Raw genomic sequence first — 144,179 nt, forward strand, 5'->3', positions numbered from 1 at the left:
AAGAAACATGCTATCGTTCCAATGAATCAAAAGCAGATTCTAACCCATGTTTTGGTCATGCTCTAAACTGAGACAATACTCAGCTTTTAAATGTGTACTGTGTAAATTTTTGCTGCATCTAGCGATGAGGTTGCGAATTGCAACTGCCCATCCCTCCCTTTTAAATCAAATAGAGAAGCTACGGTGGCCGACACAGGACAAAAGATGTCATCGTCTTAGACAGCAGAGAGTAGCTAACGTTCTGTGTTTGTCCATTTAGGGCTACTGTAGAAACATGGCAGCTTCACTGTAAGAAGGTGTATGTAGATAGAAATGGCTAATTTTAAGGTAATTAAAAACATAATTGTTCATTATGTAAGGTCTTTATACACCACTGAAAACTTATGTATATTATATTACATTTCTGTCAATAGATCCTCATAAATACTACACACTGCACCTTTAAATTAAGAATTCACCCTAACCCAATAATGGTTCTGATGTTTTGTGTCAGAGGTGATGACGTTCAAATAGCTAAAGACAAAGAAAATGCCTTGGCTTTTACTACATTAATAGCTAGAAGAATTCTTATAGAGTGGAAATCACCCAATCCACCTAAACTGTCATTATGGCTTAGTGATCTAATGATGTCTCAAAAAACTGAAGAAAAAATACATATTTTCTAAGGGGATCAACTAGAACATTTTACAACACATGGGAACCTTTAATAATTTATTTCGAAAAAGAATGTACTCCTCCTTCTTTAAAGTAACTTGAGAAACATTCGAAAGTATGGAATCATATAATTATGTTAAATAAATAATATACTTTTATTCAACAAGGATGCATTAAATGATTCAAAAAGACATATATAAATGTTACAAAGGACTTGTATTTCAGGAAAATGCCGTTTAACATATTTGTTCATCTGTAAATCTATCATCAAAATATATCAATATGAAAAATGTAAGAACCATTATACCCGGCTAGATTTAAAAATATATTAGTCCATCAATACATTTACAGGTGTATTTCAGTTGTTACAGGCATACAATAGGGATAATAAATAAAATAATAAAAGCCCCAGTTTTAAAACATCGCAATGTACAAAGAAAGAGCACAACGACCTGAAACCATAGATAGACTGTAAAACTAATGTATCCTAACGTTGCACGAAGTGAATGCCTGACATTCAGTTATGGACGACTGCACACTATTTATAAAAAGGGTTTTAGGTTAGTCAACTGCGGCACTGAAACTACAGTTACCTTTATGATAATCCTTTAAACGTGCTGAGACACAACGAGCGCGAACTAAACACTCAAATGACTTAAATCTGACGAATCTAGAAATCCCTTAATATTCAAGTATGCTCCGCCAACCGGCCCACGGAAATCGAAAATCTCGTAACACCGGAACTCGTTTGTCAGCCAATCAGCGAGCACGATACAAGCATGTGGCTGAAAACAAGCATGCAATATGGAGGCTGAAAGGCGTGTATGACTTTTGGGAACGAGTAATGTGTCAGGTTGTATTTGTAAGACATTGCGTTTGTTTATATGTTGTTATGGTATAAATTGAGAAGTTAGAAAAGTGTTTTCCATGCTTAGATCAGCTTAGGTTTTCTGTCACTGGTATGTCCTCTGGAGGGGTTAGCAAGTCAAGATTTGCTGTCATTTTTAGAGTAACGTTAGTGCTAAGGGAAAGTCAGTGTAGTTTGAGCAAAGTGTAGATTTTGTAGTTTTTGTATATTTAATCTTAATGTCTTTATGAATTGTGCCTTTTAAGACCAGAATCACACTGGAGGAAGTGTTTTACATTTAAAAGCATGTTATGCTTAAACCTGGAGGAAGTTTCCAGAAGGCGTGAAATTTTGCATCAACTGTTTTTTTCTCCTTGATCGAAATTATTAGCACAGTTGTTTCAGAATTATTCAGTGAAATATACTGAATTGGGCTAAAAGATCAATGCATTTTGGGCAGGGTCATGTAACGTTACTGAGTTAGTTTGAATTGCAGCTGTGTAGAGATTAGATTCGCTCGAGTCATTTGGTGGTTCCGGTCAAAATGCTGCTGTCTCTAGTCGTGCACACATACTCGTTGCGGTACTGGCTTCCAGCGGCGGTGATGCTTGGCACTGCTCCGGCTTACCTGCTGTCCTGGAGTATCTGGCGTCTGCTGTCCACTGTGCTGCCGGCCAGACTCTATCACACTGTGGATGACCGTGGATATTCATTGTATCAGAGTATGGTCCTGTTCTTCTTTGAAAATTACACAGGCGTTGAGGTTAGTATAACTCTTTGTCTTTACTGTGTTTACTGAGTTTTTTTTTTTTTTTTACATGTAAGCTTATGTTGTTTTTAGATTCAAAGTTATATACAGGCCCATGTGTACACAGCTTGTTAAAGGATATATATATATGTATGTATGTATGTATGTATGTATGTATATGTATAAGTGTGTGGGTGTGTGTATATATATGTGTATATATGTATATGTATGTGTGTGTGTGTGTGTGTGTATATATGTATATGTATATATGTATGTATGTTTGTGTCAAATCGATAAATAAGTTTGTGTGTACTGCGTATAATTATGTGTATATAAAAAAATGTATGTGTATATAAAAAAAATGTGTGTATGTATAATATTTATTTATTTATTTATTTAGAGTTATAACTATATTCTGGATTTACATTTATATATTCAGAGTTATAACTATATATTCAGAGTTATAACTGAATATATAAATGTAAGTCTTGAATATATAGAGTTATAACTATTTATTCAGGATTTACATTTATATATTCGAAGTTATAACTATATATTCAAGACTTACATTGATATATTCAGAGTTATAACTATATATTCAGATTTACATTTACATAGAATTATTTCCTGTTTGGCCCCCCATAAAATAAATGCACGCACGCACGCACGCACGCACACACACACAATCTCATATATCTGAGGAAATATGATGAGTTATTTGAATATCTCTGCAGTTCTCCAAAAGAGTGTGTTGTTGTCAATCTCGTTAAATGGTTCTGTCCCGTTAAACTGTTGTACACTACTGTAGACTGATAAAATGAGTTCAGCAAACGAGCCATTCTAAGGACAGTGGAGACAGCAGTGTGGAATAAAGGTAAAATATCAGAAAAATACAGCGTTTAAAAAAAAATGACGTATTAAGACATGTTATACTGCGCCCCATAAACACAACCAAGCCTAGAAAAAAAACACGGAACCACTCCTTTAAGCGTTTTCTTATTATACGCTTAACGTATAATTAAACACGTTGCGTTCATATTCTGGGCTCATCTGATTTTATTTTTTACATAGTATATGTTATTAGTATTATGTTTACTGAGTTTGGTCTCTTAATAACAGTGTCTTAGTACATTTAAGCCACGTTAAGCGTTTTTCATGTTAAGCGTTTTAGAATGTCCCGGCTGAAGTTGTCCTTGTGTTAATGGTCGTGTAATAACTTCTGTATGCTGGCAATAAACATTTTTGTAAGTGTGTCTATAATGTGATATGCTAAACTGTAGTGGTGTCAACACTAATCGATTCGGCGATGCATCGCAATGCGGGGCATGCACGATTCAGCATCGATGCAGCAAAGTGCCATAATCGATTTTGTCACCGTTTATTTTCTGGCCTTGAGTTGGACAATAAAGTTGTGAAGTTTCAATTACTTCCGGGGTAATAACAACAACAACAACAATCAAGATGGCTGAGGCGGAGGGAGATTACCGCAATAGACGGGTAATTAAAAACGCGCCCAAAGCTTGGAAAGCGGACATCTGGGCACATTTCGGATTCTATGAAGTTGATGGGAAACTAGACAAGACTTACGCGGTGTGTAAAACCTGCCACACTAAAATCAAGCACGTTGGCAATACAACTAACTTCACGAACCATGTTGATCGCTCTAAAGTAGAGAGAAGAGAAACATTTCTCATTCAAAGCACTGAAAGCAGTGATTTATGTTTTCTTATATTTTATTTAATGACATTTATGTCAAAGATACAGGAGAGTGATAATACACACATAGCAGCCAATAAAATCTGTTGTTCAATATCTGACTGCTTGTACTGCCTCATGACTGATAAAAAATTTGCCTTGTTGTGCGCAGTAGAATTTTGATGCATCGTAGAATCGAATTGAATCGAATCGTTACCTGGTGAATCGTAATCGAATCGAATTGTGAGGGCAGTGCCAATGCACACCCCTACTAAACTGATTTTGCTGCGGGTCTGGTGTCGGTTTCATTTTAAGCGGGTCGGGTCGGGTGCGGATTTTATTTAGTGCTGTTGTCGGAAAACGGGTCGGATGCGGTTTTAAGCACTGCGGGTGCGGGTTTACAAAATCGGACCCGTGCAGGACTCTGCCCTGACTGGTCTGCGGCTATGCAGCCCCATACGCAACAAACTGTGATGCACTGTGTATTCTGACACCTTTCTATCAGAACCAGCATTAAATTCTTGAGCAATTTGAACAACAGTAGCTCGTCTGTTTGATTGGACCACACAGGCCAGCCTTCCTTGGACCACTTTTGATAGTTACTGACCACTTGCAGACCAGGAACACCCCAAAAGAGCGACAGTTTTGGTGCTCTGACCCAGTCGTCTAGCCATCACAATTTGGCCCTTGTCAAACTCGCTCAAATCCTTACCCTTGCCCATTTTTCCTGCTTCTAACACATCAACTTTGAGGACAAAATGTTCACTTGCTGCCTAATATGTCCCACCAACTAACAGGTGCCGTGATGAAGAGATAATCGTGTTATTCACTTCACCTCTCAGGGGTCATAATGTTACACCTGATCGGTGTATAGCCCTGTTTCAGTTGTTCTTGTTCAGTTCTCATTCATGCATTGTGCGGTTTGCTTTAGTCATCTGCATGTTCGTGTGTGGATTATTAGCTACAGCCATATTGCAGCCGTGCTGATAGTCATATGATGTCACACTCCTGCTTGTGATATTGCCTATATGTAGTTGAACAAAAGACATTGTTCCATTCACCATAATGCTATAATCAAGATGACCTTTTTTCATACAGTAATGTTAAGCCATGTTCATTCTAACAATGCCTTTGTTGTTTAATGTATTGAAAAGTTTATGTAAATCTCTGTCCAGATTGTCATTTATGGGGATATACCAAAGAAGGAGAATGTTGTATATCTGTCAAACCATCAATCCACAGGTAAGTCTGTATTTTGAAGTTAATACATGTTCTTATCTATAAACATTCCAAAATATGTGTGATGCATACAATATTTTTTTATATAGTAAGTTATACGTTAGTAAGTACTATGGTACCACAGTGATGTCTGTGTATTATTGTATCTAACACATCACTGCACCATTTGAAAGGGTTGTGTTCTCCATTGTAGCTGATTGGATTATTGCTGACATGTTAGCCATTCGACAAAATGCACTTGGACACTTAAGATATGTGCTGAAAGATGGTCTGAAGTGGCTTCCTTTGTATGGATGGTATTTCTCACAGGTAGTGTACACATCTAATTTAAGGAAACAGTCCCTTATTCACAAATTTCTGTGTAAATATTGCAAAAATTAATTCTTATATAAATTGGGATTAAATTGAATGGTTTTATAAAGTTAATTTGCTTGTGTTTTATGAACCAGACCGGTTTTGTTCCTGGCTATGTAACTTTGATTTCATTCACAGCACGGAGGTGTGTATGTGAAGAGAAGTGCCAACTTTGATGAGAGAGCCATGAAAAAGAAACTATCATCTCAGACCAAACTGGGCACACCTGTGAGTGTATATATCCATAGCACTCACTGAATGAAATCCAGAAACTGATTTTTGCTTGTTTTAAAAAAACATGCAAGGCGAAATATTTTAAAAGATTATGATGTTATTTAGGCATGTTGTTATTATTAGGCATAAGTTATTGAGGAGTTAATGATTGCCACGGAATGTCACTTCTTTCCATATGTAGAATTTATTTGATGTGTGGTTACATGTCTGTCTCCAGTATATTAACAGTTTGTTTAATGGTTTATTCAGAATGTGTCTCAACCAAGCCTGAGCACTCCTGTCAGAAACTGAAGCCTCCGCGCCTCGATCGCCCCCATGGCTGGTCCCAGTATAGCTCCTAAACCCCACCCCTCCATGTATTAGAATGGACGCGAGACACACTAAACAATTCGATTACACTTCAAATAATTGTTTCCTAAAGATGGTTTCTGTCATTTTAGGCAGTTTTTATTACGATGATTTCATTTCAAGTGTTCGTTTTTTAAATAAGTTTAGCTTTAGTTCATTATTTGATGCTATAAAAACGGGGGGTGTGACGTCATGATTGACGGCTTCTCTGAGTGAAGTTGTCACTGAGGCACTAACAGACTTTTTCGGGATTTTGGGGAGGAGATTGGAGCTTTAGCTTTAATTTCTACATTTCTATAACTGTTTATTTCACACCAACATAATGAATTGTTCTGCATCTGTGAGAGTGTGGGCAGGCTTTTGATAATCGCGCCTCTACTTCCTGCTCTCTACTGCGCAACTCCGGTCCCGAGAACGCTACTGCGCAGACTCGGTCCCAAGATGTCAGCGCCTTGTGCGGGCCTACGAAAGTTTCAACTCTGGTCAGCGGAAGTCAATGAAGTCGCGTCGTCCATATTTTTTTACGGTCTATGGTCTCAACTAGTGTAAATTTTGTTGGCTATTTTAATTTAGTCTCCTGTGTCAAATGTGCTTTTTAGTTTTTATCATATTTAGTCAACCTTGTCCTATTTTTATTTAGTCTAGTTTTCGTCAATGAAAACGTAGTCACATTTTCGTCATGCGATTATTTTGATCAATTATAATCACAACGATATTGTCACTTGAGAAATGTATTTTTACATTTCATCAGAATTGTTGCACTTTGTTTGAGCACAAATCATGAGAATGTCGACCCATATGCATGGTTTATTTGACCTCTTCTAGTTTAATAATTTATTATAGGCTATTTGTCATATAGGCCTCCTGGAAAAAAACCTCTCTAAACATTTTAAACAGTGAAATTCTACATTCATGTTTTTCTATTAAAAACAACAGCAAAAAGACTTTGTATTGTCACGCAGACAAGTAAGTGCAGTCAACACAATCGCAAAGTCAAGAGATCCGTGCTTGGATTTATTACTGTTCATCACTGAGAAGGTTTGATGGCAAATGTAGTCGCACAAACTGCTTGTGAGGCGAGTCAAAACACAGACCGGCTGAATGACTATTTAATTTAACCCTCTCGAGTCGGCATAAAATATAAATTATTATATTTCAACAATGAATTGGAGAAAACTATTTTATAATTAGATTTAGAAGTTAATGCAAAAACTGCCTTATGTTAAGTTTGCATACAATATGTTATTTGAGTGTTGATTATTAAACCTAAAAATAAATAGCAACTGAATTTAGGCTAATAGTTTGGGCTCTGTTGTTAACCTTTAATATTAATGTGCAAGTAAGGGCTCCCTATATAATTTACAGAAATATATCTTCAATAAACTTTTAGATATAATTTAATTCATTCAAGCACAGACACTTTTTTTCTTCTTCAGTAAACCACTGTTAAAGGTCCCATGGCATGAAATTTTCATTTTATGAGGTTTTTCAACATTAATATGAGTTCCCCTAGCCTGAATATTGTCCCCAAGTGGATAGAAATGTTGATCGGTGTAAACCTGAGTTCTGGCTGTCTCTCTCTGCCTTTGAGAAAATGACAGGCCAGACTAGCCAATCCTGAAGTCTCCTGGTTTGACGTCCAAGCAGGAACGGTTACCTCCCTTTCCTCCGCCCAGAGAATCTGGCACGCCCATGCAAACGCGAGATCATGGGTTGTGAACGAGTGAATGCTGGCAGTTTCTCAGTGTTTGGATGTACAAATGAAAACAGAAGTCTTTTTTCAGTTCCTTCTGATCTGTGATCAGTGATTTCTGATGTGTAGCTAATTATTTATTATTCGTGCACACAATGCGGCTTCTCTCTCTCCCGACAGAGCGGTGTTTTCGTGTTTTCTATCTTGTGAGTCAGTGTTTTTGTACGTCCTCGTCGCGTCTATCGGTTCTAAAATGTGCATACAGTCATGAGTTTCTGCTCAACATCGGCCTCACACACGCCGAAGCTCGGGCTGCACTGGCCGGTGGCCTTCAACATCCCCGACCCCCAGTACTGCATCTGGCCCACAGCGGAGGCACCAAACGCAGCGTGAGATTAAGCAGAAGGGGGGTTAGCGTGAGCATATTCGGGCTAGCCAGCCTAGCCCCACAATAAACTGGATTACATTCGATTACTGCTGTTGTGTCTTTGTTTGCGCTGTGTAATCAACGCTGACGCTTTTATTTTATTTTAAAAATAATGCTATTATCAACACTTACTTTTAACTCGTTCATCTCGACAGCTGTAATGGTACTTTGCATGTGTTACAAAGTTGGTAATAATGATGAAGACGGACTCGGTGTGACTGGGACTCGTGTTTATTCAGAACTCTCAGATACAAACACAATAAACTCGCGCTGACTGACAGCGCTCTCATAACTCAGTAGTTACTATAAATAACTTTGTTAGCAATCGCTGAGCTCCGTCTCTGGTACATTAGTGATGTCCGGTTCGCGAACGATCTAGAGCTGCAACTAACGATTATTTTTTCTGTCGACTAATCTAACGATTATTTTTTCGATTAGTCGACTAATCTAACGGTTATTTTTCCAGATTAATCTTATTATTCTTTTTTACTGATTATTGTATTTCAAAGAGGGTAGTGAATTTGTATATTATTTTAACATGAAATCAATGAATGATGACAATATTAATTGTATTTCAGGAAGGGTAGTGTACATAGTATGCCATTTTATAATGAAATATATGAACACAAGAAGCTTTTTAAACATAATATATAATGATACTATTCATCATAAAATGTATACAGAGTAGGCCTAATTAGGAAAAGTTGTTTACTATAGTAGTTGAGTATGATTTACTTATTGATTTGTGTCAATAGTAAAGAAAATGCACTTGTATTTATCTGCAAAAGGTTCACATACAGGAGCTTTCAGCATAGTGTTAATGTATAACTAGTCGTCTGTTTTGAAGATACATGTGCATAAACAACGACTAAAGCTGCCAGAAGTTTTTGCCCAAACTTCAAAGACACATTTAAATGATTAAAGCTAGAGGCATATCTTAACTTTAATGTTACTTTAATCATGCAAACTACCTATAAACAGCAAGTTATTATGCATATGTGTTTGGGACAGAGGGGAACCAGGTCGCATTAACAGGAGATATATGCAGCCCATAATAAATAAAAGCACGAGACGTACTGGGGTCGGAGAAGAACCCAGGAAAATGTGACCGTCTGTTGCAATACACGCGCCACGGTTCAGCTGCGCGAGAGAACACTGGCAGCAGGGTTGCCAGGTTTACACAACAAAACCCACCCATTCGTTACTCAAAACTAGCCCGAAACAAGCCCAATCGCGTTTCGGGGAGGTTCTCTGGTAAACATCGCGTTCGGGGGGTTAAATATGTGTGTTTTTTTGCTTCAACCCGCGGACATGAGACACAGCCCGCGGCAACAGTGTAGAAGTAGCCCAATTCCGCGGAAAAAAACGGACTTGGCAACACTGACTGGCAGTGTGAAAGCTCCCGCTCTCCACGCGCACAGCTTCTGCTCTGCCACCGCGTGCAGTGTGAAACCGACGTTACAGAGCGAACAAAGCACAGTTTTACTCTGCTTCTGTTTAAAGTACTCCCACACTTTTGAATGTCGCGGTCTGGCTTTATATGATAAATGATCATTTTCACTATGCCCGGGAGCAGAAGCTGCCATTATTCTAGATCTTCTGTTCCATTCTAGAACGTAAATAATGTGCCGCCGACGCGTCGACGCATTTCACGCACGTCGACGTATTTTCGTAGTCGACGTCATCGACGACGTCGACGCGTCGTTGCAGCCCTAGAACGATCTTTCTTTTGAACCAGTTCTTTTTAGTGAACCGAATCAGTTCACCAAATCGGACTGAATCGTTCTAAACGGTTCGCGTCTCCAGTCAGCGCTGATCCATAATTTACTAAAGTTACTAACTTTCTGACATGAGTGACAGTCCCTCCGACTAGAAATAGACTAATAACCTGAAGTATATGCTGTTACTACAACGGTTCACACATGCTGAGAACTGATCTGAAGTGAACTCAGGTCCATCCGTCTCTCTGGCAGCAGCTCGTGCCTGCTCGTGCCTCGTAGACCTCGTTAAACCACACCCCCTCCGCTCATTTAAAATGCAAAGATGTAAGCCAATCACAACAGTGGGCGTTTTTACTGAAGTCTCACAGCAGACACGCCTCTTGAAGCAGGGCATTCAGCCACAGGGCAAACAGCAGTATAGAAAAAATGCCTTTTATTTCTAAATTATGACATTTTATGATGTAAAAGTCATACTAACAATATAAGTACACCTCAGGAAACATTATAAAATAATAGAAAAATGCCATGCCATGGGACCTTTAAATATAAAAAAAAAGCAATTTTGTAAAACTGCTGTACCGAACCGTGATTTCAAAACCGAGGTACGTACGGAACCATCAGTTTTTTGTACCGTTACACCCCTACTGTCAGTCTTTATTTTTTTGTGTCATGTGTCACAACACTTCCTTGAGTTCCAGGCGTTTCCGTGTTGTAAATAAAATCATTTTTAAAATATTAAATGTGTCATTCTCTTTAAGTCACACTCAGAAATGTGTCATTTGCATATTAAAATCACAAAAAAAATCGAGCCGGGGGCACGCCCCCCAATCCCCATCCCCGCGACACGGTCACCTTTTTTAATCTGAGGAGTTCAGGTCTGCCTCTAGCTTAGTGAATGCTTCTCTCACAAACATGAGACATATGTCTAAAGAAACGCTGAAATGTCAGGTTTTAAACACTGTAAACCAAATCAAAAACAAATATTCTGTGTTTATGTAATCTGTTTGAAAGCAGAGGGATGTTAGTCGTTCCTGAGTGGCTCATTACACACTAATGTGACCATGCCCACGGAGCACGCACTCTATTGAGATTCAAATACTGAGGCTCCGGAGTCGATGCCCACACACACATCAAGTACTGCATTCCTACTACAACTACATCGTTTTTGAGATGCGTTTAATAATCCTGGAATAATGATCCATGAAAAACTGTTCATTTCTGAAAGCAACAATCCCTCGCTGTGTGTAAGTAGGCTAACTTTACTCTGTAAGCATCTGTGAATATTAAAGCTACACTATTTAACTTTTCCGTCCACTAGAGGTCGCCTGTTCAAAACAAAGGCGTAGTTTGATGTCAGGATAGGACTCGGGCAGAAATCATGTTCATGGATGTGATTATTAACATCACTGTAGTCTGAAGCAGAGCAGGACCGAGTGTTGTGGAGCTGAGGAACCGCTGGAGCGATTGAAGAGCGGGACTGTTATTATGGCATAGTCGCCGGCGGGACTTTTATTATGACACGGTTGCCGGTGCCACTTCCTCTTTTCCAGTCATGAGTATGATGTAACGTAGCTCTGTTTATCGTATTAGAAATATCTAAGTGTGTTGTAAAGGAAGTTATGACGTTCGCTTGGCAGCTGCTATGACACTTGTTCACACTGCAGTGAGAGTAAAGTGTTTCACTGAATAAAACCGGAAAACTGAGGGTAACGCAGATATGACGCAATCGACAGGCGACTCCCTTACACGCATAGCTCACACGTCCCGGTTCCTCGGTTAAAATAGCAATTTCTCACGATTTACAAATAGTTGGAAACATTTGGGATATTCTAAGTACTCAACTGAACAAAATATTTAACACTGGCCTAGTGGTTTCTGGATATTTTACTGCAAAAATCCTACATAGTTCACCTTTAAACGCAAAAACCTGCGCGAGGACGCATTGAAGCTTTCTTTGTTTAAAGTAGCTCAAAATTACTGTCAGATGAAAAGTAATAACCTTGACAAACTATACATCATTTAAAAGATCTAAAGACTCAAGCTTCCATTTTTTTACCCCTGTTTTATACTCAAAGTCATATAGTGACCATAATTTGTTAATGTGTCAGTTATGAATATGAAAACCGTGTCGGTACCTTAGATTGTAATATGAGCGTCAGCTGATCTCATTAATAAACTCCTCTATTCTCGTCATGAAGACTCTCGACAAAACATCCCTCAGGGCTTTTAGTTCAAAAGTGTGCGAATGAGGAGAAATATTGATAGATTCTCATATGTCTGTCAAATTTCTATACAGAGAAGTGTTATTTCAATCTGTCGTGTTTTCAGTTCATACTGTCAGCCAGAGGGCGCTCCGTGCACATGTAGTCCATAGTATATGCACATGTAGTCCATAGTATACGGTAGACGAAGAAGATATCATGTGACCTTCTCCCTGACATAAACAGCTTCCAGAAATCGCGACAATATATGGCTTATGTGTTATTTATACCATGTTGGGTGTTTTCATGATAGATTATATTTATAATGCAATGCTATTCAAGCTTTTATAGTTATGCAGAATATTGTAAAATTATATATTTTCTGTCAGATTTTTTGATCCAAAGCCAAATGAGATCACGTAAGGTTATTTAAAACATTTGACTTGATATAAAGTAAGTTTGGAGTAAAAACATGGTTTTAATCTCATTAATTGTTGTGTTTTAATAAATTGGTGTAATAAATTATGGTTTAATAAATCATAAATTATTGTGGCAGATAATATAGATTGTTTTAAAGGGTAACTTCAGTGATTTAGCATTAAGCTTTGTATTTAAACTGGGTAATTTATGCAGTAGAAATGTGAAATTATTTTTGAATTTGGTGCCTTCTAGACTGAGAAAAGACAGAAAATGTATTTTTGTCTCGTGGATGAAAGACAACTCCCAGAATGCACTTGCTTCGCTGCCCTACGAGGCCACTCCGTACACCGTCATTTTGATCTTCATAGTAATACAATCATTTTGTTCAGTTAGAGAATAAACACTACAATTAAAAACTGAACGTGTCTTTTCAATAAGGTGTGAGTGAGCCGAACGAAAGTCACGGCACAGACGCAGCAGTGTCAGATTTCATTCCTCACGAAGAGCTGAGCAGAACTGAGGTAACGTTAAGCGCCAGTCTGGCACGTTTTCAGATCGCATATGGAAGCTAAACTATCACAGGAATTCATTGAAAAGTTGAAACACTCACTTTACTCTGCACCGCGCTCCGTTATTATGATTGTCTGTGCGGCTGTCTGTTTAACGTTTTGTGCGTGAGATCTCTCCCCTATGGGCGGGTTGATAACATGCGGAACAGCTCCATCTAGTGGCTGTAGTCTTTGCCTCTGGCCAAAAAATCCTCAGATAATGCAAAATGACGATATTTGCGTCATCGGAGGATTTTTTTCCAGAAATAAAATGCATAATTCTCTCGTCTCAGGGGGATATGAGGGGGGAAAGTACCATAATTTGAATATGCTACCGGGTTTCTACTGATACAAAGCCTAATGCTAAATCACTGAAATTACCCTTTAAGCAAAAACTGACTTCATTTTGATTTTCGCCCATTTTTTTGCAGTATAGTCAAATCTTTTGATCATTTAAAATATAATTGTTGACTACATTCCAAATAAAATAAACTACAAAAAAGTATATTTCCTTTGCTCTGTTGCTCCGTCACATAGGCCTACCTGAAGCTCATTCATTATGCAGCTCATTATGCGTGTCATTATGCGGGATATGTCCTCTCAGGTGATACGCATCATTAATTCATTTGATATCACGCCTCCTCGCATACGGGCTTTGTGAAGAAAAACTCTTACAAAATTTAAATCAGTGTACTGTTTTATGTGAATGAGTAGGCTCAATGATTCTCACATCAGTTTAAAGAAAAAACTCTATGCAAATACACCGTGGAGTCAAAAGCCTTGTGAACACATATCTATTGTGTGTTTTGAGGTCTTAATTTATATAATATATTTTTATTTTTTTTCAAAAACCGTGCATAAACATTTTTCTCTCAAATACATGCATGTACATACATGTTGCTCACATATTATGGTAGCCCAGTTTGTGCTGAATACAGTGTAATTACACTTTTGCCATTAATGTGTTTATAAGCAACTGAAAAAAACACAAATATCAGCGCATGTCAAAACTTCTAGAAGGGCCCCAAAAGAGCTCAGACTCCAGAGGGTTAAAGCTGCTGTCCGTAACTTGTTCTGTGTTCAAGATTTTCAGAAATTATATAATGAGAATGTACAACATGAATCCATTTTCCAAACCGTGTTTTTGTCTTACCCTGAATCATTATGGTACACTTATAATAAGTGTTTATATTGGGACTATTTCACTTTCAGACCAGACTGGTAGGAACCGCTGCGGAGGAGCACAGTCCCTGCGTGACTTGCCATAGACATAAACAGAGAGAAGTAGCTAGGGCTGCAATGTTTTTCCGCAAAAAGTCACGGACTGTAGCTTTAAGCGGAAAATCTTAAATGGAGATAGCTGAAATGCAGTTTATTGTTTAATGTCTATTGGTGTTTTTAGATCATCCATGTGCGTGTATGTGAGAGAGAGCGAGAGAGCGTGTACATAGTTGCCAGTTTGCAGGTCCCTTGGCATGAAATTTTCATTTTATGAGGTATTTCAACATTAATATGAGTTCCCCTAGCCTTAATATTGTCCCCAAGTGGATAGAAATGTTGAACGGTGTAAAACCGAGTTCTGGCTGTCTTTCTCTGCCTTTGAGAAAGACAGGCCAGACTAGCCAATCCTGAAGTCTCCTGTTTTGACGTCCACACAGGAAAGGTTACCTCCCTTTCCTCCACCCAGAGAATCTGGCACGCCCATGCAAGCACTATATTTGTCCTCGAGAGATCATGGCTTGTGAATGCTGGCAGTTTCTCAGTGTTTGGATGTACAAATGAAAACAGAAGTCTTTTTTCAGTTCCTTCTGATCTGTGATCAGTGATTTCTAATGTGTAGCTAATTATTTATTATTCGTGCACACACTGCGGCTTCTCTCTCTCCCGACAGAACGGTGTCTGTCAGGCGGTGTTTAAATGATTGAAATCTGGCAACCGCAATCATGAGCACTCGAACACTCCTCTTCCCCCGACAAATACGCGCAGTGTGATTTTGATCAAGTTTTATTTTTTAAACTACATTTTAGTATCGTCTTTTTTTGTCAATGATATTGCATGTTGAGATAGTCACAGTTATTGTTTAATGACATTTGTGTCATCTTGGTCATCAATGAACGTGTTTCGCCATATTTTCGTTAACGAAATTAACACTAGTCTCAACCAGAATTTTAGGAATTCAATGTTTTGGAATTCATTTTTTTTACCAATTTTGGTGAGAATTGCATGGAAACTATTGATATAATAAATATTTTAAAATTTAGTCTGCAATATTTAAAACATCCAAAATGGTGAATTCCTGTTGAACAGAGCCAATGAAAACAAAGTTGTCCAGCTTTGAGAACAATGTATTGGGGGGTTGGGAGCTTTCTTGCACGACGGCAATGGTTTTGGGCTTGGTGCTACAGGCCGAGGCTATTAGCCCAGCCCGTTGAAAGCCCTGGCTCGCACTGGCCAGACAGTGGAAAAGCGGCTACTGTGATAAGGCTTAGTGCGATCATCAAATCACTTTTGTAATTGTATAAATATAATCCATGTTTTCCGGAGCATTTATTCAGTGGAGCATTCACAGTAAATGCTCTCTAAATGCTGTTTGAATTGCTTGTATGCATTTGGGAACGCAACATGCGCCACCAATCTTCCCCGGAATTGTTTATCAATCTGTTGTCAACAAAGAGAAGCTTTAAAGGGATAGTTCACCCAAAAATGAAAATTCTGTCTTCTTTTACTCACCCTCAAGTTGTTCCAAACCTGTATGAGTTTCTTTGTTCTGCTGAACACAAAATAAGAGAGAGCATAGCCTGACGTCGTCATACTCAATTCTAGTCAGAATATGAGTCTGATACTGCTCCGTTGGGCTGTGATTATGGGGCGTGTTTCAACCGAACCAGGAAAGACCTCAATTGGATAGACCTACAACCAATCAGAGCAACGGAGCGACGCATAACGTTAGTTGTCAAATGTCAACAGAACTCAACTGCACTGTGTTGCCAAGTCCGCGGGTTGAAGCGACCCCAATTATGTGATATACAGACACAGGAATGCGAATTTTAGCAGGCAGCCCTGCCAAAATGACACATATTTTACCCCCCAAATGCCTTTTTTTCCCCGGAGAACCCCCGGAAAGCTATTGGGCTTGTTTTTGGCTAGTTTTGAATAGCAATTGGGCGGGTTTTGTTGTGAAAACTTGGCAACCCTGTCTGCACGCACGCTGGAATAAGTAGCCTAACGTTAGAAGAAAAAGATGAGTGTAAACAATCTTTGCCGGTGTTTTAAAAAAAGAATTTAAGGATACACAGAGTACTTACCAACACGAACAAGTTCTCCGTTTAGGATTAGAACAAATTCAACCCAAGCGTTCTTTGGTGACGTGGATGATTACGTTACTGTTTATCATCTGTCCATCATCGTCTAAAGCCCACCCTGACAAATTCATTGGTCCGAACAGTTTCTGTTCGGGCATAATTCCTTCTCTACGGATCAATTCCAGACCGAACTGCCCGAGTAAAAATGTTGTGGGCGGGGCTACATTGGCTGGCATCCAGGCTAGAGAGAGTAACCATTGACTACCATAGTATTTTTTCCCCTACTATGGTAGTCAATGGTTGCTCTCTCTGCTTTGTTACAAACATTCTTCTAAATATCATCTTTTGTGTTCAGCAGAACAAAGAAACTCATACAGGTTTGGAACAACTTGAGGGTGAGTAAATGAAGACAGAATTTTCATTTTTGGGTGAACTATCCCTTTAAGGCCTCCCTGTTTTCATTTTGTCTTTAACTGATGCCAAAATGCTATTTTGTTTAGACCAGTGTAATTGATGTACTTTTTTGTATGTTAATTTTTAGTTAATGAAATTAACACTACTTCTTGAATGGAGCTAATTTCATCAAAAAACCTACAAATGAATGGCATACTGCATTAGAACAACACCAACACCTTACACAAACAACTCTGTGTAAATGATCACCAAGTTTTCATTTTTGGGTGAGTGTTCCCTTTAAGGCCATTTCACACTGCACTGACAGATGCCGACCAAGGCGAACAATCACCAGATTACAGTATGTCACTTCTCAGACATTCCACAACCAACAAATGCAGATTCAACATGTTCAAAAAGGGTGAGAGAAAACAAATCTATTCTCTGATGCATCACGATTTCTCTCTTTGAAAATTTAAGAATCGATTCGGAGTTTCGTGTTTAACCGCAGATGCATGATGGTACTTTGTACACTTTAGAAACAGCCATATTCTGCTTGCTTCAAAGTCCATACGGACACAAAATCCATCAAACCTTCTGTAGCCAAGTCAGTCGTACCTTCTACGTGCACATCTGTAGAAATTGAGATTTGCCTTTTTAAATACGCCACTTCCTAAGTGGAATGTTTCAGTGCCTGAATAGTTTGGCGTGCTGGTGGTGGTTGGTCGCTGGAAGAACCAGTTTTGGTAGGTCTATTTTAATAGGTGTTATGGCTTTGTGCAGTGATTTTAGTGATCATTTATGATATTTTGTGACCATTTGGATGTGTTGGCCAAAAGCCAGTGACTCTATAGTGACAATGACTTTGACTTTGATGCAAACAGTATGGAATAATGCTAGCTGTGCGTAATCATTTGTTGCCTTTTTCTGTTTAGTTGATATTTAGACGTGTTTTAAATGCCCAAATGCTCATTAAGTTTGGTCTGATGAGCAGTGGATGCTGAATGATCAGTACAGCATATTGCACGCAATTTATTAAAGCAAATCATTTTGTGTGTGAAATTATTAGTACACTTTTTGTATGCATCTAGACAAATTGACTTTAGAAGTGTGCTTTAAATGCCCTCATGATGGTTATGTTGAGCTGAATGAGAGGTGGATACTGAATGATCGTTACAGCATAAAGCACCTGAGTGTTTATTATTTGAATATGCTAAAGACTATGTAGTGATCATTTGTACATTTTGATTATTTGTTTTTCTTACTTGAATGCGTCTGTTAGATGTAAAATATGAAACAAATGAAATTAACAAGGCTTTACCTTTTTTCCATATTATATTTGTTCTACTTTTTTTGCATCTTTATTTTATCTTTGTTTTTAATAAGAAGAACAGAGCTATATTGTTATTAATATAATAATTATTAATAAAATATTTGGTGGAAAATAGTTTTATCGAATTGTTACCTGTAATTACAAGAGCGTAAGATACTGGCTGTCACGATATTAGATTTTTCTGTCCCACTTATTTTAGGTGTCTTTTACTATGTACTAACATTTAAATTCATAATTTGATACAATGCACTTGTGTACATACATGTTTTTACATTGTACTTGTATTTAAAAAAAATACCAGCATATAATTAGGGGCCAAGCACCGAAGGTGCGGAGGCACCTATTGTAATCGTTAGATTTCTTATTATTATTATTCCGCCATGGAAGTCTATGGCAGCCCATAGAACCGTTTGCGGGAAAATTATGAAATTTGGTACACTGATAGAGGTCATTACCAATAGTACCCACACCAATTTTGGAGTCTCTAAATCAATCTCTCTAGCGCCACCACCTGTCCAAAGTTTGACTTATGTTTTTGCTAATAACTTTTGAACCATAAGGGCTAGAAACAAAATCTTTTTTTATTTCGATTCATTGGTTCAAGCCGATTCGATCGCAGGCCGTTGGTCCTATTTTCACGAAAATTGAACCAGATCATCTCCAGACAGGGTTGACAAAAAAACATGGAATTCAAATTGATTCGTTAAATCGTTTTTGATTAACACGCAAACAAATTTAACGTAACGCTTGAAAAAACACACTTAAGGCAATATCTCCGCAACGCTTTATTGTATTTAAACCAAACTTAGTACAAGTCATCACAAGCATGACCTGAGGCAACATGCAGCGTTTCGGCGCAGCGCCACCTACTGGTCCAGAGATACGAAAAATGGCTATTTTTGCTTATAACTTCTGAATTGTTTGTCCAAAAATCATAAAAGTGGTCTCGTTAGATTCAGGACGGCATGCCGCGTCGTCTGATATCCAATTTTACCATATCGGCCATTTTGACTGTTGGCCATTTTGAATTATGTACTAAAATGCTGTATTTTATGAACGCATGAACAGATTGTTACGAAACTCGGTATGGGTCATCAGCACGAGAACCGGAAGTAGCCTGGCAAGTTTCGAAACAGCGCCACCAAGTGGATAATTTTTTTTTTCAAACGCTTATAACTTTGGGTGGGGTTGACTTATTTTCATGGGACTAACTTTTTTTGTCTCCTGAATCCTTGCCGAGTCCAACGATACCAGAATTGCCAGGTTTCGCCGTATGGTTTGTGCAGCGCGGTAATTTGGCGCTTTAAAAACGTTAGCTGATATCTTCGAAACCGCTAGTCCGATCGAGACGAAACCAGCGTCAGAAAATCGGAAACATAGGTCGATAGCTACGTGTAAATGCCCAAATGTCAAAATATTGATAGTAAGGGGTAGTAAAATCCAATCAAAGTCAAGTGTCAGTCATTTTTTTACATGTTTTTTTCATATAAATGTCTATTACTCCAAAACAAAATGAGATATTTTCACCAAAATTGACACACACATGTATGGACTCACTCCGATGACACATACAAAAAATTGTAGGATTGTGCCTCTTGGTGGCGCTATAATAGAACAAAACATGACATTGGCACTATACAACTCAATGTTTTAATGTGGTGTTTTAACTGTTTTGCTTCAAACGTCTTTACTCATTTTTTCAGTTGGTCTGCTGCTATCTTCCTTGTTTGCTTCTGTTGCGCTTGGCCCCGTTAATGGCTGCTTGCAGCTATATTTACATCTGTAATTACTTCATTACATCTATAGTTACACTGTTGACCCTTCCATTACACCTTAACCCTTAAACCTACCCATACCACCAAAACTGTCCCTAACCTTACCCATATCCCACCTCAGTAGCAGCAAAAACACAATAAGTATATTGTACTTATTTTTTGTGTAATTGCTTTAAAAAAAACTAATATAGCCTAAAGTGTGACTGATTTTTCACTATTATCAGAATTCTTGAAATCAGTCCAATTCATCTTTACTTTCTTTACTTTTCTTTTTGAAGAATAACACCATTTCATACAAAAGGGACAATTACACTTAATGGCAACCAGTTTGAAATAACTTCCTTTTGTGAACAGATGTGGTTTCTTATCATAGAATGAGGTAGAATTAACCTTTTATTACTGTATGGAATACTGTAAAATTAAATTAATTGGCATTGTATTATAATAATGTACATTATCCTAATAAAAATACCCACAATAGTTTGAAGAACACATATAAACCATTTAATTTTGCAATGATGTCTTAATTTTCTTCATGGTTAATCAGTCAATGTCTCTATCTGCAGTTTAATCAGCCACAGCTGCATGTCTTTGTCCATATTAGAGATTTCCTGAAACGTTTTAAGTTTTATTACTCTCACTTGTGGATTTTGTGTGTGAGGCTTATATTTTAAATGATCAGAAGATTTGACTACACTGTAAAAAATGCTCTTCTCATTTGGTATTTTTTCTTGTTTCCAGTCCAAATATTTAAAATTCTTAAATCAAGATTAATTTACTAGATAAGTAAAAATTGCTGGGTGGGAAATCAAAATGAAGTGAGTTTTTGCTTAGTAGTTAGGGGAAATTCTGCTTGGGCACAGTGCAGAGTTGCTTCATAAAGGTAGACCAGATAACTTAACTTAAAACATATTATCTGTATTATCTGCCACAACAATTTGATTTATTAAACCATAATTTATGATTTATTACACCAATTAATTAAAACACACCAATTAATGAGATTAAAAACATGTTTTTACTCCAAACTTACTTTATATAACAAGTCAAATGTTATAAATAGCCAAGCCAACATGGTATAAATAACACAGATAAGCCATATATTGTCGCGATTGTGTTTATTATCTTCAAACGTGTCTATCTGCATGTTAAAGCGATTTCTGGAAGCTGTTTATGTCAGAGAGAATGTCACATGGTATCTTCATGCGTTCTATATATGGACTACTTGTGCACGGAGCGTCCTCCGGCTGCCAGTATGAACTAAAAACACGACAGATTGAAATAACACTTCTCTGTATAGAAATTTGACACAGACATATGAGAATCTATCAATATTTCTCCTCATCTGCACACTTTTGATCTAAAAGCCCTGAGGGATGTTTTTTCGTGAGTCTTCATGACGAGAATAGAGGAGTTTTTTATGAATGACATCAGCTGATGCTCATATTACAATCAAAGGTACCGATGCGGTTTTCATATTCATAACTCCTGACACATATTCAGGGCTCGACATTAACGCTTGTCCGGGACGAGTGGATTTTTTGAAGGGGCAAGTGAAAAACTATTTTACTTGCCCGACGGACAAGTATCCTGGTTAAAACGTCAAAACAAAAAATAACTAGGGAATCACCAAAGTGCAATAATGATTCTGCATTCAGTTAGTGTAAGTGGAGATCGATAGTGGATAATGATATAAAACGAACTGACGTTAACAAGGTTGAGCTGTTGAGGCTCGCGCAGCCTCTCGAGGAGAAAATCGAAAACAAATGAGCGCCGCTCACACACAGAAACTCTTTGTGTAAACAGAGTGTCACAGAAAAATTGTGTAGTTTTATATTTATAACATATGATACAGTTAAGCAACATCACACTAACAAGAGTGTTGTTTTCCTGAATACCATCACGACTGAAAATGACACTGATTTCATACGCCAGTTCCATAAACAATTTAACATTAAGTCACTTACATTTTAGAAGCAATATGGACTGTTTTTGTTCTATTTCAGCAGCGAAAATAGTTCCAAACAAATATCACAACAGAACCTTAACGCATCTCACAGCAACAGTGTGTGTTAGTGAATGATTCAGCGTTTTAATGAATCAGTTGAATCAAAGATTCAATGGCCTATTCGTAAACGACCGCCAAATTCTTGAATGATTCAGCCGTTTCGTTGAATCGACTTAATGACTCGCTCATTAAGACGGTCACATGCTGCCACCTACTGGTGGTTTAGTTTCATCTTTCCAACATTTCTTATTTGTATATTCAAAAGTATTTAAAATAATCTCATAACATTATTTAATGCAGTTGTAATTTTTCAGTGTAAATTATTTAATTTGATTGGTAACAGCCTATAGTGTCTTATTCTAATTTAATTTATTGATCAAATTTAAGAATATAAAAGGAAAGCCGAAGCATACCCTATATTTAATAAGATTATGGAAAATGCCCTTTATAAAAAGGTACAAATATGACAAATATGCATATTTAAATATGTCAAAGCTGATTAAACACTGGTGAGAATATTGCTTCAGTATAGATTATATTTACAAAAAAAATCTGGACAAGCAAATGTTTTACTTGGACAAGTGAATGACAGATTTATAAGCGTGTGAACAGGCTTAATGTCGAGCCCTGATATTAACAAATGACGGTCACTATATGACTTTGAGAATAAAACAGAGGTCGAAAATGGAAGCTTGAGTCTTAGATCTTTTAAATGATGTATAGTTTGTCAAGGTAATTACTTACATCTGACAGTAATTTTGAGCTACTTTAAACAAAGAAAGCTTCAGTGCGTCCCCGTGTAGGTTTTTGCGTTTAATATTCGCAGATGCTTACGGAGTAAACTTTGCCTACTTACTAGGCATGTGCCGGTATCAAATTTTCATGTTGCGATTAATTGCTGAAGCTTTTATCACGGTATACGGTATTATAACGATATTTAAAAAAAAAAGTTGCAAAAAAAGTGTTGTCATACTATAACAGGTTTAAAAACTTTCTTATAACAAAAGAACCAAACATTTAAATACAATAAAGCAATACACAAAAATTTATAAAGTAAACAAATATTTGAAACAGATTAAAGTGCTAAAGAATTATAAAGAACAATAGGTAACACTTTACAATAATGTCTCGCCAGTTAATGCATTAACATTAACAAAGAGCGAATAGCTACATTTTTACAGAAGTTATTTTTCTTTGATAATGTTAGTTTAAAAAAGCAACTGTTAGTGTAAGCTCAGGTCCATTAAATAATAGTTACAACTTTTGATTTTAATAATGTGTTATTAAATGCTGAAATGTACATTTAACTAAGATTAATACATGCTTTAGAAGTATTTTTCATTGTCAGTTTGTTAATGAATGAACTAATGTTAAATAATGGAGCCATATTGTAAAGTGTGTGATTGAACAACAGTCAGAACATATTCAAACAATATCTAGGGCATGTCATTTAAAACTTAAAAAAAAAATTTAAGTTTGAAAATGACTTTAAGTCTTTAAGTATTAGGTTATGTGATGACGAGCACCGAATTGTGGTTACTGGGGAAACGGCTGTATTTCTGCTGTTCCATCAGCGCCCTCTGCTGTCTGAAAGTGAATGTGCACTTCAGTGCGTCTTCACGCCTTCCGCCATGTGCTCGGCTCATGAACGGTCTGTTTACATCAGTACGCGTTCCTCTTTGACGCGTTGTTCATTTTAAACGGTTGATGGGTAAAGTATTCTTAAAATACATTCTAAAAATCTGAATAATTCGTAATAAATAATTATTCACGGTATTTTGAAGTGCCCACGATAACAATATTGTGCATGTTCATTATTGCGGTATATCGTATTACCGTTTACCGGCACATGTCTACTACTTACACACAGCGGTGGCATCCATTTCTTTCAGAAATGAACAGCTTGTCATGGAGCATGATTCCAGGATTATTAAACGCGTCTCAAAACGATGTAGTTGTAGTAGGAAAGCAGTACTTGATGTGTTAGTTTGAGTTGATGTGTGTGTGTGTGGCCGTCGCCTCCGGAGCCTCAGTATTTGAATCTCAATAGAGCACGCGCTTCGTGGGAGTGGTCGCATTAGTGTATAATGAGCCGCTCAGGAACGACTAACATCCCTCTGCTTTCAACCAGATTACATAAACACAGAATATTTGTTTTTGATTTGGTTTACAGTGTTTAAAACCTGACATTTCAGCGTTTCTTTAGACATATGTCTCATGTTTGTGAGACAAGTATTCACTAAGCTAGAGGTCATTTTCTGAAGACTATCTTAATGAACGTCTTTGACAGAGAGGCTGCAGATCGCGCATCATGTTTGATTTCTTTATTTTGCAAAAAGCACAACAATTTGTTTTTATTGTTACTGTACACAAAAAAAAAGAAACTTAACAGATTATAATGTATAACACTTGCCTGAATGATAAAAAAGGACAGAGTAATTGAGTCTCTTTGGCACTGATAAGAAAAAAAGCAAGCCAATCACGCCGCCGCGACTGCCGACTCGAGAGGGTTAACTATTGTGGTTATCGCCAATACCAGTATATTGCAACACCCCTAATTTGCATGATAATTATATACTATATTGCCAAAAGTTTTGGGACGCCTGCCTTTACATGCACATAAACTTTAATGACATTCCATTCTTAATCCGTAGGGTTTAATATTGAGTTGGCCCACCCTTCGCAGCTATAACAGCTTCAACTCTTCTGGGAAGGCTTTCCACAAGGTTTATGAGTGTTTATGGGAATTTTTGACCATTCTTCTAGAAGTGCTTTTGTGAGGTCAGGCACTGATTTTGGACAAGAAGGCCTGGCTCGCAGTCTCCGCTCTAATTCATCCCCAAACTGTTCCCACAAAGTTGGGAGCATGAAATGGTCCAAAATGTCTTGGTATGCTGAAGGATTAAGAGTTCCTTTCACTGGAACTAAGAGGCCAAGCCCACCCCCTGAAAAACAACCCCCCTCCACCTAACTTTACTCTTGGCACAATGCAGTCAGGCAAGTACCGTTCTCCTGGCAACCACCAAACCCAGACTCATCTATCGGGTTGCCAGACAGAGAAGTGTGATTCGTCACTCCAGAGAACATGTCTCCACTGCTCTAGAGTCCAGTGGTGGCATGCTTTACACCACTGCATCCAACGCTTTGCATTATTAAGTAGAAATTATCAGAAGGTAGCCTACACCGGGTCCAAAAAAACATGCAATATTTTATTACAAAACAAAAACAAAAAAACAAATAAAGAATTATCAACAATTAATTATGTAATTCTGATCAATTATCATTCAGGAAACAACATACAATATTTATATACCTTTCAACCAGTTTGGTTTGTGTACCTGGAGTGTTTTCTGTGTAGCCTGACAAGCCACACCCACATAAAGATGTTGGGTTTGGAAACTTACCATTGACAGGGCTCAATCCGATGGGCGGGATAAACGGTTGTCTTTCAAATTCCCTCTGCATGCATTTGGATAGCGCCATGAGCACCATAACCAACCACAGCAAAGAAGAAGGTGAAGCCGAGCTAACGTTAGTTGATAGACTTTCGCCGTATCCGGTAGGCAAAACTTCGAACATATCTTCTTTTCTTAAGAATGACTTCAGTGCCGTTCTTTTCTCAAAGAAAAGCTTAACTCCAGTCTTCCAGAGTCGCGGCCAAAGCCGATTCAAAAGACCGCTGTTCGTCAGCTTTGTTTACGAGTAGCACGCAGAACCTCCACAACTCTGCCGTGACGTGACGTCATTATGTTAAGCCCGCCCACCGACTCTACACACGCTGTGATTGGCCTGACCAGAGTTTGGTTTTTCCAGCTCTCAGGTTTACAGAGAGTTGCTAGACTACACTCGCGGCAAAATACATTTTCTGCCGCTAGGGTGCGTCTACATTTCTAGGCTATTTTCTGTTATTTTTGGTTTTACATATTTTGAGAGAGAAGAGTCAGATGCTTTTTAATTTTTTTATGTAATCAATCTTATTTTGTTTTTGGTTAAATATCTTATGTACACACAAGTGTAAAGTTAGGAAGAGTAAACCATTTTCTTAACCCTTAATCGTCCCTTGGGGTCCAGCTGACCCCAATGGACTTTTCCTCCATTTTTTTAAAGTGTTCCCTTCATCTCAGGGCCATGAGACTCGGTGACTTTTCCTAAATAATCTATCTAAACATGCACAAAAAATCTGGGCTTGATTTGGTTGTTCTAAAGGTGTGTAAAAGAAATTACCGTTTAAGTCCCTCGGGGTCAGATTGACCCCACATTGAAAATGAATGGGAAAGTGTAAAAAATACATTTTTTTCACTTTTTTTGTCAAACAAAATTAACTAAATCCAGTATAAATCTGAAAATTTCCACATTTATATCAAGGTCTGGTCCTAGAGCATAAACACAAAGTAGAACTAACTTTCTATCTCATACACACACGCGTACACACACACACAAACACACACATGTGTGTGACTGCAACAGAGAGTATTTTTATTGAAATTGGCAAATAAAATCAACAAAACTGGCATAAATCTGAAAAAATTCCATACATAAATGATGGACAAATACTAGAGCACAAATGCAACATGGAACAATCATGAGAAAGAGAGGGAAAAGGGCAAATAAAAGAAAGATGAAAGGCAGCTTAACTTTTGCATAACTTCCCTATGGACCTCTAGTGGATAATGTGGTCATTGCACTCTCTTTCTCTTTAACTATAATTCCTAAAGTTTTTCCACAAACCTACAGATGTATTCTATCCCTAACACATAGAGCAATGTCCAAAAACTATTTATATTTATTTAATATCATCATTCAAGTGATTTTTTCATAAAAAAAATAATTTTAATGAGCCAATTTAAGACATAGTTAAGTATTTGTGCAGTAAATAGGTAAAAAACTACCAAATACCCACAAAAACACAGCATAAATGTATAGTTGAGAAGTAAATAAAAAAAATTATATATAGTTTTCCATGTAAAAAAATTATATTTCCTTATGCAATCGCTCTGTAAAAGTCTGGGGTCTATCTGACCCCAAGGGACTCAAACGTAAACCCTACTTGAGGGACGATTAAGGGTTAAAGACTTAAAATACTGTGGCCTATATCTGATTTCTGATTCTTCTAATAATTTACTAAGAAAGATGTGATGTCGCCAATAATTAAAAGTCTAATATTTGAAAAACGGAAGCACCACAAACAAAAATTTTATGGGCGAGGCGTGTGTGTGTGTGTGTCCGTGCGATGCGTGTGCGCGCGCGCAACGAGAGTGAGTGCTCAGTCCATCCATCCGTCCGACACAGGGTGTCCGCGGGGTTGTAAAAGGTAGTAGTAGTAAATGAAATTAGCCAAAATTAAGGCCATTAAAAAGTATTAAAAAGAAGTAAACGGTATTAAAAAGAAGTAAACGTCATCTGACGAGGTATTAAATTTTCGACCCCAATTTTTTTTAGATAAATTTTCAATTTGTGTTAAGTACAGGCCTTTTTTTCTTTTTTCCGCGATATCATGTGAGGTGGTGTTCGTTCGCGCGCGCTGAAACAAACTGGGTACCCGGCTGGCTTGCTGCCAAACATGTACGCGAGCTCTCTTCCATTCAGTAATTAAAGCATGTGGAAATGCAAGTTTTCGGACCTCTGGCTGGAGGACTCACGATTTAAAGACTGGCTTAGGCCAGTAGTTTGCAACAGCGGCTAGGTTTATTGCCACGTCTGCAAGAAGACAATAACTTGGGTGGGGGTGAATGGCGTCAAATCGCATATGTAATCAAATCGCATATGTAATCAAATAGCCACCAAGATGCGCGGACGTAGCGAGCCGCATCCCATATCAATGTTCTGTGCTATGGATGCATCAACGACCTCAACCTCCACTGCTTTGCTCTCAGCCCCGACTGATCTCCCGATTCAAACCACTGCCAGCAGTTGCCTAACGTTAGTCCTAGCAGCATCATCAACAGGTGCGTGACAGACAGCAGACGCTATGCCCTATCGCCACCGCTACATTGCGAGCTGAGGTGCTGTGGTGTTTAGACCTTGCAACTAAACACCACTCTTTCAATTTGAACGATGGCATTGAAGAGCTGTTTCGAAATATGCAAGTTGCTTAAAGCTGGGCATACACGGTGCGATTTCAGCAAGGTTATCTACTTACACTGTACGAGTAGATCGCATGCGATGTAAAGCCAAAGCTCACGGTTTATGTGCTCACACCCGTCGAGCGCGACTCGTCTGCTCACTGTACGAGTGAAATATGCGCGAAAAACCAAATGCATCAGCTATCGATTTAGCATTTATTAATATTATTAGGGTAGGCCTACTTTTATTATTAAATTGATATTACATTTAATTTGCCCCTGTGATAATTTCATAATAAATCAATGAGGCTATGCATAACCGACACGCTGCATAATAAAAGAATAGATAGATTAGCTTACTCCTCATTATTTAAATACATTTTGCCCAATTACACAAGGAATTATAGGCCTATAATTAAAATGATTATCAGTCTATAATATGTCAGAACACTACAATAATATCAGTATTATTATCAGAAAGTAAGAGCAGCTTTATTTAAAAAACAACTTGTTTAACACGAAATGGGCCTATACTTCTCTTCTATTTTGTTTCACAATATGGGCCACAAGAGAAATATTAAGAATATAAATTCAGACAGTTATAGGCTATACGTTATCAGCATATGTTAAAGCAGATTTATATAAATAAAGAGATATCTCTTGTCTCCGAAAGCTTGTCAGATTTTACTTTCACTTTCTGTAGTGATTAATTGACTAGGTTTGAGACTTCACTGACTCTCGCGCACATTGCGTTTTTGTGTGATATCCACTGACTCACCTTAATGTTTTAAAACGGAAAAGAAAAAAAATCTATATTGCGCCGTGAAAATTGCTCTCGTTTCCCTCTGTACACTGCACGAACTATGAAGAAGATGTCTCCTTCCTCTTCTGTCTTTATTTCTATTCTCATCTCTGTGGGCAGTTGATGTTAAGTTATAATGACCTCGTTACATTGTGATGCAATATGTTATTCCATTTGGAAAGATATTTCATTTACGCTACTAAGGTATTAAAAAAGGTAGTAAAAGGTATTAAATTCAACTTAAGAAGTTCTGTATATACCCTGATACAAATCTTATCCAATCCTAGCCGTGGGCGTTTACTTCCAAGTGTTCAGTGCGGCACGCCCATCAAATCTGAGTGTTTTTCAGAGAGGTTCAAAACCAGGGTAGAAAATAGCCTATTACTTATTCATTATGATATTTTTTAATGTAAAAAACACACAAACGTCATACGTTGACCTCAGACAACAGTATATATATTTTTTTTAAAAGCCAGTTCATGACACCTTTAAAAAAAAGGCGAAGCAGCACAAAAACAAAAATTGATATGGCACAAACCAGCACAAACAATTGAGACTGTTTGGGGTGAATTTGGAGCATGTGGGGGGCTGAGTGACCTCAGAATGACCACTAAATATTATTTTAATATCCTAAAAACCAAATCAGCACAAACAAAGCACAAACAAACAAGATTATTTTGGATGAATTTTGAGCATGTGGAGCACACTGGTGACGTCATCGCCTATAATTCAAAGTCTAATATTTTAAAAACAGAAGCAGCACAAACAAAAATTTTACTGACACAAACCAGCACAAACAGAGCACAAACGATAGAGACTATTTTGGATGAATTTGGAGTAGTTGCGGGGGCTGGTGACGTCATCGCCTATAATTAAAATTCTAATATTTAAAAAACGGAAGCAGCACAAATGGAAATTTTACCGGCACAAACCAGCACAGACGATTGAGACTATTTGGGCTGAATTTGGAGCATGTGGGGGGCTGAGTGACCTCAGAATGACCTATAAATATTCTTTTAATATCCTAAAAACCAAATCAGCACAAACAAAAATTGATATGGCACAAACCAGCACAAACAGAGCACAAACGATAGAGACTATTTTGGATGAATTTGGAGCAGTTGCGGGGGCTGGTGACGTCATCACCTATAATTAAAATTCTAATATTTAAAAAACGGAAGCAGCACAAATGGAAATTTTACCGGCACAAACCAGCACAGACGATTGAGACTATTTGGGCTGAATTTGGAGCATGTGGGGGGCTGAGTGACCTCAGAATTACCTATAAATATTCTTTTAATATCTTAAAAACCAAAGCCGCACAAACGAAAATTTTACAGCACAAACGATTGAGACTATTTTGTCGACGTTTTGCGTTGGGTGGGGGGCCAACTTCACGCAGGTCTGATAACGTAGCCTATAACTGTCTTAATTTATATTCTTAATATTTCTCTTTTGGCCCATATTGTGACTTTTCTTTTTTGAAAAGTAGGCCCATTTCATGTTAAAAAAGTTGTTTTTGAAATAAAGCTGCTCTTGCTTTTCACTTAGAGTCTAGACTGATATTATTGCAGTGTTCTGACATATTGTAGACTGATAATCATTTTAATTATAGGCCTATCCTTGTTTAATTGGGCAAAATGTTTTTAAATAACGAGGAGTAAGCTAATCTATCTATTCTTTTATTATGCAGCGTGTTGGTTATGCTTTGATGCGTTATGAAATTATCACAGGGGCAAATTAAATGTAATCAATTTAATAATAAAAGTAGGCCTACCCTAATAATAATAATAATAATTTTTACACATAAATTGTAAATGCTAAATCCTCTTGATATCAATAGCTGATGCATTTGATAGGCTATCTCTCGATTACAGCCTACACCAGTGGTCACCAACCTTTTTATTGCATAATTTCAAGACTTAGAGTAAATACAGAATGCTCTGACTTTAGCTTTGTGAAATTGTAACATAAGACACACCTGCACAAAACAAAAACAGATGGACTGAATAAAAATGCTAATTCACTCTCTGACAGTAGGAGGTGCTTATGGAAAACAAGCGTTTATTTGGGTACCGTTGTAAAATGCCATAGAAACTATTCTGAAGACAGTCAGTTTTGTTCAGGGATACATTTATGTAACCCCCCCTCCCCAATTCAATATCTATATTTTTCTTCCTATAGTTCAAGCTTCCCAAAGAGTGATCCTGCTGGGCCTATTTGGCTGGTCCACTTCATGTGTTTATCTGATTTATAACCATTCCATTTACACTTATAAATCACAAAACGGATATAAATCCAATCTTCAATTCCCACGCTATATGCCTGTTCACATCATCATGTATATGAGTTCACATCACCAACATTTTATTGATCAACAGTTAATTCAAGGACCGCGAAATGAGAGAGAGAGTGGCATAATAACTGATCAATTAGTTTCTTTACCTTTAATGATGATGATGATTGTGTATTGAGCGTCTGCAACTTTTACTTTAATTTGCGTCAGTTTGCTGAAGAGATATTCAGCAGATCGTCTGCGGCGATGCGTGCTGCAGTAGCGCTGTCATATCTAACTATAACATCGATCGATTTGTGCTGTGCGAATTTTGAGGTTGCAGAGAATACATTTTGGGAGCATATGTAGCTATTTCATGCCTTGATAATGTGTTTGTAATGCTTGTAAGGCCGGATAGCTGGCCTGAATGGTTGTAGCCAAGTGTAAGCAAAACTCACGTATCTGATATTTCACAGGGGTTTATTATCAGCATCGTCGATCCCACGCACACATGGGGCAGTTTGCAAAACACTCCACAAACAACAGCGTTACTGAACAGAAAATAAACAGTGCAAAGAGCAACAGAAATACACGCATACATGCGATGTTCATAGCTCGCGCTCCATCCACGAACTGCCCACTCATCAGCGAGTGAGTGAGTGCATGCGTTCTGCCTTAAAGGAGCAGTACCTAATTCTACTTGTTACATGTTGTTAATTATTTTTCGGTTTTTTATCGGGAGCTACCGGGACAGTGATAAAGATCGACCAGTCGATCGCGATCGATCGGGTTGGCGACCACTAGCCTACACTAGTCTATCGTCGCAACCAGGCACGGGGGTTTTATCGCACATATTTCACTCATACAGTATGAGCAGACAAGTTGCACTCGACGATCAGACCGCACCGTGTGAGCACATAAATCGTGAGTTTTGGCTTTTACATCGCATGCGATCTACTCGTACAGTGAGTAGATAACTTTGCTGAAATCGCACAGAAATCGCACCGTGTATGCCCAGCTTTATGTGCATGTCAAGTTTCATGAAATTTAAGTATGCCAAGAGCCTCAAAAACACCTGAAAATAGTATTAAGTTTTGACACGATTTAAGATATCAAGATTACTTTTAAAGTGCCCCTATTATGCTATTTTAAAGTTGTTGTTTTTTTTGTTATGGAGGTCGCCTACAACAGGTTTACATGCATCAAAATGAATTTCAGCTCTGGAGGATTCCTAAAGCTAGGTGATTGTACACAGTGTAAAGACAGTAATGATGACGTAGATTTTACTGAGCGATGATGAAACATTGGAAGAAATTACACTTTCTTCTGCCAGTTGGTGGCACTGTGACTGTGACTCTCACAATAGTCTCATCCATGGCATCAACCTTCACTAAACATACTTTCAAGTTTGTTCTAAATCACTCAATGCATCAAAATATTATACACTTCCTTTTTCCCTTTTTTGCCATAAATGACACCATGGTGACACCATGAGATATCATAGATCTATTTGCAATTTAGCATCCTCAATGTCTGTTTTTTGTCTCAGTCAAAGATTTGAGATGATCACATGAATCACCTGTAGGATTATTTAAAAGTTCACTGCATGCTCTTTTTTACAAAATTCTAAATTACTTACTACTTGCTCTTATGTCTGAGATGCGCACCAAATTGAGTTAGAACAATAGGGCCATGCACATTTTCAGTGCTTGGGTCCTGATAACAAGTATCCATTTTATCACATTAGCTTTATCTTTTGAGTCTTTTGTTTAGTCTTATTGATACATAATGTGAAGCTGTCATTTTAATGTGTCTTTGCACTTATTACAGACTCATTCATTATGAATCATATATATTTTGATTTAAGTTTTGAACAAAAAGATAATAATCAAATGATCAGATAAAATATCTTTCATTTGTGAAGTATTTAATTTACTGCATTTTCAACAACAACAAAAAATGATAATAGCAGCATTACCACTGGATTTCCAACCCTAGATGGTGTTTTATTCCAGAATGGAGCTACATGGTTGCAGAGAGGGGCTGAAAATATTTGATACATGTTACATTCATATATTTACTATTTTTTGTGTGTATTTTTGGTAAAATTATGAATGTAACCTTTTTCTAGACAATGAAAATTGTCCTCTCTCTGTGCCTTTATGGAATTTTTGGGGCTAAAATGACTTTTTCCCATGACACTTGGTATCCAGCTGTCTTAAATGTTCCTGTCATAACTGTGGGTTGGAGCCAAGCCCTTCCTCTTTCATTATGAGCAAGGGGATAATGGGGTTCTCTGTCCCTTCCCATATTTGATATTCTCAAGTTTTGCATTTTTTCTCTGTGACACAACGGAGTAATGTCTACCTAGAATTGCCCTGTCCCACGACTGATACACTTATAACTCACTAACAGTAGTAAGTGCTGCAGTATTTGTGACTCTGTTCCACTTTTTTTTCTGCACAGATGTATCTTGTCATTTTCCCAGAGGGAACCCGCTACAACCCTGAGCTCAAGAAAGTTATCAGTGACAGTCAGGCTTATGCTGCTAAAGAAGGTATTGATATTCCTCTATAAAGCTGCCCTTCAGATCTGTACTCTTGTATTAAAGTCACAATGAAATGGAAGTAGAAACAGATCTTTTGTACTTTTGTATTATGTATATAATTTGTTCACAATAAGATCTATAATATGCAATTTTAGAAAATAGGTCAAATTTATTTAATGAAAATGAACAATTCACCCTAATTGGTGGTTCAACATCATATATTCCTTTATCTTGTTATCTTGCAATTTTGCTCTGTTCGCCACACAAAACTATTAAACAGTATGACTTAGAATATAGCAAACAAGACTGAAATTTACTTGGAATTTGATATTTGAAAACGTGCACTATTATTCTTTGACATAACAGTAGATTTTGAATTGAAACTCAGTAGAAAGTTTCAGTTAACTGGTCAATTAATCAACCAGGGCTGCATTTCTCAATAGAATCTTAAAGGGATCTTTTTCCCATAAATATACATTTGTAATTTGTTTACTCACCCTCATGTTGTTCCAAATCTAGACTATCATTCATCTTAAATTGTTCATCAGAAAACAAATGAAGATATTTTTTATATTCTCATTTTGTCCATTCAAAACTTCTTGCATTAAAAAGTGCAAAGACATTAACTAAACAAAATGTCCCATTTATCCCTTTAAGAGCCTACAGTAAGTATATCTTAGAGACCATTGGTGACAGTTGTTTTTACGATGTACTTGGGCAGCCTTTCCCATAATCATTGTAGCCTAAGACAATATATTCTCAATCACTAATACATTTCTAATCCATATTTCTTAATGTTGTCTTCCCTATTGCAGGACTTGCTGTGCTAAAGCACATTTTAACACCAAGAATGAAAGCGTCCCATGTTGCCATTGAGACAATGAAGGATCATCTGGATGCTGTCTATGACATAACTGTTGCATATGAGGGAACTCTCACAGCAGATGGCCAGAGACATCCAGCTCCTACAATGCCAGGTTTGTTATTTTAATACATTGTGTGTCCACAGAATTTCCTGTGCTAGTTTCAGTTGCTTGCGAACTCTGTGTTATACCACTGATTGAGTGCTGGTAAAATACAGATATGCGAATTTCCGGTCACTTCCTGTAAACAGTGAGTGTTGCAACATGTTGTTCTCCATTGGTATAGGTTCCCAAAAACACTAAAACAACAGAAAACACCCTGTAGAAAACATCCTGTTTTTCACAGGAATAAACAGTAGCAACATTTAAATAGCTGTCAGGATATTGTGTCTACATCCTTTTTTTATGGAAAAAAACACACTTTCTTTTGAGATAATAATAAACATTAGGTTTTGTCACGATACAAGAGTTTCAGTAGTTGATGCCAATCAGTAACATTTGGCAATTGTCAATCAGCTTGTTTAGTCTGACGTCACACATCACTGCTTGTGGGGATTTGACAGAGCTTGCACACGTGTGCATGTGCGTGTGAGAGACAACAGAGACTGGAGTTCTTGTGAATTTTTAAAAGGTTAAATTGAAGTTGTGCTACAAATGAGCTCATAAACTGCTGTTGAGATGGTATTCTCACTTGAAATGTATACTTGGACCTTCAAACAGTATTTATTACGTCCTATCATGTAAGTATTAGTGTAATTAATTTAATTAATGAACTGTCATGCAACAACAAATGTGGTAAAGGCAGAAATATCAAAAAGTTTTACAGTTTATAGACTAGCCTACAAGACTGCACTTTTTTTCTTAACTGACATGGTCATTCTTTCTGCTCTTCTTGAACATTTCGTATAATTACTAGGATGTATAAGCAACAAACAAATGTTGCTAAAAAAAATGTATATTACATGTAAAAAAATAATAGCATAACTTTACAGGTTTTGTCATTTGATTTCAGGGTTTCTATTTATTACTTAGTAGCCCACCGCAGTCTAATTTGTCCCACCACAATTTCATAATGAACCGAAGATGTTTTTACACTTCTCAAAATAACAAATCTCTAATGTTGTTTTGCGCCATTGTTTGGTAAATCATATCATGTTTCATTCTAACTAAATTTGAAATTACGATATGGCTTAATGCACTTATCAAATCGCAAAAGGCTGCAATATTAATTAAATAAGGATATAGTTTGTTGCGTGTTTCACTGTGACAGTGTTCATTTACATGCTAGTAGCATGTGATTTGTTGTTTAACTGTCTCATAGTGAGGTTCACTGTAAATGCAGCAAACTCGGATACACTTAATTAGCAGAATGAGGATAGACTGTGAACACAATGTGCTATGTATTATTGACCGATTTGTAATAAGTGTCTCTAAACCTGTTGTCATTAACGTAAAGGTCTCCATGCAGTTTAAAAAAATTAATTAAATTAAATAAGATTACTGGTAAGTGAACAAATTTAAGACATAAGAATTGTAATTATAAACTATAAAGTAAAATTAATCATTTTATTTGAAATGCATTCTTTTTTTAAATCATTATTTTAAATGGAACCACTGATTAATTCCTTGAAGCATACAAAGAGCAATATCAACAATAATGCCATTGCAGAGGTCACATTACCTGAATATTTTCGGTCATTGACAGAATAAAAAAAAAAATGTAATAGTGACTAAAACAATCTGGAGGCCATTTTGACTCTGTCCTGTAAGTTCATGGATGTGAATGGGGTGAAAGCTATTTGTCTTGTAAAAATTCTGTCAAAATCTATTTTTACCCATCATTTGAATAACTCCTCCTAGACAGTTGTCTAGGTTTTGGTCTGATTTCACCAAAAAAATAGCTCAGATTATAGTGAGACAGTGCTGGCAAAAAGTTGTGAAAAGTATTTTGATTGACCAAGCCATTATTGAATAAGGCGTCAAGGTAACTGATGACACGATGCCAAGCTGATTCTTAAGGCTGCAACTCACACTGACTACACAACAATTAGATAAAAGTGCCACCTATTGGTCAAAAGTGATAAGTAAATCATATTACTATTGATTTTGTATTTGATTTCTCATCCACTTAAAATAATCTAATGGGTTTAATTACTTGATATTAAGGTCATTATAAAAAAAGTTGATATAGCCAAACCATACAAAAAAAGTAGTTTTTTTTTCCGATCTCATTTCATTTTCTACCATTTTTGAAAATTGGTTTGCCTCTTTGGATTGGATGCATCACTCCAATGTATGCAGGGCCTTGCAGAGAGCTTCTCAGGGGCAAGGGTTCAAATGTTTAAAAAAAAAAGGGGTATCGGTCACTACAGAGTAATTCCAATATTGAATTATGAATATGAGACTACAGATATAAACTTGTATTTTATATGTACAATAGGCAGAATAACTGCAAAATGAAAAAGTGTAATGTATATATATGAGGAAAATAGGTATTTGAACACCCTGCTATTTTGCAAGTTCTCCCACTTAGAAATCATGGAGGGGTCTGAAATTGTCATGTCCACTGTGAGACATAATCTATAAAAAAAAATCCAGAAATCACAATGTATGCTTTTTTAACTATTTATTTGTATGATACAGCTGCAAATAAGTATTTGAACACCTGAGAAAATCAATGTTAATATTTGGTACAGTAGCCTTTGTGTGCAATTACAGAGGTCAAACGTTTCCTGTAGTTTTACACCAGGTTTGCACACACTGCAGGAGGGATTTTGGCCCACTCCTCCACACAGATCTTCTCTAGATCAGTCAGGTTTCTGGCCTGTCGCTGAGAAACACTGAGTTTGAGCTCCCTCCAAAGATTCTCTTTTGGGTTTAGGTCTGGAGACTGGCTAGGCCACGCCAGAACCTTGATATGCTTCTTACAGAGCCACTACTTGTTATCCTGGCTGTGTGCTTCGGGTCATTGTCATGTTGGAAGACCCAGCCTCGACCCATTTTCAATGCTCTAACTGAGGGAAGGAGGTTGTTCCCCAAAATCTCGCAATACATGGCCCCGGTCATCCTCTCCTTAATACAGTGCAGTCGCCCTGTCCCATGTGCAGAAAAACACCCCCAAAGCATGATGCTACCACCCCCATGCTTCACAGTAAGGATGGTGTTCTTGGGATGGTACTCATCATTCTTCTTCCTCCAAACACGTTTAGTGGAATTATGACCAAAAAGTTCTATTTTGGTCTCATCTGACCACGTGACTTTCTCCCATGACTCCTCTGGATCATCCAAATGGTCATTGGCAAACTTAAGAAGGGCCTGGACATGTGCTGGTTTAAAGGGATAGTTCACCCAAAAACGAAAATTTGATGTTTTTCTGCTTACCCCTAAGGCATCCAAGATGTAGGTGTCTTCGTTTCTTCAGTAGAACACAAATTAAGATTTTTAACTCCAACCGTTGCTGTGTGTCACTCATATAATGCTTGTCAATGGGGTCTAATTCTATTAGAGTAAAAAAAACATGGACAGACAACTTCAAATTAAACCCCGCAGCTCGTGACGACACATTGATGTCTTAAGACACGAAACGATCGGTTTCTGAGAGATTAATTTAATAGTAATTAAGTTATTCAGTGAACTTGTAAATAATAAATTGCAATTCAGCATTACAAAGGTAATTGTGCCTAAACGCTTACCTAAACCATGGTGACTCAACGGTTGACATATATATATATATATATATTAGGCCTTTCACTATAAATCTGGTATAAGCCCTGTGGCACTCTGTGCTGTAGCAAATGTTTTGTCAAATTGCTAGCGCAGCCTCCCTTGCATGTTATTAACTTTTCACACGTGTTACATTTTGCTTCATTATCATTCATTCTTTTGGAAATGAATCCATACTTGTGACTTTCTCTTCGCCATGCTGGTGGTCAACGAGAAAATATCTGACGCAAAACCGTAAATGTGTAGCGCGAGGGCTTTCAGTGCTGAACTGCGTTGCACTCCTGGAAGTGGCAGGCAACGTAATTAATATTCATGATGAGATGAGCCAGGGTTGCCAGGTTTTCACAACAAAACCCGCACACCTTGCCCAAAACAAGCCAAATCACGTTTCAGGGGGGCTTCTCCGGTAAAATTTGCATTTCCGGGGCGAAATACCACATAATTGGGGTCGCTTCAACCCGCGGACATGAAACACAGCCCGCGGCAACAGTGTTTAAGTAGCCCAATTCCGCGGTAAAACCACGGACTTGGCAACACTGGCTGTCACTCGCTATTAAAGGATACGCTTCCAGCGCTTCGCACATACATTACACTAGAACCGTTTTCGGAACCGAAACTTAGGAATTTCGCGCGGTTCTGGTATTTTTCAAAAATCAGTTTCGGTTCTGCATAAGAACCGGTTCTCGGTTCCCAACCCTACTCATATCAGACGAATGTCTTCAGCGCTCCAGACTGCCATCACTTCCTGTGAGTGAGAAAAAGCAGAAAAACATCACATTTTCGTTTTTGGGTGAACTATCCCTTTAAGCAGGGGAACCTTCCGTGCCATGCATGATTTCAAACCATGACGTCTTAGTGTATTACCAACAGTAACCTTGGAAACGGTGGTCCCAGCTCTTTTCAGGTCATTGACCAGCTCCTCCCGTGTAGTTCTGGGCTGATTTCTCACCTTTCTTAGGATCATTGAGACCCCACGAGGTGAGATCTTGCATGGAGCCCCAGTCCGAGGGAGATTGACAGTCATGTTTAGCTTCTTCCATTTTCTAATGATTGCTCCATCAGTGGACCTTTTTTCACCAAGCTGCTTGGCAATTTCCCCGTAGCCCTTTCCAGCCTTGTGGAGGTGTATAATTTTGTCTCTAGTGTCTTTGGACAGCTCTTTGGTCTTGGCCATGTTAGTAGTTGGATTCTTACTGATTGTATGGGGTGGACAGGTGTCTTTATGCAGCTAACGACCTCAAACAGGTGCATCTAATTTAGGATAATAAATGGAGTGGAGGTGGACATTTTAAAGGCAGACTAACAGGTCTTTGAGGGTCAGAATTCTAGCTGATAGACAGGTGTTCAAATACTTATTTGCAGCTGTATCATACAAATAAATAGTTAAAAAAAATCATACATTGTGATTTCTGGATTTAATTTTTTGATTATGTCTCACAGTGGACATGCACCTACGATGACAATTTCAGACCCCTCCATGATTTCTAAGTGGGAGAACTTGCAAAATAGCAGGGTGTTCAGATACTTATTTTCCTCACTATATATATATATATATATATATATATATATATACAGTGAGGAAAATAAGTATATATATAATTTTATTTTTATTTTTTTTAATCTAGATTAATCTCACTGTAATCTTGGAATTAATCTAGATTAAAATGGCTCATTTGAATTCTGCCGAAGGCATTCAGAATGTGTACTCGTAAGTGATTGTTTATGTTTTTGTAGTTTGAATAATAGTTTTTTCTATTTGCTTTTGTACTATTTTCACAAGCAAGGTGTACATTTTCAAAACTCATAGTGCTAAAATCACAACATATCATCAAAAGTATCATCATAGCTTGCGTAGTATAGACCCAGTTCCCAACCCAACTTTGAGAATAGATTAACGGCGATATTTTTTTTTTATCGCTAGAAAAGAATATAAGAGTGTCATGTTAACGCAGCATGTTAACGCTGATAATGGCCCACCACTTTCCACTTTCAGTTTGGCCATCATTCGGACGGGATATACGCTATATTCTGTGTCCAAAAACATCTTGGGATAAGGTTTTCACACTTACAGCTGTCATTGTAAGATATAGCAACTCTGTTTGTTTGTCCGTCCGAGTTAGCAACAGTAACTAAGGGGGGCGGGGCTTACCGATAGGTCAATTGTTACTTTTTAAGAAAAGCAATGCGTTACGTTACTTTTGCGTTACTTTTTATATTGTGCAAATGTAAAGACCCTTTCACAGCAAAATTTAAATAAGCCCCGGCTGAGGTAAAAATGCAAATTCAGGGGTGTACAGTAGTGGGTGCAGCTCAAACAAACCTTTCAGTGTTGCCATTCTGGATAACGGAAGAATATGATGCAGGAGAGGAAAGGTACGCGAGCCAGGACTCATTCTAGGGTCTTTTTCATTTATTTATTTATTAATTTATGGTATTTTGTCATTTATTGTGCATTAAAACAATGTTTTTAAATGTCTTTGATATTCTGTTTGTTTGTCTGATGTTTGTCTGAACTACCTTTTTGTTTCTCTAATTCAATTTCTCTGTGATAGAGTTCCTGTGCAAGGAATGTCCCAGGGTGCACATTCACTTCAACCGTGTGGACATAAGGGAAGTTCCTGTAGAGCCCATCTTCTTCCGCAGGTGGCTACATGAAAGATTTGAAATCAAAGACGAGTGAGTATCAGAAACAGCCCCTAGTCCATCAGTCACCTGCTACATTACTGAACACTTATTTATTTTGTTTATGGTATGTTGACAATCACTGATCACAGCAGGGTTCCCACCATCATAGAAAACTTTGAAAGGTCCTAGAAATTAATTGGTCAGAAAGTGTTTGGGAGGTTATTTTGAAACTGTAGCTTGCAATAGTTACAGCTATTGATGCCATACAGATGGCATAATTGAAACGCCCATCTCTTCTGATTTAGTCAACCAAGTCCATCTTCTGTACTGTCTAAATCCCATCCACCAAAGTAATTAACATTTCTGTAGAAAGTTTCTGAAAGGTCCCATGACTGGAAAATTTCACTTTATGAGGTTTTTTAACATTAATATGAATTCCCTTAGCCTGCTTATGGTACCCCAGTGGCTAGAAATGGAGATGCGTGTAAACCAAGCTCTGGGTATCCTGGCCAATCTGGAATCTTCACTATATGTCATCATACGTGTCATCATAGCTCCCCTTTCTCTGCTTTGCCCACCCAGAGAATTTGGAGAAAATGGATTTTATTTTTTCATTTAATTCAGTTGCAATGTCAACACAGGCTTTACAAACAGACTTTTACGGTATGGATTTGACATCACTGCCACAAACAGTAAGTAACAGTGTTCATTAATGCCTGATCTGTTATCAGTGATTTCTGATGTGTAGCTAAGTATTCAAGTTCATACAGACTTTCTTTCTAAATCGTTTAATACTGTTTATGCATCAGTGAATCAAGCCAGTGACTAAACGATCAACTTCGCATTGTTTCTCTTAGTAGCTTGAAACAAATCTGTTATTTAAATTGTGATTTAAACTACAGAGAGCGATCAAAGAACACTCTCTTTTTAATGTTCGGAGCTGTCAATCACACATCGCGAGTATATCTGCACACTTACTAGGGCTGTACGATTAATCGAAAAATAACCGAAACTGACATTCAGAACCTCTAACCGACGTATTTTTCCCATGTCGGTTATTTCTGTTTATAGTAATAGCCATCTGTATATTTATTCACTGTATATATTCATCTGTAAATTCAGTTCTACTTATAGTAATAACCATCTCTCTACTTATACATATTTATATATATTCAGAACATTTTTATGTCCTGCACTTACGCAACCATTGTATATATCCTGCACTTGCTGCTATTGCACTTCTGGTTAGACCTAAACTGCATTTCGTTGCCTTGTACTTGTACTTGTGTAATGACAATAAAGTTGAATCTAATCTAATCTAATCTAATTTCGGTTTTCACGTGACTCTGCCCCGTCAGTCACATCAAGTGAATTTTGCAGGCACACAGAGAGATGCAGGAGCAGTTATCGGTGTTTATAGATGCCCAGAATCACTATAGTAACTGCATGTTTTACAGTTTATATACAGGTCAGTCAATCGCCGTTCTTATAGCCTATACGCGCTGCCACCGACACACACACAGACGGCGCGCGCAAGCCGCGAAGCCAGATCACTTTCACTTTCGTGCTCATAAAGTTTGTCAAGTACATGCGTTTAAAGGCTTGCCAGTTTCAACATTTAAAGCGATTGTGCACTATTCAAATATGTGACAGAGCCGAGCCGCGTTTCTGACAATGCGCGCGCGCCCTGAAGGCAGACCCCTGAGCTTGTGCAAATTGTAGCGGAGATGAGTGGTACCCGGTGGGGTCTTCTGCTGTTTTAGCCCATCCGCCTCAAGGTTGTGCGTGTTGTGGCTTAACAAATGCTTTGCTGCATACCTCGGTTGTAACGAGTGGTTATTTCTGTCAAAGTTGCTCTTTTATCAGCTTGAATCAGTCGGCCCATTCTCCTCTGACCTCTAGCATCAACAAGGCATTTTCGCCCACAGGACTGCCGCATACTGGATGTTTTTCCCTTTCACACCATTCTTTGTAAACCCTAGAAATGGTTGTGCGTGAAAATCCCAGTAACTGAGCAGATTGTGAAATACTCAGACCGGCCCGTCTGGCACCAACAACCATGCCACGTTCAAAATAGCTTAAATCACCTTTCTTTCCCATTCTGACATTCAGTTTGGAGTTCAGGAGATTGTCTTAACCAGGAACAAACCCCTAAATGCATTGAAGCAACTGCCATGTGATTGGTTGATTAGATAATTGAATTAATGAGAAATTGAACAGGTGTTCCTAATAATCCTGTGTGTGTGTGTGTGTGTGTGTGTGTGTGTGTGTGTGTGTGTGTGTGTGTGTGTGTGTGTGTGTGTGTGTGTGTGTGTGTGTGTGTGTGTGTGTGTGTGTGTGTGTGTGTGTGTGTGTGTGTGTGTGTGTGTGTGTGTGTGTGTGTGTGTGTGTGTGTGTGTGTGTGTGTGTGTGTGTGTGTGTGTGTGTGTGTGTGTGTGTGTGTGTGTGTGTGTGTGTGTGTGTGTGTGTGTGTGTGTGTGTGTGTGTGTGTGTGTGGGCATGTTTTCGTGAAATATCAGGACACAAATGTGTATAATGACATGGGTATGACATGGGTATTACAAAAAGAGGGTGAAATATGAGGACGTTCCCCATGTCCTCACTTTTCAAAATGCTTATAAATCACACAGAACAAGTTTTTTTTCACAGAAAGTGAACTGCACAGTCTCCTGTGAGGGTTAGGTTTAGGGGCAGGGGCAGTGTAAGGGGATAGAAAATACGGTTTGTACAGTATAAAAACCATTACGCCTATGGAATGTCCTCACATTTCACAAAAACAAGTGTGTGTGTGTGTGTGGTGTGTGTGTGTGTGTGTGTGTGGTGTGTGAGACATGAAAGGTGATTTAAGCAATTTTGAGTGTGGCATGGTTGTTGGTGCCAGACGGGCCGGTCTGAGTATTTCACAATCTGCTCAGTTACTGGGATTTTCACACGCAACCACTTCTAGGGTTTACAAAGAATGGTGTGAAAAGGGAAAAACATCCAGTATACGGCAGTCCTGTGGGCGAAAATGCCTTGTTGATGCTAGAGGTCAGAGGAGAATGGGCCGACTGATTCAAGCTGATAGAAGAGCAACTTTGACTGAAATAACCACTCGTTACAACCGAGGTATGCAGCAATGCATTTGTGAAGCCACAACACGCACAACCTTGAGGCGGATGGGCTACAACAGCAGAAGACCCCACCGGGTACCACTCATCTCCACTACAAATAGGAAAAAGAGGCTACAATTTGCACGAGCTCACCAAAATTGGAGAGTTGAAGACTGGAAAAATGTTGCCTGGTCTGTAGTTGAAAAAAAATGTTGCCTGGTCTGACTTACCTTTTTAGTGTTTTTGATGCATAGCTACAGTAACCTATATGTGTTAAAGCAAAACATTGAAGTATATGGATAAGAAGTTGGTTGTGTCTGTTTTCATTATACATGCGCAAAGAGAAGCACATTACAAATTAACGAGACATAGGTTGGCTTGGCTAAATGTTTTAAACAGCTCTAAAAAATATTATTGGCTATTAAATTATAATTAGAATAGCCTATTAATAATACAAATATTAATCAAACATGGAAACCTGGAAAACATTTAAAATACTAACGCTAAAAATAAAACGAGAGCGAAACCTTTGAAAAAAATATTTTATTCAGGACATAATGCGAACTATATTCAATCATTTAGACAAATTGCTTTTATCAGTAACATATTCAAAAGTTTTTTTTTTAAATCAAACTATGGGTAAACAAAAATCACCTTAAAATAACTTTATGCAGGTGATCTGTAAAACACCGTAAATGTGGTTTACCCAGCATATCTTAACAGTTGCGTATGAAAATCATAAATGCATTTTTTTAAATCATCAGTAAAATCTTCAAAAAACTAAATCATCATTCAAAATTAAAACAATTGATTTTTTTTTTTTAATTAGACACCTTAAAAATAAAATATAATCCAAACACTTCGTTATTTAATTGAACCTATAAAACGTATGGTTTGCATGCATGACCTGTATCTGATCTTTTCATGACAGTCTGAACGACACAGATCCGATCTTTTCAAATGCGACCCAGGCCACTTGGGTATGTGGTCCAAATCCGATACATATCCGATCTTTTGAAATGCGTCTTCAGTCTGAACTGCCAGGTCACATGTATCCGACCCGCACGTCGTTGATACGCGACAAACGTCATCATTGTAACTCCCGTTCCTTACTCCAGTCCAGTGGTGGCGGTAATGCACAAGAAATAGTTGCTAACCGCCAATAAAAGAAGTACGCACCTGTTGCTAGCCAATACACTCCAACTCCAACGCGTTTCTGCACTGTTATGGGCCGCCGCAGACGTGTCTCTTCCCGTGACAAAGTTAGTTGAAGGCGCTCGCAAACATAATTGAAGGTGGATCTGGTCATTCTGAAGTTACTGACGAATTCGGTATCAGTAAAGCCACTCACATCAGTATCCCACCACTCCTGGCTGCGACTCCGCACACACACGTTTCTCTGTACCGACGTTGCTACCACTGCTCCACAAAACGCCATGGCCAAAAACCTTGCTCTCCTCCTCTTTTTTAATTTTCTTCTTAACATGAGAAGGTTGTAATGGTGCTGGCTCCGTTGCGAAAATAACTTTAATAAAGCTAAACGAACTCCAATGCTGACACCCATATTTGGCTACTTCCGTAAACAACAAGTGACGTCGTTGACCGTTGAGTACTCTTCTGCGCATGCGGGTCACTTCTGGGTAATTTCACGTTCACACAGGATCTCACAAAAGGTCGCATTTAATTGGAAATGTGAACGGCCTTGCAAAAAAAACGCATTTTTTCAAAAAATCGGAATTGAGCATTAAGCCCTGCAGTGTGAACACAGCGCATTTTAAAAAAATAATTAAAATCATCAAAAATCTAAATTATCCTATATTATTCAAAATTAAAACAAATATGATTTCATTTTTTAAAAATACATTAGGCTAGTTCTCAAAAATAAAATATATTCTAAACACCACGTTATTTAATTGAACCATGCATTTATAAATCATTACCGCAACAATCTAACGCAGGTTTCTAGACAGGAAAACGAGCATATTAACCTTTTCTGGGGTTAAAGCATTACGGAATGGGGTGACAATTTGACCTGCTGCGCTAAAACCCCTTTCTGAAGGACTGCTTGTTGCAGGCACACACAAAAATGTTCGTGTTACGAGAGACATGAGCGGGAATCGGCGTTCATTATTTTTCCACCACTCAAGTGGGTCCTCCTCTCCGTCAATTACATCTTCCAAAGGATAGGCCGTGAGCTCAGCCGCTGCCCGACCTGCCTCACTCGTAGGTGTTTTTTTGGTCTTTCCAAGGAGATCACTCAGTGTGTTTTTTTTTTCTTCTTCAAAGGCACCTCTTGAGCGCTGGTGTTTGCATGTTCTTCCATGTTCTCGTGATTTACCGGGCTTGAGTGACGATGGCACTCTGTAATGGCATCAAGCACTTCTGTCTTGGTTTGCTCCAATTCGTTCAAATTAAATCCACCTCTGTAGCGGGGATAAAGGAGAGTGCTGATTCTGAGAAGTTTTTGGGTTGCGTGTTTGTTATATTTGGCGTCTAATTCCTCCAAGATGCCAGTCTTAATTTTTTTACCCAATTGTGTGTCATCGTCATTTTCCGTTAAGACACGACGTGTGTGTTGTAGCACTGGGGTGACAGACGAAAGAGTAATGTAAGTTTCTCCTGACAAAACGTCGGTCAAGTCTGCTACAGGCTTCAGTCCTTTGTTCACTGACTCCAGAACGGAAATATCTTGCCATGTTAAGTTTGGTAGTGGACGTCGGCTTTTGTCATCTGCAAAGACCCGTCGTATTGCTGGAGTCTGCTCCAGAATCCTTTGTGTCATCTTCAGCTTCGAGCCCCAGTGCGTTGGACAGTCCTACAATTAATTAATAAACAAAACAAATAACATTAGAATTTAAAGTGTCTATTTTTTTTTATAGCAATCTTTTAATTTAACATTTGTTTAACCTTTTTTTTTTTTTTTTAGATAGATTTAAAATAGCTGCGTTTGTGTTCTCCAATTTTAATCTGTAGCCTATAGCTTAACCTTAAACGGTTGAAAATGTATATAAAAGGTAACCATGGGCCTGTATTTTAAATAATATAAAATAAAGGTGTTAGAATAAAATTATTGTAATATAAAAAAATGAAAGAAAAATATATTAAAGTGATGACAAAAATCATGGGTAGGCTATTTGAAATAGCATAATAAAATACAATATATAAAAATAATGGTAACACTTTACAATAAGGTTTAATTTGTTAACATTAATGTAATGAACTAACCATGATAAATAGCCTATTCATCTTTGTTATGGTCAGTTCATAGTGCATTATCTAATGTTAACAAATACTACAAATTTTGATAGTAATAAGCAAGCATATTACTAAATGTTGAAATTAAAATAATTCATTATTACATTCATTATAACATCAAGTTCATTATTAGTTTATGCAACTAATGTAGTTAACTAATGAAACCTTGTTCTAACGTGTTACCAAAATAATATTAAAATAATATTAAATTAAAATGGTTTTACCGTTATGAGAGAGTGATTAGGGATGTCGAGCTCCTCTTGCGCTCTCACGAGTTCCCGTCTTCGGTGCCAACTCTTCGAGAAAGCCCCATTAATGGCCCGGCATACACCAAATGCTCGGTCTGTACTGGCCTTCTCCTTCTGAAGTGAATTGTTTATGGCGACATTCAAATTGTGCCCAAAACAATTAAGCCATGGCCATTTTAGTTGCCGCACTGCTGCCACGACATTAGCTCCGTTGTCTGTGGTGATGCATTACATTTTTTTTTCATCGACTCCCCATTCTTTAACACTCTCCAAGAGACTATCTGCCAAATAATCTGCTGTGTGGCTCTCAGGCACATGAATCGTTCCGAAGCAGTTTGATTGTAGTACCCAGTTTTTGTCAATGTAATGAGCAGTAATTGACATGTAAGGTGTCATCGTATTGCTTGCCGACCACATATCCGTCGTAAGAGCGACGTAATCCGCGCTACTGATGTTAGTCATAACCTCAGTTTTCACTGTATTATACAGCTGTGGAATAGCTGTTCTTGAGAAATAATTCCGACTGGGTACTTCATACTGCCGGTCAAAAGTTTGAAGCATGGACCGGAATTCTGCCTGGTCCACAAGACTAAGAGGCATCATCTCTTTAACCAGAAAACGGGTCACAGCTAGAGTGCACTGTCTCCATTTTAGGAGAGGCCTAAATGGTTTAGGAGAACCATTTAACCTGCACTGTCCAGGTTCTTTCTACCTACCGAGGGAGTTTTCCTCGGTCATCGCCACTGCCGTTTATATTCCACCACAGGCAGACACGGGGCTGGCTTTATCTGCCCTCCATGATCTGACCAGCGGCTTCATAAACAAACACCCCGACGCTGCTTTCATCGTCGCGGGTGATTTTAACAAAGCTAACCTAAAGAAAGTATTGCCAAACTTTCACCAGCATGTCTCCTGTCCCACACGAGGAGCAAACACACTGGATCATTGCTACTCTCCGTTTAAGAACGCCTACAAAGCTCGTTCACAGCCAGCTTTTGGCAAATCGGACCATGCCGCCATTTTCCTCACACCGGAATATAAACAAAGGCTCGTTCAAGAGCCCCCGGTGAGGAGGGAAGTCAAACGCTGGTCATCCCATTCAGAGATCACGCTACAGGCAGCTCTTGATGACGTCGACTGGGACATGTTCCGCGCGAGTTCTGAAGACGTCAGCGAGTTCACAGAAGTGGCGCTCTGCTTTATCAACACACTGACAGAGCAAGCCACACAAACAATAACTATAACGTCCTTCCCTAATCAGAAACCGTGGGTGGACAGTTCAATCCGCACTGCAGTTAACACGCGCACTATCGCGTACAATGCCGGTCTCCAAACGGGGGATATGAGGGAGTACAAAGCTTCATGTTACGCCCTCCGGCGCGCCGTTAAAGCCGCAAAACTCCGCTATAAAGACCGAGTGGAATCTCATTTCCAACTCAACGACTCCCGGCGGATGTGGCAGGGACTGAGGTCCATCTGTGCTTTTGGAACTAAATCCTCTGCAGAGGTGAGAGCTGATCCGTTGCTGGTGAACGAGTTAAACTCTTTCTACGCTCGCTTTGATGGTAATCGCGGCAGCGCGACTCCGGCGAGTGACGCGTCAGAGAGAGTCCCTCAGAGCAGCAACGGTCACGTGATCTCTGTCTCGGAGGACGAGGTTCGGAGGGCACTCAAACGTGTGGATGTCAGGAAAGCTGCTGGGCCGGATGGTATTTCAGGTCGTGTTCTGCGGTCCTGTGCTGATCAGCTCGCAGGGCTCTTTACATCCATATTTAACGAGTCCCTTGCTACATCTGTTGTCCCCACCTCCTTCAAACGATCCTCCATCATCCCTGTACCTAAGATCAGTAAACCCTCTTGCCTAAATGACTATCGTCCAGTGGCTCTCACATCTTTAGTCATGAAGGTCTTTGAGAGACTCATTAAAAACAACATTTGCTCCTCCATTCCTGACACTTTGGACCCTCTTCAGTTTGCCTATCGTCCCAATAGATCGACTGAAGATGCCATCTCTCACGTCCTTCACTCCTGCCTCACTCACATCGACAGCAAAAGTGGGAACTATGTCAGGCTGCTATTTATTGACTATAGCTCAGCCTTTAACACCATAGTTCCCATTAAGCTAACACACAAACTCCTGGATCTAGGCCTGAATTCTTCTCTCTGCCTCTGGATTGAAGATTTCCTCACTGGCAGACCCCAGGCGGTGAGAGTAGGCCAGTTCACCTCCACCTCCATCACCCTGAGTGTTGGAGCTCCACAGGGCTGTGTGCTGAGTCCCCTGCTCTACTCTCTCTACACCCATGACTGTTTGTCCACACACAGCTCCACCTCTATCATCAAGTTTGCTGATGATACTGTTGTCCTGGGTCTCATCTCCAACAACAATGAGACGGCATACTTGGACGAAGTGGAGCAACTGACATCATGGTGCCAGGACAACTGTCTCTCTCTGAATGTTAACAAGACCAAAGAACTGATTGTGGGCTTCAGGAAGAGACAGCATCGGTCATACTCCCCTCTCATGATCAGCGGGACACCGGTAGAGAGAGTGAGCAGCTTCAAATACCTGGGTGTGAACATCTCCGAGGATCTGACCTGGACTACACACATCCAGACACAGGTGAAAAAAGCCAGGCAAAGACTGTACCACCTGCGCCAGCTGAGGAAATTCAGGGTTTCACCAGCCATCCTGAAAACTTTCTATCGAGGGGCGATAGAAAGTGTCCTGACTCAGTGCATCACAGCGTGGTACGGGAACAGCACCAGTCACGATTCCAAAGCCCTGCAAAGAGTGGTGCGCTTATCCGAGCGCATCTCAGGCTCAGCTCTCCCGTCTCTGCAGGACATCTACACCAAACGCTGCAGAGGTAGAGCTACTAAAATCATCAGAGACATTAATCACCCTGCAAACTCTCACTTCACCCTGCTGCCATCTGGTAAGCGCTTCCGTAGCCTGATGGCAAAGACTGAAAGACTCAGGAGGAGTTTCTTCCCCCAGGCCATCAGACTCCTGAACTCAGTCACGTGACTTCACTTCACCCCCGCACACACATAAACATCCAGTTTAAACATTAACATCCACATACTGCCATTGCACTGCACTTTACTTTCCTATTGTTACTGCGTAACAACCTGTAATAAACCTTGCACATTATACTTCTTTATATATACATATATATATATTTATGTTAACCACTTATTTCTAAGTCTACAGTTGCTCACTTATCATATCCACTTATTTTTTTATATTTTTATATTTTAATTTTTATATTTTTATTTTTATCTTATTTCCTATTTTTATCTTTTACTTGATTTATTTATAATTCTACTTATGTTAATACTTTTTATTCTAATTTTATTCTATTTCTATTTTAATTTCTTGTAACTGTTATTTGCACTGTCCATGGAGCGGACCTGTTTACATTTCACTGCCAGTTGTATATTGTGTATATAACTGTGTATGTGACAAATAAAACTCTTGAATCTTGAATCTTGAATCTTAAACTGGATTTATCGTACTTCTTTCCACAAGCGAACGCAGAAGCAATCGGAGTTAAACTAGAACTTTTCCCGTTTTGAGAAGCGGCTGCAGAGCCGGGCTCCAATTAGGCCGCTACTGCAGGATGGTGTATGTGGATATGGCTGCGGAGATTAGTGGTCTGCGCATCTTTTAACCTTTACTTTTTTTTTGCACAGCCTGCAGATAGCCTCTGTTGGATCCGCTGGTTCACCATTTGCATTTGGTTTAAATCCATAATACTGCCAAATTACCGATGTGCATCTTTTCTTGGATATTAAGCCGTTGTCCTCCATTTTATGCCTGGAAAATTTTGACACAGACATGAGCAATTGCGTGCGCGGGCGAGTGGGCGTGGTAAGTGCGGAGTAGACAATATTATCAGATCGCAATATTTTTGAAGGCGATTATCCCCCCCAAAAAATTCACATATCGCCCAGCCCTACTGGTCTGATGAGTCTCGATTTCTGTTGAGACATTCAGATGGTAGAGTCAGAATTTGGCGTAAACAGAATGAGAACATGGATCCATCATGCCTTGTTACCACTGTGCAGGCTGGTAGTGGTGGTGTAATGGTGTAGGGGATGTTTTCTTGGCACACTTTAGGCCCCTTAGTGCCAATTGGGCATTGTTTAAATACCACAGCCTACCTGAGCATTGTTTCTGACCATGTCCATCCCTTTATGACCACCATGTACCCATCCTCTGAAGACTACTTCCAGCAGGATAATGCACCATGTCACAAAGCTCGAAGAATTTCAAATTGGTTTCTTGAACATGACAATGAGTTCACTGTACTAAAATGGCCCCCACAGTCACCAGATCTCAACCCAATAGAGCATCTTTGGGATGTGGTGGAACGGGAGCTTCGTGCCCTGGATGTGCATCCCACAAATCTCCATCAACTGCAAGATGCTATCTTATCAATATGGGCCAACATTTCTAAAGAATGCTTTCAGCACCTTGTTGAATCAATGCCACGTAGAATTAAGGCAGTTCTGAAGGCGAAAGGGGGTCAAACATAGTATTAGTATGGTGTTCCTAATAATCCTTTAGGTGAGTGTACATATACATATACATACACTTACTGTCTGCTCTGGAACCATCCTTCTCAACCATTTAAAATGCTTGGGCCTCAGAATCAACGTGGCAAAGAGCTCATTGTCTCCCACACAGAACGTTTCGTTTCTGGGAACGGTGTTAGACTCACTGCAGATGAACGCGCAACTGACGTCACAGCGCGCGCTCTCTGTTCAGAACCGAGCGGTTTCCCTCATGTCCGGTGCACTCACTCCTCTCAAACACTTTCAGAGGAGGTTGGGTCTCATGGCCTCGGCTGCGCCAATTCTCAGACTAGGTCTGTTACACATGCTCCCCCTACAGCGCTGGCTGAATCGCCGCGTTCCAGCTCACGCATGGCTCTCGGGCCGATTAAAAATCAAGGTAGACCACAGCTGTGTGTTGGCTCTGGCTCCTTGGAAAAATCCCGTCTGGTATCAGACGGGCGTGAGCTTGGGCACTGTTACGAAGTGGAAAGTTATCTGGACAGATGCATCCAACCTAGGTTGGGGAGCCCTTCACGAGGGCAGGCCAGTCTCCGGTCTCTGGTCAGACTCGGAGAAGAGCCTTCACATAAACTGTCTAGAGATGAAAGCGGTCACGCTATCGCTAAGAGATTTCCTTCTGTACATAAAGCACCACCATGTCCTGATCCGAACGAATCTTTACAGTAGGTGGTAGCCTATATAAATCGCCAGGGCGGTCTGAGATCTATCGGTCTGCGCACAATGGCGGAAAAAGTCCTAATATGGGCAGAGCGCAACCGGAGTTCGCTGAGAGCGACTCATGTGCCAGGCATTCTGAATCTGGGTCCGGACATGCTGTCCAGGGACAAATTGTCCCCAGCAGAGTGGTCTCTTACCCACATACGATTCAGACAATTTGGGGCAGGTTTGGAGAGGCAAAAGTGGATCTTTTCGCCTCACAAGACAATGCTCAATGCCTAATATATTTCTCCAAGCACAAGGATGCGTTGGCCCACGAATGGCCCAACCTTCCTCTTTATGCTTTTCCCCCAATCTCAATGTTACCTCAGGTCATAGAGAGGATCAGGGAGAGCAAGTGCGCTGTGCTTTTAATAGCCCCGCTTTGGAGAAATCAACCATGGTTCTCACTGCTAAGTCGGATGTCAGATACAGCTCCGTGGCCAATACCGCTGAGGAGAGACTTCCTCATGCAGGCAAAACGACAGATCTGGCATCCCCGTCCCGATCTATGGGCGCTTCATGTCTGGCCCATCAACGGGTACATGAGAACCTCTCTGAAAATGTTTTAAACACTATTTCTGAAGCTAGAGCCCCCGCGACCAGGCGGCTCTATTCAGGCAAATGGTCAGTCTTTTCGGACTGGTGTAAAGCACGAAGCCTGACCCCACATAATTGTGAAGTGTCAGAAGTGCTCACTTTTTTACAAGAGCTACTGGGCGCGGGTCGTTCCCCCTCCACGCTCAAAGTTTATGTGGTTGCTATAGCAGCGTATCACATTCAAGTGAACGGACTGTCACTGGGAAAGAACGATCTTATGCGCTTTCTTAAAGGGGCTAGAAGGCTTCACCCACCTCGCCCCCCTTCAGTCCCTATATGGGACCTGTCCACGGTCCTGGATGCCATGAAAGGCTCTACATTCGAGCCTCTGCATTCGGTGAGTGTTACGTTCCCCTCTGAGTCTAGGGGTCAGGAGGGAAGATAACAAATGAAAAGCAAAGATAATACCCAAAAATTAACGTAGAGATGTACATAAAAAAGAACTAAACGTGGAGAACACACTTCAACCTCAGCCTCAGAGTGAAAACAAAACACCACTTTACGCCAAAGTAAAAGTATTTATTTAATACATGTAACCGAAAACTCAGCAAAAATAAGGGAATAAATCTTCAGGAGAGAGTATCGCCTAAAATAATAAACAAAACAGAAGCTAACTAAGGTTTAAAGGAGCTACCTGCCCTGCAAAGAAAACAAAGATGAAAACCAACAACATAAACTTCCCTGAGCTTCCTTTCTAACCAAAAACAGGAGAAAAAGGTTTATACACCAAAATTAAAAGGCACTCTCTCCCTACCTTCCCCAAGTCCAGAACAAGTGAGTCACTGGAGGTAACAAGTGACAATACCTTTTAGTTACCAACAAAAGTCAACTAGAATGCTACCTCTTAACACAATAGAGGACAAACTAGAGAATGGTAATTTACACAGTCAATGAGTATAGGCTCCACTCCTAACTCGAAGATAAACACTCGCTCTCAGATACACACATAGAGAGAGAGGAAAAAAAAGACACAGTTTACAGTCTCAGGCTAAGGAGAAGTGTTCCTCTCCATTGCATGTTCTGAGTGCTCCTTATATACCCCTCTGCTCCGTCTCAGGCATACTCACAACGAGCTGCAGCTGATAGCAATAAACCTGAGTGAGAGAGGGAGAGAGAAAACAGGCAGGGAACACAAGCATTGTCCTTCTAAAGAAAACACACTGGGACGTAACAGTGAGCTTAAAGCTCCTATCACTAAAGACCGCTTTTCTGCTAGCGATCGCATCAGTTAAGTGGGTGGTTGATCTGCACGCGCTCTCAGTGAGCGCCTCTTGTCTGGAATTTGGGCCAAACGACTCTAAAGTCGTCCTCAAACCAAGGCATGGATATGTTACTAAAGTGCTTTCAACTCCGTTCAGAGCACAGGTCATTTCACTCTCAGCACTCTCATCATAGTTAGATGAGGAAGATGCTAATTTGCTCTGTCCTGTCAGAGCGCTGAGAATATACATAGAGCGTTCTGCTGCTTACAGGCAAACTGAACAGCTCTTTGTGTGCTATGGCGGCCGCACCCGCGGGTGCGCGGTTACAAAGCAGACCTTGTCGCGATAGATAGTGGATGCTATCTCGCTGACTTATGAGTCTAAAGATCTCAGCTGCCCTATAGGCGTCAAAGCCCATTCTACTAGAGGCATGGCCTCATCGTGGGCTTGGTCTACTGGCATTTCTCTGAATGATATCTGTGCGGCGGCAGGCTGGGCCTCCCCGTCCACTTTTATCAAGTTTTATAATTTAGATGTCCCTGCCTTACAGGCTGGGCTTCTTGCTGTGTAATACATTTAACCCCTTAAGGCTCGACAGTCTGGTCTGGGTTAAGTATTTGTATAAGTCATAAGCACATTCCTTATACGACTCGAATTGTCTGGTCATTCATTATTCTTGGCCCGACTATGTCTGGTCTACACACACATATATATATAACTACATGTATCTTGCGTGTTATTCTCATTAAATGGCCATTAAATGCATTGGGTCCCCTAGCGTTTAGCTAAACGCAATACGAGAGTACTCTCGAAAGGGAACGCTTCGGTTACTAACGTAACCTCGGTTCCCTGAGAAGAGGGAACAAGTATTGCGTTTGCTTGCCGTGCTTCGCTTGCTCAGGAGTCGCTTCAGTCGATTAACCTGACTCACCTGGCGAGACCAGGTCTTATGTACCCTTGGCTATGCAAATTCTGTTGCCCCTTGTGGCAGGAATATAGAAGGACCTGATTGGTCCGTCCCGCCCAGCGGTCTCGCCATAGGTTCCTGCAGTTGCAGTGGCACAGCCAATCAGCACGCAGCAGCTTCCTGCTGAGAGCTGTGCAGCTGCACTGCGTGTTAAATGGTATTTTTAGGATAAAAATTTGCTTCAATATCTCGAGGAAAAGGAATTCCCCTAGCGTTTAGCTAAACGCAATACTCGTTCCCTCTTCTCAGGGAACCGAGGTTACGTTAGTAACCGAAGCGTTCTTGGTCGTGATAATAAGGGGAATCACTTTTGTTGCTATATAGCACCATATCTTAACATGTTCTGTATATGGTAGCGGTGCTATATAGCACCTCAGCCGAAGAACCACTGAAGCACCAAGATTGGTGCTATACAGCACTTAAAGAGGTTCCCCTATGATTACGAGCCAAGAACCAATTTTAGTGCCATATAGCACCATTGTTTTAGAGTGATACATAAATCGCTAATGTAAGAAAAAGATACTGTCTAACCTGTCGTGGAGGCAGACAGTCCAATAAATTTCTTTTAAAATAGAAAATCGAATTACCAGAAGGTACACGGACCGTACAAGGACCTCCTAGCCATCCGCACACCAACTCTTTCTGCACAAATCACATAAATATATTGTGGCTGTATCTTTACTTATTTGTTTTTTTGTTGTTGTTTTGTTTTTTTAGTTAGTTCTCATGTTTTGTTTTTTTTATTTAATATTCCAAATTTTGAAATATTGAACCAATTAACTAATTTATCATAAAAAATATGAAAAGAGCAATTCAGCTTGATTTATTTGTTTTTACGTTCAGGGGTAGAAAATGAATAAACTGCTTGAATATTCAATCTCTACATGTGGGCGGGAATGAAATGCACCTTTCCGCTGATTGGTCAACCTAAGATCAAACGTGCTGGTTTGAGTTGTTCCCGAGTTGCGCGCAACATAAGTCATCTGCTGCTACAGACATGAAATGTTATAATATTATTATTATTATTACTATCAATAATTTTTTTTAAAGTTTTCTTTAATTACAAATTAAAATGTCACATTTCCAGCCTTACTGAGCAATGGAGCCAACTGTCCCTTTGCGCCACCTGGTAGTTTCACTTGTGACTGGGTTGTATTTAACACACAGCAGTAATAGGCATTTTGGTTGACTACCTACTGTACTTTAAAGTAGTTCAACTACAGTCAAGCTACCAAAATATTTTAGGAGAGTGCGTTTGGTTATTTCCTCAATTTGCTCAACTGTAAAACTGTGTGCAGATTACAACATGACAAATGGCAACATTGCTAATTTTATCATGCTACATTTCTGTTTGGTTTGGCTTTATATAAATGCTAGACCATTTTAAAATAGTCCTGTCACTGCCATTTAATCTAATTGCATTGAAGTAAATATACAAAACATGTTTTTCAAATGTGTTACTCTCTCTGTTTAGGCTTCTGACCACTTTCTACGAGTCTGAAGACCCTGAGAAAAAGTGCAGGTTCCCTGGAGAAGGTCGAAAGTCTCCTCTTAGTCTTACAAAGACATTGCCTTCTCTGCTGATTTTGGGTGGCCTCACTTTACCAATGCTGTTAACAGAGTCAGGTAGAAAACTCTATCTTAATACCTGGCTCTATGGGACTCTGATTGGATGGGTGTGGGTAAATGTAAGTCCATAAGCTAGCCATACATTAAAAGAAAAAAAAAACCATCCATCCTAACTGCCTATATCAACACAGAGACACTTTTAGGTTTCATCGTTGGATAATATTCTTTATTTCTCAGCACAGTTACTTTTTTTTTCTTAGTGTAGCAGTAACCAAAATAGGAACAGCGTATTTACTGTTTATAATATATATATATATTTTTTTTTTTTACACTCCTAACTTTCAGAAGTTAAACTGTAACACTGTCTGCACTGCAAACAAGCAATGAGATGCAAAAAAATGAAAGCATTCCAATTGTCAACTTATTCTCATGTTAAATTAAACATCGGTCTACAGTGCTACAAGCATGTTTCAGTTTTGTTGCATCACATCATTCGCTTGCGATGTAGGCCCAGTGTGAGGGTTTCTGTTCCATCTGAGCTTAACTGAACTAGGAAATGCACAAATAGATAACATGTAATAAAGTTTGGGTATACCCATAGCAGTCTTGAAACTTTTGTCATTTAACCATTTTAAATGTCCAGTATACAAGACTTTTTCTTTCTTTTTTGTGGTTCTGAGTATTATGAATGGTTTTTAATGACAGTTGTTTACAGAGTCTGTTTTTCACCTTTTCTCTTCTTTTTTTTGTTGCTGATTTTGATTGTGCTTAATGCATTTTTTTCATGTTTTTGTGTTTTACATCAGTTATCTTTTTATTTGATTTAAGAGATCTAAAAAGTTTGTCAGATATGGGCTTTTTGTTGTAATTGTTTGCACTATTGCTAAATAGTTCAGAGATGGTTGCCAAACTTGCTGGTTGCAGGGGTATTAAATATAGTTCAATTAAAAAATGAAAATCCTATCTTATTCAACATCTTGTTCCAAACATGTGACCTTTCTTTCTTTGAACAGTCTCCACATAGTCCTTTTTAAAAATAATAATAATTTAATCAAGAGCAATAATGTGGTCCAAATGATGAGAAATTTGTCATGGAGTTTCACAGTTCAGTGATTGATTTTAATATACAAATCCAACAATTATATGACTGACCTTACCTTTGCAAATGCCTTCAAAATTGTATTTTACATTGTTGCTTTTTATTAGTAGTAGCATATTTAATTTGTGATATACAATTGATTCATTTTACAATACCCAAAATAAAAAAAGGTGCTGCTTAAGCTTTTGAGCTTTAGTTGACCATAGGCATTGCCAGAGCTTTAACAGGACTAACCTATACTGGAAGCTCTCGAGTGCCTGCTAGATCTAAAAATGTAAGCTCCCACATTAGAAAGATTTATTGACTTGCAGCTGATTGCACTTACCCATAGTTCATAATGTGATTTGTCATTGAAGTATGATACAAATATTTTAATGGGAAATGCATTTGAATGTTTGGAGAGTATGTGAATCTTAAATGAAAATTAGTCAACAGCACAAATGCCTTCAATATACATTTATAACCCTAAACTTTAACCCTTAAATAAGTATCAAGTGCTTGCTGACAAAATCACTGATCACAGCTGGGTTCCCACAATCCTAGAAAAAAACTAGAAAAGCATAAAAAGTGTTGGGGAAGCTATTTTAAAACTGTAGTTTGCAATGTTACATCTACAAGCTACATATAGAGTCATGTGAAAATGTTAGGACACCCTATTGAATTCCATGGTTTTCTGTATCAGGACATAATAAAAAAATAATCTAGTGCTTGGCAGGTCTTTGGAAAATAAAATATGAACAACAACACATGACATATTACACTGTGTCATTTATATATTTAGCAAAAATAAAGTCAAGATGGAAAAAACATGGGTCACAAAGTTAGGACACCCTATCATTCAATTGCCTGTAGATCCACTTTTAACAGCAATAACTTGAAGTAATAATTTTCTGCATGACTTTATGAGTCTCTCACATCATTCTGGAGGAATTTTGGTCAACTCTTTACAACATTGCTGAGGTTTGTGGGCATTTGTTTATGCACCGCTCTTGTCACAGCATTTCAGTCAGGATGAGGTCTGGTTTTCGACTGGGCCATTGCAGCACCTTAATTATTTTCTTTTTCAGCCGTTCTGTTGTAGATTTGCTGGTGATCATCGGATCATTGTCCGGTTGCATGACCCAATTTTAGCCAAGCTTTAGCTGTCGGACAGATGGTCTCACATTTGACTCTAGAATACTTTGGTATACAGAGGAGTTCATGGTCGACTTAATGACTGTGAGGTGCCCAGGTCCTGTGGCTACAAAACAAGCCAAAAATCATCAACCCTCCAGCAGCATGCTTGACTTTTTTTGTATGAGGTGTTTGTGCTGATATGCTCTTTTGGTTTTCACCAAACTTAGCGCTGTGCATTATGGCCAAACATCTCCACTTTGGTCTCGTCTGTCCAAAGGACATTGTTCTACAAGTCTTAGGTTTGCAAAGGTGCATCTGAACAAACCATAAGCCGTGTTGCCATGTTTTTTTTTTTTTTTTTTTTTTTGAGAGAAGAGGCTTTCTCCTGGGAACCCTTCAAACATGCCATTCTTCACCCATTTTTTTTCTTATTGTACTGTCTTGAACTTTAACATGTTAACTGAGGCCTGTAGAGTCTGAGGAGTTCTTTGGTTGTCTGCAATTTTTCTGAGCATTACACAGTCTGATCTTGTGGTGAATTTGCATGTTTTCTCTAGGATTGTTTTAACAGTAAGGGTGTCCTAACTTTCACCCATGGCTTTTACATTTTGGCTTTATTTTTGCTAAATAAATTACACTGTATGATATGTCATGTGTTGTTGTTCATCTGAGGTTTTATTTTCAAAATTAAGACCTGCCAAGGACCAGATGATTTTTATTATTATTATTATGCCCTGATGCAGAAAACCATGGAATTCAATAGGGTGTCCTAACTTTCACATTACTGTAGAGTAGTTAAACTAGAGTCAAACTACTCTTCCAAATCTTAGTGTATAAATGCATTTACATTTAATCACCGAATTACATTTTACACCAAATGTAAAATGTGTACCTTGAATGCCATGTAAGTCGCTTTGGATAAAAAAATGCATAAATGTAATCAAAGCCATATTTTTCAATAATACAATCTCAATTAGGGTGCTTCAAGATCTTACAAACATGTATTGGTTATTTAGAAGGAAAACATTGGCTATTTCCCCCCTTACAAAATGTAAGCATTTGACAAAACTAATGGTTGACTTGAGGCACTTTTCATGGATACATTTGGATACATATTAGTTAATTAACATTAACATTAACAGTCAAGTTAATTGCTTTCATAATTCTTGTCTTTCCTTTTTCTGTAATTTTCCAAAAGTATGGACCATTATCTATAGATGTATCCAGTATGGTATTTTTATATTAGACATTCTGTCTCTACCTCTTCATGTTAATCAATGTGTAAGCAGTGTTGTTCTTGTCCCTGTCGTGTTGACCCTGTTATGCTTATGCTTATTATTTTAATTTGTCGTCCATATTCCTGTGTATTATCGCTGGACAGAAAACTGGACTGGGGTCTTTAATAAGCTTTCTTGGCAGGATTATTTTTTTCTAGCCCAAAACAATTTAGGCAAAGCCAACCCTGCAGCTGATTCACAAGATTTCATTTTGTTTTCAATCACAATGCCAATTGCCTCCATCATGCTGGACAAATAGGCACCTCTAAACCTATCCTTATACATAATGTAGTAGTGTTAGTGGATCCTCCTAGATTGTGTTACTGTTTATTGCAGTAATCCACCCATGATTTTTCTGAAGTCAGAACTTTTCTGCACTGCTGACTACGTGATTGTGCAGTGAAATTGGCTGAGGTGTGGAATTTGCACCCTATTGCCTTGGGAAGATTAACAAGGCGTGACAAATACTGTATGACTGATAACATGTCAGAGAAAAGAATGTTTAGCAGAAAGGAAATTATTTGAGATGTAGTTTTTACTACAATCTCAACTTTATTGAGTACTATGGATTGTGTTTAAGTCACCAAACCTTGTGAGACTATACACAGTATTTCAAATGCAACACACTTTCTTAAACTGGTGCTGCATTGATCCTTAACTTTTTAAATATTTGTTCATGCAGTATTGTTTTAAAAGTCATATTAATGTAATCCCATCACAGAATTCAGTCTATTGACACTCATACTCATTCACTGTCTGTACTACTCATTCACAATAAAGTTTTTTTTTGACACGTGAAGTTTTTCTTTTGTAGAATACAAACAAAGCCAACATGCAAGATTGCAGCATTATCTTTGTAGGATGCTGTGCTGGTTATCATGTGTATAGGGCAAGGTATTATGATAAGAGGTTTTCTAATGTTTGCTGTGTATGTGATGGCTTACACTATTTATTGGTTGCTTTGAATTTTGAATCCGTTTGGGGTTTCCTTTTTAATGTATGTCCACTGTAGGCTATAATGAAATTAAATAACCAGTTTATGTAAACAGGATACCAAAGTGTGATAATGCCCCAAGGCTGCTATTATTGTTAATAAAGTTTATATTCTTTGTTGGTAAGTCTGCTCTTGAGTGTGCATTGAGTGCTCCCCCCGGACCTTACTGGTGTTACAAGATATTCGGTTTCTGAGAGTTTCAGTGTGCGGAGCATACATGAATATCCATGTGGGCATGTGGTTGGAACTGAGAATTTTAGTTCACGGCCCTTTTTTTGTATAATAATGTACATAATGGCAACCAACGTGTTGAAGGTCCAAGTCAATGCAGTTTCAACAGGCTTCGAAGGGCTTAAAAGGGCTCTGCATGATCACAGCTGAGGAATAGAGTATTATCTAGCAAAACCATCTGCCCCCCCCCCCCCCCCCCCCCCAAAAAATTATATACTTTTTTCCCCTAAATTGCTCATCTTGCACTGCTCTTTGCGCCATGGATTACGTAATCACGTCGGAAAGGTCACGCTAGACATAGGCAGAAGTACCGCCCCCATGTTTACAAAGCAGACCACAAATGGCCTTTAGCAAGGTAAAACAAAGATGTCGGACGATTTTGAAGTTGGAGTATTTTTTTGGTAAAGGCCGTTTGTATTAGTCTTTGCACGTTCGCTTGGGGCGTACTTCCGCCTGCGTCTAGCGTGACCTTTCTGACATGATTACGCAATCCGTGGCGCAAGATGAGCAATTTAGGTTTAAAGTATATACATTAAAAAAAAGACTGATCGTTTCACTAGATAAGACCCTATTCCTCGACTGGGATCGTGCAGAGCCTCTGAAGCCCTTTGAAACTGTATTGATATGGAGCTTAATTTCTTTTCGACTGAAGAAAGGCAGACATGAACACCTTGGATGAGATGAGGGTGAGGTAAAATATCAGGACATTTTCTGAAAAGTGAACTAATCCTTTAACGGGTTATTTAAATAAAAAAAGTTGCCTAAACTACAATTGTTTTTCAACAGTTTATAATGTTTTTATTAGTTTGCACTTTTTGTGCTGTCACCTCTGACTGAATGCAGACATTCACTTTGTGTAATGTTAGGATAGAGCACAGCAAAATTCAACTAGTTATATACATTGATTTAATTTCGTTGTGCTTTTCTTTTGTACCGTGCAATGCTTTAAAACTCTTTTATTAGTCATCATTTGTTAAATGCGTCACTGCCTTTAACAACTTAAATAAACCTTGATAAATGTGTCTGGGGACATATCTTGTAAAGGGCCAATAAGTGTCCACAAATTTGGTGTGATGATCCACATTCCAAGCCAGGCTATTTAACATTCATCGTGTTCTTTGATTGTGAACTATACAGTGCTGAAATGTCATTGAAATATTTTCTATTTGAAACATGAAAAAAAAAAATTTTTTTTACAAACAAATATAAATTTACTAATTAAAAGTATCGCAAGGTTTCACTTGCACTGAGACAAAAAATAGAATGATTACAGCTACACTGATTTCCAATAGAAGAGCAGATAAAGAATATTCTTAAATACATGAACAAACTACCATTTAGTTTATTTATTATGCTCTTGTTACCTTGCCGTATGAAGCTTTAAAACCGTTATACTGTACAATTCAAGATGGCGCTGCTCTGCAGGCGACATGGAGGGTTTTTGCTGCAAGTTACCTGTTTGTTTCTGTCGAACCGGTTGTATTTGTTTACTCTCAGTTTTATGTGCGTACATTGGGCATTTAAACTACTACGTGTGAGCGCTGGCTAGAACAGCTGGTTGTATATGTGGACCAAGAAGACTGATAAATATGATACTGTTCACCCTAGTGTGGCTAATTTTGATTAGCTGCGTTGTGCAAGGAGTTACGAACAGGCTTGTGGATACTAGAGGCCTGTTGCATGAAGCTAGCTGAAGAAACTCTGAGTTTCAGAGTAAGTTTAGAGTTGACAAATCCAGATAAATCCAACCTGGTTTAGATCAAGTTCAACGGTCTCTCAAAGCTTGGTATAAACATTCTCTGTCAACTCAGGTTTAATCCAAAGTTTGCGATTAACTCTGAAGCGCATGCGCCTGAAAGTGTGTTGTGTGGCAAACAGCCAATCACAGTGTCCGTTTGATTCACTTCTCGCAAGAGAGACTGCGCAACTCACTTCTCTTCTGAAGATTGAGAGATCGTTTTGAAAATTATCATGAAATTAAATGTGTTTACAAAGCAGGAATAAACACTGCTGCTGCAGCGAATGTTTGAGAAGGCAGCTGAAAGAATATCTGACTATATCAATGCATGATGTAAATCAAAGAAATATGCCTAATAATTATAGGTTCACAAAGAGCTCAAATTAATATACGTTGTTTAAAAGAATTATGAATGCATGTATTATATTTATATTAATATTTGGCTACTTGTCAATTAATATAATAATTTTATGAATATATTGTATGGATAAAAAATTAATTATAATTCACATAGCCTAATATAAATATAATAAATAATTGGCACCAAAAGATGAGCAATTTTGTCTCTAAAGTTTTTCACTATAAACTGCTTTAATTTGGAACGAGAGATACAGGGGGTGTGGCTTTATTGCATCTTTACTTGCAGCTGATTGGCCCAGTTTGGGTTTGAGATCTGTAACACAGAATAAAACCTGCTCCAGAGCAGGTTAGCCGTGTAGTGTAAATTACTATGGTGATGACCACTGTTAAAAAACAATCCACCTTCTTGAGCCCGAAAAACCAGAGTTTGCTCAAACTAATCTCGAACTTACCTGGGTAGCAACTAAAACCAGCTTTGTGCAACAGGCCACAGACCGCCAATATATAGCATATCAGAGCTTTTGGATCTGCGGAGTACTGGGGCATACCATGAAGCCATTTTAGCTGGCTAACCAGATATGTTTAAGCTTAGTTTGTGCCAATCCTGGGTTTTAGGTACCATTAAAGTGGTTTGGCTTTTAGCAGTTCATCGCCACAGTAACTTACGCTCCACAGCTAACCTGCTCCAGGGCAGGTTATAATCTGGATAAGAGATCTCAAACTGAAATTGGACCAATCAGCTGTGAGCAAAGTGACATACCTCAGAGGCAATAAAGTCACTCCGCCTGTTTCTACTCCAAATTAAAGGTCACTACATAGCAAATGGTTTTTAAAGATTAAAGCGTCTGGCTTTTAACAATGCTTATTTATAATTATTATTATTTTTAATGATTTAGATATCATTTATGTAATTATTATACCCTTAATCAATTACACGTATCATTTTAGTTAATCAATCATTAATAGGCACTTAGTTAAAATTAACCCTTCTCCGGTCTTCAGGGTCTTTTCTGACCCCAAAGAACGTTTGCTCAAATAAAAATAAAAAGTTCCCTTTGTCCAAATGGCATGAGACTTTGTACGGTGGTCAACACTCTCTATATCTACAAATAAAAAAATGAATTGGATTGATATCTGTTTTTATGTTCGTGTGACAAAAAAAGTCACACTCCGGGTCGAAAATGGACAAAATTCATCCTCAAAAAGAGAAACAACACAGAACACGCATACAGAAATTAAGTGGCACACTTCCAACAATGCATAAAACATCCAGAATGCAAAATGATCATGCTCACACAGGAAACCATTTTATTGCTGGTATTGTTATTGCTTGTTATTGCTGTTCAGTTAATTGGATTTTGATGTTCATGTTGTGTATTTTTTACTCAATATGTAATATAAATGTTAATTTTTGTTCTGTTACAATTAGTAACTGAAGTGTAGATTAAATTTGTAGATTTATAAGAAAATCAGATAAACTCTAAAGACTTTTCTCTTCTAGTCATAATGTAACATCATTGAAAAAGTACAAAAAATCAGTACACAAAAATGCTAAACTTTGACAAAATTACGTACTTTTAATTGTTATAAATGTGATTTCATAACATTTAGATATGAATCCAACTGAAAAATACTTGTGAAAAGATGTCTTTCAGTTAGTCAAATAGCACATAGCAAATAGTGGAGCTCTGCAGCCATTTACTGGTAAAAGTAAGTTGTTGTTTAGTTTTTTTGTTTTTTTAACTGTATTTTCCAAAAGATGGGCAAAAATCTTACACTTATCCATGTCAAATTATCCATGTTATCCCCACGAATTAAAGTTAGAAATTTGGTTCTTTTATAAAGTGAATTTTACTTTTTAAAAAAAACGGATTTTGTGTGAAAATCTATTTAAAAATCTATTTTTTTATTTATTTATTTATATGAATTTTAAAATTATTATAAAAACTTCAAAAACTGCACAGATGTTGAGTAAAATAACATTTGTTCCAAAAAAAAAAGTTTTGTTACAAAATCACATTTTGTTGCCAGGGGTCTGTGGAGACCCCAAAGACCCTGAGTGTAATTCCCAAACGAAGGCCGGAGAAGGGTTAATATAAATAGCCTATATAAAGGTAATACAAATAAGCTTTAAAAACTACTACATGTGAGCTTAAATGTTCAATTATCTGTATATATCAACTAAACTAACTTCATAACTTTTACTTGCATTGACGTAGTAAGACTCTTTAAGTTGTCCTCTTTTATAGACCGCTCTTTTCTTCTTGCTGTGAAAAATATTACGAATTTAAAAAAATGTACAATCATGTAATATTCTGCAGAATAGAGAAATGAAGCTCACTGCTTCTTTTGTGAGAAGTGAATCTCAGTTTCACTGATCCACTGCATGTGATTGGCTGTTCACTACTCATGTCACAGCTAAACTCCTAAACTCAGGATCAAAGCTTGAGTTGACAGAGAAAGCTGATGATCAGCATCATGGGACCAACAAAGCCTGAATAGATTGGTTTGGTTTTGTCAACTCAAAACTAATCTTGTAGCCCTAAGTTTGTTAAACTACCATCATAGTACAGGCCCCTGGTGGGCTATCATCGACTAATCTAATGATGGATATATCCGAGGAGCTATTATGGCAACCAAGGCCTGTTCCTTGTCGGGTGAGGAAGTGGTTTAAGAGATGCGGTGTGTCCGGGGAGCGTATCTCTGCCGCCAGTTTTACTCTGCAATCCTTGCTCCAACATGTTTGTCTGTGCAGTGTGTATATCCCACCTAGTGGGAATGTTCATATGGCGGCAAATCTTGCAGATTGTCTTCACCAAGAATCAATAGAGGTGCATCAGGCTTCATTTTTAAATGCTTGTGATTTTAATCCGTGTGGATTGGAGAGATCCTTACCAGGCTTTTTCTAATATGTGAAGTGTGGAATGAGGGAAAATAATATCCTTGACAAGTGTTATGGCAATATTAAGGATGCTTATGTAGCTAAAGTCAGACCCCTCTCAGTAATTCTGCCCATAGTGTTCACTATGCTCTCACTATTCACCTGCTCCCTACCTATCGGTCAGTTTTTAAGACACGTAAACCAATTACTAGTATCTATGTTTGCATCCTGATAAAAAAAAATTCCCAGTCCATGCAGAGGAAACATCCTTTCAGTTCCTCAGTCCTCTATATCAGGGTTCCTCAAGCTCGGTCCTGGAGGCCAACTGTCCTGCTGAGTTTAGCGCCAACCTGGATCAAACACACCTGAACCAGCTAATCAATGTATTCAGGATCACTAGAAAATCACAGGTAAGTGAGTAAACTCTGCAGGACTATTTCCCTCCAGGACCGAGTTTGAGGAACCCTGAGGAACTGAAAGGATCTGCACAGAAAGGATTTCCTCTGCATGGACTGGGAAATTTTTTATCAGGATGTAAACATAATTATAATTTGTTACATTTATATAGCGCTTTTCTAGGCCCTCAAAACGCTTGTATGTATATGTATATAGAAGGGGGGAATCTCCTCAACCACCACCAATGTGCAGCATCCAGCTAGATTATGCGACAGCAGCCATATTGCACCAGAACGCAGACAACACACCAGCTGATTGGTGGAGAGGAGACAGAGAGATGAAGCCAATCATATATATATATATATATATATATATATATATATATATATATATATATATATATATATATATATATGTATATTTATATTTATATTTTAGTTTCATATTGTTCATTTTCATTGGTTGTTTGTTGTACAGTTAGACGAAGTCTTTCATATTGCGCTGCAACTGTCAGTATGAGTAGTGGGAAGTTCGGATCATTTTACTGACTCGGATCTTTGAGTCTCGTTCAGCAAAATGAACTAATCTATTCTCTTTCCGTCTCTATGGGACTGACCGGAAGAACAAAAGACTCGGATCTCACCTGTCGATTCAGAATCAGAACCCATATGTTGCGTAATGCGCATGCGCGGTCAACACAAAATGAACGAATCGCTCTCTGAGACTACTCGGTAGTCCCGAGTCATATTAAAGATTTGTTCAAAATGAACTAATCATTCATGAACGACACGCAACCAAGATTCAAACATGGATATCCGGCAATTTTTTAAGCGCCGTCAAGACAGCAGCCCTCCTCCTAATGCCAGCAAACGGGCTCGGCTACAAGCCCAAAGTGAGTGAGCTCGGAAAACAGTACTAAACTTTATGTTTTTGGGGTTAATTTGGTTCACGGTTAGATTCATACCACTTACTCAACAAGTCACCTCTTCCTTTTCCCATTAGCCAATGTAGGCCTACAAGTAAAATTCAGGATACATTATTATCAGATAAATAACTGGATGTAATTGTATGCATTCTCTGGTATTTAAACCACGGAAAGTGTGTGACAACAAGCTCCCTTTGCTAGTCAGCTAGCTAGTTATTGTTATCGCTACAGCCGTTCGCGGGTACGGTAAACGTTTCTATGGTAATAACAGGGAGTTGGACCAATCAGAGTTAAGCTTAGGACTTAACAACCAATCGCTGTTAAGCTTAGGACTGTGGGTAGTGTAGTTTTTCTTACAGACCTCTAGCTACAGAAGCAGAAACTTTCGTTTCACAACTCGTGGTCAGTCTACCTCAGATGTTTTAGACATTATGGCTGATAATCTAAATCCTTATGGAGAAAAATCAATGGGAGTTTTACTTCCTGTTTGCGTCTGTAGATTTCTCATAAATTCATCAAAAGTTTACATTCTAAATGCAATCTCAAGCGATCGCTGTCTGCACCCTGTCATCATCAACACAAAGCTCTCGCTCTTCTTCACCAAATTCATCCTTCTGTCGTTAATCTGCACCTGCCTCATTAGCAATTGGCAAAAACTGTAATCGACAACTATTTTGATAATCGATTAGTCAGCTTGAGTAATTTTTTAAGACAAAAGTAAAATTCTTTGATTCCAGCTTGTTTAATGTGAATATGTTCTAGTGTGTTCTCTCATATGTGACAGTAAACTGAGTTGTGGACAAAACGAGACATTTGAGGACGCCATCCTGGGCTTTTGGGAAACACTGATCCACATTTTTCGGACATATTATAGACCAAACAACTAATCGATTACTTGAGAAAATATTTAACAGATTAATCAACTATGAAAATAATCCCAAATCTAATCATTATGTACAAGTGCATTGCATTGGAACCCCTGGATATAAGCCTCCCCTCTCTATCTCTCTTAAATATTTTTGTTCTCTCTGAGAATAATAGCTATCATCAGGATACACTATACACCGGTAGGCAGTGGCCCACCTTACCGTGACTACGATGCGGTCACCCAGAATTTATAGTTTACCCACCTCTTTTTTTTACCACTACACCTCTGTATATGGGGATGAATAGGAGGTCATGATGGACAGGAGCCAATGGGCAAATTACACCCCTACTCTATCAAAGGACATCCTGGGATTTTTAATGACCACGACTGACCTCGGTTTAACGTCTCATCCGAAGGATGGTGCTTGTTACAGTATAGTGTCCCCATATACTGGGGCGTTAGGACCAACACAGACCACAGGGTGAGCACCCCCTGCTGGCCTCACTAACACCTCTACCAGCAGTAACCTAGTTTTCCGAGTTGGTCTCCCATCCAGGTACTAACCAGGCTCAGCCCTGCTTAGCTTCAGTGGGAAACCAGTCTTGGGCTACAGGTTGATATGGCTGCTGATTTAGATGGTTATTTTCCCTCGTTCCACTGACCACATAGATATGGTCACTGAACTGACTGCATATATTTGCTGCTGTGTGGATTTAGTTATCCCTCAGAGTGTTATTAAGAGGTATCCAAATAACAAACTGGATAATTAAAGATTTCATTAAAAGGAAGAAAGTGGCCTACAGTTGGGGGACACGGGGGGACCTATTAAGGCAATTGAGGACAGCACGGACACAATCTAAGGAATGGGCTGAACAACATTTGGCAAAATGTGATACAAAGGAACTGTGGAACTCAATTCGGGGAATGACCAACATGACCCCAACAAGGGAACATTGTTCGTTGGTAATGTAACTGATAAGGCAAATGAACTGAATAACTTTTATATGAGATTCGAGACTGTCACTTTTAAGGAATGTTATGATATTTTAGGTAAATTAAGTTGTAACGATTCTGTGATTTATAAGGGTTTTTAAAAATGTATGCTTTGGCAACGGGACCAGATGGAATGTCATGTTTTCTTTTAAAGATATTTGCTGAGGAGCTCACACCAGCCTGGCATCGCCTTTTCAAGCGCTCAATTGATACACACACACACATTACCAGAGCTGTGGAAAAAATCTATTGTAATCCCAATTCCAAACAATTCATGCCCTCAGGACAATAATGGCTAGAGGTGGCCAGTGGCCTTAACATCGAATGTTATGGAATCATTTGAGAAGATCATAATAGGTCTGCTCCGTAAGGAAGTAGAGCCATCTTTTGATCAGTATCAATTTGCATATAAAAGTAATTGTGGTACTAATGATGCAGTCTCTACATTAAAGCACCTTGTTTTAAAGCATCTTGAGAGTCTAGCTGCTTACGCTAGTGTAACAAGGTCTAAACAAAAAGTCTTGGGGGAGGGATGGTGGGCCAGGCCCGTGCAGGGACACCGGACCCAGACGTGACCTGGACGGGCCTGGGAGCTTGGTCGGACCTGGACCCTGTGGCGTGGGCGGACCTGGACCCTGTGGCGTGGGCGGACCTGGACCCTCAGGCGTGGGCGGACCTGGACCCTCAGGCGCCGTGGATGGCCATGGCGGCAAAGACAGTTGGCAGTTCGACAGGCCATGGCGGCAACGGCAGTTGGCAGTTCGACAGGCCATGGCGGCAACGGCAGTTGGCAGTTCGACAGGCCATGGCGGCAACGGCAGTTGGCAGTTCGACAGGCCATGGCGGCAACGGCAGTTGGCAGTTCGACAGGCCATGGCGGCAGTTGGCAGTTCGACAGGCCATGGCGGCAGTTGGCAGTTCGACAGGCCATGGCGGCAACGGCAGTTCGACAGGCCATGGCGGCAACGGCGGTTCAGGGGGCCACAGAGGCGTGGCCTCCATGTACCCCTTGCCCCCCCAAAAAAATTTCTTGGGCGGGACAGCGGGCTCGTGGGCTGGAGCCTGGACGTGGGCGTGGGCTGGAGCCTGGACGTGGGCTGGAGCATGGACGTGGGCTGGAGCATGACCACTTAAAAACAAAACAAAGTCAATGTATTGCCAAAAGATGCAGGGGTGTTCCTCTGATGGCATGAGGGCTGCAAAGTCAGAGTCCAAACCGGAACAAAAGCACCTCTTAAGCAAGGTCTCATCCCAGGGCAACAAATCCATGAAACGAATAAAGTCTCTGACGTAGTCCTCAATGGGACGCTGGCCTTGACAAGGGTGGGCAATGGTAACTGCTGGGTCCATAATGGCGGTCTGTTATTCTGTAACAAGGTATCCACTGGAGGCAAGTTGTTGGACCCAAGTGCAGTTTAATCAAAAATATAAAACAAAGACTTGGCGATACTTAAAACAAAGACTTGACATGGATAAACATAAACCTCACCTACACAGCAGGTTACAATGACAATAACAGACAAGGACACACGGCAAACATGAGGGCTTAAATACACTGACTAAATGACAAGACAAGTGACACCTGTGAACAGTGATGAGACAATTAGCCAATGACACGACACAACACACGAGGGCATAGGAATCACATGACAATGAAACACATGACAAAACCAGGAAACTGAAAGGACAAGACAAACTTAGAAACATGACAGTAAATGTGATGAACTAAAACACATGAAACATGAACCAACACCAAAACACCCTGTGACAGCTAGGCTGCATTTAACTCAATTCAACCACACAAACTGTTGGAGAAATTAAATCATGATTAGTTAATTTAGTTTTATATTTATAATAAATTGATATTATTCCTTTTTAACAAATAGGATACAACAGGGGAAATTTAATTCAGTGTTCCAAGTAGCTCTGTCCACAGCAGATGAGGATGAGATTTTTTTTTTAGCCTCTTGCCCACAATGCGACAGATGACCCTGGCCAAGAGGGCCAAGGTGTAATTTAGAATATATAATTTAGTATATGAGGCAGATTTTGAGGGGAGTACATTTCTTTAAAATGTTATATTCATGTTTGTGTTGTACGTTATACGTATTTATTTTTATGATCATGTGTGAGATTAAGTTTATTTTGTTCAATAAGTTAATATTTTGTTCAGTAAGTTGATATTTTGTTCAATAAGTTTATATTTTGTTCAATAAGTTCAATAAATAGTTGTTTCAATGGTGTGCATGTGCCCATCAGTGTTCATTATTCTGTAGGGTTTATGCTTGCTAAACATAGATAAAGATAACTGACAATATATGTATTGCATATACACGGAATTAAGAGTTTAATGACAAGGGTTGGTTAGAACAGGTGAGTAGTGATGGGTCCGGTTCTTTTCTGTGCACCGGTTCTTTCGGACAGTTAGTTTCAATGAACCGGTTCAAAAAACCGGTTCACCAGTTCTTTTACATCCTTGCGTAATAACGTCAATTATATCATCCCTGGGGATGAAAATGCATTCAAACACATTCATATAAAGTAATTTGTAATCATAACTTATATATATATCGTATAATAATAATCATCATCATGATCATCTTGGATAAGTTTCTTACATTTATGTTTTGCAAAAGCACTCAATACAGCCACTGTCGTGCAAACACGGATATTTTACATAGATTCATTAAACTTACATTGACATAAACTTACACAACATAGATATAAACTTGCACAAGTCCTCCAAGTTCACCTGTGCTCATATTATCAGCACAGCATCAGTTGTCCATGAGAAACAGTTCGGTTCAGACGGTGCTATCACGCATGCTCAGTATCTCAGCTCATCTGTTCTCAGTATCGAACGTGTCCGAAAGACCGAACATGTCCAAAAGAAACAGTTCTCAATTCTGTACTGGTGTTTCGAGAACCGCTGCAACCCATTCCTGACTCGAGAACTGCTGTATCAGTGTGTAAGTGTGCTGAGCTGAGATCTGTTGCAACCTGAATATACAGTCGACAAAACTAAAAAAGTCAAAGCATGTTTCCAGTATGTACAATATTCTACTGCTTTGATTAATACACTAAGATTTATATACACGTATTAAGATATTAAATAAGCTGTTCCTGAAAATATCATGCAGTATTGATAATAAATTTGTAGAGCACCTTTCTCAAACTCAAAGCGCTACAACATATACTGAACAAAATAAGAATCAAACAAGGAAAAATATACATAGTAAAAAGAAGAAGAAAAAAAAACAGTAGCAATAATCATTATAAATGAAATGCTTGACTAAAAAGATGTGTCTTAAGAAGTTTCTTAAAACAATTCAAAGGCGCAGCATTCCTAATAGATGCAGGCAATGAGTTCCATAACCTATAGGTGCATTGTAGATAAAGGCACTCCCACCCATAGTTTTTAATTTACACTGAGGCTGACAGAGCGAAAGAGAACCAGCAGAGCGGAGAGAGCAAGACGGTAAGGATGGATTAACCAGATCACAGATATATACTGGAGCCTACACATGGACTGCTTTATAAGCTAAAATCAGAAGTTTAAAATCAATGCGTGATTTAACTGGTAGCCAGTGCAGTTGGTGGAGCATGGGGGGTAATGTGAGGATGTGTAAGTCAAAACACGTATATAATATATTGCAACCTCTTTATGGAACTGGCAGGTAAACCCACAAACAGAGAATTACAATAATCAAGCCTTGACGTGATGAAGGCATGGATAAGGCTCTCAGCATCAGGCCTGGAGAGGAAGGGTCTAATGCGAGCAATGTTCCAAAGATGGAAAAAAGCAACCTTTGCTAAGTTTTTAAAATGAGAATTAAAAGTCAGTTGAGCATCAAAAGTCACGCCTAAATTACGCTTCTGGACAGAAGGGGATATTTGAGTATTGTCAACTGAAAGTTTAAAATCCTCGCACTTTCTAACATTAGATGTGGTGCCAATTAATACAATTTCAGTTTTGAAATAATTTAGCTTTAGAAAATTGCATTTCATCCATGCCTTAATTTCCAACAAACAGGCAGAGAGAGTCGAAAGGGAAGAGGTCAAATCAGGCTGAGTGCTTATATAGATCTGGGTGTCGTCCGCATAACAATGATAGCCCAAGCCATACTTCTGAATAATCTGTCCAAGAGGCAGCATATAGATACTAAATAAAACAGGACCCAAAACTGACCCCTGAGGGACACCCTGACACAGAGGCGCAGTCTGAGATCTACTTGTACCCAGGTAAACAAATTGGGAGTGATCTGATCTGATAAAACAAATGTTTAGTTTGACCGTTTTACAATCCATTCATTGTGTTTCCAAACTTTAAAATAATATAGTGATAAGACAGCAATTATCTGATGAACATGTTTCCAACATATTTTATTTTGATACACTTAAATATGCATTTTCTTCCCTCTGAACAAATGACACGCATGCTCGGCTCATTGGTTCTCAGTATCGAACGTGTCTGAAAGAAACAGTTCGTATTCGAGAACTGTTAACTCGAGAACCGCTGTACATTCGGTAGTACACGCATGCTCAGCTCATCGGCTCCACCAAACCAAAACAGTTGGGGAAGTTCCAGCGATGGCTGAAGACTTCTGCAATGGCACGCCAGTCCTCCATGCATGGTGCAGGCAGGTACTCAGGCAGCAGGGCATCCCTGATGACAGCTGACACCTCTTTCACCACTCTTCCCACAGTGCAGCGGCCCACCCTGTAGTTGCTAGATATTGTTCTGAACGAATCCCCTGCTGAGAGGTATTTGTGAAGATATGAAGATGTATTAAGTTACATTTGCATGTAGTATATTCAGGTAGAACACATTAACCAGTTTACGTAATCACTGTTTTAGAAAATACGCAAAAAAAAGTAGTGGTCCTAACATGATCATATACTACTCATTGAAATACCCTATTCACATTTAGTAGCTATTAATGAAGTTGCTTTAAAATCATATTGAGTGAATGTCCACTACTAAATTAAACTAGTATTGAAAATAAAACAATGTATTCCGATAGTAAATCGACCTGCCATAATCATTCGATAACTGTAGAACATGCTGAGCAGCCAGCCAAACCATCACTGCCAGTCTCTCAGCCACGCCCAGTGGCTGACACCAGACATTGCCCGGAGACAGCAAAAAGCTTCCCGTTCCCTAAACGCCATGCATGGATGCGGCTCTCTCCCCCCTGAGACAGTGGGGAATGCGCATTCTGAACGCATTCATTTTGGCCCAGTCGGAAGACAAGTTACAAACTCACATATCCTGGCTGGCTCCTCAGCCATCTAGTATGCCTTGGGCCCAGGATCAAATTATCCAAGAGTGTACTGTCCCCCAGCCAGCGAATAACCTTCCTGGGAACAGTTCTCGACTATGTCCAAATGAGAGCCTGGCTGGCACCCAGGGCCGGATTAACATAAGGGCAAGGTGGGGCTGAAGCCCCAGGGCCCGAGCACGGAGGGGGCCCGTGATTGGCTGAGGAAATGATTGACAGTCGATCGGGAGCACCTAAACTTTTCCTGTTAGGCCGCTCGCCAAACCCCACCATTCCCCCACATATTAAGCACTGCTATTTAGGCTACTGGAGTGCTGCGGGTGCATGGGAACATCAAAAGCCAAGTGAAGAAATGGCGCTACCTGATTAAACCGCGCGCATTCAGCAGTCACAGCGCGAGAGCAGCTGGATCGTCTCATGCACAGCGGTGACGAACTCTACACTTTCGCCGAAGTGATAATGAGCACCAGGAAGTCGCTTTATCCATTTGAATACAAGCGCAACTTCATGTGTACAGTAAAGGCTCTGTGGCGAAAATAGCTGAACCAGACTGAATAGCTCCGACCATGTAAACTGAAGTGTTGAGGTAAACTATAGGCTACCTACACGATGGCCGTAGCCAGCTATGAGGCCTCCGGTATTTTTCCGAGGTGTACATAATAAATGTTGTGAAATAATTAACTTATAGAGTATTAACACTACTTTAGTGCTGCAAGGATATCTTCTCATCTGAGCTGCCCTGCCTCTGCCTGCGGCCTGTCACCGACTCACCGCTCGTCAATGTCAAAATATTTGAGATGACCAATCAGATTAAAGTAGGCGGACTTTATGTACACAGAAGCTGCTCCGTGAGTCGTGCAACGCTTCAGTAAACGGTGCGATATGCAAGTAGCCTAAACTAAACATTACATATTTGACAGCTGTTTTAGGATAGAAATTTTAGGATAGAAACACAAACTTACTAAGCATACTCATGACTTCCCTTCTGATTCCTATTACTAGCCAAAAATTCCAGAAAAGTTTTTGCTTTTATTTATTCATTTATTTATTTTACATGTTATGGCTGTACAACAGTCCATATTTGACCTACTAAACTTATTTTTGGCCCAAGGGTCATTTTGGCCCGAAGAGACAAATCAGCAGCTCTCCTAATCTCTGCTATGGTTTCCCCTTCCCACTTCTTCACATTCATCATCAATAGGCTTGTTTGAGATGAGCGAAATCTGCGCAGAACCGATCACTGGTGATCAGCGCGAGATGCATTCCGGTTAGAAAAGTGTCCGAGGGCGGTCCGCCTTGCTCTGATGTCATGCCGACGTATGTCAAAAAACTCTCGCGAGCGAAAGGCGGATGTGTCGGATTCTGCAGTTGAGCGCAGCTGCTCTCAACTGACTGCGCTGAGCAAAAGCATGATGGGAAACGACTTGCTGACGACACAGCTTAATGCTATTGGTTTAAACAACTGTGATGTATGGTTCTTTTTAAAAATGTTTGATTTTAAAACTCTGATATCATGTTTTTAGGTGTGAATATTCCCAAACTCTCTAAAAAAGGCGATCTCTCTGTGGGTTATGTGATTGTTGTCATATTTATAAATATAAATATACAAACATGTATGTAGGCCTAATTAAAGTAAAAATGATTGATAAACACGTCTTTCGAATGGAAATAAATAACAAAAACTGTGGGTGTCTTGTTCATAATATTTATTTTCATATAAAAGTAACAGAACTTAAATTACATCCAGTTTATCAGCAACAAAGCGCACGAGTGTGAATCCCGCGATATCCGCCTTTGATCTCGCAGGTGTTGGATCCACTACGAGAAGAGAGAACTGTCCGGCTTGCCTGCACTTTTTTCACTCCTCCCCTCACTGCAGCCGCCTAGTCTCGGCTGAACTGCAGGCGAGGCGAGGCGCATTGCAGAACCATATACGTCACTCACAACAGTCTGAGAGCAACAGCACCACGCCACAGTGACGTCACTCACAACAGTCTGAGAGCAACAGCACCACACCACGGTCTCATGCCGGAAGTGGGCGGAGCTGATTTATCTTCGTATACATTGCTCATGGAGCAATCATACATTGGAGCGTTTCAAACCCAAGTTTAAAACCATGTTAATAAAGTCAAGTGTTTTATTAATACGTTCTAATTGTAGATAGATAGATAGATAGATAGATAGATAGATAGATAGATAGATAGATAGATAGATAGATAGATAGATAGATAGATAGATAGATAGATAGATAGATAGATAGATAGATAGATAGATAGATAGATAGATAGATAGACTCACTTTTCATTAATAGTACATAGTTAAATCATAAAAATACACACATTACACATTGAATATATATATAATGCAAGTTATATATGTAATGTAAATTAATCTATATATATATATATATAAAATGTAAGTTTATATATATATATATATATATATATATATATATATATATATATATATATATATATAAACCCCATTGCAACGTTTTGTTAAGGATTTTTAAAGTAAAAAGTTTCTATTTATATTATGTCTTTAAAGATTATATTAGATCAATTGAACATAAAGCTTAAAACACTAAAAATGACATGAAAAAAACAAAGATTGAGCATTTGAACATTTATTTATATGACAAAATATTTTTTACTCAAGCATTTCAGAATGAACCTTTTTTCATAGTACATAATACACATTACACAATTCTACACTGGAATGCATAATTCAAGCAGATTCAGATTAATCAAATCCCAAAACAACACACAAAAATTATTTACTTCCCCAAAGGCATCATATAATAGCTGGGGTTTGCTTTAAAAAAATACACAATCAGACCAAAGAGAATATATTGAACAAGGTTCAAAGTTATTGCACAGCAGGTACATGACAAATTAAATCAAATGAAATCTCCATAAATATACAATTCATTCTGAGACTCCTTTTGTCCAAACACTTAAAAAACACTAAAGGCTCTTTGGCAAGTTGTTGGTCAACCATTTCAGCCTGTGAAAGTTGAAGGGCTTTTTCCTGGTCTTCCTCTTTCAATTTCAGAAAGCACGGCTCCTCCATGAAACCTCTGAAAACGTTTAGTAGTTCACCTGCAGTGCAGAGGTCTTCTGTGATCCGTGGCTCCTTCATGAGAGAAGGGTACAAAAAATGGGATGAAATGTAGGAAGTTTTTTAACAATCTCGTGTGTTGAAGGATGTAGCATGTATAATAGTTTGTAAAAAAGTTTTGAAATTCAATTTCCCTCATGTCTATATTTGTGACTAATCATACCCTGTCACAAATCAAATTAATTAACCATTTTCAGTTCAAAATGTATACAGAAATCAAAGGCAAGCTTTTCACACTGAGCTTATCGTCGTTCTAAAGACACTTTTAACCCCGGGTGAAGTAACTGTGGCGAACAGCGAGGCCGAGGGACCGTGAGGGCGGGACGAGGCGGCGCTCATCAGGGAGGATGAGCGCCAGCTGCGCGCCGCAGCGATCTCGGCCCTCGCGGAGGAGTGAGGGACTATAAAGGAGGAGCGACGACAGTGAGGGACGAGAGAGGACCAGGCCTGGAATTTGCGTTATGTTTTATTTTAGTTGTGTTATCCGCTGCAGTCGTCCGTGAGGGGCTGCAGCCTTTATTTTCACGTTGTGTTTATTTGTGTTTGTGTGTAGGCGGCAGTCGGCTGCGAGGGGCTGCCGCCGCCATATTTATTTTGTCTTTATTTTTGATTAAAACTTGTTGAATGTTCGCCGGTTCCCGCCTCCTTCTTCCCGTACAAACAACGTTTACTACAGTGGTGCCGAAACCCGGGAGGAAGGAGGGACACGCTGTCGAAGAGCCCTCGCAGCTGAGGGGGATCGCGGTGCCGCAGAGTTCGGGCAGCGCGGAGGAGAGAGGTCCGCGAGCGGCTGCCCGAAGCGGTGGTGCTGGAGCGGATGAAGGTCGGTGGGACGGAGAGCTCGCTGCCGTGCCCCTGGGTCGAGGTGGGGTGGCTGCCGTCCGCGAGGGGGCGAAGGAGTCCCCAGCGCTTGCCCGGAGCCGAAGCCTGCTGCCGTCCGCCATATTGGGGAGGAGCCGGAGCGCTGCCGTCCGCCAGGTTGGGGAGGAGCAGGGAGCGCGGGACGGGGACTCGCTTCCGGCCGCCCTCAGAAGGAGGAGCCACCGCCGGCCGCCAGGGGGCGGAGGAGTGTCGAGCCGTCCACCGGCCGTCCAGTACCACCGCATGGCACCGCGAGGAAGAGCCTCTCGGCTGGCTGAGGACCGAGCGGCAGTGTGTCTGGGAACCAGACCAGAATCTTTTTTTTTTTTTTTCTTCTCCTCTCTCCACTCTCTCGTCTCTGTCGCTCCTCATGTTCCTCGCTCCGTTCTCTCACCTCGCTGTTCTTACCCCCAGGTCCCGCGGCCGCCGTGATCGGCCCCCCCGGGGAGGGGGGGAGGGGGAGTAGAGCGCAGGCTCGGGAGTACCCCCCGGCCTGCGAAGGGCGTTGGGGGTATGTGGCGAACAGCGAGGCCGAGGGACCGTGAGGGCGGGACGAGGCGGCGCTCATCAGGGAGGATGAGCACCAGCTGCGCGCCGCAGCGATCTCGGCCCTCGCGGAGGAGTGAGGGACTATAAAGGAGGAGCGACGACAGTGAGGGACGAGAGAGGACCAGGCCTGGAATTTGCGTTATGTTTTATTTTAGTTGTGTTATCCGCTGCAGTCGTCCGTGAGGGGCTGCAGCCTTTATTTTCACGTTGTGTTTATTTGTGTTTGTGTGTAGGCGGCAGTCGGCCGCGAGGGGCCGCCGCATTTTGTCTTTATTTTTGATTAAAACTTGTTGAATGTTCGCCGGTTCCCGCCTCCTTCTTCCCGTACAAACAACGTTTACTACAGTAACATTTCACACTTTTATATTGACGTGCATTTGACAGTCACTGAAACACTGTGCATTCTATATAAATAATAAATTCAGCATTGAAGAGGAAAAACATCAAATGCTGACAGAAAACGCAACAATTGCAGTGAAGAAGAGACCATTTTAATTATTTTATAGTCTGAAATGTCCATTCAGGATAAACTTGTAATACTTGTAATACAAATCTTGAGCATTTATGTAAACATATTGTGTGCGGTGTTCGTCCAATCAGTGACACTGACACTGCAAATAAGGATGTTATCCCATGGTTTAGTAAAGTACAGTGTGGAACGGCAGTGTATGAATACCCAGGATTAATTGTTCATCTCAGGTAAATGATGATCAGTGTGAAATGTGAAGCAAGATAACCCAGGATTCTGTATACCCGGGGTTTACTATTTCAAGTGTGAAAAGCCCTCATGTTTTTATCCTAATGAAGAGAAGCTCTTTTTAAAAAAAAATGTCTTACCATTAACATGAATATCCCACAGTCAATAGAGCTGACCAACTGTTGTGGAACAGTCTAAAACAATAGAACATTATTAAGTTATTCCTGGAAAAGATGTGACAGATATAACAACACACTATCTGTATAATAGCTTATGTCTTTATGAGAGCCTTTTAAAACTAACCTTGTTTTTGATCAGCTTCCATTGTCCTGTGCTGGGGTGAGTCTGCTTGTCAATTTACTGCAACAAAACAGAAATATATTATATATAATGTAACCATAAAAATTGTACAAGAGAGCCAAGTTTCATTTTTCTCATGCAAAAATTACCACTTCAACCACTGCAAATTCAGAATATAAAAGAAACTTTCAGAATGTCATCCAAAATGAACAATATCTATAATTGGCAATACATTTAACATGTTTGGTTGTGTATTTAATTTGATTTTAAAAGGACATATTCAGACACATGAAATATTGTTTGTATTGTGTTAGGTTAAGCACATTGTGCTTATATATAAATATATCTACTTGAAACTTTGAAGATGAGATTACATTTTTGACCAAATCATGCAACCAACTAATTCCAAAAGGATAACTAATAAATAGTATTTATTGCCACTGTATATAAACAAATAACTCAAAACATTCATACCTTCATGGACAGCTGTTCCCTTTCGTTCAGTCACTACGACGTACGTTAGTGACTAACGAATGGGGGTTTCGCTTAGAAGCCAATCATCTTCATCGTATTCAACAGCGCCCAATGGCAGTGCCAATGCCATGGGCATGCGGAATTTGCATGCGTAACTCCGCCCCACCTCGTGGGTATATAAGGAAGTACGCTGCGAACATCGCATTATGTTTCTGCTTTGGAGCCAAGAGGATCTCTTCACTCCTACAAGCCTGATCTGAGTCATCGACAGCTTTCGAGACGAGCAGCTTTCCAGAGGCGTTGGTGTTACGGCGCGTTCCAGTGATCATCATACTGCCTGCCTGCTGATCTGCGCAGTGGTCCGCTAGACAGCTGGTGTGTGGTCCCTGGGCGCTTCGGCGTTCTCTGCGAGGCTTTCCTCTCATAAAAGAGCTTACACGTGACGCGTCCTTTTCAGGATGTCTCGTCCGTGTACTTCTGGGTGTGGTCGGTTGCTTTCCTCCTCTGATGGGCACGAACACTGTCTGGTATGTTTGGGCTTTCAGCATGCTCAGACAGCGTTCGCGGATGAGTCATGTTCTCACTGCGGGAACATGACCATCGCAATGTTGCGGTCAAGACTCCATGACCTTCGTACTGAAGTGAGAGTCCCCTCTACCACACCCCGATCTACTGAGTCCCAGAGGCCCAGTACTTCGGCTGGTGGTCAGGGTGACTTGACGGTTACGGTGTGGAACAAAGCCCCGACGCTCATGCCTCGGGCCACACCCCCGTCTTGCACATTGCAACCCGCGAGTGTTCAGATGCAGATCGCGGGGCCGGCTCCGGCCCCCCCGCGCATCTCATTTGGCGCTCCGGAGGAGGATGCGATGTCGATCACCGCATCACAAGGTGGGCTCGAGTCCTCTGGAGATGATGACTCGGCTGTGCTGCCGCCCTCGGGCGTGCCAGCATTGCCCGAGTCAGATCCAGAGCTGACAGCCATGTTGTCTCGGGCAGCCGCGAGTTTAGGGATCGAGTGGAACCCTCCACCCTGTCCCGAACGCTCAAGGCTCGATGATTGGTTTTTGGGGGCTCGCGCTGACACCCGTCAGTCCTTGCCCTCAATACCTTTCTTTCCCGAGCTGCATGAGGAACTCACGCGGTCCTGGAAGTCCCCGTTGTCTTCCCGTGACCGTTCACTGACTTCCTCCGCCTTCTCCGTCCTCGATGGGGCGGCAGCTAAAGGGTACACTGGGGTCCCTCCAGTTGAACGTTCTGTTGCGATGCAACTGTGTCCTCAGAGCGCTTCAACCTGGCGTGGTGATCCTAAGCACCCCTCCAAAGCCTGTCGATTCACATCAACCTTGGTGTCGAAATCGCACAGAGCCGCGGGGCAGGCTGCCGCTTCGCTGCATGCCATGGCGATCCTCCAGGTCTACCAGGCCAGGATCCTCAAGGACATGCACGAGGGTGGAGTTGATCCGGGGCTCTTAAATGAGCTGCGTGCCGCCACCGACCTCGCTCTCCGGGCGACGAAGGTGACCGCACGCTCCCTGGGTCAAGTGATGTCCACAAATGTGGTCCAGGAGCGTCACCTGTGGCTGAACCTGGCCGATATGCGGGACACCGAGCGAACCCGGTTCCTCGATGCCCCCATATCCCAGGCCGGCCTCTTCGGCGGGGCGGTTGAGGACTTTGCCCAACAGTTCTCAATCGCCCAGAAGCAGACTGAGGCAATCAAACACGTACTGCCCCGGCGGCCAGCTGCTGCCTCCACCCAGCCGCCGGCACAGTCGCCTCAGTCTGCTCCACGCCGAGGACGCCCTCCTAAGGCTCCCGCCCCTCCCACCCAGTCCAAGCAGCAGCCTTCACCCGGGCCGGGTCGCGGAGGAAGCCGTAGGAAGGCGTCCAAGTCCCCTCAGGCCGCCCCGCGCCCCGCTAAACGCCAGGCCAAGCGGCGCTCCTGAGACGGACGGCTCAGGGATGGGAAATTCTTTCAAGGAGATGGTAGCAGGACCACTCCTTCCCCCGGTGGAGGGCCGGGGGAGAATCCTTTGTTCAGCTGCTGGCCCCCGGGTCAGCAGCACCCTATGTTGGTCAAAGAAAGAATTAACACTCCCATCCCTGAGCCCACAGAGTCCGGTGATGACGGTGCGCGCCACCCACGGGTCCCGCCACTCGCATCCCACTCTGTCGCCAGCCTCCTGGCAGAGCAGACCCCAGTGGAACGCTGGTTATTCCCTGGTCTCCTCTGTCAGGACGCAGCTGTCAACCGTGCCCCCGCACCGGGACGCCCCACAGCCTCCCATGTCCGGGCCGGTGACGCTGCATCGCTGCAAACCCACACCGGGTACGTCTGTACACCGTATGACCCCGCTGGTGCAGTTTCTGGATGTCTGGCTTCAGCTTCCAGGGCTGTCCCGCTGGGTCGAGCGGACCGTCATGCGCGGCTACGCGATTCAGTTCGCGCAGGTTCCTCCCTGCTTCCGGGGAGTCCGTTCCACCATGATCGGGGCCAACGCCCCCGTCATGCGAGCGGAGATTGCCACCCTACTGGCGAAGGGTGCGATCGAACCTGTTCCTCCAGCCGAGATGAATTGCGGGTTTTACAGCCCGTACTTCATTGTACCCAAAAAGACCGGTGGGCTACGGCCAATCCTGGACCTGCGCGTCTTGAACCGTTACCTTCACCGGTTTCCGTTCAAGATGTTGACAGCGAAACGCCTTTTCGAATGCGTTCGTCCACACGATTGGTTTGCAGCGATCGACCTGAAGGACGCCTACTTCCATGTCTCCATTTTGCCTCGACACAGACCGTTCCTACGGTTTGCTTTCGAGGGGCGGGCATATCAGTACGCAGTTCTACCATTCGGGCTATCTCTGTCCCCTCGCGTCTTTACGAAGATTGCCGAGGCAGCCCTTGCGCCCCTTCGGCAGCACGGGGTCCGCATCCTGAACTACCTCGACGACTGGCTCATACTGGGTCCCTCTCGAGAGCAGGTTTGCGGACACAGAGATCTGGTGCTCCATCACCTAGCCCGTCTGGGCCTTCGGGTCAACTGGGAGAAGAGCAAACTTTGCCCCGCGCAGAGGATCTCTTTTCTCGGTATGGATATCGACTCGGTCGCCATGTGCACGCAGCTTTCGAGCGAGCGCGCGCAGTCTCTGCTGACTTCCCTTCGACAACTCGAGGGCAAGAGTGCGGTTCCACTGAAACACTTTCAGAGGCTCCTGGGGCATATGGCATCTGCAGCCGCGGTAACGCCGCTCGGATTGCTTCATATGAGACCGCTTCAGCACTGGCTACGCGATCGAGTCCCGAGATGGGCATGGCGGTCTGGCACGCTCCGGGTCCCAGTGACCCGGGCCTGCTTACAGACACTCACCCCGTGGTCGAACCTCAAGTTTCTACGGACCGGAGTGTCCTTAGAACGAGCTTCCCGGCATGTTGTTGTGACAACAGATGCATCATCCACGGGCTGGGGTGCCATGTGCAATGGACAAGCAGCCGCGGGCTCCTGGACAGGACCCCAGCGCCTTCTGCATGTCAATTGCCTCGAGTTACTGGCTGTACGGTTCGCCCTGCACCGCTTCCGAGCGTTGCTGAAGGGTCAACATGTGCTAGTCAGGACAGACAACACGGCCGTAGTAGCGTACATCAACCACCAGGGCGGTCTACGCTCCCACCGTATGTCTCAACTCGCCCGCCATCTCGTTTTGTGGAGTCAGAAGCGCCTGAGGTCCCTTCGTGCTGTCCACATCCCTGGAGACCTGAACTGTGCAGCCGACGAGCTCTCACGGTTTCAGCCTCTCCCCGGAGAGTGGAGACTCCACCCCCAGACGATCCAGCTGATATGGGAACGGTTCGGCGACGCACAGGTAGATCTGTTTGCCTCCCAGGACTCTTCCCATTGCTCCCTGTATTATTCCCTGACCGAGGGCACCCTCGGCATGGATGCACTGGCGCACAGCTGGCCGTCCGGGCTACGCAAGTATGCGTTTCCCCCAGTGAGCCTTCTTGCACGGGTACTGTGCAAGATCAGGGAGGACAAGGAGCAGGTCGTCTTGGTCGCCCCGCTTTGGCACGGCCAGACCTGGTTCCCAGAACTCTTACTCCTTGCGACAGCCCCTCCCTGGCCTATTCCTCTGAGACCGGACCTCCTTACTCAGAGACGGGGCACCTTTTGGCACCCGCGTCCAGCGTTCTGGAAGCTCCACGTGTGGCTTCTGGACGGGACACGGTAGGTTTGAGTAGCCTTCCACCTGCGGTGGTCGCTACCATCACTTCCGCTAGAGCTGAGTCTACACGACGTCTCTACGCGTTGAAGTGGAACCTCTTCGTCACATGGTGCTCTTCCCGCCAAGAAGACCCCTGGAAATGCCCGATCGGGTCCGTGCTATCGTTTCTCCAGGAGGGGGTGGAGCGAAGGCTGTCTCCCTCCACCCTTAAAGTGTACGTGGCCGCAATATCTGCCTACCACGATCTCCTGGGAGACAAAAAGGTAAGTCAGCACGACCTGATCATCAGGTTCCTGAGGGGGGCGAGGAGACTGAATCCTCCTCGCTCTCCTCTCGTTCCCTCTTGGGACCTCTCAGTAGTCTTAAGTGCTCTGCAGAGGCCTCCCTTTGAGCCTTTGCGGTCGGCCGAGATTAAGTTCTTGTCTATGAAGACGGCTCTGCTGACCGCATTGGCCTCGCTTAAGAGGGTCGGGGACCTGCAAGCATTTTCGGTTGACGAAGCGTGCCTTGAGTTCGGGCCGGCTAACTCTCACGTGATCCTGAGACCCCGGCCCGGATATGTGCCCAAGGTTCCTACCACTCCGTTCCGAGATCAGGTGGTGAACCTGCAAGCGCTGCCTTTGGAGGAGGCAGACCCAGCCTTGGCATTGCTCTGTCCAGTACGCGCTCTCCGCGCCTACGTAGACATGACGCAGTGTTTCAGGACCTCAGACCAGCTCTTTGTCTGTTATGGTGGAGAGCGGAAGGGAAGCGCTCTCTCAAAGCAGAGGTTGTCTCACTGGATAGTGGACACCATTGTTTTGGCATACCAGCAGCAAGGCCGACCATGTCCCCTTGGTGTGAGGGCACACTCCACCCGGAGTGTGGCCTCCTCTTGGGCTCTAGCGCATGGCGCCTCGCTAACAGACATCTGCAGAGCTGCAGGCTGGGCGACACCCAACACATTCGCCAGATTCTACAATCTCCGAGTGGAGCCAGTGTCCGACTATGTACTCGCCCCTACGGGTGGCCGGTAATGGGCCAGGATCAGGTGTCTTCGCTTGCTCGCCATTCCACTCCCAGGACTGGATACGTGCGATATTTTCCTCAGGTGAGCTCCCCGAGAGCCCTGAGCTCCTCCAGCACTGCTTACGCCGACATCAGTTCAGTCTGCCCTTTCGAGCCCAGACCCTCATGTCCGGCCAGGTGCTCCGTGTGCATGGTTCCCCTCCGGCGACCCCCACACGAGTATTCCCACCGTAAGCCTCCTCAGTGAGCAGGTGTCTTTCCCTTGGCAAGTCCCTGCCACCCCTAGGGTTAAAAATCCACCTTCGGCTGGTACCCTAGAGATCTTCCATATGCAACCCTCAGCGGGTCATATGTGTATTCTCTAAGTCCTCCCTACGGTAGGCATCTTGGCATTCCCTCACTGGGATATGCTTCCCAGTGTACCTTGGTATTCCTGTGATAAGTGGGAGTCCTAGGGCCTTAAGTGGCGGGATCTCACACTTACGCAGGGCACTGGATGACAGCTGAGTGGCGTTGTTGAATAGGATCCCCCATTCGTTAGTCACTAACGTACGTCGTAGTGACTGAACGAAAGGGAACGTCTCGGTTACGTATGTAACCCTCGTTCCCTGAGGAGGGAACGGAGACGTACGTTTCCTTAGCCACGTCAGCTGTGCTGCCTGGAACGCGGAGTTCAGTCTTGGCTCCTGCAGCAGTAACATAATGCGATGTTCGCAGCGTACTTCCTTATATACCCACGAGGTGGGGCGGAGTTACGCATGCAAATTCCGCATGCCCATGGCATTGGCACTGCCATTGGGCGCTGTTGAATACGATGAAGATGATTGGCTTCTAAGCGAAACCCCCATTCGTTAGTCACTAACGTACGTCTCCGTTCCCTCCTCAGGGAACGAGGGTTACATACGTAACCGAGACGTTCAGTAGGTCAAATATGGACTTCTTGTAAAGCCATAATATGTAAAAAAAAAAAAAAAAAAAAAAAAAAAAAAAGAAAAGTAAAACTTTTTGTAGACCTGTAAGCTACTTAGTGGAATCAGATGGGAAGGCAACGAGTGACCTTTTTTTACCTTTGGACCAAAAATGTGTTCAGTAGGTCAAATGTAGACTTCTGAACAGCCATAATATGTAAAAAAAAAAAAAAAAATAATTAAAACCATTTGTAGACCTTTTAGCTACTAATTGGAACCAGAATGAAAGTCAATGAGTGACTTTTTGACCTTTGGGACAAAAAATTGTTCAGTAGGTCAAATATGGACTTCTGTACAGCCATAATATGTAAAAAAAAAAAAAAAAATTCTAACCTTTTGTAGACCTTTTAGCTACTAATTGGAACCAGAAGTAAAGTCAATGAGTGACTTTTTGACCTTTGGGACAAAAATTTGTTCAGTAGGTCAAATGTGGACTTCTGTACAGCCATAATATGTAAAAAAAAAAAAAAAAAAAAATCTAACCTTTTGTAGACCTTTTAGCTACAAATTGGAACCAGAAGGAAAGTCAATGAGTGACTTTTTGACCTTTGCGACAAAAACTTGTTCAGTAGGTCAAATATGGACTTCTTGTACAGCCATAATATGTTTGAAAGAAAAGAAAAAAGAATTGAAACCTTTTGTTGACCTTTTAGCTACTTATTGGAATCAGAAGGGATGTCAATGAGTGATCTTTTTTTTACCTTTGGGCCAAAAATATGTTCAGTAGGTCAAATATGGACTTCTGTAAAGCCATAATATGTAAAAATAAAAATAAAATAAAAAAATAAAAATAAAATATTTAAACCTTTTTTAGACCTGTAAGCTACTTATTGGAATCAGAAGGGAAATCAATGAGTGACTTTTTGACCTTTGGAAAAAAAAATTGTTCAGTAGGTCAAATATGGACTTCTTGTAAAGCCATAATATGTAAAAAAAAAAAAAAAAAAATATAAAACTTTTTGTAGACCTGTAAGCTACTTAGTGGAATCAGATGGGAAGGCAACGAGTGACCTTTTTTTACCTTTGGGCCAAAAATTTGTTCAGTAGGTCAAATGTAGACTTCTGAACAGCCATAATATGTAAAAAAAAAAAAAAATTAAAACCATTTGTAGACCTTTTAGCTACTAATTGGAACCATAAGTAAAGTCAATGAGTGACTTTTTGACCTTTGGGACAAAAAATTGTTCAGTAGGTCAAATATGGACTTCTGTACAGCCATAATATGTAAAAAAAAAAAAAAAAAAAAAATTCTAACCTTTTGTAGACCTTTTAGCTACTAATTGGAACCAGAAGTAAAGTCAATGAGTGACTTTTTGACCTTTGGGACAAAAATTAGTTCAGTAGGTCAAATATGGACTTCTGTACAGCCATAATATGTATACAATAATAATAATAATAATAATAAAAATAAAAACATTTTGTAGACCTTTTAGCTACTAATTGCTAATTGGAACCAGAAGTAAAGTCAATGAGTGACTTTTTGACCTTTGGGACAAAAATTTGTTCAGTAGGTAAAATATGGACTTCTGTACAGCCATAATATGTAAAAAAAACAAAAAAAACAAATCTAACCTTTTGTAGACCTTTTAGCTTCTAATTGGAACCAGAAGGAAAGTCAATGAGTGACTTTTTGACCTTTGGGACAAAAACTTGTTCAGTAGGTCAAATATGGACTTCTTGTACAGCCATAATATGTTTGAAAGAAAAGAAAAAAGAATTGAAACCTTTTGTTGACCTTTTAGCTACTTATTGGAATCAGAAGGGATGTCAATGAGTGACCTTTTTTTTACCTTTGGGCCAAAAATATGTTCAGTAGGTCAAATATGGACTTCTGTGAAGCCATAATATGTAAAAATAAAAATAAAATAAAAAAATAAAATAAAATTATTTAACCATTTTTAGACCTGTAAGCTACTTATTGGAATCAGAAGGGAAATCAATGAGTGACTTTTTGACCTTTGGAAAAAAAAATTGTTCAGTAGGTCAAATATGGACTTCTTGTAAAGCCATAATATGTATAAAAAAAAAAAAATAAAAAAAAACTTTTTGTAGACCTGTAAGCTACTTAGTGGAATCAGATGGGAAGGCAACGAGTGACCTTTTTTTACCTTTGGGCCAAAAATGTGTTCAGTAGGTCAAATGTAGACTTCTGAACAGCCATAATATGTAAAAAAAAAAAAAAAATTAAAACCATTTGTAGACCTTTTAGCTACTAATTGGAACCAGAATGAAAGTCAATGAGTGACTTTTTGACCTTTGGGACAAAAAATTGTTCAGTAGGTCAAATATGGACTTCTGTACAGCCATAATATGTAAAAAAAAAAAAAAAAATTCTAACCTTTTGTAGACCTTTTAGCTACTAATTGGAACCAGAAGTAAAGTCAATGAGTGACTTTTTGACCTTTGGGACAAAAATTTGTTAAGTAGGTCAAATATGGACTTCTGTACAGCCATAATATGTAAAAAAAAAAAAAAAAAAAAAATTCTAACCTTTTGTAGACCTTTTAGCTACTAATTGGAACCAGAAGGAAAGTCAATGAGTGACTTTTTGACCTTTGCGCCAAAAACTTGTTCAGTAGGTCAAATATGGACTTCTTGTACAGCCATAATATGTTTGAAAGAAAAGAAAAAAGAATTGAAACCTTTTGTTGACCTTTTAGCTACTTATTGGAATCAGAAGGGATGTCAATGAGTGATCTTTTTTTTACCTTTGGGCCAAAAATATGTTCAGTAGGTCAAATATGGACTTCTGTAAAGCCATAATATGTAAAAATAAAAATAAAATAAAAAAATAAAAATAAAATATTTAACCTTTTTTAGACCTGTAAGCTACTTATTGGAATCAGAAGGGAAATCAATGAGTGACTTTTTGACCTTTGGAAAAAAAAATTGTTCAGTAGGTCAAATGTAGACTTCTGAACAGCCATAATATGTAAAAAAAAAAAAAAATTAAAACCATTTGTAGACCTTTTAGCTACTAATTGGAACCAGAATGAAAGTCAATGAGTGACTTTTTGACCTTTGGGACAAAAAATTGTTCAGTAGGTCAAATATGGACTTCTGTACAGCCATAATATGTAAAAAAAAAAAAAAAAAAAATTCTAACCTTTTGTAGACCTTTTAGCTACTAATTGGAACCAGAAGTAAAGTCAATGAGTGACTTTTTGACCTTTGGGACAAAAATTTGTTAAGTAGGTCAAATATGGACTTCTGTACAGCCATAATATGTAAAAAAAAAAAAAAAAAAAATCTAACCTTTTGTAGACCTTTTAGCTACTAATTGGAACCAGAAGGAAAGTCAATGAGTGACTTTTTGACCTTTGCGACAAAAACTTGTTCAGTAGGTCAAATATGGACTTCTTGTACAGCCATAATATGTTTGAAAGAAAAGAAAAAAGAATTGAAACCTTTTGTTGACCTTTTAGCTACTTATTGGAATCAGAAGGGATGTCAATGAGTGATCTTTTTTTTACCTTTGGGCCAAAAATATGTTCAGTAGGTCAAATATGGACTTCTGTAAAGCCATAATATGTAAAAATAAAAATAAAATAAAAAAATAAAAATAAAATATTTAACCTTTTTTAGACCTGTAAGCTACTTATTGGAATCAGAAGGGAAATCAATGAGTGACTTTTTGACCTTTGGAAAAAAAAAATGTTCAGTAGGTCAAATATGGACTTCTTGTAAAGCCATGATATGTAAAAAAAAAAAAAAAAAAAAAAAAAAAAAAAATGTAAAACTTTTTGTAGACCTGTAAGCTACTTAGTGGAATCAGATGGGAAGGCAACGAGTGACCTTTTTTTTACCTTTGGGCCAAAAATTTGTTCAGTAGGTCAAATGTAGACTTCTGAACAGCCATAAAATGTAAAAAAAATAAATAAATAAAAAAATTAAAACCATTTGTAGACCTTTTAGCTACTAATTGGAACCAGAATGAAAGTCAATGAGTGACTTTTTGACCTTTGGGACAAAAATTTGTTCAGTAGGTCAAATATGGACTTCCGTACAGCCATAATATGTATACAAAAATAATAATAATAATAATAAATATAAAAACCTTTTGTAGACCTTTTAGCTACTAATTGCTAATTGGAACCAGAAGTAAAGTCAATGAGTGACTTTTTGACCTTTGGGCCAAAAATTTGTTCAGAAGGTCAAATGTAGACTTCTGAACAGCCATAAAATGTAAAAAAAATAAATAAAAAAAAAAATTAAAACCATTTGTAGACCTTTTAGCTACTAATTGGAACCAGAATGAAAGTCAATGAGTGACTTTTTGACCTTTGGGACAAAAATTTGTTCAGTAGGTCAAATATGGACTTCCGTACAGCCATAATATGTATACAAAAATAATAATAATAATAATAAATATAAAAACCTTTTGTAGACCTTTTAGCTACTAATTGCTAATTGGAACCAGAAGTAAAGTCAATGAGTGACTTTTTGACCTTTGGGACAAAAACTTGTTCAGTAGGTCAAATATGGACTTCTTGTACAGCCATAATATGTTTGAAAGAAAAGAAAAAAGAATTGAAACCTTTTGTTGACCTTTTAGCTACTTATTGGAATCAGAAGGGATGTCAAAGAGTGACCTTTTTTTTACCTTTGGGCCAAAAATATGTTCAGTAGGTCAAATATGGACTTCTGTAAAGCCATAATATGTAAAAATAAAAATTAAATAAAAAAATAAAATAAAAATATTTAACCATTTTTAGACCTGTAAGCTACTTATTGGAATCAGAAGGGAAATCAATGAGTGACTTTTTGACCTTTGGAAAAAAAAATTGTTCAGTAGGTCAAATATGGACTTCTTGTAAAGCCATAATATATATAAAAAAAATTAAAAATTAAAAATTAAAAAAAAGTAAAACTTTTTGTAGACCTGTAAGCTACTTAGTGGAATCAGATGGGAAGGCAACGAGTGACCTTTTTTTACCTTTGGGCCAAAAATGTGTTCAGTAGGTCAAATGTAGACTTCTGAACAGCCATAATATGTAAAAAAAAAAAAAAAAAAAAAAAAAATTAAACCATTTGTAGACCTTTTAGCTACTAATTGGAACCAGAATGAAAGTCAATGAGTGACTTTTTGACCTTTGGGACAAAAAATTGTTCAGTAGGTCAAATATGGACTTCTGTACAGCCATAATATGTAAAAAAAAAAAAAAAAAAAAAAATCTAACCTTTTGTAGACCTTTTAGCTACTAATTGGAACCAGAAGGAAAGTCAATGAGTGACTTTTTGACCTTTGCGACAAAAACTTGTTCAGTAGGTCAAATATGGACTTCTTGTACAGCCATAATATGTTTGAAAGAAAAGAAAAAAGAATTGAAACCTTTTGTTGACCTTTTAGCTACTTATTGGAATCAGAAGGGATGTCAATGAGTGATCTTTTTTTTACCTTTGGGCCAAAAATATGTTCAGTAGGTCAAATATGGACTTCTGTAAAGCCATAATATGTAAAAAAAAAAAAAAAAAAAAATTCTAACCTTTTGTAGACCTTTTAGCTACTAATTGGAACCAGAAGTAAAGTCAATGAGTGACTTTTTGACCTTTGGGACAAAAATTTGTTAAGTAGGTCAAATATGGACTTCTGTACAGCCATAATATGTAAAAATAAAAATAAAATAAAAAAATAAAAATAAAATATTTAACCTTTTTTAGACCTGTAAGCTACTTATTGGAATCAGAAGGGAAATCAATGAGTGACTTTTTGACCTTTGGAAAAAAAAATTGTTCAGTAGGTCAAATATGGACTTCTTGTAAAGCCATGATATGTAAAAAAAAAAAAAAAAAAAAAAAAATGTAAAACTTTTTGTAGACCTGTAAGCTACTTAGTGGAATCAGATGGGAAGGCAACGAGTGACCTTTTTTTTACCTTTGGGCCAAAAATTTGTTCAGTAGGTCAAATGTAGACTTCTGAACAGCCATAAAATGTAAAAAAAAAAAAAAAAAAAAAAAATTTAAAACCATTTGTAGACCTTTTAGCTACTAATTGGAACCAGAATGAAAGTCAATGAGTGACTTTTTGACCTTTGGGACAAAAATTTGTTCAGTAGGTCAAATATGGACTTCCGTACAGCCATAATATGTATACAAAAATAATAATAATAATAATAAATATAAAAACCTTTTGTAGACCTTTTAGCTACTAATTGCTAATTGGAACCAGAAGTAAAGTCAATGAGTGACTTTTTGACCTTTGGGCCAAAAATATGTTCAGTAGGTCAAATATGGACTTCTGTAAAGCCATAATATGTAAAAATAAAAATTAAATAAAAAAATTAAATAAAAGTATTTAACCATTTTTAGACCTGTAAGCTACTTATTGGAATCAGAAGGGAAATCAATGAGTGACTTTTTGACCTTTGGAAAAAAAAATTGTTCAGTAGGTCAAATATGGACTTCTTGTAAAGCCATAATATGTATAAAAAAAATAAAAAATTAAAAATTAAAAAAAAGTAAAACTTTTTGTAGACCTGTAAGCTACTTAGTGGAATCAGATGGGAAGGCAACGAGTGACCTTTTTTTACCTTTGGGCCAAAAATGTGTTCAGTAGGTCAAATGTAGACTTCTGAACAGCCATAATATGTAAAAAAAAAAAAAAAAAAAAAAAAATTAAACCATTTGTAGACCTTTTAGCTACTAATTGGAACCAGAATGAAAGTCAATGAGTGACTTTTTGACCTTTGGGACAAAAAATTGTTCAGTAGGTCAAATATGGACATCTGTACAGCCATAATATGTAAATAAAAAAAAAAAAAAAAAAATCTAACCTTCCCTTTCGTTCAGTCACTACGACGTACGTTAGTGACTAACGAATGGGGGTTTCGCTTAGAAGCCAATCATCTTCATCGTATTCAACAGCGCCCAATGGCAGTGCCAATGCCATGGGCATGCGGAATTTGCATGCGTAACTCCGCCCCACCTCGTGGGTATATAAGGAAGTACGCTGCGAACATCGCATTATGTTTCTGCTTTGGAGCCAAGAGGATCTCTTCACTCCTACAAGCCTGAATTCTGAAGTCTTCTCTTCAGTCTTCGAGAGACCAGCGGTTCTCCAGGGTGTTGGTGTTACGGCGCGTTCCAGCGATCTCATGCTGCCTGCCTGCTGATCTGTGCAGTGATCTGCAACAGCTGTGTGTGTGTTTCCCTGGGCGCTTCGGCACTCTGCAGAGCTTTCCTCTCACAAAAAGAGCTTGCGCGTGGCACGTCTTTTTCAAGACGGTTCGCCCGTGCACTTCCGGGTGCGATCGATCTCCGTTGCTGTCTATGGGCACATTCACTGCTCGATGTGTTTGGGCTTCAGCACGTTCGGGCAGTGTTTGTGGATGCGTCATGTTCCCACTGCGGGAGCGTGACCATCGCGATGTTGCGGTCGAGACTCAGTGATCTCCGTGAGGAGAGAGAGTCCCCTCTGCCACACCCCAATCTACCGTCTCCGAGTGAGGCGGTACTTTGGCTGGTGGCCAGGGTGACCTGAGTGCGGTGCCGTGGTATTAAGAACCCCGACGATCATTCCTCGGGCCACGCCCCCTCTTGCACATTGCTTAAACCCGCGAGTGTTGGACTGAAACAGCGGCCCGTCTCTGACGCCTCGTTCGTTTCGTTCACACTCCAGATAGCAGTGAGATGTCGATCGCCGCATCCCAAGGTGGGCTGGAGTCCTTTGGGGATGACGATTAGGAGTTGTGCTCCGCCTCCGGGTGTGTCAGCGCTGCCTGATCCGACCTAAGGTTGACAGCCATGTTATCTCGGGCAGCCGCGAGTCTCGCGCTGGTGTGGAACTCCGCCCAGTCGCGAGTGCTCGTGGTTGCGCGATTGGTTTTTGGGGACGGCACCCGACAGCTGTTGGGCCCCGCCCCCAATGCCTTTCGCTCCCGAGGTGCATGAGGAGATCACGCGGTCCTGGAAGTCCCCGTGCTTCCCGCGATCGTTTGGTGGCCTCCTCCACCTTCTCTGCCCTTGATGGGGCCGCGGCCTAGGGTACACTGGGGCCCCCTCACCCCCACTGTTGAACTCTCTGTTGCGCACTACGGTGTCCACAGGGGGCTTGACGTGGCGTGGTGTGGCTGTCCTAAGCACCCTCCCAAAGCCTGTGGGCTCGTCTACTTCGGTGGCGTGGTCCTGCAGAGCTACGGGCAGGCCGCCGCCCCGTTGCACATGCACAAGGGTGGAGCCGACCCAGGGCTCTTCATTGAGCTGCGTGCCGCGACTGATCCCGCCCCCGGGCGGTGAAGGTGGCCACACGCTCCCTGGGTCGGGAGATGTCCACAGCTGTGGTCCGGGAGAACACCTGGCCTTACCTGGTGATTTGGAGGACGTTGAGTGGGCCCGCCCCCTCAACTCACCCATATCCCAGGCTGGCCTCTTCGGCGGCGCGGCTGGGAACTGCGCCCAACAGTTCTCGGCCGCCCCAGAGCAGACTGAGGCTGTAACACGTACTGCCCCGGCGGCCAGCTGCTGCACCAGCCGCCGGCTCAGTCGCCTCAGTCCGCTCGCCGCCGAGGGCGCCCTCCCTCCTCCCGCCCGGCCCCAGCAGCAGCCTTCACCCGGGCCGCGCCGTGGAGGTGGTTGAGGATGACGCCCAGTCCGCTCCCCAGCCTGGTTAAACGCCACGCTGGAAGTGGACAACTCAGAGATGGGTTCCAGTTCTTCCCAGGGGATGGTAGCAGGGCCTCTCCTTCCCCCGGTGGAGGGCCGGGGGAAAATCCTTCCGCTGCTGGCCCCCGGGCTAGCAGCGCTTGGGAAGAACCCATGTTCCTGTCTCTGAGAGCCCAGAGACCGGTGATGACAGTGCGCGCCACCCACGGGTCCCGCCACTCGCATCCCTCTCTGTCGCCAGCCTCCTGGCAGAGCAGACCCCAGTGGAACGCGCGTCCTTCCCTGGTCTCCTCTGTCAGGACGCAGCCGTTAACCGCACCCCCACACCGGGACGCCCAACAGCCTCCCTTGTCCGGGTCGGTAACGCTGCATCGCTGCCCCACTCCGGGTACACCTGTAGTCCGTTTGACCCCGCTGGTGCAGTTCCTGGGAGCCTGGCTTCAGATTCCAGGGCTGTCCCGCTGGGTCGCGAAGACAGTCAGGTGCGGCTACGCGATTCAGTTCGCGCAGGTTCCTCCCCGCTTTCGGGGAGTCCGTTCCACTATGATCGGGGCTAATGCCCCCGTCATGCGAGCGGAGGTTGCCACCCTACTGGCGAAGGGTGCGATCGAACCTGTCCCTCCAGCCGAGGTGAATTCCGGGTGTTACAGCCCGTACTTCATTGTACCCATAAAGACCGGTGGGCTTGACCGATCCTGGACCTGCGCGTCTTGAACCGTTACCTCCACCGGTTTCCGTTCAAGATGTTGACAGCGAAACGCCTTTTCGAAAGCGTTCGTCCAGTCGATTGGTTGCAGCGATCGACCTGAAGGACGCCTACTTCCATGTCTCCATTCTACCTTGACACAGACCGTTCCTACGGTTTGCTTCGAGGGGCGGGCATATCAGTACGCAGTTCTACCATTCGGGCTATCTCTGTCCCCTCGCGTCTTTACGAAGATTGCCGAGGCAGCCCTTGCGCCCCTTCGGCAGCACGGGGTTCGCATCCTGAATTACCTCGACGACTGGCTTACTGGGTCACTCTCGAGAGCAGGTTTGCGGACACAGAGATTTGGTGCTCCATCACCTAGCCCGTCTGGGCCTTCGGGTCAACTGGGAGAAGAGCAAACTTTGCCCCGCGCAGAGGATCTCTTTTCTCGGTATGGATCGACTCGGTCGCCATGTGCGCGCTGCTTTCGAGCGAGCGCGCGCAGTCTCTGCTGACTTCCCTTCGACAAGTCGAGGGCAAGAGTGCGGTTCCACTGAAACTGTTTCAGAGGCTCCTGGGGCATATGGCATCTGCAGCCGCGGTAACGCCGCTCGGATTGCTTCATATGAGACCGCTTCAGCACGGGCTACGCGATCGAGTCCCGAGATGGGCATGGCGGTCTGGCACGCTCCGGGTACAAGTGACTCGGGCCTGCTTACAGACTCTCTCCCCGTGGTCGAACCTCAGCTTTCTACGGACCCGAGTGTCCTTAGAACGAGTTTCCAGGCATCTTGTTGTATCAACAGATGCATCATCCACGGGCTGGGGTGCCATGTGCAATGGACAAGCAGCCACGGGCTCCTGGATAGGACCCCAGTGCCTTCTGCATGTTAATTGCCTCGAGTTGCTGGCAGTACGGTTCGCCCTGCACCGCTTCCGAGCGTTGCTGAAGGGTCAACATGTACTAGTCAGGACAGACGACACGGCCGGGCGGTCTACGCTCCCGCCGTATGTCTCAACTCGCCCGCCATCTCGTTTTATGGAGTCAGTAGCATCTGAGGTCCCTTCATGCTGTCCACATCCTGGGAGTCCTGAACCGTGCAGCCTCGAGCTCTCACGGCTTCAGCCACTTCCTGGAGAATGGAGACTCCATCCCCAGACGGCCCAGCTGATATGGGAACGGTTCGGTGACGCACAGGTAGTCCTGTTGCCTCCCAGGACTCTTCCCATTGCTCCCTGTATTATTCCCTGACCTATGGTCGGCACGGATGCACTGGCGCACAGCTGGTCGTCGGGGCTACGCTATTATGCGTTTCCCCCAGTGAGCCTTCTCGCACAGGTACTGTGCAAGATCAGGGAGGACAAGGAGCAGGTCATGTTGGTCGCCCCGTTGGCACGGCCGGACCTGGTTCTCAGAACTGCTACTCCTTGCGACAGCCCCTCCCTGGCCTATTCCTCTGAGACTCCTCAGAGACGGGGCACCTTTGGCACCCGCATCCAGCGTTCTGGAAGCTCCACGTGTGGCTTCTGGACGGGACGCGGCTGGTTTGAGTAGCCCTCCACCTGCGGTGGTCGCTACCATCACTTCCGCTAGGGCAGAGTCTACACGACACCTCTATGCGTTGAAGTGGGACCTCTTCGTCACATGGTGCTCTTCCCGCCAGGAAGACCCCTGGAAATGCCCGATCGGGTCTGTGCTTCGTTTCTCCAGGAGGGGGTGGGACGAAGGCTGTCTCCTTCCACCCTTAAGTGTACGTGGCCGCAATATCTGCCTACCACGATCTCCTGGGAGACAATAAGGTAAGTAGCAGCACGACCTGATCATCAAGTTCCTGAGGGGGGCGAGGAGACTGAATCTTCCTCGCTCTCCTCTCGTTCCCTCTTGGGACCTCTCAGTAGTCTTAAGTGCTCTGTAGAGGCCTCCCTTGAGCCTTTGCGGTCGGCCGAGATTAAGCTCTTGTCTATGAAGACGGCTCTGCTGACCGCATTGGCCTCGCTTAGAGGGTCGGGGACCTGCTAGCATTTTCGGTTGACGAAGCGTGCCTTGAGTTCGGGCCGGCTAACTCTCACGTGATCCTGAGACCCCGGCCCGGATATGTGCCCAAGGTTCCCACCACTCCGTTCCAGAGATCAGGTGGTGAACCTGCAAGCGCTGCCTTTGGAGGAGGCAGACCCAGCCTTGGCATTGCTCTGTCCAGTACGCGCTCTCCGCGCCTACGTAGACATGACGCAGTGTTTCAGGACCTCAGACCAGCTCTTTGTCTGTTATGGTGGAGAGCGGAAGGGAAGTGCTCTCTCAAAGCAGAGGTTGTCTCACTGGATAGTGGACACCATTGTTTTGGCATACCAGCAGCAAGGCCGACCGTGTCCCCTTGGTGTGAGGGCACACTCCACCCGGAGTGTGGCCTCCTCTTAGGCTCTAGCGCATGGCGCCTCGCTAACAGACATCTGCAGAGCTGCAGGCTGGGCGACACCCAACACATTCGCCAGATTCTACAATCTCTGAGTGGAGCCAGTGTCCGACTTTGTACTCGCCCCCCCGAGGGGCCGGTAATGGACCACGCTCAGGTGTCTTCGCTTGCTCGCCATTCCACTCCCATGACTGGATACGTGCGATATTTTCCTCAGGTGAGCTCCCCGAGAGCCCTGAGCTCCTCCAGCACTGTCGACGCCGACATCAGTTCAGTCTGCCCTTTCGAGCCCAGACCCTCATGTCCGGCCAGGTGCTCCGTGTGCATGGTTCCCCTCTGGCGACCCCCACACGAGTATTCCCACCGTAAGCCTCCTCAGTGAGCAGGTGTCTTTCCCTTGGCAAGTCCCTGCCACCCCTAGGGTTAAAAATCCACCTTCGGCTGGTACCCTAGAGATCTTCCATATGCAACCCTCAGCGGGTCATATGTGTATTCTCTAAGTCCTCCCTACGGTAGGCATCTTGGCATTCCCTCACTGGGATATGCTTCCCAGTGTACCTTGGTAATCCTGTGATAAGTGGGAGTCCTAGGGCCTTAAGTGGCGGGATCTCACACTTACGCAGGGCACTGGATGACAGCTGAGTGGCGCTGTTTTACAGGTTCCCCCATTCGTTAGTCACTAACGTACGTCGTAGTGACTGAACGAAAGGGAACGTCCGGTTACGTATGTAACCCTCGTTCCCTGAGGAGGGAACGGAGACGTACGTTTCCTTAGCCACGTCAGCTGTGCTGCCTGGAACGCGGAGTTCAGTCTTGGCTCCTGCAGCAGTAACATAATGCGATGTTCGCAGCGTACTTCCTTATATACCCACGAGGTGGGGCGGAGTTACGCATGCAAATTCCGCATGCCCATGGCATTGGCACTGCCATTGGGCGCTGTTGAATACGATGAAGATGATTGGCTTCTAAGCGAAACCCCCATTCGTTAGTCACTAACGTACGTCTCCGTTCCCTCCTCAGGGAACGAGGGTTACATACGTAACCGGACGTTTTGTAGACCTTTTAGCTACTAATTGGAACCAGAAGGAAAGTCAATGAGTGACTTTTTGACCTTTGCGACAAAAACTTGTTCAGTAGGTCAAATATGGACTTCTTGTACAGCCATAATATGTTTGAAAGAAAAGAAAAAAGAATTGAAACCTTTTGTTGACCTTTTAGCTACTTATTGGAATCAGAAGGGATGTCAATGAGTGATCTTTTTTTTTACCTTTGGGCCAAAAATATGTTCAGTAGGTCAAATATGGACTTCTGTAAAGCCATAATATGTAAAAATAAAAATAAAATAAAAAAATAAAAATAAAATATTTAACCTTTTTTAGACCTGTAAGCTACTTATTGGAATCAGAAGGGAAATCAATGAGTGACTTTTTGACCTTTGGAAAAAAAAATTGTTCAGTAGGTCAAATGTAGACTTCTGAACAGCCATAATATGTAAAAAAAAAAAAAAATTAAAACCATTTGTAGACCTTTTAGCTACTAATTGGAACCAGAATGAAAGTCAATGAGTGACTTTTTGACCTTTGGGACAAAAAATTGTTCAGTAGGTCAAATATGGACTTCTGTACAGCCATAATATGTAAAAAAAAAAAAAAAAAAAATTCTAACCTTTTGTAGACCTTTTAGCTACTAATTGGAACCAGAAGTTAAGTCAATGAGTGACTTTTTGACCTTTGGGACAAAAATTTGTTAAGTAGGTCAAATATGGACTTCTGTACAGCCATAATATGTAAAAATAAAAATAAAATAAAAAAATAAAAATAAAATATTTAACCTTTTTTAGACCTGTAAGCTACTTATTGGAATCAGAAGGGAAATCAATGAGTGACTTTTTGACCTTTGGAAAAAAAAATTGTTCAGTAGGTCAAATATGGACTTCTTGTAAAGCCATGATATGTAAAAAAAAAAAAAAAAAAAAAAAAATGTAAAACTTTTTGTAGACCTGTAAGCTACTTAGTGGAATCAGATGGGAAGGCAACGAGTGACCTTTTTTTTACCTTTGGGCCAAAAATTTGTTCAGTAGGTCAAATGTAGACTTCTGAACAGCCATAAAATGTAAAAAAAAAAAAAAAAAAAAAAATTTAAAACCATTTGTAGACCTTTTAGCTACTAATTGGAACCAGAATGAAAGTCAATGAGTGACTTTTTGACCTTTGGGACAAAAATTTGTTCAGTAGGTCAAATATGGACTTCCGTACAGCCATAATATGTATACAAAAATAATAATAATAATAATAAATATAAAAACCTTTTGTAGACCTTTTAGCTACTAATTGCTAATTGGAACCAGAAGTAAAGTCAATGAGTGACTTTTTGACCTTTGGGCCAAAAATATGTTCAGTAGGTCAAATATGGACTTCTGTAAAGCCATAATATGTAAAAATAAAAATTAAATAAAAAAATTAAATAAAAGTATTTAACCATTTTTAGACCTGTAAGCTACTTATTGGAATCAGAAGGGAAATCAATGAGTGACTTTTTGACCTTTGGAAAAAAAAATTGTTCAGTAGGTCAAATATGGACTTCTTTTAAAGCCATAATATGTATAAAAAAAATAAAAAATTAAAAATAAAAAAAAAGTAAAACTTTTTGTAGACCTGTAAGCTACTTAGTGGAATCAGATGGGAAGGCAACGAGTGACCTTTTTTTACCTTTGGGCCAAAAATGTGTTCAGTAGGTCAAATGTAGACTTCTGAACAGCCATAATATGTAAAAAAAAAAAAAAAAAAAAAAAAAATTTTTAACCATTTGTAGACCTTTTAGCTACTAATTGGAACCAGAATGAAAGTCAATGAGTGACTTTTTGACCTTTGGGACAAAAAATTGTTCAGTAGGTCAAATATGGACTTCTGTACAGCCATAATATGTAAAAAAAATAAAAAAAAAATTCTAACCTTTTGTAGACCTTTTAGCTACTAATTGGAACCAGAAGTAAAGTCAATGACTGACTTTTTGACCTTTGGGACAAAAATGTGTTCAGTAGGTCAAATATGGACTTCTTGTAAAGCCATAATATGTAAAAAAAAAAAAAAAAAAGAAAAGTAAAACTTTTTGTAGACCTGTAAGCTATTAGTGGAATCAGATGGGAAGGCAACGAGTGACCTTTTTTTACCTTTGGACCAAAAATGTGTTCAGTAGGTCAAATGTAGACTTCTGAACAGCCATAATATGTAAAAAAAAAAAAAAAAAAAAAATTAAAACCATTTGTAGACCTTTTAGCTACTAATTGGAACCAGAATGAAAGTCAATGAGTGACTTTTTGACCTTTGGGACAAAAAATTGTTCAGTAGGTCAAATATGGACTTCTGTACAGCCATAATATGTAAAAAAAAAAAAAAAAAAAAATTCTAACCTTTTGTAGACCTTTTAGCTACTAATTGGAACCAGAAGTAAAGTCAATGAGTGACTTTTTGACCTTTGGGACAAAAATTTGTTCAGTAGGTCAAATGTGGACTTCTGTACAGCCATAATATGTAGAAGAAAAAAAAAATCTAACCTTTTGTAGACCTTTTAGCTACAAATTGGAACCAGAAGGAAAGTCAATGAGTGACTTTTTGACCTTTGCGACAAAAACTTGTTCAGTAGGTCAAATATGGACTTCTTGTACAGCCATAATATGTTTGAAAGAAAAGAAAAAAGAATTGAAACCTTTTGTTGACCTTTTAGCTACTTATTGGAATCAGAAGGGATGTCAATGAGTGATCTTTTTTTTACCTTTGGGCCAAAAATATGTTCAGTAGGTCAAATATGGACTTCTGTAAAGCCATAATATGTAAAAATAAAAATAAAATAAAAAAATAAAAATAAAATATTTAACCTTTTTTAGACCTGTAAGCTACTTATTGGAATCAGAAGGGAAATCAATGAGTGACTTTTTGACCTTTGGAAAAAAAAATTGTTCAGTAGGTCAAATATGGACTTCTTGTAAAGCCATAATATGTAAAAAAAAAAAAAAATAAATAAATAAATGTAAAACTTTTTGTAGACCTGTAAGCTACTTAGTGGAATCAGATGGGAAGGCAACGAGTGACCTTTTTTTACCTTTGGGCCAAAAATGTGTTCAGTAGGTCAAATGTAGACTTCTGAACAGCCATAATATGTAAAAAAAAAAAAAAAAAAAAAAAAATTAAAACCATTTGTAGACATTTTAGCTACTAATTGGAACCAGAATGAAAGTCAATGAGTGACTTTTTGACCTTTGGGACAAAAATTTGTTCAGTAGGTCAAATATGGACTTCTGTACAGCCATAATATGTATACAAAAATAATAATAATAATAATAATAAAAATATAAACATTTTGTAGACCTTTTAGCTACTAATTGCTCATTGGAACCAGAAGTAAAGTCAATGAGTGACTTTTTGACCTTTGGGACAAAAATATGTTCAGTAGGTCAAATATGGACTTCTGTACAGCCATTATATGTAAAAAAAAAAAAAAAAAATTCTAACCTTCTGTAGACCTTTTAGCTTCTAATTGGAACCAGAAGGAAAGTCAATGAGTGACTTTTTGACCTTTGGGACAAAAACTTGTTCAGTAGGTCAAATATGGACTTCTGTAAAGCCATAATATGTAAAAATAAAAATAAAATAAAAAAATAAAAATAAAATATTTAACCTTTTTTAGACCTGTAAGCTACTAATTGGAATCAGAAGGGAAATCAATGAGTGACTTTTTGACCTTTGGAAAAAAAAATTGTTCAGTAGGTCAAATATGGACTTCTTGTAAAGCCATAATATGTAAAAAAAAAAAAAAAAAAATGTAAAACTTTTTGTAGACCTGTAAGCTACTTAGTGGAATCAGATGGGAAGGCAACGAGTGACCTTTTTTTACCTTTGGGCCAAAAATGTGTTCAGTAGGTCAAATGTAGACTTCTGAACAGCCATAATATGTAAAAAAAAAAAAAAAAAAAAAATTAAAACCATTTGTAGACCTTTTAGCTACTAATTGGAACCAGAATGAAAGTCAATGAGTGACTTTTTGACCTTTGGGACAAAAAATTGTTCAGTAGGTCAAATATGGACTTCTGTACAGCCATAATATGTAAAAAAAAAATAAAAAAATTATAACCTTTTGTAGACCTTTTAGCTACTAATTGGAACCAGAAGTAAAGTCAATGAGTGACTTTTTGACCTTTGGGACAAAAATTTGTTCAGTAGGTCAAATATGGACTTCTGTACAGCCATAATATGTAAAAAAAAAAAAAAAAAATCTAACCTTTTGTAGACCTTTTAGCTACTAATTGGAACCAGAAGGAAAGTCAATGAGTGACTTTTTGACCTTTGCGACAAAAACTTGTTCAGTAGGTCAAATATGGACTTCTTGTACAGCCATAATATGTTTGAAAGAAAAGAAAAAAGAATTGAAACCTTTTGTTGACCTTTTAGCTACTTATTGGAATCAGAAGGGATGTCAATGAGTGATCTTTTTTTTACCTTTGGGCCAAAAATATGTTCAGTAGGTCAAATATGGACTTCTGTAAAGCCATAATATGTAAAAATAAAAATAAAATAAAAAAATAAAAATAAAATATTTAACCTTTTTTAGACCTGTAAGCTACTTATTGGAATCAGAAGGGAAATCAATGAGTGACTTTTTGACCTTTGGAAAAAAAAATTGTTCAGTAGGTCAAATATGGACTTCTTGTAAAGCCATAATATGTAAAAAAAAATAAATAAATAAATAAATAAATGTAAAACTTTTTGTAGACCTGTAAGCTACTTAGTGGAATCAGATGGGAAGGCAACGAGTGACCTTTTTTTACCTTTGGGCCAAAAATGTGTTCAGTAGGTCAAATGTAGACTTCTGAACAGCCATAATATGTAAAAAAAAAAAAAAAAAAAAATTAAAACCATTTGTAGACCTTTTAGCTACTAATTGGAACCAGAATGAAAGTCAATGAGTGACTTTTTGACCTTTGGGACAAAAAATTGTTCAGTAGGTCAAATATGGACTTCTGTACAGCCAAAATATGTATAAAAAAAAATAAAAATAAAATTCTAACCTTTTGTAGACCTTTTAGCTACTAATTGGAACCAGAAGTAAAGTCAATGAGTGACTTTTTGACCTTTGGGACAAAAATTTGTTCAGTAGGTCAAATATGGACTTCTGTACAGCCATAATATGTATACAAAAATAATAATAATAATAATAATAAAAATATAAACATTTTGTAGACCTTTTAGCTACTAATTGCTCATTGGAACCAGAAGTAAAGTCAATGAGTGACTTTTTGACCTTTGGGACAAAAATATGTTCAGTAGGTCAAATATGGACTTCTGTACAGCCATTATATGTAAAAAAAAAAAAAAAAAAAATTCTAACCTTCTGTAGACCTTTTAGCTTCTAATTGGAACCAGAAGGAAAGTCAATGAGTGACTTTTTGACCTTTGGGACAAAAACTTGTTCAGTAGGTCAAATATGGACTTCTTGTACAGCCATAATATGTTTGAAAGAAAAGAAAAAAGAATTTAAACCTTTTGTTGACCTTTTAGCTACTTATTGGAATCAGAAGGGATGTCAAAGAGTGACCTTTTTTTACCTTTGGGCCAAAAATATGTTCAGTAGGTCAAATATGGACTTCTGTAAAGCCATAATATGTAAAAATAAAAATAAAATAAAAAAATAAAAATAAAATATTTAACCTTTTTTAGACCTGTAAGCTACTAATTGGAATCAGAAGGGAAATCAATGAGTGACTTTTTGACCTTTGGAAAAAAAAATTGTTCAGTAGGTCAAATATGGACTTCTTGTAAAGCCATAATATGTAAAAAAAAAAAAAAAAAAATGTAAAACTTTTTGTAGACCTGTAAGCTACTTAGTGGAATCAGATGGGAAGGCAACGAGTGACCTTTTTTTACCTTTGGGCCAAAAATGTGTTCAGTAGGCCAAATGTAGACTTCTGAACAGCCATAATATGTAAAAAAAAAAAAAAAAAAAAAAAATTAAAACCATTTGTAGACCTTTTAGCTACTAATTGGAACCAGAATGAAAGTCAATGAGTGACTTTTTGACCTTTGGGACAAAAAATTGTTCAGTAGGTCAAATATGGACTTCTGTACAGCCATAATATGTAAAAAAAAAAAAAAAAAAAAATTATAACCTTTTGTAGACCTTTTAGCTACTAATTGGAACCAGAAGTAAAGTCAATGAGTGACTTTTTGACCTTTGGGACAAAAATTTGTTCAGTAGGTCAAATATGGACTTCTGTACAGCCATAATATGTAAAAAAAAAAAAAAAATCTAACCTTTTGTAGACCTTTTAGCTACTAATTGGAACCAGAAGTAAAGTCAATGAGTGACTTTTTGACCTTTGCGACAAAAACTTGTTCAGTAGGTCAAATATGGACTTCTTGTACAGCCATAATATGTTTGAAAGAAAAGAAAAAAGAATTGAAACCTTTGTTGACCTTTTAGCTACTTATTGGAATCAGAAGGGATGTCAATGAGTGATCTTTTTTTTACCTTTGGGCCAAAAATATGTTCAGTAGGTCAAATATGGACTTCTGTAAAGCCATAATATGTAAAAAAAATAAAAAAAAAAAAATAAATAAAAAATAAATATTTAACCTTTTTTAGACCTGTAAGCTACTTATTGGAATCAGAAGGGAAATCAATGAGTGACTTTTTGACCTTTGGAAAAAAAAATTGTTCAGTAGGTCAAATATGGACTTCTTGTAAAGCCATGATATGTAAAAAAAAAAAAAAAAAAAATGTAAAACTTTTTGTAGACCTGTAAGCTACTTAGTGGAATCAGATGGGAAGGCAACGAGTGACCTTTTTTTACCTTTGGGCCAAAAATTTGTTCAGTAGGTCAAATGTAGACTTCTGAACAGCCATAAAATGTAAAAAAATAAATAAAATAAATAAAATAAAATTAGAACCATTTGTAGACCTTTTAGCTACTAATTGGAACCAGAATGAAAGTCATTGAGTGACTTTTTGACCTTTGGGACAAAAATTTGTTCAGTAGGTCAAATATGGACTTCCGTACAGCCATAATATGTATACAAAAATAATAATAATAATAATAAATATAAAAACCTTTTGTAGACCTTTTAGCTACTAATTGCTAATTGGAACCAGAAGTAAAGTCAATGAGTGACTTTTTGACCTTTGGGACAAAAATATGTTCAGTAGGTCAAATATGGACTTCTGTACAGCCATTATATGTAAAAAAAAAAAAAAAGTAAAACTTTTTGTAGACCTGTAAGCTATTAGTGGAATCAGATGGGAAGGCAACGAGTGACCTTTTTTTACCTTTGGACCAAAAATGTGTTCAGTAGGTCAAATGTAGACTTCTGAACAGCCATAATATGTAAAAAAAAAAAAAAAAAAAAATTAAAACCATTTGTAGACCTTTTAGCTACTAATTGGAACCAGAATGAAAGTCAATGAGTGACTTTTTGACCTTTGGGACAAAAAATTGTTCAGTAGGTCAAATATGGACTTCTGTACAGCCATAATATGTAAAAAAAAAAAAAAAAAAATTCTAACCTTTTGTAGACCTTTTAGCTACTAATTGGAACCAGAAGTAAAGTCAATGAGTGACTTTTTGACCTTTGGGACAAAAATTTGTTCAGTAGGTCAAATGTGGACTTCTGTACAGCCATAATATGTAGAAGAAAAAAAAAATCTAACCTTTTGTAGACCTTTTAGCTACAAATTGGAACCAGAAGGAAAGTCAATGAGTGACTTTTTGACCTTTGCGACAAAAACTTGTTCAGTAGGTCAAATATGGACTTCTTGTACAGCCATAATATGTTTGAAAGAAAAGAAAAAAGAATTGAAACCTTTTGTTGACCTTTTAGCTACTTATTGGAATCAGAAGGGATGTCAATGAGTGATCTTTTTTTTACCTTTGGGCCAAAAATATGTTCAGTAGGTCAAATATGGACTTCTGTAAAGCCATAATATGTAAAAATAAAAATAAAATAAAAAAATAAAAATAAAATATTTAACCTTTTTTAGACCTGTAAGCTACTTATTGGAATCAGAAGGGAAATCAATGAGTGACTTTTTGACCTTTGGAAAAAAAAATTGTTCAGTAGGTCAAATATGGACTTCTTGTAAAGCCATAATATGTAAAAAAAATAAATAAATAAATAAATAAATGTAAAACTTTTTGTAGACCTGTAAGCTACTTAGTGGAATCAGATGGGAAGGCAACGAGTGACCTTTTTTTACCTTTGGGCCAAAAATGTGTTCAGTAGGTCAAATGTAGACTTCTGAACAGCCATAATATGTAAAAAAAAAAAAAAAAAAAAATTAAAACCATTTGTAGACCTTTTAGCTACTAATTGGAACCAGAATGAAAGTCAATGAGTGACTTTTTGACCTTTGGGACAAAAAATTGTTCAGTAGGTCAAATATGGACTTCTGTACAGCCAAAATATGTATAAAAAAAATAAAAAATAAATTCTAACCTTTTGTAGACCTTTTAGCTACTAATTGGAACCAGAAGTAAAGTCAATGAGTGACTTTTTGACCTTTGGGACAAAAATTTGTTCAGTAGGTCAAATATGGACTTCTGTACAGCCATAATATGTATACAAAAATAATAATAATAATAATAATAAAAATATAAACATTTTGTAGACCTTTTAGCTACTAATTGCTCATTGGAACCAGAAGTAAAGTCAATGAGTGACTTTTTGACCTTTGGGACAAAAATATGTTCAGTAGGTCAAATATGGACTTCTGTACAGCCATTATATGTAAAAAAAAAAAAAAAAAAAATTCTAACCTTCTGTAGACCTTTTAGCTTCTAATTGGAACCAGAAGGAAAGTCAATGAGTGACTTTTTGACCTTTGGGACAAAAACTTGTTCAGTAGGTCAAATATGGACTTCTTGTACAGCCATAATATGTTTGAAAGAAAAGAAAAAAGAATTTAAACCTTTTGTTGACCTTTTAGCTACTTATTGGAATCAGAAGGGATGTCAAAGAGTGACCTTTTTTTACCTTTGGGCCAAAAATATGTTCAGTAGGTCAAATATGGACTTCTGTAAAGCCATAATATGTAAAAATAAAAATAAAATAAAAAAATAAAAATAAAATATTTAACCTTTTTTAGACCTGTAAGCTACTAATTGGAATCAGAAGGGAAATCAATGAGTGACTTTTTGACCTTTGGGAAAAAAAATTGTTCAGTAGGTCAAATATGGACTTCTTGTAAAGCCATAATATGTAAAAAAAAAAAAAAAAAAATGTAAAACTTTTTGTAGACCTGTAAGCTACTTAGTGGAATCAGATGGGAAGGCAACGAGTGACCTTTTTTTACCTTTGGGCCAAAAATGTGTTCAGTAGGCCAAATGTAGACTTCTGAACAGCCATAATATGTAAAAAAAAAAAAAAAAAAAAAATTAAAACCATTTGTAGACCTTTTAGCTACTAATTGGAACCAGAATGAAAGTCAATGAGTGACTTTTTGACCTTTGGGACAAAAAATTGTTCAGTAGGTCAAATATGGACTTCTGTACAGCCATAATATGTAAAAAAAAAAAAAAAAAAATTATAACCTTTTGTAGACCTTTTAGCTACTAATTGGAACCAGAAGTAAAGTCAATGAGTGACTTTTTGACCTTTGGGACAAAAATTTGTTCAGTAGGTCAAATATGGACTTCTGTACAGCCATAATATGTAAAAAAAAAAAAAAAAAACTAACCTTTTGTAGACCTTTTAGCTACTAATTGGAACCAGAAGTAAAGTCAATGAGTGACTTTTTGACCTTTGCGACAAAAACTTGTTCAGTAGGTCAAATATGGACTTCTTGTACAGCCATAATATGTTTGAAAGAAAAGAAAAAAGAATTGAAACCTTTGTTGACCTTTTAGCTACTTATTGGAATCAGAAGGGATGTCAATGAGTGATCTTTTTTTTACCTTTGGGCCAAAAATATGTTCAGTAGGTCAAATATGGACTTCTGTAAAGCCATAATATGTAAAATAAAAAAAATAAAAAAATAAATAAATAAATAAATATTTAACCTTTTTTAGACCTGTAAGCTACTTATTGGAATCAGAAGGGAAATCAATGAGTGACTTTTTGACCTTTGGAAAAAAAAATTGTTCAGTAGGTCAAATATGGACTTCTTGTAAAGCCATGATATGTAAAAAAAAAAAAAAAAAAATGTAAAACTTTTTGTAGACCTGTAAGCTACTTAGTGGAATCAGATGGGAAGGCAACGAGTGACCTTTTTTTACCTTTGGGCCAAAAATTTGTTCAGTAGGTCAAATGTAGACTTCTGAACAGCCATAAAATGTAAAAAAATAAATAAAATAAATAAAATAAAATTAGAACCATTTGTAGACCTTTTAGCTACTAATTGGAACCAGAATGAAAGTCATTGAGTGACTTTTTGACCTTTGGGACAAAAATTTGTTCAGTAGGTCAAATATGGACTTCCGTACAGCCATAATATGTATACAAAAATAATAATAATAATAATAAATATAAAAACCTTTTGTAGACCTTTTAGCTACTAATTGCTAATTGGAACCAGAAGTAAAGTCAATGAGTGACTTTTTGACCTTTGGGACAAAAATATGTTCAGTAGGTCAAATATGGACTTCTGTACAGCCATTATATGTAAAAAAAAAAAAAAAATTCTAACCTTCTGTAGACCTTTTAGCTTCTAATTGGAACCAGAAGGAAAGTCAATGAGTGACTTTTTGACCTTTGGGACAAAAACTTGTTCAGTAGGTCAAATATGGACTTCTTGTACAGCCATAATATGTTTGAAAGAAAAGAAAAAAGAATTGAAACCTTTTGTTGACCTTTTAGCTACTTATTGGAATCAGAAGGGATGTCAAAGAGTGACCTTTTTTTTACCTTTGGGCCAAAAATATGTTCAGTAGGTCAAATATGGACTTCTGTAAAGCCATAATATGTAAAAAATAAAAATAAAATAAAAAAATAAAATAAAAATATTTAACCATTTTTAGACCTGTAAGCTACTTATTGGAATCAGAAGGGAAATCAATGAGTGACTTTTTGACCTTTGGAAAAAAAATTGTTCAGTAGGTCAAATATGGACTTCTTGTAAAGCCATAATATGTATAAAAAATTTAAAAAAATAAAAAAAAAAATAAAAAAAAGTAAAACTTTTTGTAGACCTGTAAGCTACTTAGTGGAATCAGATGGGAAGGCAACGAGTGACCTTTTTTTACCTTTGGGCCAAAAATGTGTTCAGTAGGTCAAATGTAGACTTCTGAACAGCCATAATATGTAAAAAAAAAAAAAAAAAAAAAATTAAAACAATTTGTAGACCTTTTAGCTACTAATTGGAACCAGAATGAAAGTCAATGAGTGACTTTTTGACCTTTGGGACAAAAAATTGTTCAGTAGGTCAAATATGGACTTCTGTACAGCCATAATATGTAAAAAAAAAAAAAAAAAAAAATCTAACCTTTTGTAGACCTTTTAGCTACTAATTGGAACCAGAAGTAAAGTCAATGAGTGACTTTTTGACCTTTGGGACAAAAATTAGTTCAGTAGGTCAAATATGGACTTCTGTACAGCCATAATATGTATACAAAAATAATAATAATAATAATAATAATAAAAATAAAAACATTTTGTAGACCTTTTAGCTACTAATTGCTAATTGGAACCAGAAGTAAAGTCAATGAGTGACTTTTTGACCTTTGGGACAAAAATTTGTTCAGTAGGTAAAATATGGACTTCTGTACAGCCATAATGTAAAAAAAAAAAAAAAAAAATCTAACCTTTTGTAGACCTTTTAGCTTCTAATTGGAACCAGAAGGAAAGTCAATGAGTGACTTTTTGACCTTTGGGACAAAAACTTGTTCAGTAGGTCAAATATGGACTTCTTGTACAGCCATAAAATGTTTGAAAGAAAAGTAAAAAGAATTGAAACCTTTTGTTGACCTTTTAGCTACTTATTGGAATCAGAAGGGATGTCAATGAGTGACCTTTTTTTACCTTTGGGCCAAAAATATGTTCAGTAGGTCAAATATGGACTTCTGTGAAGCCATAATATGTAAAAATAAAAAAATAAAATAAAATTATTTAACCATTTTTAGACCTGTAAGCTACTTATTGGAATCAGAAGGGAAATCAATGAGTGACTTTTTGACCTTTGGAAAAAAAAATTGTTCAGTAGGTCAAATATGGACTTCTTGTAAAGCCATAATATGTATAAAAAAAATTAAAAATTAAAAATTAAAAAAAAGTAAAACTTTTTGTAGACCTGTAAGCTACTTAGTGGAATCAGATGGGAAGGCAACGAGTGACCTTTTTTTACCTTTGGGCCAAAAATGTGTTCAGTAGGTCAAATGTAGACTTCTGAACAGCCATAATATGTAAAAAAAAAAAAAAAAAAAAATAATTTTAACCATTTGTAGACCTTTTAGCTACTAATTGGAACCAGAATGAAAGTCAATGAGTGACTTTTTGACCTTTGGGACAAAAAATTGTTCAGTAGGTCAAATATGGACTTCTGTACAGCCATAATATGTAAAAAAAAAAAAAAAAAAAATTCTAACCTTTTGTAGACCTTTTAGCTACTAATTGGAACCAGAAGTAAAGTCAATGACTGACTTTTTGACCTTTGGGACAAAAATGTGTTCAGTAGGTCAAATATGGACTTCTTGTAAAGCCATAATATGTAAAAAAAAAAAAAAAGTAAAACTTTTTGTAGACCTGTAAGCTATTAGTGGAATCAGATGGGAAGGCAACGAGTGACCTTTTTTTACCTTTGGACCAAAAATGTGTTCAGTAGGTCAAATGTAGACTTCTGAACAGCCATAATATGTAAAAAAAAAAAAAAAATAATAATTAAAACCATTTGTAGACCTTTTAGCTACTAATTGGAACCAGAATGAAAGTCAATGAGTGACTTTTTGACCTTTGGGACAAAAAATTGTTCAGTAGGTCAAATATGGACTTCTGTACAGCCATAATATGTAAAAAAAAAAAAAAAAAAAATTCTAACCTTTTGTAGACCTTTTAGCTACTAATTGGAACCAGAAGTAAAGTCAATGAGTGACTTTTTGACCTTTGGGACAAAAATTTGTTCAGTAGGTCAAATGTGGACTTCTGTACAGCCATAATATGTAGAAGAAGAAAAAAATCTAACCTTTTGTAGACCTTTTAGCTACAAATTGGAACCAGAAGGAAAGTCAATGAGTGACTTTTTGACCTTTGCGACAAAAACTTGTTCAGTAGGTCAAATATGGACTTCTTGTACAGCCATAATATGTTTGAAAGAAAAGAAAAAAGAATTGAAACCTTTTGTTGACCTTTTAGCTACTTATTGGAATCAGAAGGGATGTCAATGAGTGATCTTTTTTTTACCTTTGGGCCAAAAATATGTTCAGTAGGTCAAATATGGACTTCTGTAAAGCCATAATATGTAAAAATAAAAATAAAATAAAAAAATAAAAATAAAATATTTAACCTTTTTTAGACCTGTAAGCTACTTATTGGAATCAGAAGGGAAATCAATGAGTGACTTTTTGACCTTTGGAAAAAAAAATTGTTCAGTAGGTCAAATATGGACTTCTTGTAAAGCCATAATATGTAAAAAAAAAATAAATAAATAAATAAATAAATGTAAAACTTTTTGTAGACCTGTAAGCTACTTAGTGGAATCAGATGGGAAGGCAACGAGTGACCTTTTTTTACCTTTGGGCCAAAAATGTGTTCAGTAGGTCAAATGTAGACTTCTGAACAGCCATAATATGTAAAAAAAAAAAAAAAAAAAAAAATTAAAACCATTTGTAGACCTTTTAGCTACTAATTGGAACCAGAATGAAAGTCAATGAGTGACTTTTTGACCTTTGGGACAAAAAATTGTTCAGTAGGTCAAATATGGACTTCTGTACAGCCAAAATATGTATAAAAAAAAATAAAAAATAAATTCTAACCTTTTGTAGACCTTTTAGCTACTAATTGGAACCAGAAGTAAAGTCAATGAGTGACTTTTTGACCTTTGGGACAAAAATTTGTTCAGTAGGTCAAATATGGACTTCTGTACAGCCATAATATGTATACAAAAATAATAATAATAATAATAATAAAAATATAAACATTTTGTAGACCTTTTAGCTACTAATTGCTCATTGGAACCAGAAGTAAAGTCAATGAGTGACTTTTTGACCTTTGGGACAAAAATATGTTCAGTAGGTCAAATATGGACTTCTGTACAGCCATTATATGTAAAAAAAAAAAAAAAAAAATTCTAACCTTCTGTAGACCTTTTAGCTTCTAATTGGAACCAGAAGGAAAGTCAATGAGTGACTTTTTGACCTTTGGGACAAAAACTTGTTCAGTAGGTCAAATATGGACTTCTTGTACAGCCATAATATGTTTGAAAGAAAAGAAAAAAGAATTTAAACCTTTTGTTGACCTTTTAGCTACTTATTGGAATCAGAAGGGATGTCAAAGAGTGACCTTTTTTTACCTTTGGGCCAAAAATATGTTCAGTAGGTCAAATATGGACTTCTGTAAAGCCATAATATGTAAAAATAAAAATAAAATAAAAAAATAAAAATAAAATATTTAACCTTTTTTAGACCTGTAAGCTACTAATTGGAATCAGAAGGGAAATCAATGAGTGACTTTTTGACCTTTGGAAAAAAAAATTGTTCAGTAGGTCAAATATGGACTTCTTGTAAAGCCATAATATGTAAAAAAAAAAAAAAAAAAATGTAAAACTTTTTGTAGACCTGTAAGCTACTTAGTGGAATCAGATGGGAAGGCAACGAGTGACCTTTTTTTACCTTTGGGCCAAAAATGTGTTCAGTAGGCCAAATGTAGACTTCTGAACAGCCATAATATGTAAAAAAAAAAAAAAAAAAAAAAAATTAAAACCATTTGTAGACCTTTTAGCTACTAATTGGAACCAGAATGAAAGTCAATGAGTGACTTTTTGACCTTTGGGACAAAAAATTGTTCAGTAGGTCAAATATGGACTTCTGTACAGCCATAATATGTAAAAAAAAAAAAAAAAAAAAAATTATAACCTTTTGTAGACCTTTTAGCTACTAATTGGAACCAGAAGTAAAGTCAATGAGTGACTTTTTGACCTTTGGGACAAAAATTTGTTCAGTAGGTCAAATATGGACTTCTGTACAGCCATAATATGTAAAAAAAAAAAAAAATCTAACCTTTTGTAGACCTTTTAGCTACTAATTGGAACCAGAAGTAAAGTCAATGAGTGACTTTTTGACCTTTGCGACAAAAACTTGTTCAGTAGGTCAAATATGGACTTCTTGTACAGCCATAATATGTTTGAAAGAAAAGAAAAAAGAATTGAAACCTTTGTTGACCTTTTAGCTACTTATTGGAATCAGAAGGGATGTCAATGAGTGATCTTTTTTTTACCTTTGGGCCAAAAATATGTTCAGTAGGTCAAATATGGACTTCTGTAAAGCCATAATATGTAAAAAAAAAAAAAAAAAAAAAAAAAAAAAAAAATTTAAACTTTTTGTAGACCTGTAAGCTACTTAGTGGAATCAGATGGGAAGGCAACGAGTGACCTTTTTTTACCTTTGGGCCAAAAATGTGTTCAGTAGGTCAAATGTAGACTTCTGAACAGCCATAATATGTAAAAAAAAAAAAAAAATTTAAACCATTTGTAGACCTTTTAGCTACTAATTGGAACCAGAATGAAAGTCAATGAGTGACTTTTTGACCTTTGGGACAAAAAATTGTTCAGTAGGTCAAATATGGACTTCTGTACAGCCATAATATGTAAAAAAAAAAAAAATAATTCTAACCTTTTGTAGACCTTTTAGCTACTAATTGGAACCAGAAGTAAAGTCAATGAGTGACTTTTTGACCTTTGGGACAAAAATTAGTTCAGTAGGTCAAATATGGACTTCTGTACAGCCATAATATGTAAAAAAAAAAAAAATCTAACCTTTTGTAGACCTTTTAGCTACTAATTGGAACCAGAAGGAAAGTCAATGAGTGACATTTTGACCTTTGGGACAAAAAATTGTTCAGTAGGTCAAATATGGACTTCTGTACAGCCATAATATGTAAAAATAAAAATAAAATAAAAAAATAAAAATAAAATATTTAACCTTTTTTAGACCTGTAAGCTACTAATTGGAATCAGAAGGGAAATCAATGAGTGACTTTTTGACCTTTGGAAAAAAAAATTGTTCAGTAGGTCAAATATGGACTTCTTGTAAAGCCATAATATGTAAAAAAAAAAAAAAAAAAAATGTAAAACTTTTTGTAGACCTGTAAGCTACTTAGTGGAATCAGATGGGAAGGCAACGAGTGACCTTTTTTTACCTTTGGGCCAAAAATGTGTTCAGTAGGCCAAATGTAGACTTCTGAACAGCCATAATATGTAAAAAAAAAAAAAAAAAAAAAAATTAAAACCATTTGTAGACCTTTTAGCTACTAATTGGAACCAGAATGAAAGTCAATGAGTGACTTTTTGACCTTTGGGACAAAAAATTGTTCAGTAGGTCAAATATGGACTTCTGTACAGCCATAATATGTAAAAAAAAAAAAAAAAAAAAATTATAACCTTTTGTAGACCTTTTAGCTACTAATTGGAACCAGAAGTAAAGTCAATGAGTGACTTTTTGACCTTTGGGACAAAAATTTGTTCAGTAGGTCAAATATGGACTTCTGTACAGCCATAATATGTAAAAAAAAAAAAAAAAAATCTAACCTTTTGTAGACCTTTTAGCTACTAATTGGAACCAGAAGGAAAGTCAATGAGTGACTTTTTGACCTTTGCGACAAAAACTTGTTCAGTAGGTCAAATATGGACTTCTTGTACAGCCATAATATGTTTGAAAGAAAAGAAAAAAGAATTGAAACCTTTGTTGACCTTTTAGCTACTTATTGGAATCAGAAGGGATGTCAATGAGTGATCTTTTTTTTACCTTTGGGCCAAAAATATGTTCAGTAGGTCAAATATGGACTTCTGTAAAGCCATAATATGTAAAAAAAAAAAAAATAATAAAAAAAAATAAAAAAAAAATATTTAACCTTTTTTAGACCTGTAAGCTACTTATTGGAATCAGAAGGGAAATCAATGAGTGACTTTTTGACCTTTGGAAAAAAAAATTGTTCAGTAGGTCAAATATGGACTTCTTGTAAAGCCATGATATGTAAAAAAAAAAAAAAAAAAATGTAAAACTTTTTGTAGACCTGTAAGCTACTTAGTGGAATCAGATGGGAAGGCAACGAGTGACCTTTTTTTACCTTTGGGCCAAAAATTTGTTCAGTAGGTCAAATGTAGACTTCTGAACAGCCATAAAATGTAAAAAAATAAATAAAATAAATAAAATAAAATTAGAACCATTTGTAGACCTTTTAGCTACTAATTGGAACCAGAATGAAAGTCATTGAGTGACTTTTTGACCTTTGGGACAAAAATTTGTTCAGTAGGTCAAATATGGACTTCCGTACAGCCATAATATGTATACAAAAATAATAATAATAATAATAAATATAAAAACCTTTTGTAGACCTTTTAGCTACTAATTGCTAATTGGAACCAGAAGTAAAGTCAATGAGTGACTTTTTGACCTTTGGGACAAAAATATGTTCAGTAGGTCAAATATGGACTTCTGTACAGCCATTATATGTAAAAAAAAAAAAAAAAAATCTAACCTTCTGTAGACCTTTTAGCTTCTAATTGGAACCAGAAGGAAAGTCAATGAGTGACTTTTTGACCTTTGGGACAAAAACTTGTTCAGTAGGTCAAATATGGACTTCTTGTACAGCCATAATATGTTTGAAAGAAAAGAAAAAAGAATTGAAACCTTTTGTTGACCTTTTAGCTACTTATTGGAATCAGAAGGGATGTCAAAGAGTGACCTTTTTTTTACCTTTGGGCCAAAAATATGTTCAGTAGGTCAAATATGGACTTCTGTAAAGCCATAATATGTAAAAAATAAAAATAAAATAAAATAATAAAATAAAAATATTTAACCATTTTTAGACCTGTAAGCTACTTATTGGAATCAGAAGGGAAATCAATGAGTGACTTTTTGACCTTTGGAAAAAAAATTGTTCAGTAGGTCAAATATGGACTTCTTGTAAAGCCATAATATGTATAAAAAATTTAAAAAAATAAAAAAAAAAATAAAAAAAAGTAAAACTTTTTGTAGACCTGTAAGCTACTTAGTGGAATCAGATGGGAAGGCAACGAGTGACCTTTTTTTACCTTTGGGCCAAAAATGTGTTCAGTAGGTCAAATGTAGACTTCTGAACAGCCATAATATGTAAAAAAAAAAAAAAAAAAAAATTAAAACAATTTGTAGACCTTTTAGCTACTAATTGGAACCAGAATGAAAGTCAATGAGTGACTTTTTGACCTTTGGGACAAAAAATTGTTCAGTAGGTCAAATATGGACTTCTGTACAGCCATAATATGTAAAAAAAAAAAAAAAAAAATCTAACCTTTTGTAGACCTTTTAGCTACTAATTGGAACCAGAAGTAAAGTCAATGAGTGACTTTTTGACCTTTGGGACAAAAATTAGTTCAGTAGGTCAAATATGGACTTCTGTACAGCCATAATATGTATACAAAAATAATAATAATAATAATAATAAAAATAAAAACATTTTGTAGACCTTTTAGCTACTAATTGCTAATTGGAACCAGAAGTAAAGTCAATGAGTGACTTTTTGACCTTTGGGACAAAAATTTGTTCAGTAGGTAAAATATGGACTTCTGTACAGCCATAATGTAAAAAAAAAAAAAAAAAAATCTAACCTTTTGTAGACCTTTTAGCTTCTAATTGGAACCAGAAGGAAAGTCAATGAGTGACTTTTTGACCTTTGGGACAAAAACTTGTTCAGTAGGTCAAATATGGACTTCTTGTACAGCCATAAAATGTTTGAAAGAAAAGTAAAAAGAATTGAAACCTTTTGTTGACCTTTTAGCTACTTATTGGAATCAGAAGGGATGTCAATGAGTGACCTTTTTTTACCTTTGGGCCAAAAATATGTTCAGTAGGTCAAATATGGACTTCTGTGAAGCCATAATATGTAAAAATAAAAAAATAAAATAAAATTATTTAACCATTTTTAGACCTGTAAGCTACTTATTGGAATCAGAAGGGAAATCAATGAGTGACTTTTTGACCTTTGGAAAAAAAAATTGTTCAGTAGGTCAAATATGGACTTCTTGTAAAGCCATAATATGTATAAAAAAAATTAAAAATTAAAAATTAAAAAAAAGTAAAACTTTTTGTAGACCTGTAAGCTACTTAGTGGAATCAGATGGGAAGGCAACGAGTGACCTTTTTTTACCTTTGGGCCAAAAATGTGTTCAGTAGGTCAAATGTAGACTTCTGAACAGCCATAATATGTAAAAAAAAAAAAAAAAAAAAAAATTTTTAACCATTTGTAGACCTTTTAGCTACTAATTGGAACCAGAATGAAAGTCAATGAGTGACTTTTTGACCTTTGGGACAAAAAATTGTTCAGTAGGTCAAATATGGACTTCTGTACAGCCATAATATGTAAAAAAAAAAAAAAAAAAAATTCTAACCTTTTGTAGACCTTTTAGCTACTAATTGGAACCAGAAGTAAAGTCAATGACTGACTTTTTGACCTTTGGGACAAAAATGTGTTCAGTAGGTCAAATATGGACTTCTTGTAAAGCCATAATATGTAAAAAAAAAAAAAAAGTAAAACTTTTTGTAGACCTGTAAGCTATTAGTGGAATCAGATGGGAAGGCAACGAGTGACCTTTTTTTACCTTTGGACCAAAAATGTGTTCAGTAGGTCAAATGTAGACTTCTGAACAGCCATAATATGTAAAAAAAAAAAAATAATAATAATTAAAACCATTTGTAGACCTTTTAGCTACTAATTGGAACCAGAATGAAAGTCAATGAGTGACTTTTTGACCTTTGGGACAAAAAATTGTTCAGTAGGTCAAATATGGACTTCTGTACAGCCATAATATGTAAAAAAAAAAAAAAAAAATTCTAACCTTTTGTAGACCTTTTAGCTACTAATTGGAACCAGAAGTAAAGTCAATGAGTGACTTTTTGACCTTTGGGACAAAAATTTGTTCAGTAGGTCAAATGTGGACATCTGTACAGCCATAATATGTAGAAGAAAAAAAAAATCTAACCTTTTGTAGACCTTTTAGCTACAAATTGGAACCAGAAGGAAAGTCAATGAGTGACTTTTTGACCTTTGCGACAAAAACTTGTTCAGTAGGTCAAATATGGACTTCTTGTACAGCCATAATATGTTTGAAAGAAAAGAAAAAAGAATTGAAACCTTTTGTTGACCTTTTAGCTACTTATTGGAATCAGAAGGGATGTCAATGAGTGATCTTTTTTTTACCTTTGGGCCAAAAATATGTTCAGTAGGTCAAATATGGACTTCTGTAAAGCCATAATATGTAAAAATAAAAATAAAATAAAAAAATAAAAATAAAATATTTAACCTTTTTTAGACCTGTAAGCTACTTATTGGAATCAGAAGGGAAATCAATGAGTGACTTTTTGACCTTTGGAAAAAAAAATTGTTCAGTAGGTCAAATATGGACTTCTTGTAAAGCCATAATATGTAAAAAAAAAAAAATAAATAAATAAATAAATGTAAAACTTTTTGTAGACCTGTAAGCTACTTAGTGGAATCAGATGGGAAGGCAACGAGTGACCTTTTTTTACCTTTGGGCCAAAAATGTGTTCAGTAGGTCAAATGTAGACTTCTGAACAGCCATAATATGTAAAAAAAAAAAAAAAAAAAAAATTAAAACCATTTGTAGACCTTTTAGCTACTAATTGGAACCAGAATGAAAGTCAATGAGTGACTTTTTGACCTTTGGGACAAAAAATTGTTCAGTAGGTCAAATATGGACTTCTGTACAGCCAAAATATGTATAAAAAAAAATAAAAAATAAATTCTAACCTTTTGTAGACCTTTTAGCTACTAATTGGAACCAGAAGTAAAGTCAATGAGTGACTTTTTGACCTTTGGGACAAAAATTTGTTCAGTAGGTCAAATATGGACTTCTGTACAGCCATAATATGTATACAAAAATAATAATAATAATAATAATAAAAATATAAACATTTTGTAGACCTTTTAGCTACTAATTGCTCATTGGAACCAGAAGTAAAGTCAATGAGTGACTTTTTGACCTTTGGGACAAAAATATGTTCAGTAGGTCAAATATGGACTTCTGTACAGCCATTATATGTAAAAAAAAAAAAAAAAAAATTCTAACCTTCTGTAGACCTTTTAGCTTCTAATTGGAACCAGAAGGAAAGTCAATGAGTGACTTTTTGACCTTTGGGACAAAAACTTGTTCAGTAGGTCAAATATGGACTTCTTGTAAAGCCATAATATGTAAAAAAAAAAAAAAAAAAAATGTAAAACTTTTTGTAGACCTGTAAGCTACTTAGTGGAATCAGATGGGAAGGCAACGAGTGACCTTTTTTTACCTTTGGGCCAAAAATGTGTTCAGTAGGCCAAATGTAGACTTCTGAACAGCCATAATATGTAAAAAAAAAAAAAAAAAAAAAAATTTAAAACCATTTGTAGACCTTTTAGCTACTAATTGGAAACAGAATGAAAGTCAATGAGTGACTTTTTGACCTTTGGGACAAAAAATTGTTCAGTAGGTCAAATATGGACTTCTGTACAGCCATAATATGTAAAAAAAAAAAAAAAAAAAATTATAACCTTTTGTAGACCTTTTAGCTACTAATTGGAACCAGAAGTAAAGTCAATGAGTGACTCTTTGACCTTTGGGACAAAAATTTGTTCAGTAGGTCAAATATGGACTTCTGTACAGCCATAATATGTAAAAAAAAAAAAAAAAATCTAACCTTTTGTAGACCTTTTAGCTACTAATTGGAACCAGAAGGAAAGTCAATGAGTGACTTTTTGACCTTTGCGACAAAAACTTGTTCAGTAGGTCAAATATGGACTTCTTGTACAGCCATAATATGTTTGAAAGAAAAGAAAAAAGAATTGAAACCTTTGTTGACCTTTTAGCTACTTATTGGAATCAGAAGGGATGTCAATGAGTGATCTTTTTTTTACCTTTGGGCCAAAAATATGTTCAGTAGGTCAAATATGGACTTCTGTAAAGCCATAATATGTAAAAAAAAAAAAAAAATAAAAAAAAATAAAAAAAAAATATTTAACCTTTTTTAGACCTGTAAGCTACTTATTGGAATCAGAAGGGAAATCAATGAGTGACTTTTTGACCTTTGGAAAAAAAAATTGTTCAGTAGGTCAAATATGGACTTCTTGTAAAGCCATGATATGTAAAAAAAAAAAAAAAAAAAATGTAAAACTTTTTGTAGACCTGTAAGCTACTTAGTGGAATCAGATGGGAAGGCAACGAGTGACCTTTTTTTACCTTTGGGCCAAAAATTTGTTCAGTAGGTCAAATGTAGACTTCTGAACAGCCATAAAATGTAAAAAAATAAATAAAATAAATAAAATAAAATTAGAACCATTTGTAGACCTTTTAGCTACTAATTGGAACCAGAATGAAAGTCATTGAGTGACTTTTTGACCTTTGGGACAAAAATTTGTTCAGTAGGTCAAATATGGACTTCCGTACAGCCATAATATGTATACAAAAATAATAATAATAATAATAAATATAAAAACCTTTTGTAGACCTTTTAGCTACTAATTGCTAATTGGAACCAGAAGTAAAGTCAATGAGTGACTTTTTGACCTTTGGGACAAAAATATGTTCAGTAGGTCAAATATGGACTTCTGTACAGCCATTATATGTAAAAAAAAAAAAAAAATTCTAACCTTCTGTAGACCTTTTAGCTTCTAATTGGAACCAGAAGGAAAGTCAATGAGTGACTTTTTGACCTTTGGGACAAAAACTTGTTCAGTAGGTCAAATATGGACTTCTTGTACAGCCATAATATGTTTGAAAGAAAAGAAAAAAGAATTGAAACCTTTTGTTGACCTTTTAGCTACTTATTGGAATCAGAAGGGATGTCAAAGAGTGACCTTTTTTTTACCTTTGGGCCAAAAATATGTTCAGTAGGTCAAATATGGACTTCTGTAAAGCCATAATATGTAAAAAATAAAAATAAAATAAAAAAATAAAATAAAAATATTTAACCATTTTTAGACCTGTAAGCTACTTATTGGAATCAGAAGGGAAATCAATGAGTGACTTTTTGACCTTTGGAAAAAAAATTGTTCAGTAGGTCAAATATGGACTTCTTGTAAAGCCATAATATGTATAAAAAATTTAAAAAAATAAAAAAAAAAATAAAAAAAAGTAAAACTTTTTGTAGACCTGTAAGCTACTTAGTGGAATCAGATGGGAAGGCAACGAGTGACCTTTTTTTACCTTTGGGCCAAAAATGTGTTCAGTAGGTCAAATGTAGACTTCTGAACAGCCATAATATGTAAAAAAAAAAAAAAAAAAAAATTAAAACAATTTGTAGACCTTTTAGCTACTAATTGGAACCAGAATGAAAGTCAATGAGTGACTTTTTGACCTTTGGGACAAAAAATTGTTCAGTAGGTCAAATATGGACTTCTGTACAGCCATAATATGTAAAAAAAAAAAAAAAAAAAAATCTAACCTTTTGTAGACCTTTTAGCTACTAATTGGAACCAGAAGTAAAGTCAATGAGTGACTTTTTGACCTTTGGGACAAAAATTAGTTCAGTAGGTCAAATATGGACTTCTGTACAGCCATAATATGTATACAAAAATAATAATAATAATAATAATAAAAATAAAAACATTTTGTAGACCTTTTAGCTACTAATTGCTAATTGGAACCAGAAGTAAAGTCAATGAGTGACTTTTTGACCTTTGGGACAAAAATTTGTTCAGTAGGTAAAATATGGACTTCTGTACAGCCATAATGTAAAAAAAAAAAAAAAAAAAAATCTAACCTTTTGTAGACCTTTTAGCTTCTAATTGGAACCAGAAGGAAAGTCAATGAGTGACTTTTTGACCTTTGGGACAAAAACTTGTTCAGTAGGTCAAATATGGACTTCTTGTACAGCCATAAAATGTTTGAAAGAAAAGTAAAAAGAATTGAAACCTTTTGTTGACCTTTTAGCTACTTATTGGAATCAGAAGGGATGTCAATGAGTGACCTTTTTTTACCTTTGGGCCAAAAATATGTTCAGTAGGTCAAATATGGACTTCTGTGAAGCCATAATATGTAAAAATAAAAATAAAATAAAAAAATAAAATAAAATTATTTAACCATTTTTAGACCTGTAAGCTACTTATTGGAATCAGAAGGGAAATCAATGAGTGACTTTTTGACCTTTGGAAAAAAATTTGTTCAGTAGGTCAAATATGGACTTCTTGTAAAGCCATAATATGTAAAAAAAAAAAAAAAAAAAAAAAAAAAAAAAAAATTAAAACTTTTTGTAGACCTGTAAGCTACTTAGTGGAATCAGATGGGAAGGCAACGAGTGACCTTTTTTTACCTTTGGGCCAAAAATGTGTTCAGTAGGTCAAATGTAGACTTCTGAACAGCCATAATATGTAAAAAAAAAAAAAAAATTTAAACCATTTGTAGACCTTTTAGCTACTAATTGGAACCAGAATGAAAGTCAATGAGTGACTTTTTGACCTTTGGGACAAAAAATTGTTCAGTAGGTCAAATATGGACTTCTGTACAGCCATAATATGTAAAAAAAATAAAATAATTCTAACCTTTTGTAGACCTTTTAGCTACTAATTGGAACCAGAAGTAAAGTCAATGAGTGACTTTTTGACCTTTGGGACAAAAATTTGTTCAGTAGGTCAAATATGGACTTCTGTACAGCCATAATATGTAAAAAAAAAAAAAATCTAACCTTTTGTAGACCTTTTAGCTACTAATTAGAACCAGAAGGAAAGTCAATGAGTGACATTTTGACCTTTGGGACAAAAAATTGTTCAGTAGGTCAAATATGGACTTCTGTACAGCCATAATATGTAAAAATAAAAATAAAATAAAAAAATAAAAATAAAATATTTAACCTTTTTTAGACCTGTAAGCTACTAATTGGAATCAGAAGGGAAATCAATGAGTGACTTTTTGACCTTTGGAAAAAAAAATTGTTCAGTAGGTCAAATATGGACTTCTTGTAAAGCCATAATATGTAAAAAAAAAAAAAAAAAAAATGTAAAACTTTTTGTAGACCTGTAAGCTACTTAGTGGAATCAGATGGGAAGGCAACGAGTGACCTTTTTTTACCTTTGGGCCAAAAATGTGTTCAGTAGGCCAAATGTAGACTTCTGAACAGCCATAATATGTAAAAAAAAAAAAAAAAAAAAAAATTAAAACCATTTGTAGACCTTTTAGCTACTAATTGGAACCAGAATGAAAGTCAATGAGTGACTTTTTGACCTTTGGGACAAAAAATTGTTCAGTAGGTCAAATATGGACTTCTGTACAGCCATAATATGTAAAAAAAAAAAAAAAAAAAAATTATAACCTTTTGTAGACCTTTTAGCTACTAATTGGAACCAGAAGTAAAGTCAATGAGTGACTTTTTGACCTTTGGGACAAAAATTTGTTCAGTAGGTCAAATATGGACTTCTGTACAGCCATAATATGTAAAAAAAAAAAAAAAAATCTAACCTTTTGTAGACCTTTTAGCTACTAATTGGAACCAGAAGGAAAGTCAATGAGTGACTTTTTGACCTTTGCGACAAAAACTTGTTCAGTAGGTCAAATATGGACTTCTTGTACAGCCATAATATGTTTGAAAGAAAAGAAAAAAGAATTGAAACCTTTGTTGACCTTTTAGCTACTTATTGGAATCAGAAGGGATGTCAATGAGTGATCTTTTTTTTACCTTTGGGCCAAAAATATGTTCAGTAGGTCAAATATGGACTTCTGTAAAGCCATAATATGTAAAAAAAAAAAAAATAATAAAAAAAAATAAAAAAAAAATATTTAACCTTTTTTAGACCTGTAAGCTACTTATTGGAATCAGAAGGGAAATCAATGAGTGACTTTTTGACCTTTGGAAAAAAAAATTGTTCAGTAGGTCAAATATGGACTTCTTGTAAAGCCATGATATGTAAAAAAAAAAAAAAAAAAATGTAAAACTTTTTGTAGACCTGTAAGCTACTTAGTGGAATCAGATGGGAAGGCAACGAGTGACCTTTTTTTACCTTTGGGCCAAAAATTTGTTCAGTAGGTCAAATGTAGACTTCTGAACAGCCATAAAATGTAAAAAAATAAATAAAATAAATAAAATAAAATTAGAACCATTTGTAGACCTTTTAGCTACTAATTGGAACCAGAATGAAAGTCATTGAGTGACTTTTTGACCTTTGGGACAAAAATTTGTTCAGTAGGTCAAATATGGACTTCCGTACAGCCATAATATGTATACAAAAATAATAATAATAATAATAAATATAAAAACCTTTTGTAGACCTTTTAGCTACTAATTGCTAATTGGAACCAGAAGTAAAGTCAATGAGTGACTTTTTGACCTTTGGGACAAAAATATGTTCAGTAGGTCAAATATGGACTTCTGTACAGCCATTATATGTAAAAAAAAAAAAAAAAAATCTAACCTTCTGTAGACCTTTTAGCTTCTAATTGGAACCAGAAGGAAAGTCAATGAGTGACTTTTTGACCTTTGGGACAAAAACTTGTTCAGTAGGTCAAATATGGACTTCTTGTACAGCCATAATATGTTTGAAAGAAAAGAAAAAAGAATTGAAACCTTTTGTTGACCTTTTAGCTACTTATTGGAATCAGAAGGGATGTCAAAGAGTGACCTTTTTTTTACCTTTGGGCCAAAAATATGTTCAGTAGGTCAAATATGGACTTCTGTAAAGCCATAATATGTAAAAAATAAAAATAAAATAAAATAATAAAATAAAAATATTTAACCATTTTTAGACCTGTAAGCTACTTATTGGAATCAGAAGGGAAATCAATGAGTGACTTTTTGACCTTTGGAAAAAAAATTGTTCAGTAGGTCAAATATGGACTTCTTGTAAAGCCATAATATGTATAAAACATTTAAAAAAATAAAAAAAAAAATAAAAAAAAGTAAAACTTTTTGTAGACCTGTAAGCTACTTAGTGGAATCAGATGGGAAGGCAACGAGTGACCTTTTTTTACCTTTGGGCCAAAAATGTGTTCAGTAGGTCAAATGTAGACTTCTGAACAGCCATAATATGTAAAAAAAAAAAAAAAAAAAAAATTAAAACAATTTGTAGACCGTTTAGCTACTAATTGGAACCAGAATGAAAGTCAATGAGTGACTTTTTGACCTTTGGGACAAAAAATTGTTCAGTAGGTCAAATATGGACTTCTGTACAGCCATAATATGTAAAAAAAAAAAAAAAAAAAATCTAACCTTTTGTAGACCTTTTAGCTACTAATTGGAACCAGAAGTAAAGTCAATGAGTGACTTTTTGACCTTTGGGACAAAAATTTGTTCAGTAGGTCAAATATGGACTTCTGTACAGCCATAATATGTATACAAAAATAATAATAATAATAATAATAAAAATATAAACATTTTGTAGACCTTTTAGCTACTAATTGCTCATTGGAACCAGAAGTAAAGTCAATGAGTGACTTTTTGACCTTTGGGACAAAAATATGTTCAGTAGGTCAAATATGGACTTCTGTACAGCCATTATATGTAAAAAAAAAAAAAAAAAAATTCTAACCTTCTGTAGACCTTTTAGCTTCTAATTGGAACCAGAAGGAAAGTCAATGAGTGACTTTTTGACCTTTGGGACAAAAACTTGTTCAGTAGGTCAAATATGGACTTCTTGTACAGCCATAATATGTTTGAAAGAAAAGAAAAAAGAATTTAAACCTTTTGTTGACCTTTTAGCTACTTATTGGAATCAGAAGGGATGTCAAAGAGTGACCTTTTTTTACCTTTGGGCCAAAAATATGTTCAGTAGGTCAAATATGGACTTCTGTAAAGCCATAATATGTAAAAATAAAAATAAAATAAAAAAATAAAAATAAAATATTTAACCTTTTTTAGACCTGTAAGCTACTAATTGGAATCAGAAGGGAAATCAATGAGTGACTTTTTGACCTTTGGAAAAAAAAATTGTTCAGTAGGTCAAATATGGACTTCTTGTAAAGCCATAATATGTAAAAAAAAAAAAAAAAAAATGTAAAACTTTTTGTAGACCTGTAAGCTACTTAGTGGAATCAGATGGGAAGGCAACGAGTGACCTTTTTTTACCTTTGGGCCAAAAATGTGTTCAGTAGGCCAAATGTAGACTTCTGAACAGCCATAATATGTAAAAAAAAAAAAAAAAAAAAAAAATTAAAACCATTTGTAGACCTTTTAGCTACTAATTGGAACCAGAATGAAAGTCAATGAGTGACTTTTTGACCTTTGGGACAAAAAATTGTTCAGTAGGTCAAATATGGACTTCTGTACAGCCATAATATGTAAAAAAAAAAAAAAAAAAAAAATTATAACCTTTTGTAGACCTTTTAGCTACTAATTGGAACCAGAAGTAAAGTCAATGAGTGACTTTTTGACCTTTGGGACAAAAATTTGTTCAGTAGGTCAAATATGGACTTCTGTACAGCCATAATATGTAAAAAAAAAAAAAAATCTAACCTTTTGTAGACCTTTTAGCTACTAATTGGAACCAGAAGTAAAGTCAATGAGTGACTTTTTGACCTTTGCGACAAAAACTTGTTCAGTAGGTCAAATATGGACTTCTTGTACAGCCATAATATGTTTGAAAGAAAAGAAAAAAGAATTGAAACCTTTGTTGACCTTTTAGCTACTTATTGGAATCAGAAGGGATGTCAATGAGTGATCTTTTTTTTACCTTTGGGCCAAAAATATGTTCAGTAGGTCAAATATGGACTTCTGTAAAGCCATAATATGTAAAAAAAAAAAAAAAAAAAAAAAAAAAAAAAAATTTAAACTTTTTGTAGACCTGTAAGCTACTTAGTGGAATCAGATGGGAAGGCAACGAGTGACCTTTTTTTACCTTTGGGCCAAAAATGTGTTCAGTAGGTCAAATGTAGACTTCTGAACAGCCATAATATGTAAAAAAAAAAAAAAAATTTAAACCATTTGTAGACCTTTTAGCTACTAATTGGAACCAGAATGAAAGTCAATGAGTGACTTTTTGACCTTTGGGACAAAAAATTGTTCAGTAGGTCAAATATGGACTTCTGTACAGCCATAATATGTAAAAAAAAAAAAAATAATTCTAACCTTTTGTAGACCTTTTAGCTACTAATTGGAACCAGAAGTAAAGTCAATGAGTGACTTTTTGACCTTTGGGACAAAAATTAGTTCAGTAGGTCAAATATGGACTTCTGTACAGCCATAATATGTAAAAAAAAAAAAAATCTAACCTTTTGTAGACCTTTTAGCTACTAATTGGAACCAGAAGGAAAGTCAATGAGTGACATTTTGACCTTTGGGACAAAAAATTGTTCAGTAGGTCAAATATGGACTTCTGTACAGCCATAATATGTAAAAATAAAAATAAAATAAAAAAATAAAAATAAAATATTTAACCTTTTTTAGACCTGTAAGCTACTAATTGGAATCAGAAGGGAAATCAATGAGTGACTTTTTGACCTTTGGAAAAAAAAATTGTTCAGTAGGTCAAATATGGACTTCTTGTAAAGCCATAATATGTAAAAAAAAAAAAAAAAAAAATGTAAAACTTTTTGTAGACCTGTAAGCTACTTAGTGGAATCAGATGGGAAGGCAACGAGTGACCTTTTTTTACCTTTGGGCCAAAAATGTGTTCAGTAGGCCAAATGTAGACTTCTGAACAGCCATAATATGTAAAAAAAAAAAAAAAAAAAAAAATTAAAACCATTTGTAGACCTTTTAGCTACTAATTGGAACCAGAATGAAAGTCAATGAGTGACTTTTTGACCTTTGGGACAAAAAATTGTTCAGTAGGTCAAATATGGACTTCTGTACAGCCATAATATGTAAAAAAAAAAAAAAAAAAAAATTATAACCTTTTGTAGACCTTTTAGCTACTAATTGGAACCAGAAGTAAAGTCAATGAGTGACTTTTTGACCTTTGGGACAAAAATTTGTTCAGTAGGTCAAATATGGACTTCTGTACAGCCATAATATGTAAAAAAAAAAAAAAAAAATCTAACCTTTTGTAGACCTTTTAGCTACTAATTGGAACCAGAAGGAAAGTCAATGAGTGACTTTTTGACCTTTGCGACAAAAACTTGTTCAGTAGGTCAAATATGGACTTCTTGTACAGCCATAATATGTTTGAAAGAAAAGAAAAAAGAATTGAAACCTTTGTTGACCTTTTAGCTACTTATTGGAATCAGAAGGGATGTCAATGAGTGATCTTTTTTTTACCTTTGGGCCAAAAATATGTTCAGTAGGTCAAATATGGACTTCTGTAAAGCCATAATATGTAAAAAAAAAAAAAATAATAAAAAAAAATAAAAAAAAAATATTTAACCTTTTTTAGACCTGTAAGCTACTTATTGGAATCAGAAGGGAAATCAATGAGTGACTTTTTGACCTTTGGAAAAAAAAATTGTTCAGTAGGTCAAATATGGACTTCTTGTAAAGCCATGATATGTAAAAAAAAAAAAAAAAAAATGTAAAACTTTTTGTAGACCTGTAAGCTACTTAGTGGAATCAGATGGGAAGGCAACGAGTGACCTTTTTTTACCTTTGGGCCAAAAATTTGTTCAGTAGGTCAAATGTAGACTTCTGAACAGCCATAAAATGTAAAAAAATAAATAAAATAAATAAAATAAAATTAGAACCATTTGTAGACCTTTTAGCTACTAATTGGAACCAGAATGAAAGTCATTGAGTGACTTTTTGACCTTTGGGACAAAAATTTGTTCAGTAGGTCAAATATGGACTTCCGTACAGCCATAATATGTATACAAAAATAATAATAATAATAATAAATATAAAAACCTTTTGTAGACCTTTTAGCTACTAATTGCTAATTGGAACCAGAAGTAAAGTCAATGAGTGACTTTTTGACCTTTGGGACAAAAATATGTTCAGTAGGTCAAATATGGACTTCTGTACAGCCATTATATGTAAAAAAAAAAAAAAAAAATCTAACCTTCTGTAGACCTTTTAGCTTCTAATTGGAACCAGAAGGAAAGTCAATGAGTGACTTTTTGACCTTTGGGACAAAAACTTGTTCAGTAGGTCAAATATGGACTTCTTGTACAGCCATAATATGTTTGAAAGAAAAGAAAAAAGAATTGAAACCTTTTGTTGACCTTTTAGCTACTTATTGGAATCAGAAGGGATGTCAAAGAGTGACCTTTTTTTTACCTTTGGGCCAAAAATATGTTCAGTAGGTCAAATATGGACTTCTGTAAAGCCATAATATGTAAAAAATAAAAATAAAATAAAATAATAAAATAAAAATATTTAACCATTTTTAGACCTGTAAGCTACTTATTGGAATCAGAAGGGAAATCAATGAGTGACTTTTTGACCTTTGGAAAAAAAATTGTTCAGTAGGTCAAATATGGACTTCTTGTAAAGCCATAATATGTATAAAAAATTTAAAAAAATAAAAAAAAAAATAAAAAAAAGTAAAACTTTTTGTAGACCTGTAAGCTACTTAGTGGAATCAGATGGGAAGGCAACGAGTGACCTTTTTTTACCTTTGGGCCAAAAATGTGTTCAGTAGGTCAAATGTAGACTTCTGAACAGCCATAATATGTAAAAAAAAAAAAAAAAAAAAATTAAAACAATTTGTAGACCTTTTAGCTACTAATTGGAACCAGAATGAAAGTCAATGAGTGACTTTTTGACCTTTGGGACAAAAAATTGTTCAGTAGGTCAAATATGGACTTCTGTACAGCCATAATATGTAAAAAAAAAAAAAAAAAAATCTAACCTTTTGTAGACCTTTTAGCTACTAATTGGAACCAGAAGTAAAGTCAATGAGTGACTTTTTGACCTTTGGGACAAAAATTAGTTCAGTAGGTCAAATATGGACTTCTGTACAGCCATAATATGTATACAAAAATAATAATAATAATAATAATAAAAATAAAAACATTTTGTAGACCTTTTAGCTACTAATTGCTAATTGGAACCAGAAGTAAAGTCAATGAGTGACTTTTTGACCTTTGGGACAAAAATTTGTTCAGTAGGTAAAATATGGACTTCTGTACAGCCATAATGTAAAAAAAAAAAAAAAAAATCTAACCTTTTGTAGACCTTTTAGCTTCTAATTGGAACCAGAAGGAAAGTCAATGAGTGACTTTTTGACCTTTGGGACAAAAACTTGTTCAGTAGGTCAAATATGGACTTCTTGTACAGCCATAAAATGTTTGAAAGAAAAGTAAAAAGAATTGAAACCTTTTGTTGACCTTTTAGCTACTTATTGGAATCAGAAGGGATGTCAATGAGTGACCTTTTTTTACCTTTGGGCCAAAAATATGTTCAGTAGGTCAAATATGGACTTCTGTGAAGCCATAATATGTAAAAATAAAAAAATAAAATAAAATTATTTAACCATTTTTAGACCTGTAAGCTACTTATTGGAATCAGAAGGGAAATCAATGAGTGACTTTTTGACCTTTGGAAAAAAAAATTGTTCAGTAGGTCAAATATGGACTTCTTGTAAAGCCATAATATGTATAAAAAAAATTAAAAATTAAAAATTAAAAAAAAGTAAAACTTTTTGTAGACCTGTAAGCTACTTAGTGGAATCAGATGGGAAGGCAACGAGTGACCTTTTTTTACCTTTGGGCCAAAAATGTGTTCAGTAGGTCAAATGTAGACTTCTGAACAGCCATAATATGTAAAAAAAAAAAAAAAAAAAAAAATTTTTAACCATTTGTAGACCTTTTAGCTACTAATTGGAACCAGAATGAAAGTCAATGAGTGACTTTTTGACCTTTGGGACAAAAAATTGTTCAGTAGGTCAAATATGGACTTCTGTACAGCCATAATATGTAAAAAAAAAAAAAAAAAAAATTCTAACCTTTTGTAGACCTTTTAGCTACTAATTGGAACCAGAAGTAAAGTCAATGACTGACTTTTTGACCTTTGGGACAAAAATGTGTTCAGTAGGTCAAATATGGACTTCTTGTAAAGCCATAATATGTAAAAAAAAAAAAAAAAGTAAAACTTTTTGTAGACCTGTAAGCTATTAGTGGAATCAGATGGGAAGGCAACGAGTGACCTTTTTTTACCTTTGGACCAAAAATGTGTTCAGTAGGTCAAATGTAGACTTCTGAACAGCCATAATATGTAAAAAAAAAAAAATAATAATAATTAAAACCATTTGTAGACCTTTTAGCTACTAATTGGAACCAGAATGAAAGTCAATGAGTGACTTTTTGACCTTTGGGACAAAAAATTGTTCAGTAGGTCAAATATGGACTTCTGTACAGCCATAATATGTAAAAAAAAAAAAAAAAAAATTCTAACCTTTTGTAGACCTTTTAGCTACTAATTGGAACCAGAAGTAAAGTCAATGAGTGACTTTTTGACCTTTGGGACAAAAATTTGTTCAGTAGGTCAAATGTGGACATCTGTACAGCCATAATATGTAGAAGAAAAAAAAAATCTAACCTTTTGTAGACCTTTTAGCTACAAATTGGAACCAGAAGGAAAGTCAATGAGTGACTTTTTGACCTTTGCGACAAAAACTTGTTCAGTAGGTCAAATATGGACTTCTTGTACAGCCATAATATGTTTGAAAGAAAAGAAAAAAGAATTGAAACCTTTTGTTGACCTTTTAGCTACTTATTGGAATCAGAAGGGATGTCAATGAGTGATCTTTTTTTTACCTTTGGGCCAAAAATATGTTCAGTAGGTCAAATATGGACTTCTGTAAAGCCATAATATGTAAAAATAAAAATAAAATAAAAAAATAAAAATAAAATATTTAACCTTTTTTAGACCTGTAAGCTACTTATTGGAATCAGAAGGGAAATCAATGAGTGACTTTTTGACCTTTGGAAAAAAAAATTGTTCAGTAGGTCAAATATGGACTTCTTGTAAAGCCATAATATGTAAAAAAAAAAAAATAAATAAATAAATAAATGTAAAACTTTTTGTAGACCTGTAAGCTACTTAGTGGAATCAGATGGGAAGGCAACGAGTGACCTTTTTTTACCTTTGGGCCAAAAATGTGTTCAGTAGGTCAAATGTAGACTTCTGAACAGCCATAATATGTAAAAAAAAAAAAAAAAAAAAAATTAAAACCATTTGTAGACCTTTTAGCTACTAATTGGAACCAGAATGAAAGTCAATGAGTGACTTTTTGACCTTTGGGACAAAAAATTGTTCAGTAGGTCAAATATGGACTTCTGTACAGCCAAAATATGTATAAAAAAAAATAAAAAATAAATTCTAACCTTTTGTAGACCTTTTAGCTACTAATTGGAACCAGAAGTAAAGTCAATGAGTGACTTTTTGACCTTTGGGACAAAAATTTGTTCAGTAGGTCAAATATGGACTTCTGTACAGCCATAATATGTATACAAAAATAATAATAATAATAATAATAAAAATATAAACATTTTGTAGACCTTTTAGCTACTAATTGCTCATTGGAACCAGAAGTAAAGTCAATGAGTGACTTTTTGACCTTTGGGACAAAAATATGTTCAGTAGGTCAAATATGGACTTCTGTACAGCCATTATATGTAAAAAAAAAAAAAAAAAAATTCTAACCTTCTGTAGACCTTTTAGCTTCTAATTGGAACCAGAAGGAAAGTCAATGAGTGACTTTTTGACCTTTGGGACAAAAACTTGTTCAGTAGGTCAAATATGGACTTCTTGTACAGCCATAATATGTTTGAAAGAAAAGAAAAAAGAATTTAAACCTTTTGTTGACCTTTTAGCTACTTATTGGAATCAGAAGGGATGTCAAAGAGTGACCTTTTTTTACCTTTGGGCCAAAAATATGTTCAGTAGGTCAAATATGGACTTCTGTAAAGCCATAATATGTAAAAATAAAAATAAAATAAAAAAATAAAAATAAAATATTTAACCTTTTTTAGACCTGTAAGCTACTAATTGGAATCAGAAGGGAAATCAATGAGTGACTTTTTGACCTTTGGAAAAAAAAATTGTTCAGTAGGTCAAATATGGACTTCTTGTAAAGCCATAATATGTAAAAAAAAAAAAAAAAAAAATGTAAAACTTTTTGTAGACCTGTAAGCTACTTAGTGGAATCAGATGGGAAGGCAACGAGTGACCTTTTTTTACCTTTGGGCCAAAAATGTGTTCAGTAGGCCAAATGTAGACTTCTGAACAGCCATAATATGTAAAAAAAAAAAAAAAAAAAAAAATTTAAAACCATTTGTAGACCTTTTAGCTACTAATTGGAAACAGAATGAAAGTCAATGAGTGACTTTTTGACCTTTGGGACAAAAAATTGTTCAGTAGGTCAAATATGGACTTCTGTACAGCCATAATATGTAAAAAAAAAAAAAAAAAAAATTATAACCTTTTGTAGACCTTTTAGCTACTAATTGGAACCAGAAGTAAAGTCAATGAGTGACTCTTTGACCTTTGGGACAAAAATTTGTTCAGTAGGTCAAATATGGACTTCTGTACAGCCATAATATGTAAAAAAAAAAAAAAAAATCTAACCTTTTGTAGACCTTTTAGCTACTAATTGGAACCAGAAGGAAAGTCAATGAGTGACTTTTTGACCTTTGCGACAAAAACTTGTTCAGTAGGTCAAATATGGACTTCTTGTACAGCCATAATATGTTTGAAAGAAAAGAAAAAAGAATTGAAACCTTTGTTGACCTTTTAGCTACTTATTGGAATCAGAAGGGATGTCAATGAGTGATCTTTTTTTTACCTTTGGGCCAAAAATATGTTCAGTAGGTCAAATATGGACTTCTGTAAAGCCATAATATGTAAAAAAAAAAATAAAATAAAAAAAAATAAAAAAAAAATATTTAACCTTTTTTAGACCTGTAAGCTACTTATTGGAATCAGAAGGGAAATCAATGAGTGACTTTTTGACCTTTGGAAAAAAAAATTGTTCAGTAGGTCAAATATGGACTTCTTGTAAAGCCATGATATGTAAAAAAAAAAAAAAAAAAAATGTAAAACTTTTTGTAGACCTGTAAGCTACTTAGTGGAATCAGATGGGAAGGCAACGAGTGACCTTTTTTTACCTTTGGGCCAAAAATTTGTTCAGTAGGTCAAATGTAGACTTCTGAACAGCCATAAAATGTAAAAAAATAAATAAAATAAATAAAATAAAATTAGAACCATTTGTAGACCTTTTAGCTACTAATTGGAACCAGAATGAAAGTCATTGAGTGACTTTTTGACCTTTGGGACAAAAATTTGTTCAGTAGGTCAAATATGGACTTCCGTACAGCCATAATATGTATACAAAAATAATAATAATAATAATAAATATAAAAACCTTTTGTAGACCTTTTAGCTACTAATTGCTAATTGGAACCAGAAGTAAAGTCAATGAGTGACTTTTTGACCTTTGGGACAAAAATATGTTCAGTAGGTCAAATATGGACTTCTGTACAGCCATTATATGTAAAAAAAAAAAAAAAATTCTAACCTTCTGTAGACCTTTTAGCTTCTAATTGGAACCAGAAGGAAAGTCAATGAGTGACTTTTTGACCTTTGGGACAAAAACTTGTTCAGTAGGTCAAATATGGACTTCTTGTACAGCCATAATATGTTTGAAAGAAAAGAAAAAAGAATTGAAACCTTTTGTTGACCTTTTAGCTACTTATTGGAATCAGAAGGGATGTCAAAGAGTGACCTTTTTTTTACCTTTGGGCCAAAAATATGTTCAGTAGGTCAAATATGGACTTCTGTAAAGCCATAATATGTAAAAAATAAAAATAAAATAAAAAAATAAAATAAAAATATTTAACCATTTTTAGACCTGTAAGCTACTTATTGGAATCAGAAGGGAAATCAATGAGTGACTTTTTGACCTTTGGAAAAAAAATTGTTCAGTAGGTCAAATATGGACTTCTTGTAAAGCCATAATATGTATAAAAAATTTAAAAAAATAAAAAAAAAAATAAAAAAAAGTAAAACTTTTTGTAGACCTGTAAGCTACTTAGTGGAATCAGATGGGAAGGCAACGAGTGACCTTTTTTTACCTTTGGGCCAAAAATGTGTTCAGTAGGTCAAATGTAGACTTCTGAACAGCCATAATATGTAAAAAAAAAAAAAAAAAAAAATTAAAACAATTTGTAGACCTTTTAGCTACTAATTGGAACCAGAATGAAAGTCAATGAGTGACTTTTTGACCTTTGGGACAAAAAATTGTTCAGTAGGTCAAATATGGACTTCTGTACAGCCATAATATGTAAAAAAAAAAAAAAAAAAAAATCTAACCTTTTGTAGACCTTTTAGCTACTAATTGGAACCAGAAGTAAAGTCAATGAGTGACTTTTTGACCTTTGGGACAAAAATTAGTTCAGTAGGTCAAATATGGACTTCTGTACAGCCATAATATGTATACAAAAATAATAATAATAATAATAATAAAAATAAAAACATTTTGTAGACCTTTTAGCTACTAATTGCTAATTGGAACCAGAAGTAAAGTCAATGAGTGACTTTTTGACCTTTGGGACAAAAATTTGTTCAGTAGGTAAAATATGGACTTCTGTACAGCCATAATGTAAAAAAAAAAAAAAAAAAAAATCTAACCTTTTGTAGACCTTTTAGCTTCTAATTGGAACCAGAAGGAAAGTCAATGAGTGACTTTTTGACCTTTGGGACAAAAACTTGTTCAGTAGGTCAAATATGGACTTCTTGTACAGCCATAAAATGTTTGAAAGAAAAGTAAAAAGAATTGAAACCTTTTGTTGACCTTTTAGCTACTTATTGGAATCAGAAGGGATGTCAATGAGTGACCTTTTTTTACCTTTGGGCCAAAAATATGTTCAGTAGGTCAAATATGGACTTCTGTGAAGCCATAATATGTAAAAATAAAAATAAAATAAAAAAATAAAATAAAATTATTTAACCATTTTTAGACCTGTAAGCTACTTATTGGAATCAGAAGGGAAATCAATGAGTGACTTTTTGACCTTTGGAAAAAAATTTGTTCAGTAGGTCAAATATGGACTTCTTGTAAAGCCATAATATGTAAAAAAAAAAAAAAAAAAAAAAAAAAAAAAAAAATTAAAACTTTTTGTAGACCTGTAAGCTACTTAGTGGAATCAGATGGGAAGGCAACGAGTGACCTTTTTTTACCTTTGGGCCAAAAATGTGTTCAGTAGGTCAAATGTAGACTTCTGAACAGCCATAATATGTAAAAAAAAAAAAAAAATTTAAACCATTTGTAGACCTTTTAGCTACTAATTGGAACCAGAATGAAAGTCAATGAGTGACTTTTTGACCTTTGGGACAAAAAATTGTTCAGTAGGTCAAATATGGACTTCTGTACAGCCATAATATGTAAAAAAAATAAAATAATTCTAACCTTTTGTAGACCTTTTAGCTACTAATTGGAACCAGAAGTAAAGTCAATGAGTGACTTTTTGACCTTTGGGACAAAAATTTGTTCAGTAGGTCAAATATGGACTTCTGTACAGCCATAATATGTAAAAAAAAAAAAAATCTAACCTTTTGTAGACCTTTTAGCTACTAATTAGAACCAGAAGGAAAGTCAATGAGTGACATTTTGACCTTTGGGACAAAAAATTGTTCAGTAGGTCAAATATGGACTTCTGTACAGCCATAATATGTAAAAATAAAAATAAAATAAAAAAATAAAAATAAAATATTTAACCTTTTTTAGACCTGTAAGCTACTAATTGGAATCAGAAGGGAAATCAATGAGTGACTTTTTGACCTTTGGAAAAAAAAATTGTTCAGTAGGTCAAATATGGACTTCTTGTAAAGCCATAATATGTAAAAAAAAAAAAAAAAAAAATGTAAAACTTTTTGTAGACCTGTAAGCTACTTAGTGGAATCAGATGGGAAGGCAACGAGTGACCTTTTTTTACCTTTGGGCCAAAAATGTGTTCAGTAGGCCAAATGTAGACTTCTGAACAGCCATAATATGTAAAAAAAAAAAAAAAAAAAAAAATTAAAACCATTTGTAGACCTTTTAGCTACTAATTGGAACCAGAATGAAAGTCAATGAGTGACTTTTTGACCTTTGGGACAAAAAATTGTTCAGTAGGTCAAATATGGACTTCTGTACAGCCATAATATGTAAAAAAAAAAAAAAAAAAAAATTATAACCTTTTGTAGACCTTTTAGCTACTAATTGGAACCAGAAGTAAAGTCAATGAGTGACTTTTTGACCTTTGGGACAAAAATTTGTTCAGTAGGTCAAATATGGACTTCTGTACAGCCATAATATGTAAAAAAAAAAAAAAAAATCTAACCTTTTGTAGACCTTTTAGCTACTAATTGGAACCAGAAGGAAAGTCAATGAGTGACTTTTTGACCTTTGCGACAAAAACTTGTTCAGTAGGTCAAATATGGACTTCTTGTACAGCCATAATATGTTTGAAAGAAAAGAAAAAAGAATTGAAACCTTTGTTGACCTTTTAGCTACTTATTGGAATCAGAAGGGATGTCAATGAGTGATCTTTTTTTTACCTTTGGGCCAAAAATATGTTCAGTAGGTCAAATATGGACTTCTGTAAAGCCATAATATGTAAAAAAAAAAAAAATAATAAAAAAAAATAAAAAAAAAATATTTAACCTTTTTTAGACCTGTAAGCTACTTATTGGAATCAGAAGGGAAATCAATGAGTGACTTTTTGACCTTTGGAAAAAAAAATTGTTCAGTAGGTCAAATATGGACTTCTTGTAAAGCCATGATATGTAAAAAAAAAAAAAAAAAAATGTAAAACTTTTTGTAGACCTGTAAGCTACTTAGTGGAATCAGATGGGAAGGCAACGAGTGACCTTTTTTTACCTTTGGGCCAAAAATTTGTTCAGTAGGTCAAATGTAGACTTCTGAACAGCCATAAAATGTAAAAAAATAAATAAAATAAATAAAATAAAATTAGAACCATTTGTAGACCTTTTAGCTACTAATTGGAACCAGAATGAAAGTCATTGAGTGACTTTTTGACCTTTGGGACAAAAATTTGTTCAGTAGGTCAAATATGGACTTCCGTACAGCCATAATATGTATACAAAAATAATAATAATAATAATAAATATAAAAACCTTTTGTAGACCTTTTAGCTACTAATTGCTAATTGGAACCAGAAGTAAAGTCAATGAGTGACTTTTTGACCTTTGGGACAAAAATATGTTCAGTAGGTCAAATATGGACTTCTGTACAGCCATTATATGTAAAAAAAAAAAAAAAAAATCTAACCTTCTGTAGACCTTTTAGCTTCTAATTGGAACCAGAAGGAAAGTCAATGAGTGACTTTTTGACCTTTGGGACAAAAACTTGTTCAGTAGGTCAAATATGGACTTCTTGTACAGCCATAATATGTTTGAAAGAAAAGAAAAAAGAATTGAAACCTTTTGTTGACCTTTTAGCTACTTATTGGAATCAGAAGGGATGTCAAAGAGTGACCTTTTTTTTACCTTTGGGCCAAAAATATGTTCAGTAGGTCAAATATGGACTTCTGTAAAGCCATAATATGTAAAAAATAAAAATAAAATAAAATAATAAAATAAAAATATTTAACCATTTTTAGACCTGTAAGCTACTTATTGGAATCAGAAGGGAAATCAATGAGTGACTTTTTGACCTTTGGAAAAAAAATTGTTCAGTAGGTCAAATATGGACTTCTTGTAAAGCCATAATATGTATAAAAAATTTAAAAAAATAAAAAAAAAAATAAAAAAAAGTAAAACTTTTTGTAGACCTGTAAGCTACTTAGTGGAATCAGATGGGAAGGCAACGAGTGACCTTTTTTTACCTTTGGGCCAAAAATGTGTTCAGTAGGTCAAATGTAGACTTCTGAACAGCCATAATATGTAAAAAAAAAAAAAAAAAAAAAATTAAAACAATTTGTAGACCTTTTAGCTACTAATTGGAACCAGAATGAAAGTCAATGAGTGACTTTTTGACCTTTGGGACAAAAAATTGTTCAGTAGGTCAAATATGGACTTCTGTACAGCCATAATATGTAAAAAAAAAAAAAAAAAAAATCTAACCTTTTGTAGACCTTTTAGCTACTAATTGGAACCAGAAGTAAAGTCAATGAGTGACTTTTTGACCTTTGGGACAAAAATTAGTTCAGTAGGTCAAATATGGACTTCTGTACAGCCATAATATGTATACAAAAATAATAATAATAATAATAATAAAAATAAAAACATTTTGTAGACCTTTTAGCTACTAATTGCTAATTGGAACCAGAAGTAAAGTCAATGAGTGACTTTTTGACCTTTGGGACAAAAATTTGTTCAGTAGGTAAAATATGGACTTCTGTACAGCCATAATGTAAAAAAAAAAAAAAAAAAAATCTAACCTTTTGTAGACCTTTTAGCTTCTAATTGGAACCAGAAGGAAAGTCAATGAGTGACTTTTTGACCTTTGGGACAAAAACTTGTTCAGTAGGTCAAATATGGACTTCTTGTACAGCCATAAAATGTTTGAAAGAAAAGTAAAAAGAATTGAAACCTTTTGTTGACCTTTTAGCTACTTATTGGAATCAGAAGGGATGTCAATGAGTGACCTTTTTTTACCTTTGGGCCAAAAATATGTTCAGTAGGTCAAATATGGACTTCTGTGAAGCCATAATATGTAAAAATAAAAATAAAATAAAAAAATAAAATAAAATTATTTAACCATTTTTAGACCTGTAAGCTACTTATTGGAATCAGAAGGGAAATCAATGAGTGACTTTTTGACCTTTGGAAAAAAAATTTGTTCAGTAGGTCAAATATGGACTTCTTGTAAAGCCATAATATGTAAAAAAAAAAAAAAAAAAAAAAAAAAAAAAAAATTAAAACTTTTTGTAGACCTGTAAGCTACTTAGTGGAATCAGATGGGAAGGCAACGAGTGACCTTTTTTTACCTTTGGGCCAAAAATGTGTTCAGTAGGTCAAATGTAGACTTCTGAACAGCCATAATATGTAAAAAAAAAAAAAAAAATTTAAACCATTTGTAGACCTTTTAGCTACTAATTGGAACCAGAATGAAAGTCAATGAGTGACTTTTTGACCTTTGGGACAAAAAATTGTTCAGTAGGTCAAATATGGACTTCTGTACAGCCATAATATGTAAAAAAAAAAAAAATAATTCTAACCTTTTGTAGACCTTTTAGCTACTAATTGGAACCAGAAGTAAAGTCAATGAGTGACTTTTTGACCTTTGGGACAAAAATTTGTTCAGTAGGTCAAATATGGACTTCTGTACAGCCATAATATGTAAAAAAAAAAAAAATCTAACCTTTTGTAGACCTTTTAGCTACTAATTGGAACCAGAAGGAAAGTCAATGAGTGACATTTTGACCTTTGCGACAAAAACTTGTTCAGTAGGTCAAATATGGACTTCTTGTACAGCCATAATATGTTTGAAAGAAAAGAAAAAAGAATTGAAACCTTTTGTTGACCTTTTAGCTACTTATTGGAATCAGAAGGGATGTCAATGAGTGATCTTTTTTTTACCTTTGGGCCAAAAATATGTTCAGTAGGTCAAATATGGACTTCTGTAAAGCCATAATATGTAAAAATAAAAATAAAATAAAAAAATAAAAATAAAATATTTAACCTTTTTTAGACCTGTAAGCTACTTATTGGAATCAGAAGGGAAATCAATGAGTGACTTTTTGACCTTTGGAAAAAAAAATTGTTCAGTAGGTCAAATATGGACTTCTTGTAAAGCCATGATATGTAAAAAAAATAAAAAATAAAAAAAAAATGTAAAACTTTTTGTAGACCTGTAAGCTACTTAGTGGAATCAGATGGGAAGGCAACGAGTGACCTTTTTTTACCTTTGGGCCAAAAATGTGTTCAGTAGGTCAAATGTAGACTTCTGGGGCCTCATTTATAAAACTTTGCGTAGGATTTGCGTCAGAAGTGGCGTACGGATGAAACATAGGACGTGCGTACGCACAGAAATATTCGGATTTATAAAACCGTGCGCACGCACATCCTACGCTGTTTTCCCTTAATAAATCACAATCAATTCTAAATGTAGCGTAGCTTTTGCGGCTTCGTGTCACGCCCATAGTTGCCTATAAATAGTCCGCGAAACGCCCCCAAGTTAATATTCATCGATTGCGAAATCATGGCAAACACATTTGCCACATTTGAAATAAAAAAACGTAACCTCACTCAATGTGAAGTAGAAGTTATCGTTGGCGAGGTGGAAAAGATGAGAAAAATTTTGTTTTGGAGGGCACAGTGTGGGCATTAGGCCTACTAATGCCAAAAAGGCACTTGAGTGGCAAAAGGTTGCAGACGCCGTAAATGCTGTAGCCTCACAACCTCGGACCGTGGCCGAAATAAAAAAAAAATGGTCGGACATCAAAGTCGAGGCAAAAAAGCGTCTAGCGCACCATCGCCTGAGTGTGTCCTCGTTTGCCAGCAAGTCTTCTTGCTGTCTGAAGATGCGTTCACTCCGACTCCTTCCATTTGCCACATCTTCTAAGAGCGCAATATCAGCCATTGTGCGTCATTGTTATGCATTGTGATGGGGCATTTTATTTCCATCCATTTAATTGCATCTGACAAGCTACAGATGTCGGTTAATCTACGTGGAAATGGGAAATAGGCTATAGTTCAGTGCAAATGGAAAGTCTTGCAGCTTTCTGAATGGTTGAGACATACGTTATACGTTATTTTATCAAAAATAAAACAAACTAAAGGCATATGCATGAATACCATGATTCCGTAGCTGATGAAGAAATGTTTACTATGAAAACAACTTTCCCCAGTGGACAAGGAATACATCAATCTATCTATTTATCTATATATCTCCCTAATTATCTATCTATCTGTCTTCCTGTTTGAATCTATCTCTGCTCCGCCAGACGGACACATTGACGAGAATATCAGTTTTGCAACTTATTTCGTTCTGTTTACCATATTATTTATGAGGATGAATTGCATAACATGCCAATATTATTGCAGAACATATTTCACTTTTCTTTTTGCAAATATGTGTTAATTTGCATTTCTGTTGTAAATTCCGTTTGA

The 144,179-nt window shown here is 37.6% G+C and overlaps 1 protein-coding gene across 1 annotated transcript; it reads left to right on the forward strand.

Moving 5' to 3' along the window:
• The first annotated feature begins 1,422 nt into the window (after positions 1–1,422).
• agpat5 (1-acylglycerol-3-phosphate O-acyltransferase 5 (lysophosphatidic acid acyltransferase, epsilon)) lies at positions 1,423–58,304 on the forward strand. Its single transcript, XM_079843158.1, has 8 exons — positions 1,423–2,264; positions 5,120–5,186; positions 5,377–5,492; positions 5,676–5,765; positions 33,546–33,636; positions 34,443–34,604; positions 40,766–40,889; positions 56,960–58,304. Exons 1-8 carry the CDS (start codon positions 2,046–2,048, stop codon positions 57,183–57,185), a joined length of 1,095 nt encoding a protein of 364 aa, XP_079699284.1. The 5' UTR covers positions 1,423–2,045; the 3' UTR covers positions 57,186–58,304.
• Positions 58,305–144,179: the final 85,875 nt, after the last annotated feature.

The sequence above is a fragment of the Gobio gobio genome, assembly GCF_949357685.1.
Source record: "Gobio gobio genome assembly, chromosome: 18".
Classification (NCBI taxonomy): Eukaryota; Metazoa; Chordata; class Actinopteri; order Cypriniformes; family Gobionidae; genus Gobio; species Gobio gobio.

Bases quoted from the DNA above. Each gene is read 5' to 3' on its own strand.
- agpat5 (XM_079843158.1), top strand. From the start codon at position 2,046: ATGCTGCTGTCTCTAGTCGTGCACACATACTCGTTGCGGTACTGGCTT. The intron at 33,637-34,442 runs GTATTGATATTC...TCCCTATTGCAG, and splicing joins GGCTTATGCTGCTAAAGAAG to GACTTGCTGTGCTAAAGCAC. The intron at 34,605-40,765 runs GTTTGTTATTTT...TCTCTGTGATAG, and splicing joins TCCAGCTCCTACAATGCCAG to AGTTCCTGTGCAAGGAATGT.